The sequence below is a fragment of the Trichoplax adhaerens genome, genomic scaffold (genome assembly GCF_000150275.1).
Source record: "Trichoplax adhaerens TRIADscaffold_1 genomic scaffold, whole genome shotgun sequence".
In the NCBI taxonomy this organism is placed as follows: domain Eukaryota; kingdom Metazoa; phylum Placozoa; class Uniplacotomia; order Trichoplacea; family Trichoplacidae; genus Trichoplax; species Trichoplax adhaerens.
In genome coordinates, this window is record NW_002060943.1 from 3049243 (window position 1) to 3193421 (window position 144179).

The following is a 144179-nucleotide window of genomic DNA, read 5'->3' on the forward strand; positions in this document are numbered from 1 at the left end:
AGATGGAATTTAATTCAGTTGATGTAGATGTAATTTAGACTAGCTACCCATTGAAGTTGCCATCAACTTAGTTTTAATGCTGCTTTAATAAGCGCCTATGTTAATGTATTTCACGTCATACAAAAAGTGCGATATCTTAGCCACCATATACCATCAGGAACCATCTCCTACTAAATAGCTAATCTTGAATCGAGCTTTGCAAAAGTGATTTACTAGTGGTCGGAGTTATTTATGTGAGAGTTGTCTTCTATTTATTAAATTTTTCCAATCAACCTATTTTAGGTATTTTATAGCTAGCGCCAAATATTACCGGATTTCGAGTACGTTTAAATTATTCTTTAACGCTGAAAAAAGAATTTCAATATAAGTTCTATGCCTTAAATATAAAACAAAACATTGAAACGATGATAGCTATAAAAGTATTATAATAGCATTCTAAGACAGAAACCCTGCATCTGCGAAATAATTCAATTCATATTTTGTTCCCACCCCTTTTATCGCTTTTCATGTTTTTATTTAACTTAGGCAAGCATTGCTTTCTTACAAAATTGAAGATTTATAATAAAAGGATATAGTGATATTCATGATGCATTGCAAATGCTAATTAATTGATGCATAGAGATTAATGAAATTAAATATTTAGTTGATAAAGCGATTTCAGCTTTTGAGTACTTGGATTTATTATTTATAATGCCTATAGCATAAATTTAATAAAATTTCGAAGCAAAAAAGTATCGCTTCTGCCTCGTAAACGACCAATAAATGTTTTCTATTTAAAGTTGTTGGAAGATGTTTATTAAGTTTAAAATGGAATTATACTAACATGCAAGACTGCAGCTATCCTCTAAATATTTCTTCTGTAAAATATCGTTAAATATTCTAACGTATTAGAAGAATGCAATAAAGTAGCGCTTAAAGCGTTACCACTGAGTTTGTTCTGAATGTATTTTCATGGCAAGTTCTACGATTAATATACGCGCAATTTATAACATATAATTAATAAGGTTACAATTCGTGAATATTTCTTATCGCGCATATAATCTATTGTAGTTTCATATGCCATTTTGGCAAGTAAATCGTGGAAGTTAAATTAGACAGGTTTTGAATATTAATCCATATCTGTTCTATAGCGACTAATACGATATGAATCAAATTCATAAAAGATTTAAAAAGTGCAGATCTAAAACTTTGAGATTAATTTGTATGTAATAGCTTTTAGGCAACTCTTAACTATGCATATAAGCTTAATTTTAGATGTAACATCACCAAATAATTGCAGGCTGATAATATTAAATTGAAATATTCGCCTGAAGGTCTCTCTATATTTATAATGCTTTAAAAATCCTCTTTTATGTTGGCATTTTTGTTAAGCACAAAACCATTCTGATTGAGATATAAAAATTACTAATATTTCTTTATTAAGCCTACTCTAGCACCATTTTAACATCGGCAGCCAGCTATTCTCTTAATGATAGCCGAGGTCGGGTTTTAGCTCGATCATATATTACTGTAAGCAGTTATGATTGGGAATGTAAGCTTTGCTTTCGCGTTATTGAAACGTTGTTAGCCAATAAATCATCAATTGGCATATCGTTATAAATTTTATACTAATAAAAATTAATCATCTAATGAAGTAGAGCATTTATTTTATTTCTCTAGGATATGTCATAGTTGTTGTAGAAAATAATAATTGCAATCAAAGTTAACTAAATTGGATTTTTATCCATATTTATCAGATTTTTACCGTAATAATTATATACCTAACTTAGGAATTACTTAGGTGGTGATGTGATTAAAGATACTGGTAAAACTGGCAATATAATAAGAATTTAAAAGCATTATCGTATTGTTTAATTTGCTACATTCCATAAAAACATTAATTCATTTATGATCTTACCCTTCTTAAAGCTTTTCATGCAAGTATTATTGTCACTTTAAGCAAAATCTAGGCAGTCATCTAGCTAGATTAGGTAATTTTTATAGTAAATAGCTGAAATAACGTAACCTTAACTACAGAATAACAAGATTAACATTCCTAGTGATAGCATCCAAATATAGGAACTAATTGAAATTACACGTTACAGGATATGATCTTCATTGCATTGCATTACAGTTGCACTTCTTAGATAATACATATAAGAAGATAAGAAATTACTGGATATTTTTTGTTAGAAAATACAATATAAAGTTCATGCCAGCAATTTATTGATTGCTTCTAACCAAATAGCAGAAAACTATTCCCAAATCTATCTAATTTAGAATTACGTATTTGGTCTTGTCACTATTATTTATTTGCTATTAAAATCGATGTATGTCAAAAAATTCAATCACAAATGTAATAGACTAATCTTGTATCTTTCAATCAATAGATATAAGTTTCTAATTTGGAATTTATTCACAGGTTGAACTTGCAAGTTCAGTAATTAGAAAGACTATTCAATATATATGATGCGAAGAAATTTCCTAATTCGACACCTAAGATCAGTTAAATTCCGGCATTCATTTTGTACGGAAAGATATTTTACTAATCAAAGTCTACATTTTAAGATTTATTATTTCTGGCATTTTAAAACATCATGTTCATGGTATAGAAGAATAAACATTTGTAAGCAATTCCGTATGATAAGTTTATTAAAAAAAGCATTTTAAACTTTTATTTTACTTGTGGTGCAGTAAATAGGTGGATCACAAGCTGCAAACGCATGGCTTTTGAAAATGCGTGCAATGATGTAAATTTCTAATACGGCAGAATAAAAATAGAGAGAAATGTAGTATGACAATTGAAGTCAATGATGATAAATTGCCATGATAATATTTCACGTTTACCTATGGATTACTAGTTGCACCTTACCTTCATTTTTAATTAATCAATCATTAAACTTAAAGTTCGATTTTGATAATAAATTAATCAGATACGCGTATACAGCAGTACCGCCGTCATAAACACAAGTGTTCTGGCAGTAAGATCGATTTCCAATTTTTAAAAGCCTCATTTCTGAAAGGACGTAGTACGAAAGTAATTACGTTATGATTCTATGCTGATATACATTTAAACCAGATGATTATACTAGCAAATTTCAATGTAAATGAAAATACCTGATTTTGATCAGATATCATTCATAGTTCGTTATTTCCTGAAAAAAAATTAATATGATATCAGATCTCTGTATATCCGTACACGGATTTAATATCGTAAAGTAGAACATAAGAAGATTTTTACCACTTGGATGCGTAGGGGTACTAACATTACAATTGACTATTTCCATGGTAATAAAATATCAGCTTTATATAGTCCAATAGTAAAAATGCTTCCATAGTAAGTTGATTAAGAGATTTTTAAATAAGTAATAGAAAATTGGAGTATAGTAAAAATTTATAATTTGTTACAAGACTTTAAACTATGATTTCTAGTATTGATAAATTGTTGCATAATGCTCGGATACTAAGGCAAAGCGTACAGCGTTAAATTGGTGTTCAGAATCTTGATTACTAGATCGCTTGGTCTTTTACATTAGCTGGAAATATATTCAAAACATTATTTTCAATCTGTTGCGTGGATACCGAAACGAAGAGCACATCATTAATAAATTTTTGTTTGGACTATCGATTATAAAATCGTTTGGCCTTCTGTATTCGCTGGAAATACAGTATATCCAAAACATTATTTTTAATCTGTTGCATGGATACCAAAACGAAGAGTACAGCATTAATAATATGTCATTTAGACTATTGATTATTAAATCGTTTGATCTTCTGCATTCGCTGGAAATATATCCAAAACATTATTTTTAATCTGTTGCATGGATACCGAAACGAAGAGCATAGCATTAATAAATTATTGTTTAGACTATTGATTATTAAATCGTTTGATCTTCTGCATTAGCTTCAAATATATCCGAAATGTTATTTTCAATCTGCTGCATGATTCCTACGCCAGATTAACATTGTAGGTATGGATTGGATTCCATAATCTAATGCAGTCTCTCTTTATTGAACAATTTCTTCTGTGGGGAAACAAGCATTGCGAGGATATTTTATCTCGTATACATCATTCTTGGTCAACTTTCGTAGCATCTGGTTCGTTTCCCCTTCATTACGATTGCTTTTTAAATTAGCTTTAATGTTGAATATGCGTTGATATTGATATTGATATTAACTTTTACTGATAATTATAATTCTAGATTCATGCTAGGAATGGCCTACCAAGAGTGTTGATCATTTAATGTAAGTTTATATAATAAAATTTAACGCTTGCCTCTCAACAGGACTTAGCTGATAATGCCATAAATCAATTAACAAAATAACACGATCTTGATCGTTGCTATCATGCTGTACACTGTGAAGATAGGAATCATCAAAGAGTAGGCATTGGCCATCAACCCATTGACGAGTTTCATTGCCAACCTTTAAGCTACATTGAGATGGTGTATGAAGGGTCAAATGACAACGTATCCTATAATTGCATGGACCATAATGAGGTGCAATCTTTGTTGATGGTATAATTTTAGAAAAGCAAGCATTACCAAAGACATTGCCACGCATAAAATGACGCAATTGATGATCTATTAGATGAGTTGTTTGTGGGCAGATTTGACAGTTTTCAACGACTTTATGGCCTTGATTATACAAGTAAAATAACGTCCAACTGCCTTCCTTTTCTTGATTATGACACCAGCCCTTTGAAAACGTTTGAGCTGCATAATAATCATCACGTATTAAGTAGAGATTTTCTTGTAATATCTGTATATCTTGCATTAATGGGTGATTAGTAGCTAATGTGTACCAAGGTTGGGTTAAGATGTAAGGCAAATAAAGTGATGTAGGACATTGCAATGTACAAGGTGATGCATTTTTTACCGTGATTCCATCGTTCTTAACGATATTATCTAGTACTTGATACAAGTTTGTTAAATGTTCTTGGCTATTAGTCAATTTTATGAACTGTTGCAATTTTAGATGTAGTAATTGGTAATCTATTGCACCACAACGCATGCAGTTCGGTGATGAACAACCCGTTTTGGAGTGAGGGTTGTAAGGCTTCTTGTCAAGCCATCTACTCTTCAATGTAAATAACAGGACAGGAGAGATTACAGCAATTAAAGCGATGACTAACCATTCCATAGCCAATGATTAGCCTCGTATGATTTAGTATTTATATTATTAAATGGATAACGGTGTAAATTTCTCTCTAAACTATCCAAGTTTGATCGTTAACCTACGAGTGTAATCCAGTGTCGCCTAAATAATATGTTAATTTGTCTAGACCTTGGCTTTCTTGTTAAACTTCCCTTACTTACCGTATATAAATCAGTTCTTCCGCCAGAAGCTATCAGCATCTAAGTGTATCTATAGTGATAATAGCAAATCATTCCATCTAATCTACAATCGTGGACTATTTTACAATATGCAGAGACTTGGATATTGACCAAAGTTGTTGATTGCTCAATGAATTAGTTGTTGCAGCTGAGAAACGGTTGCCATAGTGCTGGTCTTCATTCCAGACAATAAATGTACCCGAGTTGCCTTCTATCGACTAATAGGAAACTCATTGAAGTTAGTAGTTAAATCCATTTCGAATACTCACTAAGTAGAGTCTCAGTTCATAGGTAAAACACTAGGAACGACTGGACTAAAAGAGAAATGGAGATTTCCTGTTCTAAATTGCTGGAAAGACGATATGAAGGACTCCCTGGTACAGTATACAAGTTTATAGGCTTTAGTGAGGATTTCTAACCGCGTATGGTTCCTGGCTGAAGATGTGATACAGTACACAAGAATAGGTCTCTAAATATACCGTATTGTATGGAACTGAAAGTGCAAATGCAGCACTAATCCTGAATTGCTTGTACTAACGCACTGAGTAATGGATTTCCGATCTCGGTTTTTAAGACAGCATATTAAGATATTAAGTGGATTACCTCTAAAAGGTCCTTGATACAACCATTACACAGGTAGTTATTAGTTCTATTTTAGACGAGCTTGCAAATACCCTTTAGCTTACAGGATCTCATTTATAGCCTATTACCTTCTTCCACTAAGCAAATTTTACTCAGTCTAGCACTTTAATTCGACAACGATGCATTTCGCCCAAATGCTATTATGCTGGCACAACTGTCATCGCAAATCCCTGGAATGTTCGCGTGTATATTATCCTTTTACGCATATTAGGACATAGTGAAGATAGTCTGAACTACATAGCTAGTATTACAATTTGACAACGATACGTTTGCTACCGACTGAGACTCCATTACCTTATGCTTGCATAGCAGTGATCGTAGATCCCTCGAATACATGCATACATGTTGTTCATCTTACGCATATTAGGACATAATCAAGATCAGAGACCCTAATGAAGGTAGTTCGGACTACATCGCTGTACACGCAACTTACCCTATAATATTGTATTGATTCTAATTCTTTTTTAGGGAACAGAAAACATCAATTTGCTTAATTAACATTCACATATTCTCGTGCGATAGCTGCATACAACCATTATTACATTTTTATTTTTGCTAACAGGAAATTATCGGAAAACAATATCTGTTTAAAGAAATTTACAGAAACTTTCGATGGCTCTACCAATGAGTATTTTGATACAGTTGTCAAGTTCTTTATACTTTAGTCAGTAGTCTATACATATCAATGGATATGGTTATAAAATTATTACATGTATTCATAGTCTCGCTTGACTAATCATAAATACATAAGTATAATTAATCAACGTATTCATTATGAGTTGGGTATCAGATGAACACTTCAAGGGTAAATAATTTAATGATGAACAATTATCGATTATAATGAAATTTTGACTCCAGTATGAGTCATGAGATAAGCCCAACAATGAAAAAGATAATCATACATCTAAAATTTTATCAATACAGCTGCCCAAATTTAAAATGATAACGACAACACCAGATTAATCCTGTTCTTATACAGCTCTGCCTTAGCTAATACAAATAGAATATGTATGGGCAATTTAAGTTAGTTTAATCGAAGACGCAATTATAATACAACGTTACATCATTTACGATAAGATATTAATCAATAGACGCTATTTCTAGATCTTATGAGATCAGTTCCTCAACTGTTGAGGAAAACTTGAAATGGCTATCGTTTTCTGAGAACGATAATTACCAATATTGTTACCGCATTATGTTAATACGACGAGTCTGTAAACACACATTTATATCATTAGATCGCTTAGGAATGGATAGAATAAAGCAAGCTACGAGAATAAAATGTGAAATGTTTTGAAGACACCCTATGTACTATAACGATAGCAAACAGAAATTATTCTAAGATTGATAAATCGAATATTGGAAATACTATATAACTAAAAATCTAACTTTGATAAAGTCCAGCAATTCAATTAGGACATATGATACTACCTTTCGATTACGTAAATTAATCAAACATAATGTACATTTGAATTACGATAAGTATTCATAATAACGCTTTTCGTCTTACCTATTTACTGTACGTTATTTGGTAGTTCAGGTGAGTTACAGATATGCACAATTTCCAATGCTGATTGATCTAAACCTCGAGAACAGCGCATTATACATTGAATATTCTTAGGATCAAGAGCTTGATCGCCTGGCTCTTTGCAAAAATTAATTAATTCTTCCGCATTTGATTTTAGAAAAACGCACTTTGTTCGAATGAAGGCGTCCAAAATACAGTTACTCTAATAAATTAAAAAATAATCATTTGCATCACCAACTATTCTTAAAAATTACCTCGTATCAATGTGATTATAACTTTCAATATCTTTGTAACTAAGATGACAAATGACCTGATCAACGCAGGATACAAAATTCGTACAGGCCCTCAGTATGGCTACTCCTGATGGCCAAAAGCTACAGAAATCAATTCCGTAACGAAGAGAATAAGTAAAATATTACGTTTAGTAAACGCCTGTGCGAACCGTATATACTCTGTTCATAATAGTGCCTTCATCTAATGTGTTTGTCAGTCAAATCAACTTTTTTACGCAGTTTTTTAAGTTAGTCTAGTAATTACATACTTTGAAACCTCCTTATTTGCTACAGAGAGATTTAACGCATTTATCAGTTCCTGCAGTTTATTGTAGCAAAGGAACAATTGCTGCTCAAAAGTATTTTTGTTCTCGTCTACAATACTGCCTTGTTGATAGTTGTTGCCATTTGCTAATGATGAATATTCTGAGAAATTTTCATTAGCGGAAGCGTCCGTTGCAATCCTTTCTCCCTGTAAATTGCCAAAGTTAGCGCCATTTTCTTCAAACAAAAGAGATTCCGTTCTGCCGTTCGACATAGTTTCATCATAGCCAGGAGGACCAAACCTTGCAGTTAATTGATCTGTCGTTCCTGCGGATCTTAATTTCTGAATTGTAGTATTCACACAATTATTTAACCGACATTTCATTGAAGATGGAAAATAACAAATCGTATTGTTAATACTTTACTATTTGGTCAAAAACGATAACTATTCAGTTAAAACTACTTACTACATCATTACTTAAACCATCTGGTATGGACATTTGATTTTCTGGTAACGAGCCATTCAATGAAAGTTCTTGGACTGATCGACATCCATTCATATTTATACCCATAGGAACATTCTATACCAAAGTGAAATTAGTGTTAATACAACGCTCCAGTCACAAGCACAGTAATCAAAGTAAATGGAGCTCCTATCACTCAAAGACTATCTTCTGACGTCAATGCATCAGTTATTTTGCAAACCGAAGGAAATACGATACATCTTTCAGTAATACTATTTACAGTTAATAGCAGTGTCTGTAACAAGTTGTATTCGTACCTGGTGCAGATGGCTAGTGCTATTCACTCTACCCATGCCATAACCATTAGTAGGAAGATAATTGTTGGGCTGCGAACTATTTCTGTAACTACCTGATAATTGTTGATTTTGCAGCGGTACCATGGTATTGCCGTAATTGGTACATTGATTTATAAATCCTGTAGAACCATAGCTATTACTATATGGATTCATTCCATATGTTTGGTTCCTTTCTTTGTCATCAACCCGTTGCTTTAGATCATTAACCTACAAGAATCGCAAATCATGTCAGTAAAAAGCTGATTAGGTAATGAGCTCGAAACTAGATTTGTCACAGCAGTTGTATGCCAATGACCTCTTTGCGTATATCCTGTAATGAGCTCCATATGTTTGAAATATATTCTAAAATTTGTTGATAATTTTGTTCTTGTGTTTTAACTTTTCTTTCGCTTGGCAGTGCAGCTATATTAGATATCCTTCGTAGTTCATCCTGCATCATAAATTATAATGCGTAAATATTGCTTCTAGAGCCGGTTTGATACAATACAATAAAGAGGACATAATATATATTGCATCATCTTATCATATTACATTGTTAGCTAAATATGCACAATAATATAGCAATTTAATGAATAACTTACATTTCCCATAGCTAACTTCTGCATCATAGTTATCTCCTCGCTGTTCTAATGATATCAAGAGGATTAAATTTCAAGACGCAAATAATTTACGAAAGCACCATTATATTCGGATTGCAAAGCTAAAATTGACATTTCAATAAAGAGTGAGTTTACTTTATATTAAGTACTAACATTAGCCTCCATTATAGCATCTCTACTTATGCTATTATTTTCAGTGGAGATCTTCTTCGAGTGGGGCATACCACTAATATCATCAACGGTTTCTACTATAGGAAAATTAAGTATTCTTACGATAAGCAAAATAGCATATTATGCATATTTATTGCGTTAACAACCTATACAATGGGCTAAAGGGTAAAATTTCGCTTATCTCATAACATTTTTGCTTTAAATTGATGATAGCAGCGATAGTAAGTTCTATAATTTTTACCAAACTGCGATTCCTTCCATTTAGTGAATGGTTCTTTGCCTTCTTGGCGACGATAAGTTTCATACCATATATCATACAGTAAGGTGGTGAATTCCACACCAGTTACAAGGCCTAGTTTTTGTCTTGTCTGTTTAAATTAAACGAAATTTGAGAATAATTACGAATAGTAATTAGTTACACTTATGGGCTCGTAAATTTTAATATGCAGAGCAATACTATGTGCAGAAAATTACGCTTTCTTGATTGGAATTTTTAAACAAAGGGAATATATCAATGCTACACAAAAATTGCGTTTCAGATAAATCCTGATATGAATAGAAGCTAGTCACTACATAAATAATTTTTAATTCGTCAATCATTTAAAACATAGTGTACCTGATTTCTGGTCATAGATAAATCGGTGTTGTTTGGTAAGAAGCCTACCGGTAAACTTTTCAATTTGTAGTCTTTAGGCGCAGCTAATTTACAATACAAAATTATGGTATTCATTGCTCATAAATATCATTAGATACAATCGCATGCAGTTTATAAGTAAACTATAAATTACATAAACCGCATTTAATTATATGTATATTTTCCAGTAGAATATGGGCGAAAAGGACATCAAATTTTTACCCATTTCGGCATCACGTCTTTCTAATTCATCATATATATCAGCAACTAAATTTTCAAACTGACGATTAGAAAGCTAAAGTTATAAAAGATAACGAGAAAAGCAAATATATTAGAGTTCAAAATCAAAGGCTGACGAGATAGTATACATAGCTCAAAATAAACAAATCTTTTCGAAATGAACGTCAATAGTAAATTTTCAATGTATATATAACTATATCTTTAGCATACTTTACTAAATAACTTTCGTATATCCTTAAGATGTTCCGCCCGTTGTATATTAACACTAGTTATTAAAATAAAAATTAACCTTAGCTGGTAAAATAGAAATAGAAAGGAAGTAAATATTGAAATTACTTTGCAGGCAATTCCGGCACAGGAAAGACTTTACGAATTTTGTGATCTATCATATGATAATTATCAATTAAGAATTAATTCAAAGAAAGCATCATCTAGTGATCTATGCAGACACCATATACCCAAATCTAATATATATATAGACATGTGATTGCATGACAAGCATCAATGTCAGATACATAGCAGCTGTACTATATACAGCAATTATATATAAATATATATTATTTACCGGGCTTTTTTCCAGATACAAAATGAATTATTTTTGATATAACCTCGTACTGAACTTCAACGATACGCTCAGCAATTTTATCATGTTTGTTATTCCTAGAATCAAAACTGGCTATTAGTAGGCATAGATACGCGTAGATTCTGGCAAGATTTTATCATAAACTAGATGCTAACCTATGACACCTTTTCGAAATGATTACGCTACAATTGACATGCGCCGATTACCCAACAAGGTACGGCATATTTAATAGCATACCACTATATGAATAGATTACTGAAAAGCGATAGTATTGTACATATGATGTACGGCATTGTACAATTTAATTTAAATGATGTACAGTAGTACAAGGTTACACACGATTAATATTTACCACGCATAATCTGCTGGTGTCCTGCCATCACAGTCTTTAGCATTTGGATTAGCACCGTAAATTAATAGCAATTCTGCTAGCAATGGAAACCCAGAAGCAGCTGCTTCATGTAAGATAGTAACGTCATTCTCCTATTTTATGGAAGTCCATCATAACTTAGCGAAACGTTATGCGATAATTTTGTATTGCATACAGCTGTATGACTACATCAGTCAAGTTGGCATTAAAATAATCTCAACATGTACAATTATACAATACAACCATAGGACAGTTTTGTTCAACAATACATGCAAATAGTAGCACGCAAAAGCGATTAGCAACCTTAATTGAAAATAGTATAGCTGCGACTATTCGATTAGAAGAAAGCATTTCCTTAAAATAAGCCTATAACAATATCTAGTTTCGTAACAAATTTCAACATAAATACAGTATACTAACATCATCAATGATGAAATCAGGATCGGCTCCTAAGGAAAGATACTTTAAAGCTACTTCGAGATGTTGCTGGCAAACAGCAAGGTGTAGTTGCTATACATAGTTGACGTAAAAAGTTAGGTCATAGTTAGAAAGAACAAATCTTAATTACATCATTATGTAATTATTGAAGCTAATAAAAATAAGTTGACATCACATTAATCTTTAGTCGAAAATACGCGTATAACTATGAAATCTCAGAAAAAATCACCTTATTTAATTCTGTAGGCTGTAAGTCATCACGACTTGCGTACTTGTTCGTAAAAGCTAACTCTTTATACTTCGCTTTAATAAATTTCTCTTTATCTTTGCTATACAGATTTAAAACACATATACATTGAGAATCATTTTATCGGTCAAAATATACATTACTTAGTCTATTATATCGCGTAATGATAATATGTTTATTTCTAAAATCTTACACGTAAGCATTCAGTAGAGACTGCTATCTACTACATATAACGTACAACACTATGCATTTTACTCTTACAGAGAATCGGTGTCAGTAGGCTTTTTGATCGGATTTTTTATATTCGTAAATTCAGCCAAGCTATGCTCCCATAACTTATTAGAACCCAAATCGTGTAACGTGCGCAGCATCTAAGAAGTAAAATTATTCTATTTAGAATACGTATCACGTAAAGATGAAGATAGATACGCTAGTAAAGATCGCCCCTTCCTTTACAATCAGATTTGGAAAGCAATATTTGAAAGAGGTTAATTATAACAGCTTCGTCAATACGTTTATAATACCTGTAATTGATTGGAAGGCCAGTTATTACCATCTAAGCAACGAATATAAGAAATGTGTTTGCCTAAGCTGCGGTGAATACTGCTGCATTCATCACATAGAAAGACAGCACGATTTATTGAGGCCCACATTCCATCTTATGAATAAAATGCAAAGTAAAAAATTAATCAAATGTTATAATTGTCCTAAAATCGCTAATACTCGTATACAGAGAAATACAATGCATTCTGCCTTTGATTTTTTTTTTTTTATATTTTATTAATGAATTAATTATTATACGTGTTTGAACAGCATAATGTAAAAGTATACGAGTTGATCGCCCTTCAAGTAGATGAAGTACAGTAAAAATCCGACAAAGATTGCTTTTTTTGATAACAATATAATCAGCTACTTCAAACTGGTCATGTTTATTGGCATTCTTTGACGAAGGCCGTAAAATATTGTTTATCGCTAGCCTAAAAGAATTAGGCTTGCTTGAGTACCGAAAATCACGCCAAGGAAAAATAAATTTTAAAGCTTTTTCATTTGTAGATATGCTCGGATGATTATCGTTATTGTCTACAAAATTGATTTGGTATTTCATGGACGTTTATTGACTAAAATTATTCATACTGGTATATCGGTTTTATTTGTTTTTTTATTTTAATCTGTCAACGATCAGAGCAACAATACTGATGGATGCTTGAAGAACAAGAAATCAGTAAGTTATGAAATTTGTTATTGTTCTTTTTTTGTATCTCTCAACGGAACATCTTGGGATAGGTAATGAAAAATATTGGATAACATACTGCAACGTTCATTGTAATCAGTTTGATATATTGTAAGCATGTCTCGGTTTTCATTTCAGTTAATCTACCGGCGGACAGTATCATAGTAATTCAAGTATCCCTATATAGTTGTTGCCCTTAATTGAATTAGAATTCGTAGCCAATAAACATGTATCAAAGTGTATATATATTTACGTATTGACAAGCTGACCCAAATTGAACGTCATAGATCAATAAACATGTTGAGGATACCGTTATTACACTACAAAAACTAAGAATGATCACAAGACACAACTATTCAAGATCTATTTACACGATTTGAAACTATTCATATGAAGAATAGTAGCATATACTGTACTCTAATTTCAACCTATGAAAGAAAAGATGCTCAAGTTCTCCATGTACAGTAGTGTGCCAACTTTATGTTACGTTTTTATGATATTGATCATGTTGATGGAGATTGGAAATTATTTTACTGTTGTACGTCAACGGGCTTCAATCTTGGTTCTACTGTACGTACAGTAGAACAGTCTATCCTCAATATTGAACTAATTAATGTCAGTTTGCTGTCTAGAGAATCGATTTTAGACATGGACCGTATCAACAGAGCAATTTACAACGTTTAATAGCCAAGGAAGAAGAAATACTGTCCTTGAAGGACAAAAGAACACTACTGTACGCAGTAGGATAATGCAATGATTTGCGTCCCGACCACAGTTAAAAAGCGACAACTTAACGACCTAACTAGTCAGGAATAATTTTACGCGTCGATAAGCACTGAGACCGTCTTGCAAACTAATGGATATCCTGTAGTGTACTGCATAGCTTACAAATGACATTTTTCATCATTTGCTTCATTTAATTAAAATAATCAAAGGAATGAATTGAGTCATTAAATGCATGATGAGTTCAATTACGTCCAATCAAGAATAATATATGGTTATCATCATCATCACGCCATCAATCATTCAATGTTTTAAAGTACCAATGGTGTACAGTAGTCTCTTGATTGATAAGATGAAGTAAAAAGAATAACCTACAAGCTACAGCTAAATCATGATGACCTTGGTCCACTATGATTAGAATTACGCGTATATTGGACTTGATTGCATGTATCTTCTATTCATGCTAGTACCAGTTTATAGTTGCATGGAGAAAGTGAATGACCGATTTCTATCGATTATTATCATTCTTCAGTGAATGCCCATTTACTATTTATTGCAGTGGCAATAGCCCACTGAATGATTGTACTGGAACTGATGTGGAGACAACAACAATACTCTCCCAAATATCATGTAATCTTTTTACATGGTAGGGTATCATTTAAGATGGATTAAATTAAGGTTGGTTGAGAGAGGGGGGGGGGGGGAAATAAGTAAACCGCAAAGGACAATCGACATCATTGATTGGACAAATAATATAATCATTACTTAGTACTTACACGGTGCGCCACAGTCATCGCAATCGGCACTGGAAGGGTAGGGAGTTTTCTTAGCCATGTTTTTGAAGCAATCTTTGCAAAATGTTTGTTGTTGTTGTTGTTTTCAACGACGTCGGCACAGAACGAAACGTCTCCTCTACACAATATCTAGGCTTACATACAGCAGCAGTCTGAAGGAGGAGGTCGAGGAATGGATGAAGGGGAAAATATGTTGAGAATGTGCAAAAATGCCAGTAGTCTGATGATGACCAGCCAATAAATCAATACAATGCGTTGGTGGAGATAACTTTAGCGTTACAGCGATAGTGATATAACATAGTCTGCTTGCACTTTGCCAATCAATCTATGTACAAAAAGGTAGAACAACAATCAAACATTGACGAACCTTAGCCAAACTGTTTGTACTCTAAAATTGTACCCTGACGAGACAAGAGCAAGTAAATCTGTTGACAAGAGGTCTATCGTCGTCAAGTTATCCAATTTTTGATGTTTCCTACTACGTCCAATTCTAGTCCATGTTATTGACTTTATCATCGTCGGTAATACTCCTGTACGTCTGCCTTTCTTAAAACTACTTGTATCATTGAAAGTGACATAAAGATTAAAAAGTCTTGTACAAGACTTTGATTCTACTAGTCAGTTAGTAAAGAAGAAGGAAATGCCACTACTACCGACAGGAATAACTTGGTTCCTTGGCAGTCGTAACAACTTGATTGTTATCCTTTTGATTGCTCTGCTTGTATACTATTATGTTGTCCTACATGCATTTTATCAGTCCATCAAACTACTACATCCGTTCCATGATAGAGTAGAAAAGTAATTTTTGCCTTTTTTCATGTTAATATGAAAAAAGGCAAGGGAAAAACATTGGAAATATCCCATAAAATCCACTCCAGCTCAAGTCAATAGAGTTAATCTCAGCGGTATTCCACATTATTAATTATTCAACATGATCTAGTTGAACGTTATCGCGCTGGTGACGACGTTTCGTGATCCCTTCTGCGTGTTATTGCATATCGCATGTGGATTAAAAATAAATAAATAGAGCCTCCAATGGATTGGACTACGTCAGTCAAGGCAGAATAGCTGTGCTAAACCCCCCCCCCCCAAAAAAAAAAATGTCAATACAACAGCCATCTTGATGGATTCTACTCGCAAGTTATATCCTACCTTGGAGAAAGCAATTTGCTTTGGAGCGTCATTGAGCAGCCTATGACGTCGACGATGAGGGCTGGTCGTCAATCGACTGGTTGCGCTTTGCTTGTAGTGTATCTTTCTTCCTTAAACTGAGCGAGATTTTATTGCCTTGGCATAACACCAATAACGATCCACTCACTCACTACTCTCTACGTCTGCTTCACGATGACTGCAGTCTATCTGTCATGAAAAATTCTACCTACAAATTCGCGATTTGCAGCAACAAAAATCTCCAGCGCGTTCTACTGACAAATCTTCATTGACACTCTATTATTATGATCATCAAGGGCAACAACGACCACAGTATGACCGTTAAGGCCACCCAGGGCAACAACGTAAACCACAGTGGCACAGTATGACCGTAAGCCTGATCTCGACTTGTGTCGAGATCCGGTATGGTACGGAAATGTACCGTGCACAGTGTACAGTGTACAGTGTACAGTGTACAGTACAGTGTACTGGACTCTCAAAAACCATGTCACCCGTCAACCCAGCGAGATTTTATTGCCTTGGCATAACATGAAGGGCGATCCACTCTCTACGTCTGATTAACGATGGCTGTAGTCTATCAGTCATGAAAAATTCTCTATTTGCAGCAACAAAAGTCTCCAGTGTGTTCTACTGACGAATCTTCATTGATACTTTATTATTATCATCAAGGGCAACAACGTAAACCACAGTGGCACATTATGACCGTTAGGCCTGATCTCGACACAAGTCGAGATCAGGTATGGTACGGTACTGTACCGTGTCTAGTGCACAGTGTACAGTGTACTCGACTCTCAAAAACCATGTCACCCGTCAACCCAGCGAGATTTTATTGCCTTGGCATAACGTGAATGGCGATCCACTCTCTACGTCTGATTAACGATGGCTGTAGTCTATCAGTCATGAAAAATTCTCTATTTGCAGCAACAAAAGTCTCCAGAACGTTCTACTGACGAATCTTCATTATACTTTATTATTATCATCAAGGGCAACAACGTAAACCACAGTGGCACAGTATGACCGTAAGCCTGATCTCGACTTGTACGGTACTGTACCGTGTCCAGTGCACAGTGTACAGTACAGTGTATAGGACTCTGAAAAAAACATGTCACCCGTGAAATTGTCCTGCTCATATTAATGGCGATATTAGCAATTGGACGTCCTTAGGGAGATACAATTTCTATATCTGGACAGCAGAGAGTACTCCAAATGTTTTTTACTACACATCGGCAGCGTAAATCGCTAGCCTCAAGTACTCTATCGCTGCCATGTAGTCCAGGTATGTCCACGATTGTACACTTACAATGTACAGTAGTAAAGACCCCCCCCCCCCCCGTATTAATACAGTACTGAAGAACTGTGCTGGAAGAAGACGCTGCTTTCTGTTATGCTCAACGTCAAAAAGGAATGGCCACAAGTGGTCTTGATAATGTCTTCAATATGTCATTAACCAGTCATTACTTGTCATCCCATATCGCGCTGTAGAATTCATGTTGGTCCATGCTGCGTTTTTTAGGAAGCTTTCAGTTGGCATGCATTCAAGTTCTACTGTTTCGGATAATATCATACTGTACAGTGTTGGACACTTTGGGGCTATTTCCAATTTTATCGGGATGGAGGAAGAATTCAGGAAACGGAATGGACTGTACCTGTCCAGTGAGTGAGTGTACCATTGACTTTCAAGACTTACCAATGCAGTAGTGTATCTATTAGCGCAAGAATCGATCACGTCCTTGCTCAGAAATCATCGACATACCGTATACAGCAGTATGTACAGTATATGCCATCACTTGAGCCTGACGTCAATGGCATAGGCACGGATGTCTATTTCGATTTGACTTGATGTTTCAGTTTATTGCCTGTGCTGCAAGATCAATTAAAATTCTCAAGGGTTTATTGATCGCCATGCAGTTTCTGTACTAGTCCCTGCCTCAGTGATATACGTACAGTACTGTAGCAAGATTGGTAAACGATGCTGAACCCCAGAAATTTTTTTATATAGTATACCAGGTGAACGCAACACCCAACAGTACAGATCAGTAATGCGTCAAAGTGGATACTTTGCATAAATGTACTGTCAACATGTAGCATTTCGACTTGTGTGAATTTAGCAATGTAGTGGATTCGCAGCTTTGTACCTTCTGTTGCTGAATGGTCCATGATTAAAATGCTTACAAGTCAAATACGGATACGGCATGAATAGTGACCTGCTATCGCTAAATATCAGCTGCTTGCAGAATACGCGTCCATCCAGATTTTAGTAGCTTTATTTATCGCATTCACATTGCAACTTATGAATCCTTACAACGCAATAATGTATAAGCGCGGCACAAAGGATGGCATCATTGTGTACAGTAAGCGACACTTAATGCATTGAATTCCTACAATTAAATTCCCTCAATGTTTGAAAAAGTACTACATTAAAATGCGGTAGTTGCAATGAATTAGTTATAACATCAATTAATTGCATGCTAATTCAAAATTTTTTTCTTATTTTATATTAGAAGATAATACTCGTATAGAAAGCATAGTCAATTATTGCGTTATGGCATATTCCATTCTTTTTGCACATTTGTAATTGATCCAAATTGATGATCGCTTAATGTCTGGCCGGCATGACACCATATCTTCGTTCTTATACCATACCTATAGTAAGTATAAACATGATATTTGCTTGTTAACATGGTCAAAAATTACGCGTATGTACGATAATTACCTATATATTGAATGGGGTAGATACTACATCATTCTAGCCTATACACGATTAATTACTACTGCTGAGCAGACAGAAAGTGTCACTACAGCAATACTGTACTATGTGTTCTCCGTAGAATTGAAATGTCAGTAACTTCTACAGTATTTTCTCAAGTAGGAGTCATACCGTTAAATCGCTTGCACTGTTTTAGAGCATCGTTGAATCCTTCACATAAAGTAATATCATACTGATTTTGAGCGCATTGTAGAAATTGCTGTAATTCCATCTGGCAAGGTTGCTGTTGTTGCATTTGTTGTTGTTGTTGTTGTTGGGGTGGCGCCTCTTGAGCACTATTGCTGCCAGAAAATCCCCCCGTTAAGGCTGCTCCAGCGACATGGCCCTACAAAGTACGACATCCAAAATTTGTTCAATTGAACATTTACATAGTAGCTAATTGGCTATGATAGCCACAATCGCTGTTATATATATATTACTGTACAAAATAAAATAAAATTTATAGTATTTACACTAATTAACGATACTGATCGTGAGTCCGCAGTCGATCTCCAATACTGTACCTTGTACACAAGCTTGGATAATTTTTAAATGCGCGTATAGATAAGAAGTAATGCATGATTTAGTTTATCTATGGTTTACAGTAGGTTTCGTTCATGAATAGCGGTTTAAATGTACTTCAAGTATAGAGTAATATCGACAAGAAAGTATTTCTTAAAGCCTAGTAGACCACAAGTTGTAGTGTTGTTGGTTTCGCATTGAGGCTAAATTGCTATTTGGTTTGGGAATGACCAATATGCGCTATCGCGGAAGGCAACAGAATAAGTCATACAATAGAGTATATAAACGTGTCAATTGAGTATTCTTCTTGCCGATAGTTTGTTCTTGATACGGTTGTATACATTGTGAACTAAAGAGCTTAATTCAGTTTTAAGCCAATTTAGTTGGTCGAATTTTCAGTGAAATGGGAGAATTGACTTTATGGTAGTCACAGTCTAAAAGCTGATGTGTCATGGTCTTTTTCTAGTAGTGTACAGTACTGTACTGTACACTACCATCCAGTGTGTGTCCATCCATGCGCACTGTACAACTTGTGCCATGTCATCTTTCATCATCATTTTCAGCACTACTTTTGCCCCATTGTCAGACTAATGTAATCCATTCCTATATTTCAATCCTATCTATTGTAACGTGTGGCGTATAGCATGATGAGCTTAGGAATAACGTTCACTATTAAATTAGTTGAGGTTATCGACTACGGTAGATCGCAATTATATCTAGTTATGTTAGCTTGGTTGTATCATTCATCCTACCACAGCAGAACCAACAGCGACTCCAGCCGCTGTTGAAGCCATCTGACCAAATAGTCCGGGCTGTCTTGGTTGCTGTTGTACTACAGCAGGTTGAGAAGGCTGTGCTGGCCTTGTAGCTGGAACAGAGCTTGTTCGACCAAATCCACCACCACCACGTCTGCGAGGCATATCGGCAAAAATAAAGTTACCCTTTTGTAAAACTAGATGCTAATGGGAGCACAAGAAGTTGAATTTGAAGCAACACGTTGAGGAAATGCGTGAACGAAGCGATGGCTGCTCATATGGGTCGTCGCACGGTATCAAGTTTACAGTACCCTATACTGTAGGTGCTGTTCTCAGTACTGTATTATACGGTACTGTACAGTACAGTACGCACAGTGTAAAATACAGTTCTGTACTGTACTGTACTGTAGAAGAATTACTGTACAGTACTGTACACTGTACACGTACTGTACAAAGTAATGACGTACTGTACTGTACTGTACCGTACAGTATCTGTCCAAAAGGACGAATCTACCTGTACTGTAATCCTTTTGCTTGTTTTTGTTTTTTCCTTTCGGTTAAGTGAATAGGCCATGTCTATCAATCATAGACTATGATAGAGATATGCATCCTTTGCTGTAAACCACAGCAGTGACCAGAGTAAGTGTGAACTGTATGAGTAGGCGATTCATGCTCTGATCAGAGCTCAAATCATACTGTGTGTACTGTACTAGTGTACTGTACTGTACGTAGTCACCTAGTGCTACCGTATAAGAAAATGGTTGTCTTTTCAGCTATCAAGTTTTACCACCAGTTACAGTACTGTACTGTACTGTACAGTACTTGCACGGACTTCTACAGTACATGTACTGTAATGTCAATTTCGAGAGTCCAGCCTACCGTACGGTACTGCGCAGTAGCAGACATCTCCTCACCTACTGTACTGTACTGTACGTAGTCACCTGGTGCATCTTCAGACTTGCTATACTGTACGGTGCTGCGCAATACTAGGCATTTCCTCGCAAGCGATTGGGGCTGGTCCTGTAAACTTTCGAAATATGGCTGGTAGGTGACAAAGTTGCTAGAACTAAATTCATTGTTACATCTTTCTTTCCAATGGCGAATATTCATAGTATTGCATTCATTCTATAATTATACAGCGTTTATGTAAAAATGATTGGTTCAAATATCATGTCTATTGTATCCGATCACTGCATCAAGAGAGCGCTTCTTCGTAGCATTCATACTGCATTCATCTCCGTTCTGACGAACAGCAATTCATGCATTGAATTGAATTAAATCCATAGTTAGCATTAAAATAACTCTAGTCTAAAAATCGAAATCCAATCTTGCTACCATCAAATTGTAAACATGTGTATAGTACTGTAGAGGGTTAGCTAGTTATGCTTCTAATGTGTACCCAAAGCTTTGAAAAACACTATCTCGACCTTAGCGCAGGTGTACCAGTGATAGCGTCAGCTACACCTATGTAATTTTCCACCGGTCGATACGTACAACGATATTCGCCAACGTACACCAGCTTATCCTATGGTAGGTATGACTTATTGCACTAAAGCAACTAGCACTAAATACTTGAAATGAAATCATCAAATGATCCGTGTGTCGAGACATTCTCATAGGAGACACTGGAGTCAATGATTGATAACGTCGACGATTACATTATAGATTAGAATACGCGTCTTTGACACTCATAGGATGTAACCTACAGTATCTCCAATAGCCCTTGCGGTCATCAAACTGAAAATTCAATACCTACTATTATTACAGTATTGTAGTATCACAAAGAGTCAATTGGTGAACATAAAAGCAACACTTAGCTATTAAAAAGCAAGGTGGAATCGCGCTGATGTAATATCACCGAATCATCATCAATCATCATGTCATAAATTGTTGATAACGATATGTGCAATGTTCATGGTACGTACTGTACTGCCCTGGGTGCAAGGAAGTACGACCTAGTTGGCAAATAATATGATACCACTGTAGTATTCATGACCATTTGTTTACCATTCTTTAGCTGTGCCTATACCGTTGGCTGATTCACAAAAAGAAGTAGGAAAATTACAAAATCACTTGTCTTTGCTTCGCCAGCAATATGTCAAGTTGCAAGCTAAACTTTCCAAAACTGAAGAGAAGTATAATGCCTTGCTAGCAGTCCATGGCGGCGATGGAAAAGCCAATACAAACTTTCAACTTCAATTAATCAAACAAGTTGGTGATTTATATAACACTGAAGATTACAGGTAAGCCTGCGGCTGTATCCAATACCATCATCGAATGAAACACATCGCTACGTTACGTTAATAGAAGTATAAAAAGATTCAAGATAATAACTTAGTGTAATCAAGCAAGTCGTTAACAAAGCTACATTTATTGAAATGTATTGAACGTAATCATATTATCCGTCTTTTAGCGATATAGCCATCCGTTATAAGGGTGGTCAGCTATTTGGCCATAAACTGGTGTTAAGTATTCGTTCAACAGCTTGGTCTGAACGCCCACTAAGCGAAATTCAACAATTGGATATTTTCGATTTTCGAGAAGATGTTGTCCGCTGCTTATTTCAATGGGTATACAAAGATGTAGTCCACTTACCTAACGATAGTGACGACGATTTTACGCTGCAGTTAGTTGCTGCAGCCAATAAATTTGTTTTGAATAATTTAAAAGAAAAGTAAGTCTATCTATAACTTTTGTTATGCAAAAACATTAAGATAGTCAATGCAAGTGTTTGATGCAGGATTGGAGTATTACATGTGATCTCACATCAATCGATTGCAATAATCAAATCATGCCATAACAAGAAGGCTAACGGGTAACTTTTCTCAATGATACTCCACTATAGATGTGAACAAGCATTGATGTCCCATGTAACGGTCAGCAACTGTATTCGATATTATCAAACAGCCAATGATATCGGTGCTATGGAATTAAAAAACTATTGCGCTGAGCTTATAGCCAATCATTGGGTGAGAGCACTTTATTAAGACTAGAGCTATAACATGTTCTATCTTCAGCTGTAGTGTTCATGATATTTGTAGACATCATTTCATACTGCACTGCTATATAAAGTTTTTCTTTAATATGCAGGATGATTTCGAGACTGCCCATTTTGAATTGATTAGAGCGGAGCTAGTTTACGAAATGTTTAAAAATAAATCTCGCTACCCATTGCATATGGCTATTAAACATAAACGCGAAGATGTCGTCTTTATTTACCTGGTTGAAAATAGCGTCAGCGTAAGTCATTTTTTTATCTTGTCACTGACGATAACCTTACAAAGCCAAGCCTACGTTATTTATTCTAACCTTTTTTATAAAGGAATGAATAATTTAAATTATTTTGCATTTTCAGCTATCTCGAACTCTTAATGAACGGGATGAGACTTCAAAGATTACACCATTAGGCTTAGCACTTCAACTGAAGCAGGAAGCTATCGCTAAACAATTAGTAGCTCATGGATGTGATGTAAACCTACCTGATGACGATGGAAAGTGTCTATTGCATCATGCTATCGAATGTGATGATGATTATGGTGCTTGTTTCCTTATCGAAAACGGTGCAAATGTTAATTATCCGACTATAGTTACAAAAGATACACCTTTGCATTTGGTTTGCTCAAAAAAACCAAAATCCCAATCAACCAAGATTATACCTGGAACTGATTTGCTGTCCATGGATATTTTAACTTTCAGCGGTGGCATGGATAAAGTTACAACGGACTTAATTAATAAAGGCTGTAATGTAAATGCGCAAGATTGCCTAGGAAGGTATTTTCAACATTTTTACATTTACCCTTGGCGATAATTTAATTAAATATCGGTCAATATTATTATCCAAATAATCAAAACTTGTAAAAAGTTTGTTGGTTACTGTGCGTGTCTAAGCCTTTTACATTACCTTTAGAACGCCCTTACACAAAGCAATTGAAAGTGATAATGAAAATGCATTTGAATCGATATTATCAAGTGGCCAACGGTAATTCTATTACACTATCAGAATTATTAACGTAACATAAACATAGCATACTGTATGTATATAATCTGTTAGCGTTAACTATTAATCCATTCTCTTTTTATTATTATTTATGCAGGCCTGACTTAACGATTCGTGATAGTAATGGACGAACAGTGTTATGGCTTGCATTAACTCACTTACCAAAGGATGTAAACCAACATGAAGGTTCATTCGCAGCTAAATTATTACGACATGATTGCAGTCCTGATTATATTGATCCATTATCCGGCAATTCATTACTACATGCTGCAGCTGCCAGTGGACTAGAAACTGCTGGATTGTTTCTTGTTTCACATCATGCACAAATGAATATTATTAATAGTAGTGGTGAGACCCCTTTGCACATTGCAGCACGAAATGGCTTAGGAGATTTAGTTGCGACATTGTTATCGATGGGTGCTGACCCCAATGTAGCTTCCTATCCATCACTATCAGGTTTAGATGATGTTCATCTTGGTCTTGAGGTAGACGGATCGAAGGATGTTAACACTACCGCCAAACAGGAATCAGTTGTTGCGGTACCTGAGTGTGGTTTAAGAACACCTTTACATTACGCAGTTTTAAGTAAAAGGGTGAATGTTGTGAATTGTATCTTGAAGCACAAAGGTTAGTATCTACATTTGTAATCATCGCTAAATGTATAATATGATGTAGTCTTTCGTTGAAATCGGTGTATGAAGCATAGAGGATAGCTTTAAATATTTAACAATCTATTATTTTGACATTTTTAGCAAACACAATGTCATTTGGCAACAGTGGTCTTGTTATTTCTCCTAATCTTAATGTGAGAGATGAAAAAGATCAGACGCCATTGTCTCTAGCTGTTTGGATAAGCGAATATGACATAGCAATAGACTTATTAAGAGCCGGGGCAGATATAGAATGCCAGATGTCTAATGGTCTTACATTGCTGCATTGCTGTATCTTGCGTAATGACTTAACTGGGGCTATATTTTTATTGCGTAATTCTGCTCGAATTGATATAAAGTATGAAGCTTATGACCTACACGATATTAAGTCTTATAGCCACAGAAAATGATTTTTAATTAAGTAAAGATTATTATTGTGCTCAATAGGACTAAACAAGATAAAACGATATTGCAAATGGCAATTGAAAAAGAGCTAGGACCTGTCGTCGAGAATCTTTGCCAACTCGGTGCTGACGTTAACGGGGCTGATAAAGACGGAAATACACCGTTATGGATGGCTATTCGCAGCAAACAGTTTGACATAGCCTCGATTTTGGTACAGCATAAATTAGTTGTATAACTTGTAATTATATCTCTGTAAGTGATTATATTCTAAAGACTGTATTGAATTATATGTTATTGTCATGTTTTAAAGGTACAAAATAGATGTGATACCAATGCTTGGTGTATTGGACCTAACGGTGGTAAAATAAATCTACTGCATCGAGCTATTTCTAGTATGGATGAAGAGGCTGCTTGTTTCTTGGTACGTAGTGGCTCGGACATCAACACGCCATGTCTTATAGCTTCTAATGATGGCAAGCAAATAACTAGTCCTCCTTTACATCTTGCTTGTAGAGCAAGTATGGATAAATTGGTGCAAAGTCTATTTGAACATGGTGTTGATGTAAATACTCAGGTAATATCACGTTGAAAATGTTATGCAATCTTAATAGCTTTAATAATTATTTTAAGTTACGTGGAGTAGCTAATATTAAATTATATAACAAAACATGCTTTTTCAGGATACTATTGGTCGTGCTGCAATCCATATTGCAATTGAGAATAAAGATGGATTTATAACTTCTTTTCTTTTGAGTCATCCAGCCATAGACCTTAGTATTCGCGATAGCAGTGGTCGTACACCTTTTGCTGTTGCCATGACTAACAAAGATACCACGTCGGCCTCAACTATTCTTGCAAGAGATCCAACTGCTGCTGATCAGGCAAATACAATAATAATACTTGAATATTCTTAATTTAATATATTTTTTTATTATTTACTGATTTAACGTGAAAACTGATACACTATATCTGTAAAAATTTTTACCTATAGTTTGATAGCCGGGGTCGAAATTTCATGCATATAGCCGTATTATCTGACGATAATGACGCAGTGGCTTTCTTAGTTGGTGTAAATGCTAATCTAAATTCAAAAACAAGAAATAGTGATCAGAATGCTCCTCTACATTTAGCTGCTATACGAAATTCCGAGAATATTTGCCGAAGTTTGGTAAATTAACAATTAGCTACAATATTTTATTTTTTGACTTACTTAATTGAGAATTTAAAATACTACCTTTCTTTCGTAGCTTCAAGCTGGAGCAGACGTTAATGCGATTACAGGAGCTAGTGAAACGGCTTTGCATCTGGCAGCTACTCATAACCACACGAATGTTATAGAAATTTTGTTAGATTTCCAGGCGGATTGGAACAGAGTTGATGGCGATGGTAACAACGGTAAGACTTCAGTATAGTTGTATTCAATATTTCATTCTGCACTATTTTTTCTTACTAGAGATGATATTATTGTATTAGCTCTTCATGTTGCGGTACAAGAAGGAAATTTAGAAGCAGTTGAGATGTTGATGGATAAAACACAAATTGACATCAATGCTGTAAACAGAAAGTAAGCCTAAAGAATTTTTTTTGCAATGTTCTAAAACTTTATTTAATAAAACTTTTGAAAATTTCAGGGGTCGAACGCCATTAATAGTTTTAGCAAAATATGGTCAAGATCAAGCTGTTAGTTTATTTAGAATCTTAAAAGACTTTAGCCTTGGATTACAACTAGATGCTGTCGATCCCGATGGTAATACCGGTAAGACTGTAATAATATCATAACGCTTAATGTATTTAAGGAATGTGCATTGTTGTCCAAGTTATAGAATTGAGATGTTATCTTATCTTTGTGACAGCTTTATATTATGCATACTGCAACGGCAATGGGAATTTATGTAAAGTTTTAGTTCAAGCTGGAGCTCGCATCGCAACGGTAAATGCATATGGAGACTCGATATTTAATTTTCAAACTGCGACAAAGAAATTGCTTCATACCTTACTAGGTAAGTATTATAGTTATAGTTCGTTTATGTATATATATGTTACGTATACATTAACAATTAATACAGTATTATACAATTAATGTGATAATATATAAACCAAGGTTGCTAATGAATCTATGCATACATTAGCAATAGTTGAAATTGCTTTTATCCTTTGCCGTGTTAAACTTCTATTTGATGGTCTAGTCATTTTTTGTAATTATTATTTTATAGATATGATAGATAGAGAACCTGCATGGATCGATGGCACTCATTGTCATAACTGTATGGCAAAATTTACAGTTACAACTCGAAAGCACCACTGGTATTATGATACCTCTTATGATACTTCTTGTACTAACGAGAGTTTGTCTTGATATTCTGATAAAATAACTTTGTACAGTATATTAATTTAACCTTGTAGTTATGTTATAAAGTACCTACCTGTAAGAGCTTTTTTAACTGTAAATTTATTAATGCTTTTCAGTCGCCATTGCGGTCGTGTCCTTTGTGGAAAGTGTTCGTCTCGTCAAGTTCCTATTCTCAAATTTGATATTGGAAAAGCTGTCCGTGTTTGTGAAGTTTGTGCAAATGTACTGACTCAAAGCGAATGATGAAATACGTAATAAACACTACGTTCAAAAAATTGAACAGAATTTTACAGTATTGGCATTGGATAGTGTTCTGACAGATCAATTATCTGAATACATTCATAAATTTAGAATGAAATAGGATCAATTTGTACCAATTTTGATAATTATTATTTAACTTTTCTTTAATCCTTCCAGTCATATCCAATAAATCTTTAACCAGCAGGACTAACTAACATTTCCTATATCAAGCAATTGTACAAATAAGGCTAAACTTATTACTACTGTTATGAATTTCTGCCGATCGACCTTTAGGTACAACAAAAATTGTTTATCATTTATGACTACTTTGCAGTTAGTTAATTTCTGACAGATGTTTATCTAATTTAGTACTGTTACACAGTACGATATCGTTCTGTTTTCAATTTTTATTAGTACAGTATATTTTGAATACTTATATACTGTATATACGTATATATATCTTATGTAATTGCGGGTTTACTAAAATAAACCATAAAATTAATTTTTATCCCAAAAAATTATCTTTATTTGCTGGTCATTTCAGTTGGCAACGGAAGCGATGACATATGAAAATATGAAATCTTAACTACTGTACGAAGATAGGTAGTTATGACCCGATATAAGTGTAGATGCATCGTTAATATGTGGCAAGAACAGAATTGCCAATAGTATGCAAAGCGAATTGATAGTGCTTACTGTACAGTATATACAAAAGCAAGCTTGATAATCAAAAAATGCTGCAACAATTACAACTAAATATGAAATAACATTGATAAGTGCAGTACGTAATAATCTATTTAGCTACTTAGATCACAAATTTACAACACAGATATTTTGTCAGGAATTACGATTTATTGTGATTGTACGAAAATAGAGTTATCTTTCATAGCAATCCTACTTGAAATCCGAAGCTAATGCTAACGATGGCACTAAGCTTCAAACAATAGTAAAAACATATCGTTGAATCTGAACAATCGACTGCAATCATGTAAAATTAATCTATTTAGTAATTTAAAAAGGTAATTTTGAAATCACTTAAATAATGTATTAGAATTTATTAAGCAATATTAGGAAAATCTTAGTATATTACACGCAAGGGATGATATCAAAAAATTGTGACCTATTGGGGCAATATTGCAATAAATCAGTGCAGAGTTAGCACAATTAATAGCAGTAAGAATCAATTTTAATAAAACAGCGTCAAACTTTTCAAGACTTAAGGTTAGGCGGATATCTCTCTGAGCTATACTCTAACAATATTCGCACTCCCTTTTTGGTTCGTTATCAAGAATTAATTTTATCGGATACGCACACGAAGGAAAGTTACATTTTGATGAAATTTATAAATTAAGTCAAAGCTGTTGATAAAAGGTCTTTAGACTGTAAAATAGAGATAATCAACGAATTAAATAATTATTGCATCTATAGCTCATCTGTACATATCTCATTGACGGTCGGGTAACTATAATTATTTCAATTTAACAAGATTGCTAACTACACCCGTACATTTATTTATCCCAGTCATAGTTGGCAATACGATCTTCCCGTATATACCTGACTGTTACTTCCATATAATAATTATTGTAATAATAATCTAATAGCGTAAAAAAAAATTGATTTTAACTGCTTTTAAATTAATTCATGCAAGAATGAGTCCATCATGAATAATAAAATAAATTTAGTAATATCATAGCTAATTCTATTACACTACACTAGTTACTATCGATATATCGTCAGTGATAAAACCAATATGTCTTGCTTTTATCTTGTTGTTGAGATCGTTCGGAAATTAAAGCTGCTCGCAATTGCTCCCAATCATTTATCCCCTTACGAATTCGATCGCTAATTTCTTCATGCATCTCTTCAAATGATCTACATTTACCTCGATAGCCACTACCTTTATTACTGCTGTTGTGGAACACTAAACGACTACCAGCTTGGCTTGCGGGTAGACTATCATCAACTGCAGCATCTGTATTTGTACTGTAATGATCCTCTACTAAATCTAATAATGAATTATTAAGATTGGGAAGATCATTAGTAGAAGACGGTGATGGAATGACTAAATCGACTACATTGCCCTCTTGCTGATCATGGTGGACATAATCAGACATTACGGGTTGTACCTGAATTTCATCTAAAATTGGGACTTTTGTTTCCGCTAACGCTGCATTTCTATAATTCAATGTCGGTAATGTCCGAAGCTCTTTGATTTGTCTGTCTAAATCGTTGGCTAAATCCCTCATATAATCATAAGACGAACGCGCTAAAGCCTGCATCCATGATTCCATATCTTCTCTGTTTTCAGCGGAAAAAGTCCATGTACGAGTATTCTCGCCAGCAAAACATAATAAAAATCCATAAGTATTATTTGGATCACGGCTAACTACATATCCTTCTAAGACAACAACACCGATAGGTTCACGAGAATATTGCTTTTCAAAGTAGAAAAGTAAATTTCCCGTTAATACAAACCATCGACGTTGCAAGCTACGGTTGATCTCACCCTTTTTATATAAGAAGCCTTGCTTGTCTACATGCTCAAAATTATTAGCTAAATGAATAATACTTTTATCGTTGATCTTCATTTCTTATTATCTGCAACAATTAGACGTTCAGTTATTAACTTTAGTGAGAATTTTTATGATCCAACATGACATGTGGGCTTTATTTATCTTCTATTTTCGGTGCTAGGCATCATGAAATGGTGCAAGAAGAAAATATCATTAGTAATCGCATTGAATTAATTGTAAAATGGAGAATTATAAATTAAAGTTTAAAAATTTTTAATGAATATCTATTTTTAATCACTGCAGCAATACAGACCGTACACAATATTATTATCACTAACACGGTAGGTACAACTTTAACTTAGGCATTAGTTGCTGGCTATGGTAAATGATGGATCAAGTTTAATAGACTGACCGATGATTTTTACATATTGTATTATATACAAATGATGAAGTAATGGCATGCAGCTGTGCATGAAATGAAGTTACGAAAGAAGAACAGCTTTAGTACTGTACTGAAAATAAATCGGAATATCTTGGACTTGGAGTCTATGAACCGAAAGTAAATTCATATAATACGTATATACTAGTCTTTCTGGAGTAAATTAGGGAGAATTCGATTACATATGCACTATCGACTGACTTAAATTGTTGGAAAATTGCATCTATCGAACTGTTCTCCTATTCTCTCGTAAAGGTGAACAACAAGCGCTTGTTCGAGTATGCAAAGAAATACTGACGCTGATGGCAATATCAACTTATATTGGTGTAAAGCATCATCATCACTCGTACATTAACTCCAATTTCATAATCATACCGAAAAAACTTGTTGCTACAGAACTATTCTAAGTGTATATTCAAACAAAGTCTTCCTTTTTAAAAATGTTATACAATTCAACGTCGACATTACAGTTGATCAAAATCAACACATTCAAAAATAAGTCCGTAGTGTGAGTAGAGTAGTTTTAATACACATGGAATAAGTTTGTCTGCTATTCCCATCCATTTCTGCTGTATCCCTAAGTGATCGAACACAAAGTTTCCAGTTTAAAACTATCCATAATTACAGTACTGTACTTGACAATAGATAAACTATTGTCATGGATATCCATCATCCTTTCGATAGGAAAATTGGAAAGGCAAGTGTTGAACGTAGGTAGCGTGATTGTAAAGGATAGAAAAGGAACGATCTATACCGACGATACTACTGGTAAAAGCAATCCTCTATTTCTACGTAAAGTCAGGATAATACCCCAATTCTAGAGCTAACTAGTGGTCATATCATTTTTCTACAAATTGGCCTGGTATATTACTATCGAGAAAGAAAGAGTACAGGAAGTGGTTATGAGTTGTACGCTGTAAACGTCCATTTACCGACTAAAGGATAATGTCACCGTGATGAAAAGAGAACCATTCCTACCATAAGCTTCCACTGATTATTTACTAAAGTCCGATCGTCTATTAAATATCTAATTGGGACAGTTTTCCCTCGCTAATCGATCAAAAGTTTAGCAAGAAGTTCACGATTAAGCTTATTATCCTCTTTCCATCACATTATCATTAACGCTGTGTCGACTCCAATCTATATACACGTATAAATTAAATTAATCGATGAGAGGAATGGCGTTCCCTCGCTGATCAATATCCACCGTATTCCAATTGACTCGATGTCATCTAGTCTTTCAAATCTCAACTGAAATAGTTCATCCACTTACTTAACATGTGTATTCATGCCAAGTATTACTCTTAGCATGGCATAGATCAATAATTAGAACGATTTTCCACCATAATATTTCTCCATTCCAATGGGAAGATGAGTAATTTGCGATATTTTTAGTTGCCTTTTAAATCACAGAGTCTTGCTAGGATCGGCCTGATCGAGTCAATATGGTTAGCGGTTCCATACTGAAGGTACTTGAATTGATAGAGCCCCCATGAACGTAACTGTATGGACGGACACTGGACCACACAAGACAGTACGTCGGTCCGTCCATAGGCCTATCTGGAAAAAGGAAAAGTAATGTCACCCTTCACCATCATATTTTGCAAGTTTTTGTACATGTCACTACTAGCCCTCAAGTGAAATTTTTACCGGTCTCTCTTTATCGTAAAGAAATTCAAGTTTTTATGATAAGATAGAACGAAAGCAAAAAGATAAAATAAAGTCTATGAAACTATCAATAGCCTTTTCTATATAAGACAGAAAGAAGGATTAATTACTAGCAAAATAATGTCATCGTACAGTATGATAGCAATTGCCTTGAACCAAGCAAATTGACACGGATGACATCATTTTGCACAGTGCCATTGCATTCGCGTGGCTTAGCTAGGGAAGCCGCTTTCTTCATCTACCAAAGGCCATCAAAGGCACGTTAGTTAATTCAAGGGCTCTTGAAGGGTGTAAATCGTTCGTATTTAAAATAAAATTGTTTACAAAATAAGAGTTAAGCTTTTCCATCCGATCACATTAATTGCATGGAATTATTGCAGACAGTCAATACAAATTCAATTAATCAATATACAGTATAATATGGCTTATCAATCTTTAGGCATCAATTGTTCGATTTCATACCCAAAATCAAATTATTTTAAATGAATTAATCACTGCAAATCAGGAACTATATTGGAAAACAGAGAAAGGGACAGTACATGCTTGTTGATGATGACACAATACTAGAAATGGTCATTTTAATCGTATTGTATATGACTATGCTTTAAATTAGCTGCTAGGTTGGTTTTATAACGTACTGTGTATGTGCTGCAGAGTTATAGTTGTAGCATACGAGTATAGTGAAATGATTAGCAAAATAATCGGCTTGCATCACACATTTCTGGCAGTCAAAGCCCGTGACCGTTTTCGAGTAGTTCAGTCAATCAGTACATTTTGCTCATCCCATCAGATTAATTGCATAGTATGGACAGAATTAGTACGAATTACTGTAAATTAAATAATTACAATCAAAGCAGAGCATGAAAGGATATTGATGACTGTACTGTAATTTACTACCAGTGAGTCATAAATCCTTCCACTCTGGACTGCCTCTCCTTCAACTACATGATGATAGCGTGCAGAAATGAGATGAAGTTTAGCTCTAATTTCATCGATAAGATTGCCTTAAGAATTTTCTAGTAGCTTAACAACATCATGTAGAGCACGGGATACCAGTCGATGACTGTTTTAGTCAAGAGCTAACCAACATTTCCCTTTAAAAAGGAAATGTTGTCCAAGGGAAGATAAAACTAATCAATCAATTATAATTATATATAGTGTATATGAGATATAATATATAATATATTATAATAAATAAAGGATAAATTACTATGTTTACGTCATTGATTATCGCGATAATCGTCATTGCGCATGCGTGCCAATTCAAACTTTCTTCCTGTTGTTTTCATCCAGTTCGGTAGGCAGGGCATTCACTCAATGGCAATCTACTATCCCATACAGGCTAATCAAATTCATACTGTAGCTAGTATCACCATCGATCTACTCATATCACTATAGCAAATCCGTCAGCCTAACCCTTTCACAAACTAAATCTCCATTCTAACTTGCAAGACATCAACGCCATCAAGCAATTTATTCCAATTGATTAGGCTCATTTTCTTACTAATGCAGTCTATAACACCTATCTTAGAGCAAATTCAATCCCTGCTCAATGCCAAATTGTATCAAGATGTCGAATTACTGGTACTGATTGCTTGTTTATTTTCCTTGAAACAGCTAATGATAGCTGCAAAAGGAATTGTTGTAGTAACGGATATTTCAATATCGATCAAGGCTTGATAAATTACTAATCATTTCCAACAACGATAAATTGACGATTCTAACATAGTTCTTTTAGGTTGCATTGATATCATCAAGTATCATTGGATAACCATGATCTTATTTCTTGATATTTTAGATCAGTCTTATTCTACCTATGGTCAATCAGTGCGGTAAAAATGATTCAGTAGCCTCTTCTCATTACTATAAAATTCTAGTATGGTATGGTGATTCATTGTATGAAGGACGACAGTACAAGAAGGCAGAGGTAAAGTAGCTCATAAGCTAATTAGAAAGCATTCAGTTTTCATCATACTATACAAATCATGAGTAGTTGATATAGCCTTGACTATTCCGTAAAAGACCTTTACCTAAATAATAGATCATAAATTAGAATCGAACACCTGCAATACTATTCTCAGTAGCTACAAAATTGTTGATAGATTTATACGTATCTGATGTCAGTTCTCGATTTGCTATTTATTAGCCAGAATGTTAAATCGTGTAGTTGCCCTTTATGAGATGGTATATAATCATTAAGAAAGATTGTAACCTTATTTTCAAAATATCTCTACTTTGGAATACAGTACAATAGAGATCTTAGAGGATAAAAAATAGAAAGTTGTTATACAACCTTCCAGTTGGCCTCATGAAGTTAATCTCGTTACAGCAGAATAATGACAAATCAAATGATTGTCCCATAAATTACAAATTTACTCCATTTATTCATCTTTCTACAGTAGTAATCTGTCAAATTTTAACAAACATTTCAATTGAAGGTACTGGAATAAGTAATATTTTCAAATTCCAATCAATACATAATCGTATATAGAAGTATGAAATCTCTATTTGAAAGTACTAACAGCTTGAAATGGACTCTAATAGAGACATTAAAGCATAAGATAGATTCGTTACTCTGGCTTCCAATTAGCCTTATATAGTGGATCTAACTATAGTAGTAATCTATCACAGTCTTGTAAATACTTTGCTAAATGTGCTAGAATCAGCCGATATTTAAGACTACATCAATCGATTGATGTATAATATAATCTTTCAAGAATGGTAGAACCGCATTCCAAAATATCAGGACTATAAACTACAGCACAATCAAGATCTTAGAGTGTAATGCAAAAGTGATTTCTCAAGTTATTGATTGACTTTATTTATTGATTTAGCTACAGCAATGACGTTTCAAACAGTTATATTTACTATTCATTCCTAAATTGGCATCAGTTACTAAACACACTGCGACAATGACCTATCAGACCTTCGCTTGCGTGGAATGTAATGGAACTGTAGTTATTTTATCCATCAATGATGGCCTAAAATCACGCTGATATAGATGTAGCATATAGACAGTAGTGATTAAACAGTGTATTTATTCTAACTTATGATGAATTGAATCATTTTAGGATATCTTCCAGAAAGCTTTATTGCTACGAAAGAATCTGAATAAAGCTAAAGTCAAGAGTTTAACAAGTGAATTATTACTATCTGAAGTGGAATTAAAATATAAATTATATGAATGTTACATGAAACTTGGCGATGCTAGAAATGCTACTGCTATGGTAACGTGATTTCATCCTAACCTAATATTGATGATATATACAATCTACTTACGATAGATTTTCTCAATTACTTTGGATAAATTCCTTACTTTAAATACTACATACCATTACTGTAAAGCTAATGGGTGTGTGGGGTACGTAATATTGTTAAATGCTATGTAATGCACCAGTGATTTTGAACATTACTGCTATTTACAGAGATGCTCAACTCACTATCAAGTAAATAGTAACTACTATTCAATATACGCTCGTATATTGCTAATACCTGATCATTCAGATTAATGTTTAAATTGCATATTATAACTACAATATTTTAGGCGTCCAATTTTTAGCCTATGGATGTGTAATGATAAAGCAATTATATTGATTGCAATCAAATCGCAATTAACATGATTTATTATAGGAACAGTTAATAAATCAATTCTACATCTACAGGAACATCAAGTGTATAACTGCTATATTTTGTATCGTTTTACAGTTAGAAGGAATTTCCGTTAGGCAGAGGACACCTAAAGTTCTCATGAGCTTAGCTCATCTCTATCAAATATCCAATATCGATAAGCAAGCTATTGCCTGCTATAAAGAGATTTTACGGTTGGCTTTTTCTTATGATCAGTGTTTTCCGATAGCTATTTTAAAATCCATTCAATATAATAATAGTATGATAATATTGCAGCATATAATTATATTCTATTTAGAAAATGTCCTCTAGCATTGGGTGCGGTCCACGGATTGTTACAGCTTGGATGTACACGAGATGATATTGTGAATATAATATCAGCGGCTGGAATATCATGCCCATCTTGGTTTGTCAATCCTCTAATATCTCCTAGTTTGTGTACAAATTGTATGTTAATTAAGACGATAAATCCTCATTTAATCTAGGCTCAATGAATGGATTAATGGTCATTCTCAAATGGCATGTAAAGAATACAAAAGTAAGCAGAAACTGATAATCTATCATTTTAAGCAATGTAAAATTGTCTAGTGTGACAACACTCGTATAATTTACTGAGCATTTACTTTAAGATAAAGGTAATCATTACAAATAAAGTCTTTACTATCGTTAAATTACAGAAGCGATTGAAACCCTATCCAAATTGGAATCACATGTATGCCTCTTGTGGATGCTTGTCAACTTTTATATTTTTTATTGTTGCAAAAACTTGTCTAAGCCATTGATAACATTTTACATTTTTCTTATAATGTAATTGATCCCTTGCAAAATTTTGGGATGATTGCAGCATTTACATAGCAGCATCCCTATTATGAACAGTATCGCTATGGGATATTACAGACAAGAAGATTACAGAAACGCAAAACATCTTTTTGAGAAGGTAAAACATTAGCAAAAATACACCATTCCTTACTCCATCTCACCGATCGATAAGTAGCTTTTGTGTCGTAATATTAGATTATTTTTTACTTGAATAGATTATAGAAATGGACCCATATTCTGTAAAGGGGTTAGGCATTTATGCAAGGATTTTAGCGAAGGAAAAAAATGTTAAAAGTTTATTTATGTAAGTGATCATTTTCGAGAGATTTGCCATATTAGGTTTTGGTTATTTTTCTAACTTTACCTAATTGGTGTGACAACTTAGGCTATCTAAAAGACTTTTACAAGTCAATGAAAATAGCGTCGACACTTGGCTAGTAATGGCTGAATACAATGCTATCAAGGATAATGTACAACGAGCTATATATTTTGCTCAAAAGGTTATTAAATGACGTTATTTTATAAATTTCCTGGATCGACCTTACACTACCAAGTGCAGTTCTTAAACTCTTTCTTTCTATACGTTTATAGGCCCATGTTATTGATAGCTCAAATATTCAAGCCCTTGTTCTTAAAGGTTTCACTCAAGTCATCATTAATTATGTTGCATGTCAATCTACGCTATTACTTTACGCAGCGATAACCTTTAATTAACGTAGATGATATGATTTTTACCACTGTTACTAGCATCATTATTATTGCAAATGAATAAAACGACGGAGGCTATTCTACATTATCAAGAAGCCATCAAATTGGCACCTGATCAAGTGGAATCATATATTGGTATTATTTTCTTTATGAGATCCATCAATTAGCTTATCATTCTGATATTTATACTACATCGGTACTTTACTAATTTTACTATATTCCTAAAATTACCTAAATTAGGTTTAGTAAACTGTTACTTAGCTGATAACAAGATCTCTCTGGCTTCCTCAACAGCTGCTAAAGCTTACACAAAAGTTGGACGAACACCAAGTACATTGCTAGTAAGTTGAATTAGCCTTTTCATACAGTTACTGATGGAGCAATATGATTGTTATTTTACATCCTTGCCAACTGGAATTACCGTATGATATCAATATAGAAAACACATTTTAAATCAGCATGGCGAGATTGATCATTAAATAGCGTACTAAAGAAATCTAAATTTTAAGATTGCTCACATAGCTAATGTAAGATATATCATCTATAGCTTTGCGGCAACGTGTATCTCCGAAGTTCAGGAGACTGTGTGGACAAAGTTAGTATACGATTTTATAGTAACTTTTAGGCTTTTTATATTACTCTTACGAAATTAAAATGATTCGCGTTTTATACTAGGCGAAGTCATCATTCCAGTTAGCATTAAATCTTGATCCATCGTGCGAACTTGCTGCCTGCTCGTTAGCTAATATCTACGCTGATAAATTTTCAGACTGTGACAAGGCTATAAAATTGTAAGAATTACTTAGTCGTTTTCAAGTACATTGTACATAGCAAGAGTTTCTGAAACATTTTTATACGTATAATTACTTGCCAAACTAGACTACAGCAATTTTTAGAAACAACACCAAGCTCAAAAGTACACTTACAATTGGGTAATTACTATTGTGAAACCCACAAGAAACAACAGGCTCTGGACGAATATAGAATTGCTCTAAGGTATGACAGAATGCTTTATATATCACACGAATGACCTTCTGTACTAATTTTACATAAATAAGCAAATCATTTAATTGATTGATATAGTATGGATAGTAACTGTTCGGAAGCTCAAGAGGCCATTGACAAGTTGGAAAATGAAAGTAGAGATATTGAAGAAAGTAGTCTTCACTATGAATTGAATCCAATTCACCCGCTTCATTTTGACATCGATGATGAGGTAATTGAGTAATACATATTTGCAATCATAGGAGTCATTAATCATTCAGTTGGCTATTTTCGAAAATTTTTTACACTTTTCTGGCATCGTATAGGACGGTGACGCCAATACAACAGGATCATTAGACGAAATGGAATAATTCTAAAGCAAAATTTTATATACTGTATCTTAAAGCAATCAAAGTAGCATATACTGCTTATTGTGTATGCAAAAATAGCGTTTAGAGTTTTCTATTACATGTTAGTTTATTGTATGTCGATGGTTATAGTGTACCAGTTTTTTCGAATCTAAATCGCATCATCTTTAATGAACTGCTTATATTACAGAAAAAATATGCACAGACAATCGCCTTGTAGTATTATAGTATTTTATCTACCAGGAAGTTCTTTACCGGTATGGTTTGTTACAAAAATATATATTTTTACGATACAAATATTATTAAACACTTGCTTCTATATTTAATTATTTAAAGTTTGGTACTTTACCTACAAAGGTACCCAATTGATCTGTTTATACTAGGAGCTACGAATATAGGAAGACCATATTTTAGATGAGAGCAGAATCTGATATTGACTTGTATTTTAGCCATTGTGACACACATTTTCATTTATTACGGAAATTTAGTTTTATTTTGTTGCTTTTTCAATTGAAGGTTATTAAATATTCTGTACACTGTAAAAGTGATGTTGATATCAATTTATTCACTTAGAATAGTCCTATCTGTTCAATACCATGTAGTACTACTGCTCCAAACATTTTTGAATCGAGTCTGGTTTAAACATAAAACCATTACTTAAAGAGATGACGCTTCTATTCTTTCCAAGGTAGACTAAAACAATCTACGAAATTTAAACTAGACGACAGTGCGACTCAGTTCTATCCATAATGCTAAAATACATAGATGGTCAATTTAGTTTAAGTAATTATACCATTAACGAGGATTGCCATTGATAATCTAGTGCGTACAATACATTCGGATCACCAAGATATACTACTGTATACATTACTAAATCGCCAGTGCCCATATAGGCCTTTATTAAATTATACAATACTTATTATATGTAATTACCTTGCTGCGACTACTCAAGTACTTTACGCCAGATTTAAGGTATAGTGTGTAAAGTATTAAAAACTCAACGAATCATTTTCTAAGCAAACTGTTACTTATCTATGATATCCATGTAAATACGTTTGACTTATCTGAGTGTTTATCAAAATTATCAATTACAGTGGGCATTTTTCCTGCTCAAGTTTCATACAAATAACATAAAGGGCATTATTTACACCTTCATCATAGCTGATATTTCACCTCGGAAGGCACAGCTTCAGGAAAAACTCCTTTTATAATTACAAATTGGAATCAGACAATTTAAAGTAACACTGAATAAAACATGAATTTGGAAATAATACTCACGTTACATTAGCTTTAATTCTCCAGTAACAAGGTCAATCAGTTCTTGTGGTCCTATTTAACATAATAAAGCATAACTCCTAACGTTTCATGATCAGAACTATAATTTCTTTATCTAAATGGCATATATAAACAAACTACACAAAGTTCATAAATAGGCTTACCCGGTCCGACTGCTAATACAGTCAAAGAACCAGCCGCTATCTGTGTACGACCCGCATCAGCAATGACGTTAGCCTCTAAACCCAATTTTCTTGCTTGACTTTGCATCTTTAACCTAACGCAAACCATACAATACATCCACAAACAAAACGTATGTAGTTAGGCTAGCTACTGCACTTCGTTATGCTGTGCATCTATGAAATATTTATACAAATTGAAAGATATACACTTAGTGCATATCACTGTATCAGTGCAACACTTATACATACTTACAGTGTTGCTTCGTCAGATGCCTTAACAACAACCTTTGCTTGTCCACTACGCTTCCACTTATGTATCATCTTAAACAATAAACTATCTGATTACAATATACGTATGACATAAATCGAAAGTACGTTGAGGTTATAGATTTATACCGCAACTAACTTTCTTAAAGTTAAATTACTAGATTGACATGTATATTGTGCATCTAGCCTAAAAACCATCGCAACGATAAAGCGTAATTTAAAGAGATATGATGCCAGCCTCCTTAATAGAATATACGAGATCAAATACCACATCCAGTATATGCACAAACTATGCAAGTCAATAGCACGATTTACAAAGGCAGAGGTGTTTTTTGAAGAGTATACGTATATCTATTTAGAAGTAACTTTATCCAGCTTTGAACGCGTTACCTCTGGATTTTTGCGCATGCAACCAACGTAATTCGCAATAGCACCATGACAGCACTAAATTTGATAATTAAAAAAATCGCAAAATTTTCACGGCTATATTTCCAAAGAGCTAACTATCACGATCCATAAATTATGTCTAAATGCACCGCATAATAAATTTCTATCTACTTAGAGTTTGATTAAAGTACGAAACCGCGATTATAGTATGACTCACTATTCCCAATTTCGAAAGTTCATGAAGATCATATTCATTAATTATAATAATAATTATAATTATCATTTATATTAATATCATTGTCGATAAAATACTATGCTAATATAGAGCACGACAGTACAGTACATGATCTACTGTAGTTTGTCAACATACCTGTGCGGCCATCTTGCCTTTGCGCATATGTAAATCAGTTCGGACAGCAATGACCATTTTGAAATCTTCATATTTTCTAGGATCGATAGGAGGCTGAAATAGATCATTACTGGATGAAATTGCATGCTATATCCGTTTAATGTTTTACTGCACTACACCATATGGCTACATTAATATCTGCTATTCTCCCATATCATTCTAGAACAGCTCATCCTATATTGTTGTTCATTGTCTACACTGTCGATGAAAATCTACTTTGCATATAGTAATAGATTGAAGGAAATCTAAGTAAAAGATTTAAAATAGAATGAATTAAGCAGAATAACCGATTCTGTAGACGATCTGGAAGAATCCGCTGGAAGATCTTCATCATCATTTTTCTCCTCTGGCGGGATCGAGTGCATAATCCGCATTCCTCGAAGAGCCCATCCTACACATACACCTCCGACTAGAAATGAAAGGCAAGAAACTTCTACCCATCCTTTAGTTAAAGCCATATTTCATCTGCTGTATCTTCTCAATTTATCACCGTTGACTCTTACGCTCTAATTTTGATGAGCTAACTTAGCTCTCAGAATCTTAGCACAGCAGCAAGACCACCGGTAGTCAACGGTATGCAACCTGCAATCCATATGTCTGTACGTCCATACCTGGTGATCGAGTAATGCAGTAACCTTATTCATAAATATGGTAGTAAAACAATATGAAATCCTAACACTAGTTTGCACACTGTACCTACGCTCATTAAGACGCAACTGCGCATGTTATTGGCCAGTCCTTCAAATCAGAGTCAGGTGTTTGCTAGTTGCCATAGTAATTATGCGGAAGGCTGCACTGCCAATCAAGATTAGGACTATACGAGCAATAGCCATCGATCACTCAAGCTTTATTCTAGCATACTATGACTATATAGTACTTTTCTATTAATTTCAACACGATTATAAAGTATTACTGACAATATATCACTGTACAGTAGTTTCGTCATTATCTGTCACAATCCATGAGCTTATTCCTGCTATACAATAGAAAATGAATCATCGTGGCCAAACGATTGTCGTTTCTCCCATAGTAATAGCCTTGGATAAATTGAAATAATTCTGAGTAGTATTATTACATTTTTTTTGTAGACTATAAAGTGCCGTAGAAGCTCTACTACTAGACATGGAATCGAACAAATCAGACAGTGATAATAGAAAATTAGTAAAAAATAAGAGGAAAATATGTAATTCGAGAAAGAAAAAGAAATCAAACAAGGTAAAATTAATGACTGATCGAGACGATGGACGAAAGAATGATCATCTAAGAAAAGGTAAATGCAAAATTAAAGCAATATACTAATTTGACTCTGAAAATTACTTGCAGTGAAACGTAAACCTACTTTCCTAAGTTTAATCGCTTCCACTTTATGATAAACTTATAAAGCTGCTATGTTGTACAAACATGTTGACATATGCATTTGCGTCATATTACTGTAAGTTCCAATTTTCCTGTATATGCCTATACTATACTACAGATTTAAACCAAAACTGCTACCTAATCATAGATAGTAAAGTAGGTAGGATAAAGTGTAAACCATCTTGAGGCATATTCAATTCAAATTTCCTGTGTACGTGACATATGCTATAGATTTAAATCACGACTGCTACTCAATCATAAATAGTTAGATATGATGTAAGGCGAATAGGTAAGGCATGTTCATATATTTTAAATGAACAAACTTATTTTCCGATGTTAACTATCCCGTCATCTATTCTGGTTGAAATAATCCGTAGATACTACAAAATGTCGAAGAAAACGGCGTCCTCCTCTACCACCTGTTGATAACTTGCGAAGCGATGGTCGAAGTACTAGCGCAGGTAGTAGTAATGGCGTAGACTCTCGTCGAACGAAAGCAATGACGGCTCAGAAGGATCACGATGACGAGTTATGCCAACTGATGAAGAAAAAATTAAAAGTTATTGATGATTGGCTCTATAACTACACCAATACGACAAGAGATAGCATCCAAATTAATAAAGAAACACTTCGCTGGGAGTATGAAACTTCAAATTACATAACAGAAAAAAGTCGACTTGAGATTTATAAAGAAAAAAGACGACAACGATATTTAGATGCGTTAGGCAAAAGCAATTAATGTTAGAGCGCATAGAAATTCTTATTACAGTAAAAAATTAATGATAATTTATATCAGGGCATATAAATCGCTCTATACTGCGACTTTGAATAAATTAAATTTATTTTGTAGCTAATAATTCGATTATAATATAAATCAATATAACAATATTGATTCGCCTTCTTGGAAATAATTGTTGAAAAACTAACTGATAAAATTTGATTTGATGTTTATGTAACTGGTCCAATCTACATTCCACGTATCGACATATGAACATGTCGTGAGCAGCGGTTAAAAATGAATAATCTTCATTAAACACAGATCCTTAGTTATGGTTGCAGAACAAATAAACCCCAATGGAGAAGGCGTATATATTTATACCATATTTTGATGATGATAAACGTTATATGTATACTAAAATTAATATAATTTGAGATTATTGAAACATTTGACAATTTTATCGTATGGAATATAAAAAATATAGTATAAATTATGCAAATACTTTAATTTTATTTGTATAAAAAATATAAAATATATATATATATATACCATACATGTTGAAATCACGATGTCTAATAACGAATTAGTTAAAAATTTTTTAAGCTCAATAAAATCCTTCATATAAATTATTTCATATAGTTTACTTCGTTCAATATGCTATTAAGGGAATAGAAAAATCTTTACAATCATAGCATCCGTTGCCCCCCTTCCATTCATATGTTAAATTATTATCCATATGACCAATATTACATTACTTCATTTAATAAAATGAAATAGACCAATAACGCAATAATTATACTATTTCATCTGTTGCTCCTGATGAGTAATAAAATGCATATCAATCTCAGCATTAACTTTTATAAGGATAATGTTTTAGCGATATTATGCTTTAATTTAGCCACGGATAATAATTCCTGTATAGATACTTGATAACTATCACGGACATTTTTCAGCATATCAGATTCATTCGATTTATAAGTCTTCAGCCACAAGTCAGACAAATCGGAATTTTCTTCTAACGCCTAACGAACAAAATCATATCAAGCGACAACAATAAGTATATAGATAGGTATATATTCATACGTACAGGCATCCAAGAACACGTAATATTCATGTAGCTAAACACAATCTTACCTGTTCTTTAGTCTGTAAATTGAACGAAATTTTCAAATGACCAAGATTTTGTACCAAGAAATTATCTTTAATTGTGACCAAATTTTGTACAACATCGTCACAAGCCGATTGAACTGAAGTAATCAATAACTTGAAATTTTCTAAATCAATTGCAAGCTATGAAACAGAAAAAATTAATAATGTTCAGCTACATACTACAGTATATCAAGGATAATTAATTTGAAATTTATCATTGTGCATCATTTAATTCTAATAATGTAAAACTTTTACCCCCTGCGAGGCGCTCTTCTTCTTTCGACTCTTTCTGCTGAAGGAAATCGACTTAACAGTTTTGACAAACGCACCCATTAGCATAACTATATAGCCTAAAGTCTAAATCAACCATTTCAACCCATTATAACTAATTCTACCAAGATAACATCAAGTAAAGTCATATACTACCAACCTCCACTAACAGCACGTTAGGTTCAAGATTATGACCATTGAAACATTTGGCATTTTCATTGCATAAGTTATACCTTTGCAATCCATCTACGTAAGATATAATATCTCAGTAAGAAAAAAATATCGACTCAAAAATGTAGAATCTACATGCCATACTAAGATTTACGTACCGGCGAATGTCTGACCAATTTTACTAATTTCCACTCCTACGTTTTCGTTCGTCTCTTTATAAAGAAAAAAGTTTAAATCTTCTATTAAAGTTCGATCCATAAATACAACTAAATTAATAAGGACACATATGCCATATTTATTCATAAAAGAAACCTTTAGAAGGGCAGATCAGCTTCAAAAGAACAGACGCTATATCCAATAGGAGTCTGTCCAATCCTCCATCAATGATAGAATTCCAACGTGTTTGAGGTGGACCATGCCATCTCCACTTTACAGAGTAAAATTTAAAAGCAAACATCAGCACCTTTCATCAATATTCATGCATTTTAAAAGCTACTATCGACTATTCTAAGCTTACCAAACATTTAAAACCTGGATGATCAACTACTCTCTGGTATAAAGTCTTTGATTCATCAATAAAATTCGTTAAAGATGTTCTTAAATGAGATACAACGCTTTGAGCATCAGAATCATTGGATACTTTCTGGCTTAACTCAATTACATCACCCAGGAGTTGTAAATTAACTGAAAGGTACTTTAAATGAAGTATCTAAGCAACATAGTAAAGATTGAAATATTTCCTTTAATGATTAGTTCACATGAAGTTATACAAATCATCAAGCCATTTTTATACCTCTAGCTGCATCGACCAATCTGCTTCACTTTGTAATCGATTTCTAAGGTATTAAAAGAATGGCTAAGTATTTTGATAAATAATAATCAAATCATCAGCTAAAATATCTTACGGTTCCAATTTATCCCAAAGTCTAATAATTCTAACATCTCTACCATCGATAAGCTGATTTAAGAAATTTTCTACGAAAAAAAAGAAATTTAAGCAAATTTATCATCAGTGTAAAACAGCTAGACAAAGTATCATTACATTACTTTACCGCTTAATAGAATATCACCATTCGGGGGATATTTTAGAAAGGAAAGCGCTTCATCACAGCTATGATAATTAAGGATCAAAATTAAAAACATGAGATTAACAATACTGATACTGTATAACCTACAACAACAATGTAACCTATGGTACTACCTGCTACTTTTATGGATCACATCTAAATAAAATTTGTAATATTTCATAGTCCATAGCTGCAAAGAATTCTGTAACCTTTTTTCGAAATCGATGAATTCAGTTATCTAAGAAGATACGCAAACAAAACTTAACAATCATACCATGTGTCAGAGGAAAATATTTTTGGAAAATAATGCATCACTACCAACCTTAGTAAAATTTCCATATTTATAGGCCTGCAATTTTTGGTCTACACACTATCAAGATATTAAATCGTATATCAAATTAACATAACTATATTTATTATATACCTACGTGATATTAGAATAGAATATAACTTACTTCTCTACGACTAACTAAAAAAAATTTTTCTTCAGCTTCGTAAATACTGCGTGCAGTCTTAAAATGTCCAAGGCGATGTGCGTTAGACGTCATGAGGTACCTGTTTACAACACATCAGTCAAATTGAAACCGTCAACTTTAGTAATGTAACATGTATCAGGATTTCTAGGAAACACCCGACGTACCCTAGTGTATCATGTTGAATATATTTTATGGATAAATTATTAAAAATCTTGTGAGCAGGTTCAAACGCTCCTAAATAGATTTATAAAACAATTGTAAAAAAAAAAGTCGAAGATTATTCTCAAGAGTATTCATGACTATTTATCTATTATAATTAGTTTTAATCAATCAAACAACTGAGCCACTAACCAATTTTACAATACAAAATAATTAGTATTATCCGCATTTGCGGGTTATGAGGACTGGCTTTTAAGGCTGATTCTAATACCAGTATTATGTGCCAGATGTCGTTTCCGTCATCTAAGAAGTAACAAAAATTTGTAAGTGAAGGGACTTACCTTCAGGACACACACACACACACAGGAGTATAAAATATTTATTATTAATTTACCGGTGTCTTTACTTAAATCCAACAGCAAATGACAAGCAAGTACACAGAAATCATCAGTATACTGTAATTCGGAGGACTTTAGCTCTTTACCTACAGTTTAACAAATAATTTCATTTCAGTAAAACGGTAAAATTTCATATTTAGTATTCAAGGCTATATCTATTCGACCTAAACTTAAGCCTTTTCCATGATATCCTATTAGCTGTTGAGCTGTCTTCAATTTTTCATTAAAAGATAAATTACGATAACAGCCGGCATAATTCTTCAACGTTGCAACACATATGAATCTATTGCAAACATGCGAAGGCTAAATAGAATAGGTAAAAACGCTATTAAAGCCATTTACTCCTTATGAAAAATATTACAATCAACGTAATAACCTTTAGATCGGAGTTTTTGCCGTCTATTATCAAATCTATGTAACTTGATTCATTCGCTCGTAACGTTTCTTCCAAGCTACTAATTAGCTATTTTATCAAGAAAATTTAACAAGTATTAGCGACGGATTAATATTTATATTTCTATTACTAGTAAATCGTACCTCTTCTTGACTTTCTGCTTGATCAAAATGCAATGTCATTTCCTGAAAACAACAACCTTTATTACCGAATCTTGCAAAATATTCCTTCAGTAGCGTGTTAAATGTTTCAGGGACTACGACAATGCCAGTAATAAAACAAATGCTTTCATTTAGTTTTTATCTAGTAAATTAGTATGTACTATACTTACTGTACATAGTTTGAGTATGCAACATTAACACTAAACAAATATTACATTCAGCATTACCGCACGACTGAACTTCCTTGCCCTGAGTGCGCATCTTGTGACGCTTCTTGATCTCCATCTGTGCTAAGTAAGGACCTCGACTGCAGTTAGCACCAGAACTACCTCCATTTTCTAATAAACTGCAAATAAATTCCGTAGCCATATCGATAGTATAATCAGGCCTATAAATACAGCGTTATACCAGAATTCGTCATTTATTATACGTTGTAATTACGTCAAAATTTGTTTACGCGTTTTTACAGGCCAAGCACGAATAAATACACCGCTAAACGTAATTTGATCACAAATGGATCATTAGAGAACTAACATAATCTCAGCTTCATTGTTATCCTTAGGCTTCCACTCCATATCAATCAAATTAAATACAGAGTCAAGATAGAGATTGAAATTACGCCAATCATCGCATCTATTAATAATGACGACCGTCAATAAAATGAATCAATGATGTATTGCCTAAACAAAACTCAAACAATAAACAATAAAAACGACTTATAATTATAAGTTAACCTCTTCCTCAAGTATGCCTTTAAACAAGAGTTTAACTCTGCATGAGAATTAGCCTCCTGCAGCATTTCTATTTTCAAAAAGTCACGGTGAATTAACAAATCTCCTTCAATTTCTGTTTTCAAATAGGTAGAGAAAGATAACATCAGAAAGCTATACATAACCAGCAGGAAGTAAAAGCCATGTTTTAACTTATGATGTACGTGGATTAATATGTAAAATAGGTCATTGATCGTTACCTGGTACTTGACAATGCACTACTTTCAGTGCTTCAGATATCTTATCACTCATGCGAAGAATCATTACGTATAACAGAATTTCTATCAATAGAAATAAACAAATTACATCAATAAGCGATGATATGAAACAGTTTGCAATTTTTAGAAATTCTTTCTAGAAAAATATGAAGAAATTTCTATAAAACATGTTATATTATACAAACCAGCTTCTGTATGTAATCCACCGTCGCCAATCATTTTTTGCATCATTTTTTCTGCTAACGGTAGGAACATCTTTTTGCTTAAATTCTTGTCGGTGCTATAGTAAGCCTGATATAATTACCACGCAGATAAGGCATAAAACAAAAGCAATTTTAATTGCCTAAACCTGATTAAATTAACCTATAATCTCAACCAGGTAAAAATAAATAAGACACACCTGCAAAACGTTGCTAAATACAGCCCACCAGTAAGTGGATCTTTTTCCGTCCGATCTATAGAGATTCATTGCTGCCTGTTAATTAAGCAAATTACCATAGATTTAGGCAGAAAAAGCAAGATGTTTAGGACAAAGTAAACAACTATTGCGTTTTATTGTTTTTCTATCATGAATGAGTTACTGTATCTCAATAGCCGTTCTTTTCATTTAAATTCACTAACTTGCTGTTGCTTCTTGTAGTCTTCAGTTCTTGCATAAGCCAGAAACAATTTGTTCATAAATTCTAAACGCTCTGAACCTTTCGATACAGCTACAGCTTTTTCCAGTATTTTAGGTATTTCATCCGCTAAAACATTTAAATACAAAGAAAAACATCTAATGAAACTCTGCGCCTACCTATTGATATTTAATCGCACTTTACGTATAATTGACGTTCAATCTTACGTTTAGCATCCTTATAGAATACTATCAAGCCTTGAATAACCATTTCATCGACTATTACTTCGGTAGTAACTTGGCTGACTTCTTCTAGAGCATCAGACAGTTTACCAGATCGAAATAATGCAACACCTTTGGCAACCTTTTAAGATTATTTAACATTAATCAACAATGGTTTCTGTTATGTATCAGAGTAACGCAGAAAATATATAGAATTAAATCATAGGCATACATCCCAAATATATCTAAGTTAAGAGAATAACATAATTATCTAAGTAATGAATTCTTGATTCTCACAATTGAGTAAAGTTCTTACTTGACAATTTAAATTTATACCTGCTATTGATATTTAAATTACTTTGCAATGACATGAATTATTAATCTTTTAGTAACTTACGTGAGCCATTTGCATCAACTGCGGTTGCTTTTGTTTACTTGACAATAATTTTTCTGCCATTTGCACAGCCTTTTTATAATTTCCATTATCAATAGCCTCTAAAAAATGTTATAAAAATCACAAATTCAGCTAACACCCTTATATCTACTAATTATTCATGACCTTGTGAAACCATAACGGATTTATGCAACGCAAATGTAATATACAAGAAAAAGATATCTTTAATATGATCTGAAGTTCATATAGTGTTTGCAACTGAGCGTTCGTAATCGAACCTTTATTAAAGCAGTCAGCTATCAAGTTACATAAACTATGAAACTGCTACTGCTACTACTTTATAAGATAAACCTAACTGTTAAGCAAGTAATCATAGCACAGATTAATTACGATTATCGTGTCTAATTGTTCAAATAGTTGTCAATTTATCGCTCCATCAATCAACTATTCATACAGTGTATTGTATCAAACTTAGGAAGTAATAAGAAAGTAGCCCAATTTTCCCAAATGTTATTTTCTAATTATACAACCCTGTTAGATAGTGTTAAGTCAGAATTTCTAAAAGGTAGTGATTAATTCAAAGTAACGCTCCAATGTATCATGTAGCAAATTTATTAGGCCCAAAATAACTAGTGCCAATGATTTTTTTCATTTATAAGTTGACGTTTACAACTTTTAAAACAAGATCATCTCACAGATCGATCCTCCTTTGCCAACTCAGGCATCATAATAACAAAGCGCTATGTTATGGTTACAATAATTTGTAACGCATGATTAAAGCAGCAAAAGAGTTGCACATTGGAAACAGTTCATCAAATTGGCTGATATATTTTGCACTGATCATCTTGGCCATTTTAATCAAGTAATACTAGATGTGTAACAACGGGATTCTAGCCTACAGTATTGTGCATCATGGATGACAAAAGGAATCATATCTCCAATTGCAAGGAACTATTAAATTAAAAATAGCATTGACCGTTAAATTGTTAATTTATAAGTCTGGATAAAGCAGGCTGGAATCTTAGCCTAGGTTCTTCGTCATCATATCTGACAATAACTACATCACAAAGAACTGTTACATTTAAAGTAAGAATAATCGTCCAGTAGACTTCGAACGCAGTTACTATGCAACCTTTATTCGATTAGGTACCTTTATCCGGTTTAAATGGCAGAATATACAGCATAGCAAAGTAGAAGCTTCTAGCTTAGAATAGCGTCTATCAAATAATGTACTGAATAATTATCATTGCAGTTATAAAAAAAATAGTGTGATATTTCAAGTAGTCATGTAATTCATCGCTAAAATTTATTACAGTAGCAATTCAATTGACTGTTACAGATTGGAAATTCAGAGGATGTACATAAATTAGACGGGAACTTTGCTTAGATTATTCTTCTGTTCTCATATCTCAATCTAGTATGACTGCATCGCGCAAAACTCTTGGATATCTAACTGGTAGAATATATAGTATATCATAGGCGAGATTTAATCTTAGAATAACACCTATCAACTAGCAATACCCATCAAGAAGCCCTTTAATACAATATGATATTATGCATTTTACCATGCAACCGCATAGAAGAGATTTAGTTGGAAATAATGCCTATCCAGTAGAAAAGCTCTTCAAGAAGCTTTCAAACATACTTGTAAAGCATCTGCGTTCCACGCGATAGCATAGAAGAGATTTTAGCTCAAAATAATATCTATCAAGTAGCAATACTGATCAAGAAGCTCTCTAACGCAGTATGTACAGCAGACAGACGCTTTATGTGACAGCATCGAAGAGATTCTAGCTGAGAAGGTCTATCAAATAGCCATGGCGATGCTGAGGCCTCTCAACACAATGTGCAAAGAACCGAGAGCACCCACAAATACGCGTAGAAGGCTTCTATATTAGACTGAACACTCTTTAGCTAGTCTAAATCCCCAAAGTACATTAGAGCATTGAATCAATTTGGGCTAAGAATAGTGTGTTATCCATGACTATCTAGTAATACAAGAAACAACTTGTCGTGGTAGTTATAAACCACGGTGCCATGATTCCAATTATACAGTAATTCATTACAATGCTGTAGACCAATATGTTCAACCGATTCATCTATCCACTACTGTATTGAAAAGCAAGTCCTTTGTTTCCATTTCTCAATTTCGACCTATCTAATGGATATGATATGTCTAGTACAAAGAATTTTAAGCTAAAATATTCATCTATCATGCTACTATAAAGCCCAACTTGACCATGACAGCTAAAATGAGCAATAGAACGACTAAAACAGCAACGATCATTCCTTTCTCAGGCTATCACTGCAGTCAAGCCAATGGCAAATTGTCTTTTTTTCCCTCCCTTGCAATCTCAATTCAAGGCTATGACTACTCTAGCGTAGTATACTAAGATATCGGCATGAAATTAATTAATATCATCTTACCATAGACTGGTCTAATCTTTCTCTCTGTAATATCACTATTACCGCTCTTATTCGCCATTTTACTATAAAGGAAATGAACGAAAAGAAAGAAATTCACTGGCAGCTTTACAGCAATGGAGACTCTCTTTCAAAGGAGCACTGGAGGAGAGGCAATTTTCAATGGATAGAAGAGGCTTTTACGCATGAGCATAGCAGTCATGTGGGATGTGTGTGCCATGGGTGGACAATGTGGGTTCTGGAAGAAATGATAGTCAATGATATGAACTGTCGATTGTAGGAGTGATGAAATACAGGCAACGTATAACGACTCTCCTCTCTAACGCAGTTACCACGATGGAACCATGGAGTCACTGTATCAGTTGGGAAAGATCGCGTCCTACTCAAAAATTATTCTATACTGTAGTATGTATTCAATAGAGCTGTACAGGATATAGTAGTATGATCGTAACTTTCTTTCTAGCCTGACACACGTGTGCCGATATTGGCCACCATGGTGTAACGAGTGGTTAACTTCTAACCAGGGGCAGTGTAACCAGTGGTTCGCTTCTAATCAAGGGCAGCGTAACCACTGCCCACTGGTTCGCTTCTAACCAAGGGCATTGTAACCCGTGGTTCGCTTCTAACCACGGGCAGTGTAACCAGTGGTTAACTTCTAACCAGGGTCAGTGTAACCACTGGTTCACTTCGAATCACGGGCAGTGTAACCACTGCTTCGCTTCTGACCAAGGGCAGTATAACCCGTTGTTCGCTTCTAACCAGGGGCAGTGTAACCAGTAGTTAACTTCTAACCAGGGCAGCGTAACCACTGGTTCGCTTCTAACCAAGGGCAGTGTAACGCGTAGTTAGCTTCTAACCAAGGGCAGTGTAACCCGTAGTTCGCTTCTAACCAGGGGCAGGGTAACCAGTGGTTAACTTCTAACCAGGGCCAGTGTAACCATTGCGCCTAGGAAGTAGCTCAAAGTCTATACTATCTCTATTCCATTTTAACCATTGATCGCTGGCCAATGGGCAGTCAGTCCATACCAACCCACAACTGCAATCGCGTAGCATCTGCTTTGCTTTGAATGAAAGCCATTTCCGGCATTTTCTTCGCCGATCGCTCTACCTTCTACCTCATTGCCACCATTCCTAAGGGTTTAAGAAGCTCAAATTGACTTATATTATTCCTACGACTGCCTGATGGAGATGCATTTTACTTCTATTCCATGACTCTTGTGACCAATCATCTTTGAGAGAGGATTAACAGGGTAGGTAGTCCTTGCATTCTTAGTTGAAAACCCCCGGTAATACTCAGCTGCAGTAGGCTGGCCGGTCTCGATGATAACACTAGAAGGGGCAAGGCTTAAATAGCAATGGATCAGCTGGAAAATAAAATTATGAGCAAAGATTTATCTTTGATCTTTGTTAAATTTAATCTACGATACAAGTCATTAACATTGATGATGAAATAACATTCAGTTAAAGTCAACTTGTTGGAATAAGATGTTTATTTTAGTAAAGCATAGACCCAGCTGATTTGAAGATTGCATCATTTTTTTTCTTTTTTGGCGATCTATAGGTAACGTTTACTCGATATCATGGCCAAAAGTACAACGTTTACGGTGGCACTTATTGGTCCACAAGGTGTTGGTAAATCGACCATTGCCAATTACTTTTCTACACATGATACATTAGGCGATATCGTAGGTATTTATGAAATTCAAAGTAATCGAGTTACTATCACCAATGATTGGAATGAAGAATTCGATGTTAGTATCTTAGTCGTTTGTGACCAAGCTGATCAATCCTATAAACAAATATACGATGCCCTGAAAAGAAGATCTCGTCAAGTGGTTGTTGTCATCAATAAAATTGATTGGCTAGTAGAAAATGGTGTCTCATTAATCGATTTAGAAAATCATTGGCGTAGTGTGGTAGGATTACACTCTGATGTTGTCTTAATATCGGCAAAGTATGGTAAAAATATGGAACAACTTCAAGTCATAATTACCGATGTAGTACGCCATCCATCAGCATTTCCTTTACCATCGGTATCACGAAAGACGTGGTGGATACTGTCTGCTCCTAAAACCCGACGTCAGCTTGTATTTCGTGGATTTTTTGCTGCTGCATTATTTTCAACCTTTTTTTACTTATTTAAAAGTTATCGACGATGATCATTTTACCATTCTATTATTATGGTCAGGCAAACTGATCGGTATCTTGAGACAGGAAGAAGAAACGATAAAGGCTAGACATGCACTTATGGTAATAAAGAGTAAACTACTCGAAATTATTTGATATTCACTTTGAACAACTTTAATTTACATAATCAATCGAATTATGAATATTGACGCAAGAATATGATAATTTTAATACAAATCAATTTTTTTATCGTGCATTAGGTGATTTTTACGAAGTGCTCAGTTAATTAATGCTATAACTTTGTACAATTTGATATACGTAATTGCAACAACATTGTATAATTAATCTGAATCGTATTTATGATAAATGAATATATCACAATATAATATCAAAGGATTGACTACACAAGACAATATTTCTATACACACGCTCTTAAATAACTGATAAAGAAGTACGTATACATGTAAATAGACAAGTAGTTATCGGGTATAAATTATTGTACATTGTACATTGTACATTCCATAGCAATTTTTTTCAAATCTTTCATACGTGATCCAAGGGTCAATGATAATAAAATATAACATGCAGCTATATGGGATATACACTCGTATTGTAACAGCAGCGTTGTGAACAAATCTCACCAAACGTTTATCGAACAGCACCAATGATTTCCTTAATGAGTGAGAGTTAAAGATTTGAAGTACTTGCTAAAGAACTATATTGAATGTATGTATACTTGCACTCTCTTGGAATTCTATTTATATAGCGTAATATTTTATTTCAATCTAAGCTTCATAGCAAATATTTGCATGATAATATTTCTTTTATACTGGATTTTATTAACTGCATAACTATCTTTTTTAACCTCTAATCGAAAAACTTAAAAAAAATACCAGCGTTTCTTATATACTCTGAAACATTTAGACAGATAAGTACAAAGCTGATCGGATTGTTCTTAAGTTTAAATCATTGATAATCCAAGTTACTGAAATTTCACAGTAATTTCAACATAGATCATTCAAATAAACTAATCGCTCGCTAGCTTAACAGATACCACTTCTTATGCAACCTGTTGCTCTTCACATTAGACAAAAATATATAGGTATAAAAACTACTTTTAATTTCCAAGATAGTAATTAACATATGTCAAACTCAATGAAGTTATTACAAGATGAAACTAACTGTAAAATCAATGCATAAAAAATTTCATACTAGAACGATAGATCAATCAAGATACGTTTGTTTGTTATTGTTACTGAAGAGACTAATATGTTTTTTAGCTAATACCACTAATACCTAGGTATCAGATAAGGTGGAAAAATAAAGAAGTTTCGTAATATTATGACAAGCTAACGAAATATTATACATGAGTGATACCTTTTTTACAATTGAGATAAAACAAATATATGAATACATATTACTCTATATACAAAAATTTACACAATGGTTAAATAAATCGCTAAGAGGTTTTTAGTCTCAGATTGATCCGTTGATAAATTCTGCGTAATGAGAACCTATATCACTAATCTTTTCTTGAACCAATGATCTTATAAGACGATTATCTTCCTCTTTACATTCTAACAATGATTAAGGAAAAATTTTATAAATACGTTTACAAGTGATTCATAAGTAAGTCGATTATTAAAAACTATCAGCATTCAATAGATACTATAAAGGTACCCAAATCAAAACGTACTACGTAAAATTAATCATAAAATAGCCTGGAAATTGCAAATCTATGCAAATCCATGCAAATCCTATAGCTCGCTAAAAATTACGAAAATACCATAAATACAAAATAAATTAGTTTGGAAGACGTTACCTGGTAAACTATGTCTATTAGTAATAAATTGGTCAGGTTTTCTTGGCTTGTTATCCTGGCAATTAAAATAAGCAAGGAGTCAACCAATCGATACAATAATGAATTGCAAAACTATCGTGTAGGGTTGTAAAGCTTACTTTTAAATATTTCCACGCTGTCATGAGTAATAAATAAACTTGATAAGGAGTACATTTACTAAATAAATGGTGAATGCTTGTCACAGGATTTGGAATCCATCCAGCTACCGATAATAATTTAATCAATTTGCAAGACATCTCCAGTTGAGCAGGAGATTCAGCAACTTTGCTTTCTTTATTACGTAACCAATAATTTAGTAATACAGATAATAAACTTCGTAAAATAGTATCACAGTTACAAATTGCGGAAGGATCTAAAACAATTAACGAAAAAGCAAAAATCTAGTTATAAAGTATCAAGGATAATGCCAATCAGAGATCAACCGGAGACATATAAGACTTACCTTCGGCAATAAACTTTAATATATCAAATAGGAGTGGACACTTATCAAAGACTTTAAATACGTGGATATCCCTGTATTCACCCAATAATTTAAATGAAATTATTCTAATTAGAACACCTACAACTCTAATGATACTAAAATTTTATCTAGTGACCTTTCAATTGTATCTGGATGTTTAACAAAGTCATCGTCATAGCAAGCCTTCGGTACTGGAATAAGATCGGGTGATAAAAGATCGACTACCGTTATACTTAAAACTTCCAAACGAGATACATTAGTCCAGGAGTTCGGTTCGCCAGATGGAGATACATAACCAGACTTAGTTCGTTTGTCCCATTCATTGTTACTTTTAGCACACTCTCTCAAGATGTTAACATATAAAGAAGTCTTTAATAGGACTTGTTCCTAAATACAAAAGAATGTCAAACTCAAAATATTATTGAACAGCAAATTGTAAGTATACAACCAGCGAATATAACTACCTGTATGTTAGAACCATTAGTGACTCCATTTGAATTATATAATCCGTTGTTATTGCTATGAACGCGACCAATTAAGCCGTCATGGAATAAACTTTTACTACCACTAGTTTTTATTAAATCGTATTGATTACTCCAATTAGCTTTAAGTAAGCTGACATGAGGCTCGCTCATAGTAGAAGATATTGTATATTTTGTCCTCCTTCCCGTTATTCGTAATATATCAGGTAATTCTATAAATAGTAATAAATTTTTAGAAAAAAGCAACTGAAAGGTACGACACTCTGACATATATCATGTATAATTGCATACAAGAGGACCCTTACCGGAGTTATCGTTTCCCAACATTTCCGAATTTACCTAAATAACGATTATGGTAAAAAAAAATGAATAACAGTGTCTTATGAATATATAACACAATCAATATTTGCATATATATGGGAATACCGGTGACAGTAAAGCATCCTCTACTAATCGACGAAGAACAAACACTGGTCCCATCGGTTGCTTGCACAGTGCAATCATAACAGCCTTGATGGACTTTAATAAATTTTGATGATCTAAAACGGGCCCCATGAAATAATATATCAATAAATTTCATATTTATATTTCCGCTATAAAGCTGTGGCAGGCACTATGATGTGCTGTAATACGTTACCGGTTCTATGTTCTTCGTAAGTACACAATAACTGAAAGAAAAATGTAACCAAGGATTGGCTCATTAATGATACAGTCTTTACATCCATGTTAGCTTCAGCAGGCTTAAGGTAAATCATTAGTTTCAAGACTATAGTTGACATCTCGTCATTAGGATGCTGTAATAAATTTGCGAACTTCAGTATGCGAGATTGTAGCGATTGTACAAGCCGGCTCCTACAATTTAAAATGCATTAATATTGCATTAAACATTATTAACTACCAAGCACAGATTAATTTTACAAATGTAACACTTAACCTAATAAAAGACTTTGTCTCTGGATGGCTTTCCCATGTAAGTAACTGTAGAATGTTACCAAGCAACCTACAAGCCTGCATTAATACAGTTTATACAAACCAATGTTTAGATAAAAATCTAAATGCAATAGTCTCTTATCCAGCTATGTTGTTAAAAGAAATAGAGCATTTTAACCTCTTTCCGGGAAGAAAAATTTGATCCGCATGTTAAACTTGACATTAACCTTTGCACAATACTATTGGTCAATTGAGGATAACTAGATTCCAACTCACATTGCAGTTGTATAAATAATCCAAGCTTAGCAGATGAAGAAAAAATTTGTAATGACAATTTAAAAAGAATGGATAATACATAAAAATATACATATAAGTATTCTTTTAACCAAACGTACCATTTCCACAGTATGTGCGTGCAAAACGATATAAGATAGCAACTCTGCAGCAGAATCCATTCCTTCATAAACTCCGATTAAGACGAGAATACGGATGAGCCAAAATTGGCTATGTGAATGAAATTATTTCGCTTTAGTTAATGAATAGTCTATCCCTTTAAGTGATCCGCACATAGAATATCAACATTACCATATTCCACTTTCTTTTAACATTTCCCGACATAAAACATCTTTATGCTTTTGTAGTTCTACTAAAAATGGCACCAATAACTCGGCACTGGTACTGCTACTAATATTCTCATCAGAAGAGCCAGATTTTTGTTGAACCAATTGTTGTAAATGTCTTAAGAAGGAATTCTAAGAGTGAAATAGAGAAATATCTGTTAGCGCCAAGATGTAGAATATGCCGTATCAAAACTGTGAGAATGTACCATTATGCGAACGCAAGAGTTATAGATTGCGTTTTGTTCAGAATTGGCAACATTATCGCTACCATCATTTTCCCTTGCAATACTAACGAAGCACTGTAACAACTCCTTAGCACCGGTCTTAACATTCTGCATAACACTGATAACTAGAGTCGTTAAATTATAACCATTTCGCCTTTGTGATTGCTCGTAAAGTCTCATCAAGAGGTCATGATTCCCTATTGTAAAAATAATGCAAGGTTCTTTAACTAAGCGTAAATCACACATAACAAATCACTGACATTTATATCCAATTTTCAATACGTACAAAGTCGGACAAATTCAATAGTAGAGATTTCTAATAGTACTGGTGAAACAGATAGTATGTACAAAAAGAATGGAACAGCTGCCAAGTACATTTCATCTAATTTGTCTGATGTTCCTAAGCTTGTCTACATAAGTATAATTTCAGCATTTAAAATCGCATATAATCATAGATAAACGATTAGTATAGACATGTACCGAGAAGAAACTTAGTAAAGATGTCCTAATTTCCGATGGATGTTGTACAGCAATATAATTCAACACTCGTATCACTCCAGATGTAATTGAATCTTCATTAACATAAATGCCGTCCTTTTTGTAGCTATTCTGATAAAAATCTTTTAAACCACCAAGAAGCAAATGCGGTAAAAGGACAGACGAAAAGCATGATCTAAAAAAAAGAAATGATACGCCATCTTACTTCCATCAGGGATCCAATTGTTCACAAAAATAAACTATCCATTTAACATTTTAAAAACACTATTTCCGTCGATGATAATTTCACTTACGCAAAATGTGTTAAAACCCAATCGAATTGATTTGAATACTTTACTGATGTTTCTAGTAGGCAGTTTACGCAGTCTCCTTCATTGCGATTAAGTCTGTAATGATACGTTAATATGGAGAACGCCTTAGCTTCTTTGTAATTTTAGATTCATTTTATTTTTGTTTACTTTATGTTGAAGCACTGTTTTGCAATATCAATCAGGAATTGAGTAGCTGTAAGAATGAAAAAAAATCCTTTTAGGACATAGACTGTCATGATAAGCCTCGCTATTTATCAATAATAACCACAATAAATAACTATCATTTAGCATTTCTACCTTGATTGTCCATCATGTATTGCAATCGCTCATCTACCGAACTTGATGCAGGAATTCCTACAATATTGACGAGAACAATAAAATCAGTTACACTATTGATACAAACAATATCAAGAAGAATACTTTCACCGTAGCTATAACTTTACTTTCATAAATCACGATAACCGCTAGTAAAATTTGATTAATTCATTTACCAATTTAATCTACAGGGCACTTACTAAAATAATACTACATGCAAAATACTACAATGGAATAACGTATTCCGTAGTGTAACCTGTTATTGTAGAAACGCTACTACGAGCTTCCATTAACTAACCGTAAAGACAATTACCGTATATACTGTATAAGAGCCGTATTACTATTTAGCTATTTCCATTGCATTCTTCGTATCTTAACATGAAAGATTTACAATACAGTACATTATATTGTATTTCAGCATTATTTCCATTCCTTTACATAAATATTGCATAATAACTAAATCATAGAATAATGTGGAAGGAATATAACCAAACATGTTTGATATATTCATGGTTTGGTCAAGATTCATAATTTTCTAAATTTCTTGTAATGTATAAATATAGTGGATATACCGTCATTTTTTCTTAAGCTAATGATGCTCAAAATGATAGATTTCAAGGCAATATACTCGCACAGTATAGGTAGAGGACACAGACTGATTGTAGTACGCATATGTATAGCAATTTACTTAAGGAAGAACGATCGATATATTGTGTACAGTAATAAATTGATCTTCATATTTTAATACCAATGGAAATATAATTTGATATCGTACATTGCTTAAAGCAGTCAGCCATTTTTGAGGGTATTAATCCATATGAATATGAAATTACTTACCAATCTTGTCAACACATTGCTGGCTAATAAGACCCAGAAGATTTAAGGCCCACTATCAAGGTAATGAGAAAATAAAATTATACATTTCTTGAAATCACATATACTGCATACATGGTAATAGCATAGCGCTTTACTACTATTAACATATTATAGATAATACAAATTACGATAATCCAATTTTAGTTTATAAATTTGATAAGCATGTATTCAATGAAGGTGTTTTCATTGGTAGAGAATGGTTGTATCTAGTACTGTACATTACATTAATACTTACTTCGTCAATAATGCCGGTCCAAGCATCAGGACTTCGATGTAATAATTCCATTAGTGTGGCATGAATTGCTTGTGTAGCTGAATACAGTTCATTATTACTCTCTTCTTTATTGGCAACAACCGATTTTAGAAAAATATCGCTGAGTTGTTCGAATATAGCCAAACGGGCAGAAGGTAATGACACCAATAACAGTAAGCTTGATTTGGCCAGTTGAAGGCATGATTGATTATTATGTTGATAGATAAACTGGCGTAATTGTTGCAATAAATTCTATTTGATAGAGAAAAAATGGAATTAGTTCCTTTAATTCGTCTTTATCTACGTTGTTGTCGATATTATTTTCTTTCGAACACCAAACTAATTTGATAGTATATAAACGGCAGTATCGCTGCAAAGCATGCAATGTCCTACGATGTCAAAGTACTATCCATCATGCATATCACGACTGGCTATCCATTAGTATAGGATATACTATATCTCAATAGTCAGGTGTATTTTCTATTCATTAAGAGGCGAACAAGACTACAGTCATCTATCAAGGTTTGGATAACATATAATTATCATAGATTGTACTGAACGATTTCAGTGGACAACATTGGCCCGTAGAAGCGTGTCATGGTGCTACTCCTCTTGAAAGAAAGTCTTTTACTGCTCTACTATACAAGCATTGCGTAGCAAGGCAACTCATGTACTCCACGCGCAGTCATTCAACTATCTCATTTTTACTTCTATCAAGTCAATAATCAACCTGTGGATTCTTCTCTGATTGCATATCGTATGCTAGTCTTTAATGGATCTCTTGATGGCGAAGTCACTAGTTTTCTTAGACTTGAAAGCCGGCAGCGGCAGCAAATCCTAGATCGCTCAATGCTTGCAGGATTACTAAAAGGATGATGTTGTCGCGCTTGCGTTTCCTACCGTTTGTCAATTTTATTGTGGATCCAACTCTGTAGTCTACTATAGAGTCTGTCTAGCTGTTGGAGCTCTAGTAGTGCCAGTGCCTTGCAAAATAGTATCGTCGTGTTTGGAGCATGCTCTGTCGTGATCCTGACTTCCCAAGTCAAATCAGCCGTCATGCCCTATGATCTCATGATCACTATATTTCTATTTGCTATTGAATAGAGAAATAGTAGGGGGGGTGACAGACTATTTTGCACAGTGTAATACAGTCGTGTACAGTGTACAGTATGGCCTCTACAGTACAATGAGTCTACTGTACAGTACACAGTACAGTAGGTACAGCGGGTGCTCTCTGTTTCAGGACCGTCTCTACAGATCTCATACGATAGGAGGTTTCTTCCATTACCTCGTCTATCTTTCCATCTGCTTGTTAACCATAATATCTGAGCAAACTAGGGATTGCAATAGTTAAGTGTCATTGTTGACTATTTGATAGACTATCAGCAGCCTCGTCATTCTACTGTATCATCGGCCCTACGTACTCTACTGTATGGAACAAGTTCGACACGAAGTCGGACTAAAGCCGGACCGCGATGGTCTAGAACGGAGTATGATACTGTACTGGTATTGTACCGGTATTGTACCTGTGTTCGCGTCCCTTCTGCCATTTGTAATGTAAACAGTTCTAATAGCTGTACTGTACTGTACTGTATTTTAGTATCGCACAGTACACCGAAAATGAGAAAAAGCCTAGTCAATTTGTAGTGATAAGTGACCAGTTGTATCGTCAGAATAGAAAAATGGCACGCAGAGGTTGGCGTTGTTCTCTACTGAGAATAAAATGCCGTATTTCATGTAAAGGTTATTGCATTGGATCCAAATGAATTCTCCGAGACACCTGCCACTCTGCCAGCATTGTTTGAAGTATTGTACTGTACTGTACACTGTAGCTGCCTGGTATACTGTACTGTACTGTACAGTACTGTACCAGAACTTCTTACAGTCCAAATCACCGCGTACTGTACTAGATAATGTACTGTAGCAATCATGAGCGACTCAGGTGCAGCAGGTATCGAAAGCTGCTGAGCTGACAAGGGACGACGGTCTTCAAACAGCCCAATGTCTGCATAAAAGGAGAAAAATGGCTGACTTTCTTCACTGAAATTTTAGACATTCCTTATGCCCTCTTATTCTCATCACGTCAAGAGTTGGAAGATAGACTGAAGTAATATGTTTTAACTAGATGGCTTTGACTAAAACTATTCAGAGACACATCTATTCTTGCTTGTCGTCTCGATATGGAATCACCTTGTCCATTGTTGGATTTATTCTGGCATTGATATTTTCATTCGAGCTTGGTGAGGTAAAAAAATGAAATGATTACTCATCATAGTTAGCATAGATACAGGAGGGTTGTTCTATTCATTGCTTATCTTTATGGTAATGTTGCCTGTTTTCTTCTTAGCAGTTTGAACCTTTCGTAAATAGCTCGAATGTAATCAATGACCATGACAGGACTACATTTTCAATAGCTTAACTCTTGGCACTTTGTCCTGTACTGTACTGTACAATAGCTGACGCCAATTATTCTAATTATAAATCTTCACGCTGATCCAGAAATTCATTCATTAAAATTAAAATTTGTTCTGAGTACAACATACAAATTGCTAATGCTATGCTTAATGATTATACCTAATCTTATATTATTATTTTCATCTTCAAGCTGGCAATAAAATGGAGTAAGGTCCAGTATGCATCTACATTTGATAGCTTTTATGACAATCTTGCAGGCCAATCATATCAAGACAGGTAACGTCCAATTTTGCATTTGGATGCCTTAATAAGTAGCCTGATTATCATGATACTTTGACTAGTCTTGCTATTCCATACTTACAGCTTTAAAATATTATTGTAAAGATTGCTGCTATGCGTTCATTGCTTAATAATTAGACGAAAAGGATACAATGATAGTTGCTGCAAGAAACTTACTTAGCTAACTACTTCATCAGCAATGTGGGCTAACGGTAGAGAACCAATACATAATGTAGCCATAACATGGTTTACTATGCAAAGTTATTTTAAAATGATGAATGGAGTATACTTTACGCTAATCAATCAATGCCATCGATAAACTGTTATGGACTGTATAATTTCTATTAGATAAGTTACTGCTTACTGAATTATGAAACAAAGTACATTAATATTATTGACAACACTAATTGCGATTAAATTGCAAGTGGATGTAACCCTTCTCCGTAACAGCATAAAATAGAGTTGAAATTTTACGTACTTTATTAATTTTAATAGGATATGTACTCCTATGCCGATCGATGTCGTATACACATGGGTAAATGGCTCTGATCCAAAATTAATTCGCGAATTAACCGCTATTAAAAGACAGATGCAACAGGAAGTTCAAGAAATGCAAATAAACATGTAACTGCAGTAATACCAATAAGGATTAACTAATTTTTTTTTATAATATGTTACGCGAACTATTGCGTGCTTATATTATGTGTTCTACTCTGGCAGCTTATTAAGTGAGTTCAATTGTGTTCGTTGGATGTTGTATAATCCATACGGTACAATGTATCAAGCATTTCAACTCTGCATGCATACTTCGAGAAATATCGCTGCTCGCTACTTTTCCTATTAAACCTGTACATCAACGTTTCTTATTAAATTTCAGTATCTGCGCTAGCATCATATTTATGATACGGTATTATGTATACTCTTATTTCAGGTTCTACGAGGAATGTCCTCATCTCAAGAACATCGATCTTAGGTAATACGTGAAACAATGATTTTTTAATATTCCGTACGATGGAAGATAATAATTTTCCTGCATAATCACATTTCTAACCTATTAATAAGTTGTAAGTATTGAAATATATATTTTAGAATAACGGTCAAACTATTCCTATGTACTGTAGTAAATTACGCAACTTTACTCTTTTGGGGGATTGTGCAAAGTATCTACCAGATACTACGGTTGTTGAAATTAGCCATAAACATGAAACCGCAAGCAGTGGAAATTCTTCCAGGTAAAGTTTTCGCATTTACTAATTTAAAATAAAGACCATCCAGTAGAAACAAATACTACTTATTCGATTTTTATAAAACTGCCTACTAATGCAAATTTATTATCAACAGCTGGTGCTCTTTTGTCAATTGCATCCCTTCTACTATCATCGTATTAGAAGGATCTCAGCTAGCCACTGATGTAACGTTGCTATCAATACGTGAACTACACGAGTCTTTGAGCTCAGTTCGTTGGATTGCCAATGTTACCAATGCTATGTATAAAAAGTTATCCTACGCTGTAGATGTTGAAAAAGTAGAAAATGGTAATTAATATCTGTCTAAGCTCCAATAAAATTAATAGATACTCTCTTTACTCCTCTAAAACTAATAATGACTAATTATTTTGATGCTAGTTCGTTTCGCTTTCAAGTCTAAAATCGAAATGCACGATGAGCAATTAGCAGTATCAAAGGCTTACCTGGTAACTAATGTGACAGTTAAGAATAATACAGCATTCCGGATATTCCTTTATTTTTTTTTATAACATTCTAGACATCTAACAAAGTTGAGCCTCTTGGAGTCGCATTAGAGCGCCATATTCTGGTTACTGGACTTCCGATTCGATATCTAATGGATGAGACCTATTTAAGAAAAAGAATTAAAGTCATACTAAAAAAATATTTAAGAAATGAGACATTACCAAAGGTAAAATAAACCGTCGCATATTGATTGCTAATTTAATAAAACCTTAATATTATTGAACATTCATGGTCCATATAAATTACTGTAAACTGTATTTTCTAATTAAAATAGATTAAAGCATACGCTACTCAAGGCACTATTTTAGTTGAATTATCAGAAAAGTATTCAGGATCGAAACTTAGCGAAACCGTGAGTAAATCGATTCCTTATAGAATGTATCACTTAAAGTTATCTTTACTCAAATACTCTACTATTCACAAAATAACTAGAAATTGATCAAATTTAATGGTCACTTAATAAAAGTATACCAGGCCTACCTGGTCTGGGCACCAAGACGCTCTATTTCGGTTAGTATTAGCTTCAGATTATCGTATATTTTGTGACCGCACGATACGGATTTTTCATTCTCATCCTGAATGACTACAATACATATTTCTTGTCCTGTATACACTAATTTCATCTACCGACTTATGCTGTAAGGACGGTGATGACAATGATGCCGATCCAGATATCAACATGGCCTCAAACAGATTTTCAGATAACCAAGTCAGTTACTTTACGATGTTCACAACATTTGTTAATTTCTAGATTATAACCTTGGATTTCATAACTGATATAGGAGCTACGATTTTCGATACGATCAGTTGAGCGATATGCACCATGGGTTCGCAAGATTTTTATTGTTACAAATGGACAAATTCCTAGCTGGTTAAATCTAGAAAATCCCCGTGTCCAGATTGTTACACATGAGGTGATAAGCTGGTGTTCAGCTTTCGTTATTAAATGATGCAGTCACAGATTACTAATTATATCTAAAATTGTAATTCAGTAACTGACTGTCAAATAAATCAATCGTTAATAATGATACTAACACTGCTTATATATATACACAATAGTAGAACCTACGGATATCGAAATTAGAATGTTAACAATTTTTTTATATCGGACGTTTCTCTAGCAAATCTACCTCAACCGCAGCCACTTACCATCCTTTAGTTCACCATCTATAGAGAGTAATATTCATAGAATACCCGGATTGTCTAAGAAATTTATCTATCTAAATGATGACGTGTTTTTTGGAAGACCTGTTTGGCCAGATGACTTTTATACTCATGCAAATGGACAAAAAGTAAACCGAGTTCACTTTTGCGCGTATAGTTCTCGACAATGTTGATGATAATACGCGTATCATTTTTGTACCCTTAACATAGATTTACCTAACATGGCCCGTTCCTAACTGCAATGAGGGCTGTCCTCCAAATTGGATCCGAGATGGTTATTGTGATAAAGCTTGCAATACCTCATCCTGCGATTGGGATGGAGGAGATTGTTTAGGTCTGCTTCAGTAAATTTTTTCAGTGTTGCAATTATAATTGCATACTATCAAATCAATCCTAGTTTATTGAGTAATAACGACATATTCACTTCTTGTGGTAACTCGTAGGTGGAACAGAAGCTGGACAGGCGACATTACACGGCATAGGACAAAATGCAGGACTTCACCAACCAGGTCACTAGTAACCTTAATATAAGGAAATAATGCTGGAATTTGATAACTAACTTCTAAAAAATTTATAGCGATAATCAGTTATTGTAATCTTGGCTGTGCTGATAGCTGGGTTGGAGATAAATACTGTGACCAGGTTAAATATATATATATTTATATCCAATCTGAGATTTCTTGAGAACTAAAATAGCAGTGCGAATACATTTGAATTAATTACATCACGTTATCGTTCTTTGTAATTATTATCATAGTCTTGCGATGTAGCATCTTGTGGCTTTGATGGTGGTGACTGTGGAACTGCCAGATACTCTATGCTTTATCGTGTGGATTTGCATAATACTACAACTTCAGTTATTGTCCCGCATGGTTAGTATGCTGTCTTACACCCTTAAAACTCCAAATAATGCGAAATAAAATTATATAATTATTAAATTTTATACTATCAAAGTAAGGAATTGAATTTCAATTCTTCCACTAGGATTGGAAGCTATGTATATTAATTTGACAGAAGTTTTTCAGTATGCAACAATTACCGACGCAGAATATGACGGAAAGAGTTGCGCAATTCGAACTGCTGTTGTTTCCGAAAAAGCTAAAGTTTTAACATTCTTATTCTATGAAGCTTCCAAAATGGCTTGTAATGACACACAAATTAAAGTTACTTTAGTGAGTTCATCTGATACGGCAACGCGAAAGGTAGTATTCATGATTGCAGTTTTGTTATAAGGCAATAATTATATCAAGTTGGTTATTAATTCTTTTACAACCCTGCTAGTTTCAATTTACATTTAGTGTGAATTTAAATCAAGTATATCACTCCCCGACTCAATCTTTTTATACAGCCCAGGTGAATGCGGATATTATTATGTATCATTTCATAGTAATATTGTTGTAAATAATTTATTTCTGTAAAACCTAAATTGTAATTTTTTTCTAGCCGAATAAGACTCTCTCCTTAACCATGCAAAACTTTTGGAAAGATAACCCAAACCTAAAGTAATTATTACTTTTAAAGACTTGTCAACGGTAATCATTTCATATAAAATTGTTGCTATGCTGTCAATTTACTTTCACAGGCGATATAGACCAAGCTTAGCGCCTAGAAGTCTTTCTTGGGATAATATTACCATATCCGACCTTGATGATATCTCTACCAGTCTCAATCGCTCTTTAATCACACTGAAAAATGATTACAATAGTGGTTATTTAACACGCAAAGGATATGAAATTAGAAAGTCTCAATTGTTAATTTCATACGGTAAGAAAGCATGCAATACAATCCGAATTGAACATATTCTAACCTATATTTGAATAAATAAATTATATATTATTCAATTGTACACGATAACAGTTAAGGCTAGACTAGACAAAAAAAGAAACGTCAACGAACCCAGAAAGTCAAAGGCAGTTCATTCCTCCCCTCGTCGCCTTTTAAGCTATTCTGTTCGTTAGCTATTGCAAGAATTTCTTCTTTAATTTAGTATATATATCGCAATAAGTCCATTTCTTTCTTATATTTATTACTAGGGTAGAGGATCATTTCCTTGGGAGAAGCAAAGAATGTTCGATAGTTTGATTGAGGTTATACGCTGTCAATTGTCATTGTAAATAAAACTTTTTCGATATATTATTAAATCTCTACATGTACATTCTGAATAGACGAAAGAAAAATTAGAAGCGATAGAACAGCTCAGACCTAAACCCGTTATTGGTCGAAAGCTACTAGAGGCATTTAAAGGATCTCTGCAGCACGTTAATCGCATTTACAACAAAATGTTTGGATACGTGGTCAGAAAAATTCCTGCCCATATATCCCATATGATGGATAAAGATATCTTACAGGAACTGCATGATGTGTATGTATTAGTAGATAAATGACCGATTGAAGTGCGTATTTTGTATTGTAATAATGTCATTGTCTATTAAGTCGATAATTAAGCACCTCTGTAAGTTACGATTTATAAATAAATGGCATTCTGCAGCCTTCCGCAAGAGTTCGAAAAGACTTCCGCTCACCGTCTTCGGAGTCCAGACGATATGCAATTCTCATTTTCTTACTATTATTATATCATGGGCAAAATGGAAGAATTAAATGTGTCTAAGTTTTTTAAGGACATTGATACGGACAACTCAGGGTATATCATAATTTGTTGCTGATATCTTTTACAATAGCTGAAGTGTGAAGCTATTTCGCTCGTAAAATTGACAGAAATTAATAACTTAAATAATATAATTAGGGTACTTTCCGATCGAGAGTTGCGTACATTGGTTAGCCGAATTCTTCCGTTGCCTGTATCATTCCAGGTATTTTTTCATTCACCAAGAATTGTTAGAACTAATGTCATTACTAAAATAATGGAAAATTATTGATTTAAACTACATCATGTTTATCATCACTTGCTAGGCTTTATCGAATGTAGAAAAGACGCTAATTAACTGTTCCGTGGCTTTAAATATGTCTACGACAGCGTCAACTGAAAAATTAGCTAAAGAAATGTATTTTGAAGCAAAGTTGGTAAGTAACTTCTCAAGTTCGAAAAGCAGTAGTGTTTGTGATTAAAGCATCTAGGTGTAATATGAAATTGGTATCGTCTCTTAGCCTCCAATTACTTTGGAACTTATATCGAGCTGCGATCCAATTGTTAGTTTAATTAATGAAAGTTATACGCCTACAAACAAGCACAAGTAAGTAAATTTTCATAGAGATACCGCAATCATTATCTAATTTAAGTTTATTTCCTCAGATTTGAAACTGTTGACGACGAAAACGTAGCTTTCAAAATGCTCCGCAACAATGTTACAACAGTGAGAATTCATTTCTATTTTAAGAGCTAGTTACTCATTTATTCAGTATATTAACGTACTAAACCAATCTTCTCACAGGTTATGATTCAGTTAGACTCAATCAGAAGAGACAGAAAGTAAGAATTTAGCAATGTTGTAGCATTGAATGTTATCTTGTCGTAGATGAATGGGTATACATACCATTGAAACATTTTCCCTGTATTGATTTGTTAAGAAAATTTATATGTCTGAATGATGATATTGACCATGAACACGAAAATGCTATTTTGGTAAGTAGTTTTTTAAATTGCAGAATTAGCCAAAGTGTCACTATTTAAAACTATTTAAATAAATTTTAGAAATCTAAATATTGCTCTCTAGATTAAGGGGCTACTCATTGAACTATATGAAACACTGTTTCCGACACCATCGCAATTCGAACTGCCGAGAAATTATCGTAATCGATTTTTATATGTGAAGGATTTAGAAGAATGGTACAGCACATTTTCCAGGATTACACTAATTTTTTGTGAATATTTTAATAACCAATCCATACAGCAACATCATTTTACTTTCATTCTCAAGGGCAAGGAAAAAACGAATATTACGAATGTGGGCTTATACGATCTTTTACATTATATTATTATTCACGTTATTTTCATTTATTTATGGCCGGGTAAGAATTCCATTATACTTTTTTTGGGACTTATTCCAAGTAATCGATCGTGATTTCTAATTTACGTATCTTATCTAACCTGTGAAGATTGTGGCATACAAGCGAAGATATGCGAGAAGGCAAAGATCCGATTCTTCATCAGAGGAGAGATTGCTTGATGTTTAGTAAGCAAACACATTTTGTATTCTAAATCTATAAAAATTAGTGCTGTATTATTCTTTTACTGAAATGGCTCAATTGTATCCTTTTAATGCCGTAGTAGTGTAATACAAGTGTAAACGATTTATACAATGCATATTAAATATGTTGCACCTTAGAATAGTATGTAATCGTACAAATCTATCTTCTTTCCTGGATGTATAGTATGTGTAAGCTGAAAGATTCTAACTGTGTTATTAAATATCGTTCATGTTTCCGATTAAACCCAACTGAACAAATTATGCCCGATGCGACCATGGAAGCTAGCTAGCTAACATCTTGCCATATTTATTACTTTTTTGATATGGCATTGCGATTATGATTCAATCGTCATAAATCCTTTACCGTACCTATCAATTCTTAAGTACCCGTTACTAAGGTTTGAATTCAAAATTGTTTATAAAATAATGAAAATTATACAGACTAAATCAATTCTATGTTGCGACGATTTATCTCATGTAATACTATTTCTAGGCAATGTCTTATCGACCACGCTTACTAATCGATATATGAATGAATCTGCTATTTATCTCTGTATGTGGATAGTAATTTTTGATAATAGAAATTGCGTTATGGTTTTAAGATTTAAATTACTCTGCGTAAAGCAAAATGTTGTAAGGAACTGCTTGCGTAATAAAATTTTTATTGCTATTATCATGATACAAAATTGCCCTTTAAAGGAACGCTCATTACGAACTAGTTACTATCGCAATGAAAACGTTTTATAACTGAAACAGCACAATAAAATATCTGGCTAGACCAGAAGCGCAATATTACTCGTAGTCTTTTGTTTTATGCAACGAAACGAAATAGTGAATAAAATAATCCTTATACAGTACAATAAATTTCCAATAAACGATAAATTTTTCGATACCATATTAACAGCGACTGTACATCGAAAATCTTCAATATGAGAAGTCCAACTTACGGTGGTATATGTTTGCTAATGTAATATTTTTAAATAATGACAACAGAGTCTAGTTAGGCAAAGCAAATTAGCTTAACTTTTCTCTTAGTTTTTTCTTGTAAATCGCAGGCAATATTGCCAGCAAAGCAAATACAATCAAAATTATGACAGAAGTAGGTGAAATGGCGTCGCGAGTAGTCGTCAGTTGATGGAGTGTAGTACCCGCTCGGATCCACATAGCGCATAATGGCGAGACACCTACAAAAACATTAAGGGACGATATCAGAAATAAATTGGATGCTATTGAGCTGAGCAAGTTTTGCTAGAATCCCAAACCGCTATTTCAACGTCTAAATATTAACAATCCAGTCAATATACTGATACCGATTAAGGTGCCAAAAAAGAAGGGAGAAAGTGGTACCCCAACAATCGGAGAAGCTACATTTATGAACCAGTTAGGGATAAAAGGAGTAGCTCTAAGGAATGCAATATAATTAAACAGGTGTTCTCGATGTTGCTGTACCTGAGTAACAAAAAAAATGATACTTTTAATATACTATACACAGTATTGTAACAATACTGTCTGTGACATGATATCAACATGATCCATGCAGCAGCCATTAAACTAACAGTTAAAGTAGCCAAGTCTGTAATTTTAAATCATAATTTTCGAGTTATCAAAAACTAATACTTTAGCATGAATCACCTGCGTATTCCAACTATTTATACGTTCAGGAAAATAACGAGTTAACAACTTTTTACCATAAGCATCGGATAGCAAGTAGCTAAATGTAGCACCAAAAGCCGAACACTATCACAATACATTACAACAATTAGTGTATAATATAATAACAGAATGAATCTATTAATGATAAAATTGATGCTAGCGCTATTAGAAATTAAGAATAATTGTTGAATGATAGTATAAAATATATTACAATACTTTGTGTTGAACGATAATAGCAATAATAACAGTTTGGTAAATTACCGTGCAAACTATAGCGAGAGCCAATGGAAACGAATATAGAAAACCGGAAAGAATTACAAGAAATATTGTCCCTGGAATTGTAAAAGCTTGTAGGCTGGCAGATAATTAAAGAAATAAGGCAAACATTCGGACTGTATGCAGAGAAATCCGTACAATTGATAAGAGTGATAAATAAATGTAGAATTAAACGGTATCAATATTGGCAATATTAACGAAAGCGCTTTACTACTGGTAAAAGGAGTTGTCCATAGTTTGGATATTTTCATAGCTACTATCGTTCATCAAAAAGCTGAGACACTGCCTTAATGTCAATATTCCAATAATTATATAAATAATGTATCAAAATAAGAAAGTTAATACAGTAGTCCTAGATCCGTCAAGAATCTTCCTTTAAAGTACGGTCATACAATTCTTAAGTAAATTATGGATAAAACTAATTACTCGCAAGACGTATTATCATTGATCAATGCAAGCTCAACATTTGAATAAGGTAGTAGTTAATCTAGACTATTTTTTGTCTCTATTCCAGGTCTCTTTACCTAGTGTAAACTATTATTCCGGCTTTACTAATTCTACAATTGACGTCATAGAACCTTTGGATGAATTTAATTCACTACCGATTGAGCTTATTAGAATCATTATTAAACTAGAACCTTTTGATTGATTTTATGGTAAATCTATACTGTAATAAAACTTACAAATCAATGCCACCAAACTTTACAACTGCAAAATAAGTAAATTAGCAGTAAAAGTGCATTTACTATTTGGCATCATTGGCAGACATCTATGTGCTATAATTAACAAATAATTTGCTACTTTAAGACTACACTACGTGTATACCGAATATCAATATTTTGTTTCATCATCTAAGTCTTAACTATATCTGAATATCCTAACAAAGAAATTTCACCATAATGTCATGATTTAAAAATTAAACCGATATCGATGACAAAGGATACACTAGAAATATACCGCAAAACATGATGATCAAATGATAAAAATATTGGTGGTTATACTTTTCCAACAATAAAGCAAGCTGCTTTGTGTCATTAAGGTTTTTGGGTAGTTTTAGCTGCATTGCATCTTCCCTATAATATACAAAAGATATTACAACAGCTTGATTATGATGATGGATTTTGTAGAATAGCAATAGAGTAACCCTTCCAATCTGGGACATTAACAACATAACAAAGCTGCATGTTACAATAACACATTAAATCTGAAATTCATAGCCGTATTCTGGATGAGAATAATATCATCGTATCAACTGATTGCAGTCATAGTTATATATCATTAGTTCAGTAAGCTTGCAACTACAGCAAATTAGCTCTGCCTTTATCCACGTTAATTACAATCTAATCAAGCATAGTGTTGAAAGGCAGCATTATCGCCTGATTAATTGCCAGTATATCATTGATACTAAGAAAGATTTTATTGATGATGATGATCTCTACAGTACCTTTCGATCATGCAAGCTACCTACTACTCCCCATCACTACTATCCTAATCCATTGATCAACCACATCTGGATCGATAGCACTCTCTTTCCTCATTCACTATACTGTAGGTATGTATGCAATAGAAATTATTGACTATTAGCAACTATTGGAAATAGGCATCGAGCATACATTCGAGGCTATTTTGATACTACCATTGCATACTATTTTATTATTACTCTATATCTATGCTAACCACTGATGTTTTCATTCCATTATTTCTATGCATGGATCTAGTACTTACTCTTTTAACGTAGGAAATGTCAAGTAGAGTATTCGCATCACAATAGCAATGATTGCAAAGGTTGTGATGAGTAATCCAATGTAGAAGTAAGTCCGCATAGGCTCGTCGTCATTTCGTCCTTTACATTGAAAGATTGTTGGATTTTAACAAGTATAGATACAGTATGTTGTTGAAATAAATACGTCAATAAACATTGTTATTGCTGTTCCGTTTGCAATCATGATTCTTCAATTGTTACTATTACGCTTATGATTAATTATATTATTTATACAGTACTAACGATCTAGTAAGTAGAAGAATTTGATCATTGTGACTATGATAAAGCTAAAGAGAAAAATTCTTTGATTTAACTGGTCGTGTCAAGTAAGATTAACCACATTATACAGATCGAAGTGATTGCAACGATGATGACTGCATTACAGCCAGAAGAGTTTGGTCATGGCGACTATGACCAAAGCTAAAGATAAAAATGTCTTGATCCGATTGAACGTATAAAACAGGACATACACACACTATTAATTAATCGTTGGACACCATGGAATAGATAGTAAAAGGGTAAACTGATGCAATACAAGCCAATACACTGTCTTCATGCATTGCTTATCCATTTGTCAGTGCGTGAATGCATTCGTCAGCTCTATCCATGACAGCGTCTTGCCAAGGGTCCAGTTTATAAGTCTTATTATTAGTCTCCAACTGCGCGCTTCTTTAAAGTTACCTATACAAGTGCATACATATCCTATTGAGCCATATCACTGGTGATCAAGATTATTTGGGCACGTATTGACTATTTGCCTTGATCGTTGTTGTACAGGATGAATGGAGCAAGTTGTTTACATCGTTGCGACTGATAGGGTGGATTTACTTTATTTTTGATAGGCTACAATTCTGGCGAGGTACTACGATTGTAGTGTTTGATGATCATTTTACTAAGGATTGCATTATTAACCGGTGAGAATACTTTATATATATATACACTAGTGCTGTGACTAGGACTGATTGATGATTCATCAACCTCTATCCTTATGCAACAAGAAAACTAGTGCATATGGATACTGTATCTTCGACATCGTTATGCCATGGTCCGTGTTGAATCGTTTGGATGGATCGATGTCTTTTCTACTGGCTACAATCGATGGTAATGGCACTTTTAGCCAAGACTGTCTTATTCAATACTGTTGCATAGAGATTCAATTCATCGTAATCATCATGAACATAATTACAATTTATGGACAGGATCAATGGCACCATGATCCATGCATGCATTTTACCTTTCGTGCTCGTTGGAGGACTTCGCTTGATCGGTGATCGCGCTTCCAATTTGGAAACATCAACCCAACTTGCATTAGACATGACAGACAGTTGTTCTACTACAATCGCTACCTGATTTGGCTGTTGGTGGCCCACTTGGGACGGAATAAAATGCCAATTAGCCACTGCAAATTGATCACCCACAGGCAGCAGCTGCAAGCCAACGTAATCGGAGGCGATGGCCAAGCAAATGATTGATGAAGAGAATACTTGCAGTTAGATCGCCATTCCTGTCGTCTTGCTGAGTCGATTTCACTGCGAATCATACTCCTGAATGAGATAGTGAGTGTAGTATGCATTCAAGAGACTACCATAATGCAATTAGTATGGAAATGAAAACATGTATGGAACACTACCCTATTTGTAATCTTGACTGGCATATGATCAGTTTCCATCATGACACTTTCTACGAATTACAATATACTACTCAGTATATAATATCGACTCCTATTAGGGTTACAACATAGAGGGAACATCTCTTCTTCTCCTTCGTCTACAGTATCCTATCCCAAACCATAGCAAGCATCGCTGGCTTACCATTTCATCAGGATCTTCTACAAGAAGCCTCCATTAACTTGCCCAACAACATCCACTGCAAAGACGCCAAAAAATGGCCTACAGAAGCAAAATGTTATCCTTGATCTACTGTAGAACTCTATCGCATGGTAGATTAGCAAAGCCATGCATCAATGGTCGATTTTTATCACAGCAAGTGGATGATGATCATCATCATCATTGGCCAGAACTGACTTACCCTCGACGTGTAGACGAAGAGGTTAGCAAACGGAAAGCAAGACTTTTATACCAAAGCAGGTAAAGCTAATGAAATTTTGCATCTATCCTTCTTTACATACTTGATATGGCTGCCTATGCCTCGATCGGTTATGATAATTCAATAGTTACCACTGTAAAGCAAAGCAATCCATGCACATTCTAGCCTAGATTCAATCTTGTTATGCAATAATAACAAGACAACGCGATCTGTTTTATGCATGCACTCTTAGCAATTCTTGATGTAAAAATACTGCGTATAGATTCAATGTTGTTGTTTAATAATAACAAGACAACGCTCTCTGTTTTATCCATGCACTCTTGGCAATCCTTGATGTAAAAATACTGTATTACTTGCACAATTGCACACTCTAGTCTAGATTCAATGTTGTTGTGTAATAATAACAAGACAACGCTCTCTGTTTTATGCATGCACTCTTGGCAATTCTTGATGTAAAAATACTGTATTCAATCTTATTATGCAATAATAACAAGACCGTTAACGCTCTCTGTTTTATGCATGCACTCTTAGCAATTCTTGATGTAAAAATACTGTATTACTTGCACAATTGCACACTCTAGTCTAGATTCAATGTTGTTGTGCAATAATAACAAGGCAACGCTCTCTGTTTTATCCATGCGCTCTTGGCAATCCTTGAGGAAAAAATACTGTATTACTTGCACGTTAGGACGATTCAGATTTTGAACTTTAGCATGCACAAAATTATGGAAAGTCATGGGGATAGACGCCTATGATCTGAAAGTGTCTGAACTCGACTCGGTACATGCTGAATTGGCCTGATACACATTCTAAGCTAGACTCAATGTCGTTGTGCAATAATAATATAAAGCACATCAACAGCTAGTTCTACATACTTGCTTACGAATGGATAGGTCATGTAATGCTAGATTCAAGACATATTATAGTACGATCCTTCCTGCAAACAGACTTGCAGGAATCAATTGTACAACATCAGGGACTACTACCGGCTAATTTTATACTTTCTCCCCAGGCTGAAAATACCCAAGGTAAAAATAGGGGGTAGATTACGAAAACAAGTGCAAAAATGAGCTGGTAGTAATCCCTGACAACATTCAGTACCTCAATGCACTGTAGTAGATCCCGTAGCATTATGGTAGTGTGCAAGGAAGCATCGATATACTACAGCTTAAATCAATCAAATACTCAATGTTCTCATTGGATGCTTGCAGAAAACGTGGAATTAAAGAAAATGACTTACTCCTAAGGTAAATCACTGATCGTGACAATATCTTAAAAAACATAATGTTTAAATTACTTAGCAATCAATCGACTCCATAGAAATTAACCTATAATAAACTGCAGTAATAATAGCAAGGATCTAATAAAACTACTAATCCGCCTTTCTTGCTCTTCGGTAAATTTATAGCAACTTTGCCCATCATTTTCTACATAAAATGGACAACCAACAGCTGGACCAGTATGACAGACTCCTTAATGAATCTAGCAATGAATGGGAACTTTATTACTGGATCATAGGAACGAAATCGGTACCTACTGAATTTGATAATGAAATCATGGCTATGCTTCAAAAGTACGCTTCCAATAAGGACAGAGAAACAAGATTCCATCAGCCACCTCTATAATCATAATTAATGTTACAATATCCAAATGATCTTTCCTTATGGATAGTATGTTGCGTCTCTATAGCATGCTTGCTATCGGATAATAATTGTAGTTTTAAGTATTACTCCAATTAGTGACGTTGCATTTGTGCTCTGATTAACCAACGTTACAATAGTTCTACAATTTTTTGTGTTACATATAATCCTATCTATTAAGTAGCAGAGCTCGATAGAAAGGCTTCCATTACATCTCGTAACTTCTCCGTCGATTACGGTGCTTTATTTATTCGACATACCTTTCATGTATGTAGCATTTGTTCATAACCGATGAATCGAATTGTACTATAGATTACCAAAACGTCATATCCATGTTTTTAACGCATTAAATGAATATTATATGATCTTGTGCAAGAGTGATATTTATGTATTAGGCTTTGATTTCACCACACTGTGGAATGATTAAAGGCGTCGTAGATTTGGACAATCTGCTTCTACTACTGCATTTATGTAGCTTTCGTACTTTTACTATACGCAGTAATTGTCAGTCAGTGACCAACCAAAAATATTTCTCTAGTTCCTACAGCGGTCGTAAGATTGCTAAATATCTTTCTAAGCTAATCGACTACCTTGAACGAACCTACGCACAGGTGTCAATTTTAAAGTAAAATACCTACATCAAGAATTCAACATTATGGAAATGTAAGAAAATCAACTTGTTATCAATATACTTCGTATCATTATGTTATGCTATTTTTATGAAAAGTAATTGAATAGTTGAAAAATTAATTCTTTATATTAAGCAGCGAACGTCCTTGATCAGGATTTATCACTAATGATGCTTTACGTACGTGGCATAAAATTAAAAGTCATACATAAGATAACTACTTTTAATATTACAGTTTAATATTTTCAGGGTTTTTTATAGCGTTGACTTGTTCGAAATAAATGTTCACATCCCTAGAGCTCGGCCAAATAAGATAGTTCAATGTTATAAACTAGACAAGCAAATATACCTATATGGGCTTTTAGATTGCTAGAAGCTCGCTCTTGTGATCGATTATGATCAGACCAATAGGAAATTGTAACCAAGTTGATATGCAAAGAATTTATTTCATAACTAAATTTGTGTACTTGTAATACTGTAATGAAGTCTTTGACCTTCGACTTTTCGTCTAGTAGATCATGTCACTTACAAAAGTACAGGCTATATTGCAATGATAATCTCCAAGATTTGATAATAGATTCCATGACTAACTTAAAGATTTCACTTAGCATCATGTATGGTACCAAAATTTTGCTGGTTTTGATTAGTACTATGATCTGTAGCATAATGATAAAACATTTAAAATTCTGGCGTATGATGCTAGCACAACACATGATATGAGCAGCATCCAGATCCACTCAGTTGATTTGAAAAAATTCACCCTTTCAATTCTGTATAATTGCGGATTGATTTATAAGCATTTTAAAGGGCCGTAATAAAATAGGAAAAAGACAGGTGATAATATTGCTATGCAATTAAATTTCGAATTTAAACATCATAGCACTTGTAAGCGTATATCGACTATCACCATTGCATTAATCCGTTGAATGCAATTTACTTAGCACGCATAATTCGGCTTCAAATTAGCTACTTATCCTAGCAATGACCGGGCTACTGACATTAATCGATCTTATTTATAGTCTATAGTCAAAAGATGTAGCAATTTCCCAGCAATACAGTTACTCCATAGTTATACTTTGAGAATTATTTCCAATCCCAATTTGTGTCCACCTATAATCATACGTTATCTGATCATCTTCAGCAGTTTACGATCATCAAGTGATAAATACTTCTAAAACCATCGCTTGGTTCCTGTAACTATAAAGTGATTAAAATCAAAATTAATTAGTACCATTCATGGAATAGATTCAGTCTGCTTAAGAGTGGTAGCAATGCCTATCAACTGATATCGTACAGTAGTTGTTCACTTCACGAGCGAATCTTTAGCGTAGTGACTATAGTAAGATGGTAAAGTAAGGGAACAATTCTATGATATTGTACAATGTAATATCACTATTATTAGATAGCTATTATACATCGTATTAGCAGTGTCTGGATATCAATCTAATCATAGTCTTTATAATTATAGATAGCGATAATATGGCTGTAATAGTGCCAAATTGAAAACTTTGATCTCTTTACTAGTACTGTAAATTGGATAGCGAAAAGATATAGCAGCATCAGTATAAATTTTAAATCTTAACACGAGTACAACTTCTCTGTAAGTATAACTCACTTTAAAATAATATTCCGTGGCTTATAATGTATTTTATCAACAATTTTACAATGAACTGCTAACATCAGCAGTTATAAAGTTATTAACTGGTTGTATCTGTGGTAAAAAATTTGGTAATTGGCATCATAAGTATAAATTTTAAATCGAAATGCAACTACTATCCGTGACTTGTAATGTATTTTGTCAACAATTCTACAATGAACTGCTAACATCAGTTAGCCTATACTTATTAATTGGTTGCATCTGTAGTAAAAGATATGGTAATTGGCAACATAAGTGTAAATTTTAAATGGAAATACAACTGCTCTTGTAAACATAGCTCGCTTAAATAAAATAATTCGTGACTTGTAATGTATTTCATCAACAGCTGTTATAAAGTTATTAGTTGATTGTATCTGTAGTGAAAGATCTGGTAATTCGGATGTAAATTCCAAGTCTGAGCATAATTGCTTCTATCATCATAAGCCGCTTATATAAGTTAATTAGGTAAGTACTTCCATATAGTATTTGGTCAAGAGTTCAGTAATGAATTACCAACATCAACAGCTATCAAGTAATGAATTGATTACATCTTTAGTAAAAGACAGATATGGCAATTATAGGTGTAAATATCAAATCTACATGCAATCACCATTATAAATAAAATTCGCTAAATATATTTATTTACTGGCTGTAACATATTCACCGGTGACTAGCAGTTTATTTGATAAATAATTTTAAAACGATACAGTCGTTGTCGCTTATTGCCTATTAAACAACATGTTAGCACACAGACTATGCACTATGCATAATTGCTACATGGGTTATATTCATTACGAATTATAATTATTATATTATATTATAAAGTATCAAGTATGGACATGCATGCGTTTTTGAATGGTTTACAGGGTACTTCAGATTTGATAGCAAATATTATTTTATTTATGCTAAATCATTTATTTTAACGAGAATATTATTTTATGACGAGATAGACAGTAACAAAAATGAATATGAATAGAACAAGAGTCAAAATGGATAGAAATACTTTGGGAGTAGTATAGAATTAAAGTATCTATGACTTTAATCGAGTTTCATTATTATTAATTAAGCAGTATGATTGCATTACAAGGCTTTTCTTGATATATCGAAAATCAGCATGACATCCAATGGGGATCTATATTGGATATGTTGCCGTCATCACCATTCATGGTGATTTGACATAATAAAAACTATTTTTTTGAATATGAATTAATTAAGTGATTGCTAAACTTGACAACGATTTGAACTGGAAGTCGCAACAATCATGAAATAATGAAAGGTCAACTTAACTTGAATAATATGGCAGACATGCTGGTCAAAGCAAGAAATTTAAAATAATGCATTCAAAGCATAAATTACGATAATTTATTTCTTTCCGTTAGAATCATTTAGCGCATACAATAGTTATGATTCCTTATTTTACCTTAAAAGATTAAAAGTATTTAATTCATTGAAAAATTTTTAGTTTCATATATATTTCATTTCATTTTAGATATGTGGATTATGTAATGATACGAAAAGATACTTAGTACCTAAATAAAACCATTTTATGATCATGTCCTTTTAAAAAATGGATCACTCCTACTTATTTAAATATTAATGAACCAATTTCAAATGTAGTTTCATATTATCTTGAACGATTAGCATCAAATACTACTGGCATATCTAGTCTATAACGGTAATTGAATTGCCAGGATAGAAAATAAAGCGGTAGGGGAAAGTAAGAACAGCTTGGTTTCTCTTTTCTCATTCGATTATTTTTAAGTTACACTATTCAACCCTCATAGACAATCATTTGAGCTGAGAAATATTACATCAAGTTGCAACTTTTTCCGTGATTGGCTTTCTTATTTTGATCTATTGCAATCTTAATGACTTGATCAAAAACTTCATAACGTCCTTCTCCATCTAATGATGAACATTCAAGATAGCATTGAGCTCCAATTTCATCGGCTACACCCTTGCCCATGTTGGTGGTAACATAATTTATTTTGACATGATTATGACCATTACTAACAACCTGGCCACTACTATTGTCTTCTTTTTCAGAAGCGGTCTCATGATGATCATCATCCTCGTGCTCATCTTGATCTTCATCTTGTACTTCCATTTTGACATCTTCTTCTTCTTCTTCTCCATCTATAGACTGTTGCTGGTAGCGATCCTGGTACTCATCTTGATCCTCATCCTCTACTTCTACCTTGACATTTTCTTCCTCTTCTTCTTCATTCCTCTCGATAGGTTGTTGTTGGTAACGGTTACGTAGATCTAATTTTGTTCCAACTAATATCTTGGGCACATGACGACAATCTTCATTGATTTGATGAATCCAGTGCTCTCGAATACTTTCCAACGAATCTGGTGATACCAAGGAGAAGCAAAATACAACAAAAGTACAGCTTTTATAACGTATGGCATTGACAGGTTCATTTTTTTCTCCATCCAGTGTATTGCATAAATGTAAATCGATCTGTTTTGATTTACTATACCCCATATTAACGTGGAAATCGCGATAAGCTTTCGGTAGTTCACCTTTTTCCAAAAATGAATTCTCAGCATGTGTAATCATTAAAGATGTTTTACCTACACCATTATCGCCAACGAGAAGGCATTTGATAGCCAATTTTGTCATTATGAAAGATCGACAAGAGAATCAATCGAGTTAAAGTAAATCAGTTTGATAGGAATAGTTTGAATATCCTTTGAAAATGCTTATCAATATAGGTAGAAAATGTACCGCAATCCAACACTTTGATCCTATGAGAAATTTTTCAATCTGAATGCAATAAAGGCAGAGACTGGTAATACTGCTAAATGGAATGACAGACTGCGCAAAGAAAACTCAAGTAGAATGATTTAATAGGAGTTTACAAGTTGTTTAATGGTTGCTGAGGATAATAGAAGGAAATGAAGAGACTTTAATAGTTTTGCTTACCCATTTTATCCCTATTGATGCCATCTTGAATGACAAAAGACCACAAGCGTGTTGGTTATTATAATCAATCACTTGGGACAGCATTGAAGAGTTAGACATCGGGTTGAATCCATTATAACTGTATATTATGCCTTTAGGTTCGTTTTTAGCCTGTATAAAGTAGGCTAGAATAGCCCACACCTGGTGAAATTATGAATAGGCTTTATCGTGGCGGCATCGGAAGCTGTTCCATTCAATAAGCTTATGCTTTGTTACCGCATGTTTTATGAACTCCAGAATGCCGTTGAAAAGGTTAATTATTCGGCAACCACCAGATGATATGACAAGTTATTGTCTTCCTATCTGTCCAATTTCTATAACAAGTAGAAATTAAGCTCAGTCTGCCATCATTTCTAATTGATTGCATGGCAATAGAATGCCGGTAATCAACGATGAAAAAAATGATCTGTAATGCGTGTTGATTTATAATTTGATTAAAGGAGTTTCCGGCCTAATGAATGAAAGAAATACGATCATGATCACCTATTATAATTGATCGCCTTCTTTTTTACCATAGCAGGCAAATTCTAGTCAAAGATCTAACCTTAATCTTTCATCTTGTTCCGTCGATCTGTAATTTACAATTAATAAGAAGAATTGACAATCAAGAAACAAATAGCATGATGATCTATTGCTGCATAAGTTACCGTCTATTTTTCCTGTCAAACTAGGCAAACCTTGCTTCAATATTTAACCTTGATCATCTACGATATTCTATAGATTTATTATTCAATAAGAGAAATAGCCAGCTAAAGAAACAATATCATGATGGCTTATTACATTCGTAAGTTATCGTCTATTTTTCTAACGATAGCAGGCTAATTTCAATCAATATTTAACCTTGATCATTACCGTTCTTCTATCGAGTTAGAACCCTAAAAATAAGAATGTTAGCTAAAAGAATAATATCATGAATGAACTATTACAAATTATTTTCTACTTTTCTTACCAAAGCAGGCAAATTCTGGTCAAATATCTAATCTTGATCACTATTGTTGCTCTATCGGCTTATGACTCAATAATAAGAATTTTGACCTTCTGATTTCCGCAGTAAGAATTTTCAGCGAAAGGGGCAATATCAAGAATAACCTATTATAAGTTACCGTCTACTTTTCTTACAAAAGCAGGTGATTCTGGTTCAATATCGAACCTTGATCATGTCGATTTATAATTCAATAATAAGAATTATTAGTTAAAGGAATAATATCTTGAATGACCTATTATACTGCTAATCATCTCCTACAATTCTTGCGAAAGCAGGCAAATTTTAGTCAAATATCTAACTTTGATCTTTATTTATAACTCAAATAAAAAAAGTTCTCCCTTAAAGAATCATTATCATGATATCCTATTCAATATTCATGTTATTATAGATTATTGTCTACTTTTCTCACAAAAATAAGCAAAATTTGCTTAATTATGTAACCTTGATTCATAACTTAATTAGAAGAATTTCCAGCCAAGTGGATGAAAGAAACAATGTCATGATTACTTATTCACGTTATTATAAGTTGTCATCTCCTTTTCTTGTGAAAGCAGACGAAGCTTGAGTTCAATATCTAACCTTAACTGTCGACATTATTTATATTGATTTAGAATTCAATAAAAAGAATTTCCAGCCCAAGAAACAATATCATGATAACCTGTTTATGTTATTATAAACTTCTACTTTTCTTACGAAAGCAGACAAAGCTTTAGTTCATTATCGAACTCTGATCACCTATGTTACTATTCATTTTAATTGAGAATTGAAAGAACTTGTAGCCAAATGGATGAAAGAAATGTTATTCTAAGCTTTCGTCTACTTTTCTTACGAAAGCAGGCAAAAGTTTGGATAGACAGCTCAGTGCGATCATCAAAATTGTTATTTGGATCCAATCAGAAAGAATTTTCATTCAAATGGAGATGAGAATAACCATACCGTTATAACCTATTTATATTCCGTGTGAAAAGAATTCCTAGCTATATGGATGAAAAAAATAATATGATAATAATCTATTCGTGTTATTATGAGTTAATTTTTATTATGAAAGCAGGCCATGGCTGGATAAATGGCTAACCTCGATCGCTGGCGTAGTAAAGTTTTCAGTTGGCCAATTCGTGAACAACATAGTGAATAAGAAACAAGTTTAGCCACCTTATTTCTATAGCTTACATTCATCCTAGAGCTCTATCTTGGCTCACTTGTAAGCAATGTTTATTGTATTCTATTTAACAGATCGGTGATATTGTCTATTCCACTCGACGATACCCTTAGGCAAATTGATGTCATCGCTATACTATTCATATTAACAAGAGCTTTCTAGGAATAAACCATCTGCAAATTCTAAATTAAAACTCTCTCAGCAACGACTTTATTGAAACCAGTGATTGCCGATAGCAGTCAATGAATCACTTCCATTCCGTTATAGCGTACAATTTCTATTTAAAAGAGCGCCAGTATGTATTAAGATTGACTTTTAATATCGCAGGATTATCCGCATCACTACTGCGATTTTCATGTTCAACATATTTAAGGATCAAAATTCAGCGGGAACGTTGCTTAAATCCATTATGTAAAAAGAAATTATGGGCATTGATTCCATTTACAAATTGCATCCGGGCAAAATGTTACCGATAGTGTTGGAAAAGTGATTACACACTATTACTCAAAGCTATTCTATGAGAGAGAAATAGATCCAATACGCATTTATGGTGACCTAGTTACCGTAGAATTTAAACGAAGCAAATAATGATCAAAATTCAATGACAAATTGTTACTTAAATTAAATATCACTTAGCGATTTCCTACAATTGAGGGGGCTACACTACATTTTGGATATCGTTTGCTTTGAATTAATTATTCCTTCATACTTAGGATAATATCGAATTGAAAGAAAAAGGTGGATCCAACATTACCTTGAATGACCCATGAGCAGACTTACATGATAACTGTTGCAACTTTTCTAAATCAATAGAATTATTATCAATGTTTCGTATCTTGCTCGTTTATATGGCGAGATATTTATCTATCAATAAGCCTCCAAATACAAGTAGGATTATTTGTAAGGCTTCCTGTGTGAAGGCACGGTATTGTAGGATAAATAGCTTAGAGACTACAGAGTTTCCTTCCTAAATAGGAGTTAATTAAAAGTGTTCGCAGTAACTGTGGACTAAATATTTTCGACTTTTTATGAAATAATATAGGATACGAAAGGGTATCTGTGCTATAGTCTACAGCTAAATATTACATCTAAATGACATTGTAGTAGTCAGGTTCTTCTAAGTTATCGCTCTTTTGATCAATTTTTCATTTTATTCATTCAATTATAATTATAGTCAATCTTGATCATAGGTCAGATGGAGTAGTTATATTCATTATATTATAAGGTATAATCGAGTTATAACAAGCAAAATCTTTTTCGGTCGTTTTTTTTTTCACTTTATTTACGCAATAATAGTCAATCATAATCATAGATTAAATGAAATAGTTATCAGTGTCATATTTTAAGCCATAACCAAGGTTTACAAGCTTAAATTTTTTCGGTTACTTTAAGCCACTACTACTCATTTTTTTGTAGTCAATTTCGACCACAGATTAGATGATATAGTTATAATAGCCATATTATATATAAGCTATGCTCATATAGTTAAGTAATATAAGGCAAATTTTCTTCAAATCGTTTCTTGACTTTTACCTGCTCATAGGTAGTTAATCTTGACCACAGATCAAATAGAATAGTTCATATAATTGCTATATCATAAGCTATAATCTAGTTATACATCACAAATCTTTTTTCAGCCATTTCTTTACTTTCATTCACTTAAAGGCAGTTTTACCGATCTGATAGAAAAGTTGTCATTACCATATTATTAGCTGTAATCGAGCTATGCAATACATAATCCTCTTTTCTCTATTTTCATTCACTCAAAGGTAGTTGATCTTAACCGTCAATCAGATAGAATGGTTATCATTGCCTTATCATGAGTCATAATTAAGTTATACGTTAGTTATCATCGCCATATTATCAGCTATAATCAAGTTAATCGTAACAAAATCTTTTTATTCTTCCTTTTTCAATCATTTCTCGACTTTCATCCCCAGCTGCAGTTAATCTTGAGTTCAAATAGATGATTTAACAGTTATAATTCTACATGATAAGCTATAACCAACTCGTAAAAGCAAAAATTCCTTTTAAATATAGTTGTATAGTTATGTACGAGAATAGTTTCTCTATGACAACAGATTTTTATCACGGATTAAATAGCTTGGCTCCATATCGTCTACAATATTATAAACCAAGTACCGGTAGCGTAGCTTAACTTTGTTAGATATCTAGGATTTCTTCCATCATTTTCCAGCTTTAAATTAGCGCTCATCGATAGTCATGAATAAGACGGAAGAGCTTTAAAAATTTGCGGGTATGTAGTATAGAAGCAAAATCAACTAGTTTGCAATAAATATTTTCGTTATTTATATTTAGATAAATTACAATATAGTACAAAGTTTTCCATGACGTTTTTGCTCTCTTTTCTGTAGGACAAAGTCAATAAGCTGATGAAATAGATCATTCAAACCTTCTCCAGATACCGACGAACATTCAAAATAACCATCAGCGTTAAAATAACGAGTTAAATTATCGCCTAATTCTCTGGTTATGATATCATTATCGATATTGCTGTAATGTTTAATTTGATCGTTGCGACGTAGATCCGACATAGTAGCTACTACAAATTTAGTTCCATTTGGGCAATATTGATTGGTTTCAGGATACCATTTATTGATAACATGAATGAACGACTTTAGTGACGCTAGAGAGAAACAAATAAGTACAACATCGGTCCCTTTATAACAGATAGGTTTGTTCTTTTGGTGCTCTTTTCCATCTAATATTTCACAGCACAGTAACGTCAATCTATATTGCTTATAAAGAACTTGAATATAAGTATCTTCACTTCCTATACGTAATGATTTACCCAAAATTCTCGATGGATTGCGCGCACAGTAAGCTTTAATCATCGATTTAATTCCAATTCCAGAATCACCGACAATAACAATCTTAATATCGTCATCCATCATCCTCTTTAACGTACAAAGTCAATTTTACACGATTAATCGTTACAATCGATTACGTCTTTAACAGCAACAATTTGACTTAGTCTATAAATTTATAAATCATATTATAGTATGCCAAAACCAATAAAATATAACTTTCTCTTATTAAACTCATGCTGTAATTACTATTGTTTACAAAAAGAACAGGTGGAAAAATTGTCCAAGATGCGGTAGTTACGCATCTTGGGATTACATTATTTCCGTTCTGTTTATTCTTAGTACAATAATTAAGTGTCAAGATAACAAGATGAGTACTTTTTAGTCTATCTGATCAATATTGATGATGTTGATTGCTTATTTTTAAACAATAACAAAATTTGGAAAAAATCTTACGTAATAATTGCATCTATATAATGAAATTTGAACAGATAGATTGGATTACTATGACCAAATTCGCCTCAGGGTCTGTTCAATTCGATTAGTGTGATTTGAACATGATCATTGTCATTTGTTATCGTCATTATATTGACATCAATTTCATTTTTTGATCATGAAAATCTACAATTTATGATGCTCTATAAAATCTAAAGATTTATTCAACGTCATTAAAAAGAGCAAGCTTAATAAATCATTGATAGGTCGCCATTTTTCAAAAAGAACCGCGTTACACTAATTAAAATTGACGAAATGCACTTTCATTCCAGATAATTAGTCGTATTGAACGATATCAGCCTTAAAACTACAAATCTATCCAATCCAGAAATTGTTGAGCCTAGCTAGCTCTATGCGATCATGTCATTCAGTACTTGTGGCTGACAGTCGTGATGTAGTAGTCATACAGTTATAATCGTTTATATTTTTAGAGACAAGAAAGATTCTTCTGCAACACTACTGTTATATATGGAGCAATTACATATACAGCATACTGTAAAGTAGTATTATATATAGAATGATTAAAAGTCGTACTGTAGGATCACAGTTTAAAATGATTAACGTTCTAATTATGTAATTATCATTTTAAGCTAATCTTACATCTTACATGGATAATCATTTAGCTAAACCATAAGTGAAGTAATTTAGCAAATGTATAAATACCTTCATAAATTTATTAATAAACGATTCTCAATTGAACCTACACCGTTTACCACGAACTTAATAACTACAGTAGCGGCCATTATCGTAGGCTCTATTCTAACTATATAACCTATACAGAAAATACTACACTATTAGATTGCACTCTAAAAAAACGTCTCGTCTATCGTTTTACATTTAAATCTGCCTTTTGTAACAAGGCTGAAATAGTTTGTATTCATCATCAGTAATATTATAGCATACAACGTAGTTTACCTGTAACCGAAATGAGTACTATCGAATCACTAATCTGAAATTAAGATTTCTACATTTAGGGCATTAATTTAGTATAAGAAAACAAGTTGATGCTTATAGGTATATGTAATTAGAAACAGCATGCTCGTACCAATTTTCTAGTTTTTTTATGTTATACACGGTATATGGCAAAAACACTATCTTACTGTTAATTTCATATTTCTGCATTAAGTAATAACGTCGACAGTAATTTCGCTAATATAAGCAATTTACCTTTGTTTATAAAGCATTTTATAATTTAAATATAATCAATGTAGTTATGATTTTTAATTTCAATCAATGCAACGATAGCTATACTTTGCTCGCACGTGGACTTAACTAGATTACAGAGCTTCAGTGCTATTGCTTAATAATCAAACAAATACAAGGCGGTACAGTAATAGCGAAATAAGTATAACTAAGGCTAATCTAGATATATACCGTATAGTAAATCAGAAAATAACATCGTTATAGATTCTAATGCGCAGATTTGTCAGTGAAATTGAAGCTTCGCTCGATTGTCTCGTTTACTAAACAAAAATGTTAAGAGTCGGCTGCATTCATATTGCAAAAATATCTAAGTACTTTTATTTAGAGAATATCATTACAAAATGTGTTATTATCCGTAAAATGAGAATTAATAGATAAAATTATCGCTACTGCTACTTGTAAAACGCATTTGGTAACAACGTCGTACTTGCTCATATGTTACGATGTTAGAGCGACTTTACTTAAATGGCTAATATTTATATTTGCTTTTAACAGTCTTGGCGAAACCAACTCTATTCAGGCCCATGTCAAATTCGGTGTAGTAGGCATGGAGGAATATATCACCAAGGGTCAACACAGAATTTTGGGGACCATTGTAAAATGCGAAGCCACTGAAGCATTCTTTTCTTCCATCTTGGGTTAACTGATTATTCACATTGAATATGAAAATGATAATTGAGATATTTTATCTATTGATTATTTCTAGAAAATATTTTCCACACATAATCCTGTACGAACCTGTAAGATATATTGTTCACCACTAAGCGAGTAATCAACTCTGTTAATAGTGAAGGTAATGATGGGTAAAGAGCTGATAGTCTTACAGTCAACGACCCCCTACACATAGAGGGAAAAAATAATATATATCGCTGTTAATATTTGTCAATAATCTATCGTAGTCTTGGTCTATTTGTGCAGTTTATCAAGTTATTCAATGATTGGGACATGATTATATCAAGATCGCTTATTCTAATTCTATTACATATGCGCATAGTTCTTACGTTAGGATCACGAGGATCAGCTCCGATCGCGTATAAAATTGGTATAATATCTTTTGGAGGTCCAAAAATTAGTGAAGAGCCAGTATCGGCAATAGCTTGACAACCTCCTATACAAAATGATTCACCAGATGCTATCTTACCCCTACAGACACGATAGAAAAACTAGTAACTTAGTCATGATTGTACATCCAAAAAATTCATCATAAGGTATATGCTTACAACGAATGCTTACCCATCTATTGCAAACTGCCATAAACCTATTACGCTAACTGGAACGTAATTGAGTTTCCCTCTGTAATACTTAGAATCAGAACCGCCGAGGATGAGTTCGCCTGCTATAGGGCCTTCTTTCTCTCTGCAATTATGATGTACATTATTTAGTTTGTTTAATTGACATTGGACTATCAACGTTTACAATATTAGAGAAAGGTTATACTAGCTTACGTTATGGCAACAATTAATTATTTAATACATGATGTTATTAATCACTCGTCGATACCTGTTAATATAGAAAGAAAATATTGGCTTGACGAGACCTTGTAGTATCATGTTAGTGAAAACAGGGTTGCTGTTTGTAGCAGAGTTTAGTCTGTAACCCATTCCCAAGATTCCGTCATAGTTAGCGCAATAGAGACGAAGAGGTTCATTACAAACTTCAGCGAAAGTTTGATTTTTAACTTTAATACCGGCCACCTAAATTAGTTAGGCAAACGATTATTTATAATTCATCAATTGTAATGCCAGTATGAAAAAACTAATAGTCATTCCTAACTTACAGTTACGACATCTTCACTCAAGAAACCTTTAGCATAACCGGTACCATATACGATATTAAATGGATTTCCATTAGCAATATAAGTACTGGACCTGGAATGATCATATTTTTTGAGGATTTCTATAAATTAAATTAGGCGTATAATATCCTTCAAATACAAGATACGGCTGATATTCAGTTAAGTAAAAAAGAATATTTTTGCTTGATAAATATAGAATAAAACGTATAGTTACCAAATTAGTACGCATACCACCTGGTAGAAAACTTACAAATATTTACTTACTACAATTATAATCCTCACGGGTTTGTTTTGATGGTACCCATAGATCAGAAGAACCAGTATCAAAAATAACTTTGAAATCTTGCGGCGGTGTACCAATACTAATACGACCGTAGTAACTAATCTAAGAGAGTACACATACCGCAAATCAGATGATAAACAATAATTTCATGCTAATCCATCATTCTCGATAGTCTAAGTGGTATAGTTTCAAAGAGCTTAGTGCTTACAAGTGTTAATCGTATCAGTAATAATTAAATACCATTTCAAAATATTTATGCGCGTATATATAGTATTCTGATCCATTCTGATCCGTTATGACTGTTATTTTAACTTGACTAAGGGAGCAATAAATTCTTACATGAAGATGGTGGTTGAGGATTACATGGCCTTTTTTGGTCAAAGTTCCAGAGTGCTTTGTCTTCAGCATTTCGTAAGTAATACCAGCATCTAACAAAGTTTGGCGGATACTTTTCATTCTGTGAAGCTTAATCCTAGGTATTTACAGACGGCGATATAGAAAAGTTTAATTTATTTTTGGTAATATGAATGTTTAGAAATCTACTCTACTATATACTACTAAACGGATAAAGACTATACGTATACGGATATTCATATGTATTTATATAAGAGCAAACATTTGAGTCACTTTATAACGTAACACAAGAAGGCTAGACTCTACAGTTTACCTCTGCATCATGCTCGTTTCGATCAAACTATTACTATGATAGCACACTCACCATATTTCGGCCTTTATTAATTTAAGGCTTGTTACTGAAAACGATGTACTAGTTAATATTATGTTATCGCTAGCCAAATTTCATAGGCATACTGATAAGAGCATCATGAAAAACTGACAGGGATATTTTCTAGTAATTCTATTCCGGGAAAGTATAGTATATTAATTAAATTAATCAATTAATTAGTTAATGAATTCTGATGGATTATTTATTTATTTAGAGTAAATAATCATTGCGATATCATTCGCATCATCATTCTAAAATTAATTAGTATGCAAATGTACAGAATCTGGTAGAGAAGAACACTAGGTAAATTTAATTGATGGACCAAATAGCAGCGGGATTTTCCCGATATGGCAGACTTGTGAATGCATAATAAGACATAAAGGCAACAGAAAACAGAACACTCCATATTCTGCCTTACTATAAATTAGCCATTTGCAAACAATTGATTCAAGTTTCCTTGTAAATTTACTAGTGATGGAAATTGTTAGTCGATGTTAATGATAATCAACTCATTATAGCTTACTAGAATCACGTTATTCTCTACATTATCTTGATACAAGTAGTAATATCGACTAGATTAGACAGAGATAAAATGAAGTCTATCGATCATTTTGCATCCACTATAGCAAAGATAGACCTTATACAACATTATAAAACGAGCCATTACCGGTACGAAGTCTAGCCGATAACCAAACTATATCTCTTATTCTATCGTAAAGAAAATTCTTCTAACGAACAGAAAATATAATACACTTGAATTACTTAGTAGCAGAGTTACCTGTGGAGTGCAGTAGCACATGATAAGACAAGAGTGAGAACAAGAAGTACAGAGCGCATTTTCTTTTTTACGAGATAGAGCAGTCACCTTCAAGATATCAAAAACTGGTAAATGATCTGAAAGAAAGGTCGAGCGTCAGTAAATATACCCAACATTCGATTATGTAATTAACTTTACGGTCATTTACATTTTGTAAATTGTATAGATATAATGCAAATTATATTTTGCAAATTGTCTAAATATTATGTAAATTACATTTTGTAAACTAAGTATTATGTAAATAACATTTTGTAGTTTAGAGGAGTGTCAATACCGATATGACTTTGATGATAGGAAAGTACCTTGAGATTGGTAGTTTAATGTACTGCTAAATCAGGGCGACACTTTGATCGTCGACCCACTGGTAGAGGATTTATAACTGGATTGATCAATAAGGAACCTGATCTGCTTAATAACGATCCGCTGATTCAATTCATTCTACAAAGAAATAGGATATATATCTACATTGATTCCGTTTAAAAATTGGATCTTGCTAAACACTGATATCACTGTGAGGAAAGCGATTACTGACTCTTACTCAAGGCAATTCTAAGGAAGAGAAATAGATTCATGCTGCATCTATCTTGATCGATTTATTATATAAATATATTCTATACTAAGCAATAAGAAGTCAAAGTTCAATTTCATGCGGTCTGATTAATTTCGATTGCACCCTAAAATAATAAGTTAATTATGCTCAAACTAGATAAATTTTATATGTAGTTGTAACCAAAATATACGGGCATATATAAATAAATATTACACAGAAATTTCAACAGAATACAACCTTGATTTTTAACGACAGGGTGATATCGAAAATAATCAGATTGTACAATTGCTTGAATCCATTGTACGAAGATATAGGAATGAAATGGCTTTTTATTCCGTTCATAAATCTGATTGGAAAGCTATACTAAAAGAGAGCAACCGATCCGGCGATGGATTTGTACATATTTACATCATAAATTTGATTAGATCATGTATTAGCTATTTAAATTTACCACAAGTGGGTAAATCATTACTGTATTTCCAAGAGTACAAATATTTCATGGCGGAAAGATTCTATTTTTCTTCCCCTCATACCCAGAATAGTTAAGAATAATAATTATACCCTTTGTACGGAATCAGTAATCGAACTTTGATTAATTTAATGGTGTTTAATTTACATCAAATTTATACCGTAAATCATACTATTGCAACATTTTATCACTTATAAAGTAATTTTGAGCAGCAATTAGAGACTATAACAACGCAACAGTCTATAGCATTTGTCGTACAAAGTAGAATTCAAATGGAAAAGACAAAGAATTTTGTAGAAACCGAAAAAGGCGTGTTAAAGTGATAATATCAATAAGACTACGACCTATCTTTCGAATCGTATGACTGAAATATTAAAATGCTTTGTGGGTAATACAAAATCAAGTAAATTCCACCATCATCTATAAGCTTAATCCTACAAGTAGACAATTATATAGAATTGTATGAATGTTCTAGATGATGATGATGTGATGGTCAAAAATTCTTGGGAACAAGGAAGAATAAGCAAGCGAATGGATGTACTACGATATCGGGTGCATTAAAATTGATCTTACGCCATTATTTCGTGCATGGCAGTAGCTCGATCTAGTTTATATGGTTTGATTAGAGAAATAGTAGCTAACGTAAATGATCGTAAGGATCAAGTATCAAAATTCTAAAGCAACCTTGAATTTAGCTTATTTAAGCCATAATATTAAAAGAATGTCTTTTCCACGTCACATACAAAATATAAATGATGACTATATTGACAGTTACAAGGTCTCTGCAGATTAATTCACATTTTATTTTTTTATTCAACTTGACTACATTTGTCGTTATCGGATAAGTTTAATTTAAATGTTTGTACTACGTGCACATAATTATATTTCAGTGATTCTGTTCATCCTAACAGATAGTTAAATATTTGCGATCTACAATGATTTAATATTACCTCTCCATTTCCATTACTAAAACCATCTCCTAGTTCTAGTTACGTTCAATGTCATGTAATCAAATACAATACTACATATAAAGTATTTTAAATATTCATCCTGATCCTTGAAATTTATCTTTAGTCAACTATTACTGGAGGTATCCTGGCTTACTAGTAATCTTAATTTTATAACTAAATACTTAGTATCTACAAGATAATGTTAATATTCTCTTTTGACCAGTTAATCTCATTCTATCCACCTGCTATTTCATTCCTGAAAGATAGCTTTAGCGAAACCAAGTCTACCATTTCCTTTATCGAACTCGGTATAATAAGTGCCGATAAAGACATCACCAAGAATCCATTGAACGCCAATACCTTCGAAATTACCACCTTGAAAGCCACTACGACATATTTCTTGTTCACCTTGTCGATACTAAAAGCATCAACAAAATTAAACCGCTATCCATTAATCAAACTGCGGTACTAACAACCGATGAATGTAATCGTAAGTGATATTATAACTGTAACACAAAATTTACCTTCAGTATGTATTCTTGACCACTTAAGGAATATTCTTTACCACCAATGGTAAGCGTAATAACGGGCAATTCAGGCATGCTATTGCAATTAACTAGAGACTAGTACCATTTTAAATCAGTCAGAATTAAGTTCATCGAAATGGACTTATTCCTAATTTCAATTTTTCCTAGCAATAATTCATCTAATCTTTCAGGATAGTACTAGTTCTATAACAGATTTCCTAAATTAAAAAGCCGAAAAATACTTTTGCTATTTTAGACTACTTATTATTTATAAGTACTTTCAAGCCCTATCAAATGATTTAAAAACTAATTATTAATTATTTTTCCCAGCAACTAATCCTATATTCAGTTCCATTATACGAATGAGTTAACTATTTTTAAACAAACACAGATTTCCTAACTATGTACAATTATTAAGTATCGGAATGAATAGCAGCAACGCTGAATTACAGTAGAAGAACATTTTTTCTATACTGTAGATTAGTTGCTATTATTGCATATTCGATAATTTCCTCAATAATTCTTCCCTATTACAACACACGCTACAGTGTCTTTTAAACTAATAGGACCAACCCAGCCATATTGCCTTGATACAGAACAGATTTAAGTGTATCTGCTATTTCATATAAATATAGTATAGTAGAATCCAATTGTGAAGATTGAAATTCATTCCTTATGACTAATAAAAATGTTATTCAATTTTTCGTCATTCCTCTATTATAACATGCACCCGAATGCATAGTTATTTTCACTACCTGTATCGTTTTACATAAAGCAGTAATACAGTATATAGATCAGGTCGTTGCTATTGAAATCGATTGCCTAAAAGTATTAAAATATTCTAAATTAATTACCTGAATACTATCAGCACCAATTAGATGGTTAATCTTAGCTACTTCTTCATTTGGTCCAACTATCAGCGAGGTACCAGTATCAATCACTGCTTGACAACCACCTTCGCAAAAGAATTCATTTTCGATAGTTCCTCTAAAGTGACGATATGATAATGATTGAGCTAGTTTATGGCCTTAAATTATCAGCTTATACTATAGATGTTAATATTATTTTTCTATGTTTATCGTTAATTTCGTTTTCCTATCAGTGACTATAAGCGTTACCCGTCCAATTCAAATTGCCAATAACCCTCTTTTGAAAGAGGAACATAGCTAAAAGCACCAGTGTAATAATTAGGATCTGATCCACCAAATACTAATTCACCACCAACATTTTGAGTTCCTTGTCTGCAAGTAGATTAGTAATTATGACGCTTAAAATGGGTAAATGATTTAATAGATATGAATAAAACATTGATTCAAATACAATTGACGAAATACTGCAGTTATAACAGCTCTAAAATGATGATGATAATATTCTCTTACGAATGTTACTAGAATACCAATTAGAGTGCAGTACTTATCAAATTAAAGCAATAAAATATAATTAAGCATTTAAGCTTCTACTGGCATAATCTTTATAATAGAATATCAAAAAGGTAAAGATTAAAAATGCAAAATTACCGATTCAAGTAGACCGAGAATACTGGCTTTTGAATGAGTCCTTGCTGGAGCATAAGATCAAAAATGGTCTTAACACCTTCAACTGACAATGATGCAAAGCCCAAACCAAGAATGCCATCGAATTTAGCAGCAGCAAATATAGGTCCAGGTAAATTAGTTACCTCACCAAAGGTTACATTCTGAACAGTAATACCAGCAACCTAACAAGAAGTGTTGTATTAAGATGCTATCAGCAAAGATACGTAGATAGACTTTATCATTTTTTGCACTTTAGTATTATGGCTGCGGAGAAAAATAACTAGTAAATATTTGTTGCATAATCTATTTTAATATTAAATAAATCCCTAACGGGGCTATTTTTGCAAGGTTTTAGTTTAAGGCTGATGATGTCAATATAGAATATAAAATTTTAGATTAACCATTCCTTATCTAAAATCTCAAATGAAGTATTCAGATTACAAATTAATTCTCTATTTTTATTTTTTATGTGTAACTATTACCAAGTAAACGTATTATATATACAAGTGTATCTAAATAACTATAAATCTCCATTCGTAGCAGTCATTAATAATCTGATGCAATCATAAAGATATTTGGCAGCTGAAATATCTTTAGCTATTAACACAACAGGTTACTCATAAAATAGATATCCAATCCATATTATCGTAAAGATGTAGGTATTAAACTATTTTACTATTTTGGTACTTGCAAAACAATATACCCTGATCCTATACCCAAACCTGGTAATTATTCCGCCATTCTACATAAAGTGAAAATATTACTTATGACTATAAATCATATGAAATCATAGATGGTACTTACTTTAACAACATCTGTACTAAGAAATCCTTCGGCACTTCCCGAACCATATTCGATTGACCATCTTTTACCATTAGGTCTATACGTGCTAGACTTGCTGTGATCATAGCGATGATGCATCTCTGTGAATCATTTTGATAGTAAAATTTATATGATTAACTACTGGCTTTTATTGCAGTGTCAGGAGTGCTGCTATATTTTATTCATACTATCATCTAGAATTACAAGTAGTAAAGCAAGTATTGCATGGTATGAAATAATTTATGTACCACAGGCTTGAGAAGTACACTCTGAAGAAGGTACCCAGAAATCCGACGATCCAGTATCGAAAAGGACCAAAAAATCTTGTGGTGGAGTGCCGATAGTAATTGGTCCAAAATACTCTGCCTATTTCCAATTTGATTTCAATTATTTTAGATGTTAAGAGAATAGATATATTAGTTAGGCTATAAATTAATTGAAAGGTATTTATCGTCACAATGCAACGATAAATGATAGTCAATAATTCGAATGTGTTTTAATTAACTATAGTTTTAAGGTTTTACCGTACTTATTGATGAAGTTATTGCTACTACATCAACTTGAAATTAGTATACAGTAATAGGTCAAATTAGTTTCTACTGCTTATAGGTGTAAATTCTTTGTGTTTCTAGAGCTGGTCGTTCATTAATAGCTAGGAAATTTTAGCTGTTTACTGCAATACCATTTTATGTGTAATCTCTTAATTATTTTAACTAATTAGCAAAAAACCTTTATAGCTGCAAATCGCTAACGTGTGATCGCGTAGCTGCTTTAGCTAATTAGTAAAAATCCTCTAGCTTTAAGCTGCAAGCCATTAATGTGTGATCCCTTGACTATTTTAGCTGATTAGCAAAAAAACTTTAGCTTTGAGCTGCAATTCGATAATGTACATTCCCTAACTGTTTTAGCTGAATAGTAAAAATTCTTTAGCTTTAAGCTACAATATAATGTATAGTCTCTTAATTGTTTTAGCTAAATAGAAAAAATCTTCAACTTTAAGCTGCAATCTGTAATCTTATTCTGAAACACCACTGTATCCAAAAATCGGAAACTGATAAAATGATGCTGTTTGCAACGTAAACACTTGAATATCTTTTCAAGTCTAGAGGGCATTATCAATTTACCGGATGCAAATATTCTAGCTGGCAAGAAAATATTTTAATGAGCCTTAACGAATTAAATTACTCGTAATATTATTATATTAATCCTGATCCATCAATAATTTCTTGTCTATTTACGGTATCGACATAGAATTATCTTCGTACGATCATCAATTCCGAAATTTTGCAACCATTAAAATCATTCAATGTTTATTTTGCACTGCTTTTAGTAAAGTATAGTGCGGTGAAGCTTTTTTTAAGCTAAAGGAGAATATATTTTTAGCTAATGTAAAGGCTCCAGCAAGATCGCAATAAGAAACAACGAATAGAATAAGCTAATGAATCTATTACGAAACTACATTCTAAAAGATATTTAAATCAAAAATATGAATGAAATCATAAATGAACATTCTAATGCTTTTTCAAAACGTCATAGTAGTGACAATAATAACGTAAGTTATGTAAGTAGATTTTAATTACTAACTCTAAATCTATCTCAACTTATGAATATTCTTTTATAATAACTCCGTTCAATTTTGAGCTAAAAATTACGCCAGTCAGTTATGACAATTGTCATCATTCTATTCAATGACATAATCAATAGGACGAAAAAAGTGCAGTTGGATGCTAGTAAAACTTACATCTAAATAATTATTGAGAATTTCATCACCACGGCCAGTTTTTAGGTCATCACGGCCAGTTTCTAGGTTATATTTACTGATGATATGCTTTTCATTAACGCCCATTTCAAGAAGATTTTGTCTTGCGGTTGGCACCCTATAAAGCTTAACCCTAAATAGTCAGAAATTACAATTACTTCATTGACTTTATTGACCATTAATTAAAATAAGCTCAGAATTCAAGTAGAAGACGCTTCTCAATAAAGGATGAGCAATATAGAAAAAGAATGAAATAACTGTTTTCTCGAGTACACCCATCTACCAATTGCCAAGATAGGAATCATTCATCGAAATAATGAAGAAATTATTAACTAAATGTAACCACTAAAACAAATTAGTAAATTTATTGGTTTGATAACAGTGCAACCTTTTTAATAGGCGAATCGATGATTTGTAAAACAATAGTTGTTATTACTGCCTAAGGGTATAGATTTCCATTTTATTATATATCATGCAATTGGACATGATCATGAAAATGATCATGTCCAAGGAAGGTATTATGATCGTTCATTGAAGGAGAAGGTAAGAAAGGAAATTCATTTAGCGTTATGGACTCACTCTACCTGAGCAATGCTGTTGCTTGAGCAATAAAAATGGTAATCATAAGGGCTAATAGTCCAGCCTTCGCCATGTTTATGCCTAATTTTCTTTAGATCTACTGCTGATAAATATCCAAAATAAAAAAGAAATGTAAGGCTTGATGATATTGATCCTTGACAATCGACTCTATAATAGACTAATCAAAATGTCTAACTTGAAAAATAGTCAATCAATTAATACTATTAAAGCGTAATGTATTCAGTTTAATTTACCTGAAAAGTAAATGTTTCTCTCATTTTATATTAAATAAAGATTGAAAGAATGTCTCGGTATTTACAACTCACGTGAGGATTGATTTTATCATGTGATTATCACTCCCATACTTTGATTAGACACTGGATTGGAAGCTTGCCTTGTTGACAAAAGCTCAACAATAAACATTTACAAATACTTACGGTAAAGATGAACAATGTCATTTTAGTATGTAATTTTAGCATCTAATGTAGTTATACTAGTATTAGTAGATTCACAGACATTTTTTTGCACATTTTTTTAGGCTTTTAAGATGCCAGAGGTGTAAGGTTAGCCTTTCAGACATGATTAGATTGTGGATTTTATGGATTTAATAATCACTTGATACTATCATGTCCATTTCGTAAGCATTAATATTATCTACAGTAGTTGTGCCATTTTAGCACGTATTTTGTGTAATAATTCAAATAGATTGCTATTTTATTGCAATTCAGTCTATACATCTCAAACAAAACGAATTATGGACAAGCATCATTTAATAGCTAGTAAGCCTTCGTCGTATCCATTCTGTCTTGGTAAATAAATTAATATAAAATGTATCGTAAATAGGCAATGATCTTTTCGTGTTTGAATGACGACAATATTCGGATGTAAGTTGAGAACAGATATTGTTAATCTATATCTCAGCATGCTTAAAATACGAGAGAGGTCATGTCTTAATGATCAATAAATTCTTTATTCTCCTCTGCTTGAAATCAACCTACTTATGTTAGCAGTATATATCGGTGAGATTGTAATGAACTCCTAACGACTCGTATACTGTATACCGCAATTTTATTTTACATTCTATTCAGTATCTTACGATTATTCTAAGGATTCTTTCCAACTTTGAATTATTGCTTGTAGTATAAAGGACAATTTTTTCCCCCTTTCTACATAAATCTATTTAACGCAAACAGTTTAGCAAGTACAACGAATGGTTATTAAAATTTCATAAGAGATTAATATTCACGAACGTGTAGCTCAAAATTAATGTCAGCTGTTAATTAACATACTCTATGTAATTTAAAAATTTGTTTGCTACTCTGAGCTGTAGATCATTTAATGTCAGTAAAGTAACCTTTCTACGAATGTAACTTATTCTTTTGCAACTAAATCGGATGAACGCATATAATATTATGACTTCATCACTTAGCTTAACACTTTCCTTTATATGTGATCAATCTTCTCGAGCAATGGAAAATTGCAAATAATGCTGATAGCAATTGGTTGCCTGTATGTTGGGCACATGTACGTTACGAGAAGTAACTTGCAAACCTATTCTATATTATATCATTGAGTCAAATGATAGTTTACTAAATCCAAATCAACGGCGACAATAGTAGTGAAGCATTGCATTAATTAATCGGCATGATAACGTACTGACGGCATTTGGAAGTTAAAAGGGCAATTGAGCCGTTGATAAAAATGGTTAATTTTATTATTACAACTGTGAAACTTTTATATCAGCATGCGTAAATGTACGAACATGAATAAAATTAACATAGCGGGATATGTACAGCCATACTTCAGCCTACTTTATTGATTATTATTTATTTATGACTATGACAAGGGTTATTTTAGAACTTTAAAGTTTCGATAATAGTAAATCACGTCCTGATAGACAAGTATCGCATCGAAGCACCTAAAATTTGATTCATGAAGTACTTGTGGCTCACAGTATTGATGTCGAAATTATACAGTTATGTTTTTCGAGGGAGGGATAAAGAAAGATTCTTCTGCGATATTTACGTAGCGACCATTAGCCCCATTCTAAGTACACAACTTATGCAGAAATACTATACTATTTGGTTACACATGGGAAACGTCTCGTATATCGTTTCATATCAATTTGCCTTTTTGTAAGAAGACTGAAATAGGTTGGATTCTTTAGCGATACTATCTTATATAAATAATATAATTTATCCGTGGCGGCAATGAATATCATCAAATCACTGATTAAAATTAGGATTCCGACATTTTCAAAATTGAATCTTACTAGAGGCAGGTATAAATTTAGCGTAAGAGCAAATTGATGCTTATTATGAACAGCATGCTTGTATGTACCATATCAGTTTCTACGCTACAGGGCAAAGTCACTAACTTAATGTTATAAAGCTTAATCATATCTTTCTGCATCAAGTAATGAGATTTGAAAAAAATCCTTACACGTGCAGTATATATGCTCGTAACGATACTTTTTAATTTTCTATACGACGTAACTATGACAGCAGCAGCATCGATAACCACTTTGCTTGTATTGAACAAACTATCCTTATCGATAAAGTATTCTATCATTAATGTTGTAATGATTTTTAATTTTAATGAATGCAACGTCAGCTATAGGATAGGCTATTACAGTTCACACTTGTACATAAATATGCAAAAATTAAAAAAAGTTAAGCTTCCTTGCAAGTAGATTTAACCAGATCGCAACGTTTTGGCGCTAACGCTTAATAATCAAACAATCACAAGACAGTACAGTAATAGTGTAATAAGTGTAGCTGAGCTTAGTCTAGATATACTATAGTAAATCAGAAAATAACATCGTTGCAGACTATAATACACAAATTTGTCAGTGGAATCCAAGCTTCACTCGATTGTCGTCGCTTACTAAATCAATGCGTTTAACAGTCAACTGCATCAATATTACAAAAACATCTAAGCACTTTTATTTAGAAAGTATCATCACAAAAGTGTTATCATCGGTAAAAGGAGATTTAAAAGACAAAATTGTCGCTACAGGTACTTGTATAACGCATTTCGTAACAGCGCCGTACTCGCTCATATGTTACGACGTTAAGACGACTCTACTTCTATAGTTATATGTTTGCTTTAAACAGCCTTGGCGAAACCAAGTCTGTTCTGGCCCATGTCAAATTCGGTGTAGTAGACACCGATGAATACATCACCAAGGATCCATTGAGGTCCGGTACCAATAACACCACCTTGGAAGCCACTGATGCATTGTTCCTGTCCTTGTTGGGTAACCTAATTATTCACATTTAATACGATAATTGAGATACTTTTATCTATTGACCAGTTGTAGAAAAATCTTCCATAACTAATTGTGTACGAACCTGCCAGATGTATTGTTCACCAGTAAGTGGGTAATTGACTCCGTTAATAGTGAAGGTAATGGTGGGTAAAGAGCTGATGGTGCTACAGTCAACGGTGTACTACAGATAGAGGCAAAAATAATATATATCACTTTTAATATTTGCTAATAATCTACCGTAGTGCTATAGTTATAGTTCATACTTGTCCACCAGCATTCTGAGCTCCGATAGCTTGTTGGATTCGTTGAACATCTTCTGGAGGTCCGACGATCAATGTAGTGCCAGTATCAGCAATAGCTTGACAACCACCATTACAGACAGTTGTACCAGTAGCTACCTTACCGCTGTAGGTGCAATAGAAAAATTAATAATTTAGTTACGATCGCACGGGTGGAAAAATTAATCATGGTGTATATGCTTACAATGAATGCTTGCTTACCCGTCCATTGCGAATTGCCAGTAACTTTCTCTGCTGAGTGGAACGTAGTTGAATTGACCACTGTAGTAGTTAGGATCAGAACCGCCAAGGATGAGTTCACCTCCTACAGCACCTCCTTGCTTTCTATAATTATGAGATATACGTATATTACCTTGTTTGTTACATGACATTAGGCAGTCAAACGTTTACAATATTTCAGGAAAGGTTACACCAGATTACGTCATCACAACAATTAATTATTTAATGCTAATGCTATTAATCGTTCGTTAATACCTGTTAAGATAGAAAGAAAATACTGGCTTTCGGACAAGACCTTGTTGTACCATATTGACGAATACCGGGTTAGTGCGTTCAGCAGAGAGTTGTTTGTAGCCCATTCCCAAGATTCCATCAAACTTGGCTGCAACGAAAGAAAGACCTGGTTCGCCAACAGCTTCACCGAAAGTTTGATTTCTAACACTGATACCAGCAACCTAAATTAGATCGGCAAAGGAGGATTATTCATAATAATTTGTCCATTGTAATAGCAGCATGAAAAAATGAATAGTTATTTTTTAACTTACAGTTACAACATCTTCACTGAGGAAACCGCTAGCAGCACCAGAACCATATTGGATGGACCATTGTTGTCCATTAGAGACGTAAGTGCTGGATTTGGTATGATCATATTTATCATGGCTTTCTATAGATCAAAAATTTATAATAAACTTCAAACGCAAGATACGGCTGATATTCAATTTCAGAAGAATATTTTTGCTTCAGAAATATGAAACAAAACGTATAGCTACCAAATTATTATGCGTGCCACTAGGTAGAAAAGCTCCATAACACTTTTAACAAGAAAATATTACTCACCGCATGCAGCATTTCCATTGCATTTTGTTGATGGCACCCATAAATCAGAAGAACCAGTATCAAAAAGGATTTTAAAGTTTTGTGGTGGTGTACCAATAGTGATAGGACCGTAGTATTGAGCCTAAGTGTACACATCCCGCAAATTAAATGATTGAAGACTAAATCTCATACTAGTCAATCATTCTCGATATAGACGTCTAAACGGTATACGTGTCGCTGCAAAAGAGCTTACAAGCGTTGATCGTATCAGTCATAGTACCATTTAGTTATATATATATATATCTAGTATTATGATCAGTTATGTGTGTTATTTTAATTTCGTTAAGGCAGCAATAAATTCTTACATCCAAGTAATTGCTGAGAGATTCATCGCCTCTGCTGGCAGAAAATTTAGAGTACTTCGCCTTCAGCATCTCTGCAGTGATACCAGCATCCAACAAAGTTTGGCGGATGGTTTTCATTTTGTAAAGCTTGATCCTATATGTTTACAGACAGCGAAAGATAAAATTTGAATTGATTTTTTTTGTGTCGTGTATGTTTAGAATCCACTATACTGTACTAAACAGCTACTAGAGTTTATAGGCCGGGTATAGATACATAAGTGGCAAGATTTAAGGCATTTTAATACCAACGCATCATGATCGTACCGATCAAACTATCACCTCGATAGCACATCCACTATACTAAATAATTGAGTATTTTTCTAGGCCTGTTACTGAAAACACCGTACCGTACATGTACAGTACAGCAGTCAATCCAACAAGATAATATCATGTTATGGATAACTACATTTCTTAGCAAGAAAGGTAAATCGCCAGGCTCTATTGATTCTCCGTTATGCTAACAGCTGTGGTCTATTCTAAGTTTGAATCGTGAAGTAGTACTACCACTATCTTGAGAACTTTATCCACTTCTCAGGCTGCAAATGTGAGTCCAAATTCTTTGCAATATTGTCGAATCTTTGCTAAAGCTATCCTTCACAAAGTTTTACACTACAGTATTGATCATGGGGGTGAATTGAAATAAAGTGTCTAACCTATACAGTACTGATGAATGCATCATGATCAACTGACACCGATATTTTGTAGCAACCTTACTCCAGCAAAGTATCTTCATTATCCTTGATTCATTATTTCGAGTCAATTATGCATTGACGGTAGCATTTAATTTTTATTACTAGTACAATCAGAAGTCTAATTTTTAATTAATTCATTGATCAGTGTGCAAGTGGCCATTGATCTGGTTAACCAGCACACTGGGTAATCTATGCATGACTCGTATCTTGGTCCATCTAGTGCTCGATGATGGTAGATCACGCGTTGTTGATGAAATGGTTCGTATGGATAAACATTCTGTCTTTCTTTGCATCATGATGGACTAGTTGACTCAGAAGACACATGGGTAACCACAAAATACTGTACCGTACACTTGACGTCCTACATGACATGATACTAGACTCGCCATTTTCAAGCGATTGGTTCAAGTTTCCTCTTGGTCCATTGACTGGCAATAAAAGAAATTGACTATTGCATGTCAATGATATTCAACGAACTACTTACGGCCTAGTACTGTACTATCACATTACTGCCGACATTATCTTGATACCAATAGTAACGTCGACTGAGTTAGTCCGTGATCAAGTCTATCCTTCATTTTGGGCATCTACTGCACTGTACGACATTGAAAAAGCTGTGTACAATCGATCACGCAATGCCATGTTGCAAAACCAACATGCTGTAGTGTAGTCAATCTCTTTCATCGATGTCAAAGAAAGTCCTTCTAACAAATAGAAAGCCTAGTACGACATTGAAAAAAGCTGTGCACACTGCACAATCGATCACGCAATGCCATGTTGCAAAACCAGCATGCTGTAGTGTAGTCAATCTCTTTCATCGATGGCAAAGAAAGTCCTTCTAACAAATAGAAAGCCTACTCTACATGAAGAATCACTTAGTAATAGAAATTACCTTTGCAATGCAGCAGCACAGGATAGGACCAGCGCTAAAACAAGAAGTATAGAACGCATTTTCTTTTCCACGGGATAGATTGATCACCAACAAGCTGTTGAAAAATTGTGGCAAATGAGTTGGATAGGACAGTCCAGCGTCAGTAGATATACCCTTGCTTTGTATTCAATGGCTGTGGTCATATGATTCTCACGATTCGTAAGTGTCATGTGATTGGTGGTTTGCATGTAGCTGAGTCAGGACGTCACTTTGGTCGTTACGGTAACATGCTGTAGGTTGAGGTGGACAAGTCAACACGAACAGGTAGTGTGTGAGGCGTGACAGGCCTATCAAGGACGGACTTCCGTACAGTACAGTACACAGACTGGCAAGCAAAATACAATCATGACGGAGCGACGCATGGCAGCGAGAGTGATAGTATCTTGTATGGATTTCGATTGTTGTTTGTGTACAATGATATCCAGCAGGTTATGGAAACGTTAAATGATATACTGTCCATCACATAGCACAACATGGCGTCTATTAATTAGCTATTATTAAAATGATCCTTTAGGCTGTACAGTATTCGAGATCATATTCTTCTTCAACAACGCATGTTGCAGGCTTGCAGCCCGCAGCCTTTTTTAGTGCTAGCCTGTCGAATCACGTCCTCTGGCAGACAAAGATGCTAATGTAACAAAATAAATGGTTGCTCATTTTCAACGCTACCAGATTGAACTTGACGATGCTGACATCATTGACTGTACAGTGTACAGTCTTGGATCGTCAATAAGCAACATCTTGAGTGCTCTATCTGGAAATAGAGAGCAATAGGCTATCTTGTTGAGATCATCTTCAACAGCATGCATGCATGGCTTCAAGTCTACGTGACATGTAGGTATCTCTCTATTCGAGAGTTTATATCTCCAATATACCATACTACTGCATCAATCGACCGAAACTACTTCAAAATACTCTCTTATTTTTGCCATCCTGCAGAAAAGTAGCGAGATATCGACAGTCGAGAAGCAGTGACGACCTCCGGGCATATTGCATCAACTTTATCGAGGCATAGAAAACATGAGAACAGCATGACTTGCACAAGCTGCAGCGTTTGCATGTGACTACAACCAGACCACTTATCCCGTGGGCATCATCCACTGCTGGAACAAAAACAGCGGGCTCACGTGCAAAACTCGTTACCTTCAAATACTATTCAATATCTCCCTTATAATGAATTAATGAATTATTGACATAGCTTACAAGTCTACTCCACAAATGCATATTCAATAATTATGAATTCATCAACTTAATAATACAGCATTGACTGGCTGTTTTTTATTCAGATTTCGCCACTGTCGGTTATTCTACAATAATAATCTTTCCAATTCTCCCAATCAAAAACCATGCCAACTGTCCACCAGCTAAGCACAGATTGCCAATCATCAAGTTGAAGTCATCCCGTTCTGTTTTATAAAAAAAGATAAATCAAACTTCTACGACAGTAGTAAAGTCGATTTAAAGATTCCCCTTTTGCAGTATAGTGATCGAAACAATTAATTCACTGTCATACATTTAATTGAGCTGGCGTAATCAGTTAATGAAATGAGATGCTCTACCGGTAGAAACCTATCATATATTGCTTTACAAGCCATCCATTACTTTCGTTTGAACAATTCTATGTAGAGCTACCTTATGGTAGTTACCATCTTGATTCGTAATTAGATAATTGATCAATTACGTTAATAATGTAGCGCATTGATACGATAATTCAACGAGCAGATCGAATGGAATGACTAGCTTAACGCCTTGTCGCTTCGCTAACGCAGATATCCCAGTTTTAATGGAAAGACCAGTGTTAATTGTATATAACATATATATACTGTATATTTATGGTGTTTATGTCTCCACTGTCACAACTGAACATTATTAACTGTAAATTCTAAAAATGGCAGCACTTTAAAAAGAGAATAATAACTCTTTGAAGTTCCTAAATTGAGATATGCAAAAAACTACTTTGACGGCTGGCAAATACATCCATGGAGTTTCAAGAATACAGATGCGAAACTGCAAATAATTAGATGTTGAACGAATGCGAGTATACTAAAAGGCGGATTGTAAAAGTGGATTGTAAAATGAATTCGTTCAAACCCGTTACATGTCACCGCAAAATATGGCTTATCAATTTGGGAAGCTTAATCCTGTGCGGACGGGCCACTTATAGTAATATAATTCCAGTTCCAGGTTCACATTTAGCATTACCACGAGCATAAATTAAAAAATTGGGGCTTCTAGTGTGTAAATACTATATAAACGTGTTACGGTACTTCATTCACCGTTAATAAAATAATCCGCAACTCTCCCTCGCCTAAAAACTCCCGGCTTTTATACCCTCGACGGTGGATTATCCCGTAGGGTGTCTGCAGAATCTACAGTAAGCCTTCCTAATCCTTGAAAGTCCTAACCGTTGTGATTTCCCCTTTTATGGTCCTAACATAGCTATTCTGTGTCATACTAGTATTGCAGCACTAATTTCTAGTAAGCCTTCCTAACGAATACGGCTTTTCCCTCCAGTCCTAACAGAGCTATTCTGTGGCATGCTACACTTGGAAGTCCTGACCACTGTGTTTTCCCCCTATGGTCCTAACATAGCTATTCTGTGTCCTACTGTAGGTGCTGCACTAATCTTAGCACTTTCAAAATGTCAATACTGTACATTGTACAAGCAGTAGTACAGTATTCCTTCTTTTGTAGCGCATGGTATGCCGTAAATCTGTTTGTACAGACTGCATGGAATAATAAAAGTAAAAGCCGATATTTTGTAATAACATATCACCGCTAAACGGCGAGTGAGAGGGAAAACTATGTTAAACATTTTATCCATCATGTCCGGCTACGTCAGGCTTCGTAGCTAGCACTGTGTACATAGTGTATGTAGGTTACATTTTTGGTCTGTATGTATATAATGTAAATCAATAGCAATATGAGGTGTGAGGTTTAATAATAATTGCAGAGCATAGTTTATTATTTATATTGCTAGTTTAGTAATTGTTTTTAATCCCGTTGATATTTCTGTAGGGATGACCAGATTGATCATTCTAAAATTTCCTCCTAAATTTAAACTAACCGGATTAGGCAGAATCAAATTAAACTGTATTGTAGTAAAATCTTTACCTGTCAAAGAAACTATGCTATATAGTTAAGAACTACTTCTCTACTTATTGTAATATAGCTCATACGAGTTAGTCCTTCCAATACGAAATAGGAATTAACCTTAATGCGAAACTCAGGGCAACACAAAACATCTCATTCCGGCTGCTCTTAATTATTACTGAGTGTAAAGTGAGTGCTTGTGTTATTTCATTTTTCTCTATGGTTATTACAGACATGTTATACCACTTGTTACTCTTCAATTTTTACTTTTACGATACAGCTTATGGTGCTTTTTCACAAGCAATTGCAGGCTCTCTCTCATCGCTCCTTTGAATATTACATGTCTTGGAATATTTTACTATCTATATGGAAGCCACTAGCTGAATCTGTAGTTACAATGCAATGATGTACTTATAGACTTGGCAGTACTGGTGATGATATACTGTACTTGTATTCTGCTATTGCTTCACAATTTCCCACGCTGTTAAACATCTAACATACAGTGTTATTACCAAATTAGTGGGTGTCTCCCAACAATAGGCCATCATTTTTGTTTACACAGTGTTGAGTTGTGTTAAGTTGTTTCCAGTAATCACTTTGTCATTGAGCAGGCGAAGAAAAACTGTGTATGCACTTTTGAAATAGTTACACCAAAATAATTCATCATGAAGTCAGAAATCATCATCTCCAGCCCAGTAACTGATATGGAACTGCCAGCAAATGCAACTGTATATGAATACATCAGCAGTAAATTTTCGGAATATGGAGAAAAACCAGCTATTGTAAGCCAAATAATTCTGTGATGATTTTTTATTTATTAGATAGATAGGAAGATAGGTGGGGTGAACATGGAGGTAAAATAATCCTCTATGATGAGAAGGAGAAATATATGCAAACTACGTACCATCTATGTACTTTTTATGTCATCTACACTTGCAATTTAAGAATTAGTTAATCCACTTATTAATGGAACACGTACAAGTATGTTATGAAGATAATAGCACAAAAGAATTTCTGATTCTCTTGCACATTGCTTTTTTTACTGTACTCAAGAACTACTCTCTTTATTTTTTTTGGGGGGGGGGAGTAGCCCTTGCTATACCTAATTCATAAGCATTACTTAATTAAAGAGTTTATCTTATAGTTTCGATATACTTTGTAGGTCCAAATTATATGGTAGGATTGGACAGATATGAGCTTTTATTCTATAAGTATCGCTGAAATTTTCAAATGGCAGATACAAATTTATGTCTAATACGATATTTCTGTACCCTCGAAGACAGTTTGAGTTTTATTTACTAAACAAAAATTCATATCACCCATCTATAGAGGCTTCTCTGCTGTGCAGGCTGTAAGGCAAATAAAGTTTCAGCTCTTATTTTTTAGTTAACAATACAATTTCTTTGACTAAGCTATGTGCAACAAACTAAATTAAACCAGAAATCGATGTAGTAAAGCCAGAATATCTATGTATCTAATCTTTCAGTCCAACACACCATAAATTTGTGATTTATAATGACTTTTACTATGCAACCACTGCAGAGCGGTGCTAAAATGGTATCAATAGTGAATTGCAATACTGCACTGCTAGATGATGTAATAATAATCGATCCTACTCATAATGCTTTGATTTTTTTTTACAGACTGATACCTCTAGTGATAGGACTATAAATTACAATCAACTGTTGGATATGATTCGACGATTTGGATCTTCTTTGATTCGGATGGGATTTAAAAAAGGAGATGTATTTGCTCTATACAGCCCCAATCTGCCGGAATATGCCGTTGCAGTCCTTGGTATTATTGCAATAGGTGGTATAGCTACTACTGTTAATCCCTTGTACACTGCGGAAGAAGTGATCAAACAACTAAAGTTATCTGGTGCTCAATATATCGTGGGTTTTCCCAGTAACGCCGCTAATGTGATAAAGGCAAAAGAAACCCTGTAAGCAGAAGTTTGCTATTTCATTAAAAAATGTTATTATATTCATAGTTGACATAGCTAACTGCACAGTAAATAAAGTACTGCATCTTCATTATACAGTACGTAGTATAATAATATGATATAAAGAAAAAGTGCCTGCACTGTAGAGTAGTACTTTAGATGTATCACTTGACAATTTTATTTTAAAACGTCCCAGATAAATGGCGAATTATGATATACTATATAAGCCATTACTTTTTTTTGTCTGAATGTATTTATGCCATATAATATCAAATTCGTTGATAAATTCTGAATATTATTTATGCGATTGTACGCAAATTTACTTACCATGAATTTAGACCGTCTGACATATTTGATGCCGTTATTGAAGTATTACAGCTGCCTTTAAATGATCAAATTACATTTGTTGATCTCAGTACTATAAATTCCAACTGGGATTAGAGATTGAAAATTGCATAGAATATGCAAACGAATACTGAATCATCTGCTATAGTTTGCTATATTCTCTGAGTAATATGGAAGATATATAATGGAAATTTTCAATTGTTCGTATTCAAGTTGTTGCCGTTATAGTAATATCCATACACATTCCTTAAATTTCAGAAATTTAAAGAACGCTTACGTATTTGGTAATGCCGAGGGTTTAACCTCTTTCAGTACATTTTTTGAGGACGATGGCACACTTTTCTTGCCGGATTTATCAATCCATCCCGATGATGTGGCGTTCATTCCTTTTTCAAGTGGTACTACTGGACTTCCAAAAGGTTACTTACTATGTATTTCTTGTCATAACCTATCACAACCTCTTCATGTAACAGCATTAAATTCTACAGTAATGTATGAGCCACATTTAATACGGGTATTTGTCAATCTTATAATGGTATGACGCTATATAAAACTTATCAGATTTAGAAATTACGCAAAGGAAGAATCGATCAACTATGCAATACGAATATACTTATTACTGAGTGTATTTTATACCTACTAGACTAGTTAATATAATAACCAGAGGCAAAACTAATGTTATCATAATTTTTAATTTCGGATAGAATATACTGTATGTTGAGAAAGTATCTTCTTGTACACTACTCAATAATATAATTATTTTAAACTAAGTAAAGCGAATGTTATTTTTCTAGATAATTACCAGTATACTAGCAAAATGACACAAGAGCTTTGCTTTAATCTAACTATCATCGTGAGACATTTGTATAGTACTTGTCAGATTGAATAATAATCCATAATATTTTATTATTTGAAATAGGTGTTATGCTGACCCACTACAATATTTGCAGTAATATGGCTCAGCTCATGCATCCAGATTTCGCGGTATATAAGCATGATGGACCGAATCTAGGATTGCTACCATGGTATCATATCTATGGTTTTGTTGTAATTATGGCAATTACACTCCGCGCCGGCGGACATTTGATTTCCATGTTACGATTCGATCAAGAAGTATTCTTGAAATCCATAGAAAAGTATAAGGTGAGATAATATTTAATATTAGCCTATCGAAATACTGTATTCTCATGTAGGGTATTTAAGATGTCAGATAAAAAGCGTTCATTCTGCCTTTTTACAAATTACGATTTCATAAAATTTGTAAGTAATCATTTTTCGGTAAAAATGAATACAATTTCATCGTCATGTACTATGTTTTATGCTACATTTTTAGATTAAGTATGCAAATTTGGTACCACCGATCTACGTACTCTTATCTAAAAGTCCAATGGTCAAAAAATTCGATTTATCTACTTTGAAGGAATCTATTTCTGGAGCCGCACCACTCGATGCAGAAACCAGCTCAACGGTTAACCAGCGTATAGGTTTTGAGCTTGTACGACAAGGCACGTTTACGAGTACTATGTTTATTAACGATAGTTAGAAGTACTTACAGATTTGAGTTGTATCTATCGTTCTGCATGCTATTTATTTTACGCTTTACTGGTATTTTGAGAGTAGGGTTTGGAATGACTGAACTCAGTCCCGCTTCTCATCTGGTTAGGAGAATGGATGGAGATTCATCACAAGGATCGGTAGGACATTGCGTACCTAATACACTTGCTAAGGTAATATCCAATACTGAGTTGCAATAGCTAAAAATATAATGACATATTCGTTGATAATGTTATATTTTGTCGATAATTACAATCTATTGAATTTTCATGTTAGATTGTTGATGTAGAAACTGGTGAGTCATTAGGACCTGGAAAAGATGGAGAATTATGCATAAAAGGACCGCAAGTAATGAAAGGATATTTCAACAATCCAGAAGCAACAGCTAATACCATCGACAAAGATGGCTGGTTACACACTGGCGACATTGGACATTATAATGAGGATAAAAAGTTTTATATTGTTGATCGATTGAAAGAATTAATCAAGTATAAGGGATTTCAGGTATTATATCTTGTACAGTAAATATAATATTAATTAAAATTTATTAATTTGATAGTAATATTGTATACGGTATACAGTACACTGTGATTAGTGACTATATATGATTAAACGCATACATGTAGCGAAAATGAAATATACATAAGAGACATAAATATAATATAAAATTAGATATTATGATATATTATTAAGGATGTAATATAACAGTGGTTGAAATGGTTTTCTACGTATGCATATTTATAGGTACCGCCAGCGGAGCTTGAGGGTATCTTATTATCTAATTCTAAAATCGCCGATGCAGCTGTTATCGGGATTCCAGATTATGAGGCTGGTGAATTACCGAAAGCCTTCGTTGTTAAATGTGATGATATAACGGAAGAAGAAGTTATGGATTATGTGGCCATTAAAGTAGGTCCTCATAAAAAGTTACGTGGAGGAGTAGAATTTTTAGAGAAGATTCCAAAATCAGCGAGTGGTAAAATATTACGTCGTGAGCTCCGAAAGAGAGAGAGTGCAAAGAAAAAGGATAATTAATTTGGCAGAATCTTTTTTTATAGTAGCAAGTATGCCAGATTGAATTTGCTCAACGATATATGCGCTGGACTTTTCATGAAATATTTCGAGTAGACGTAGTTTATATCTATTGCTAAAGCATATCGTATAGTAAACTAAAGCTAATAAAATTTCACTTATTGCCTACAATAGCACATAGTACTTACGTAGACGTAAGAATTCATAGTTGCAGTCTATACTTAAGCGCTGTGTGGTGTATAATGTGATCTACATATGTATTATGGTAGTTCCTAAAATTCGTATACATGATAACTTACGTATGTACAAGTATATCGTATACCTTGGTATTACCAACAAATCGACATTACTGTAAAGTTTACTGTAAGTGCATTTATTAACTAGCTCTAGCTAAAACTGCGGAAGAATATTACATCGATTTATTAGTATAAGCTGGGAACTGAGCTTGTAACGTATAATAAATTTCATTTTGCAAGCAATAAGATCGGAAGATTCTACAAGGTTATAAATACTAGACTTTTACTGTGCTTGTAGTCGATCTGTAACCTAATGTATACGAGCAGGTTAGCGTATCGATACGTTAGCTGATGACTACGCTTGTAGAAAGATTTAATACTGTATGTACACCGACCACCAATCATAATTAAGCCATATGATATGTTATAGCTAGCCATTGGTAACATGGCATACCCGTATACATCAAGAAAAAGGGCTGCCTGCCTTACTAGTAATGGCCATTTTTCATTACTACTGTATACTGCTATATATCATAGTTGCATTTTGCCTACAATAAAAGTTGAATATTTTAATGTGGTTTAATAAACTTTGCCGCACTAATATCGTTTGACATCTTCTTGCATCTTCTTAAGCATATAAGAAGCGAAGGCACTGCGGTTACTGTAACGATAGTACAATTAGCTCAGAATCAAATTTCAAAATACCTTAACGTTTGAATTTTAAATTAGTACGGTATCCAGTAGTTATGTGGTGTAAATAATGAGGATTTATCCAGAGACTATTTCTGATTTATCAATTATAATTAACTAGGCACCGTAATCAGCCATTTGTAGCTGTATAGGTAAATTGTAGTTTTATAAACTCGGATGTGATATCGTCATCAATGCAATAATTAGTCATTTATTATTATGGGTATAGATTGTATTATTATAAACTTATTCATGTATGAGTCTTGACTGTCTTGTTTTACTCTAATCTACGCCTATTATAATTACCTAGATTCTACAATCTGCATCATACACATATTGCCTAAATTTGTAGTTTTGTAAACTCACTCAAGTAGATAAAGAACCTTCGCATCAGAGATTGTCCAATAGTAGAGTAAAATAATACTGCAAAAAGTTATACTCGTACATGTACTTCAAAGATGCAAAAACCTCGTAATTTCTAGAGGAAGTTATTGTATGTTCATGATATATCTGATGCTTATGCCAGTTCCGTTAGTGCCCACTGTCAAGATCGATTTTACTACCCATTCATTACGAATATTATGTTAACTACCGGTTTCCAATATCAACCTGGTTTACATTGCTGTGAAATAATCTCATTAAGTATTCCATTCAAGGCTAGTATGCCTGCATGAAAACGCATGCGTTGCCTTCAAGATTATTAAATGGCAACTTGAGTCTCAATAACCCCTGGTAGCGTTCCATTGCTACTAAAACAAACAGTCCCCCTTTAATAATACAGTGTGTTGTAGTTAGGGCCTTGCGATAGGCTGGCATGATATAGAGAGTAATAGTACTTATTTATTTAGGTAAAAAATAAGAATAAATAATAATACTGAGTCTTTAAAGTTACAATTAAAAATTATAACACTGCAAGACACGGCCAGCACCCATTGTGTAGCATATGTCAATACTCAATCTATTGACAATTCTCGATACATGACCTTACAGCGGTAGAAGTCTAATTCTTGCTTTTCACTTCACTTTAGCAAGAGGAGTTTGGTGATCTAAGTTTTAATCTATCGGCGTTATATACTATAAAAACGACCAATAGCATCGTCATGAGCTCAGAAATTGTTATTCGTAGTCCAGTGCCTGATATTGAACTACCTGAAAATGCAAACATATATGAATATGTTTGTAGAAACTTTTCTGAATATGGTGAAAAGCCCGCTATTGTAAGTTCGTTGACAACAATATCGTCGTAAATTGTTACTTTCTTACAGCCTGTTACGATGCGTAAGCTCGTCCTAATTATAATTATTGAGTAATATTAAATATTGCTTGTGAAGATTCCTTTTTAGTTCGTTAGTCGGTTAGATAGTCAACTAGTTTTCAATTGATATTTAATTGTGAAGACTATAATCTTGGGTGCCAAGATTCCTTCAGTAATAAATGATAGTAAATCTCTGACTATCTCGTCTACATCATCTGTGACGCTATAATTATACCATAGTATTCGGTTGTTGGAACTGAATTAGTTGGTGATATAACTAATCTCGCCTCTTTAAGTTAGTAAGTGGCGTTCTCCGCAAGGATTGGCGTGTGTAGACTACTTTGTCACTAGTGGTGTGTGACACAGCCCTATAGTACTATGCAAGTAATCCATTTTAAAAGCCATCTGCCCTTCATCCAAGCAGTCTATCGAATTTGATATGATCTACTCGTAGTTCTCTTAGTTTAGCAGTTCAAGAAATTCTTTAACAAATTTTCGAACTTAAGCTTTATTATGCATGGCACTCTATTGTTGCATGCTGTACCTTATAGGTGCAGTAAAGCACAAGCGATATTACAGTAACTTGGCATTATTGCTTTTACTCCCTTTTTGCTGTTATTGAAATCTTGCGATAACGACTACCCCATACTAACTACAGCTAAAAGAGCCAAAAGTCTTATAATTGCCAAATACTTCATAGTGCAGCTTGCGTATTTATTTTCAAGAATTTTTCTCACCATCAGTTTCTAACTTTGTTTCTGCTTAAACAATGCAGGATAGCTTATGATATAAGTAGCCTAGAAGCAACCATGTACTGTACGATATCCTTAAAAGCTACAGGCTATCTAAATATTCCATATTTATGATAGTATATGGCACTCTAGGGGTCATAATTTCGACAGTCTTTACAGCATAAAATCATAGATTTTCTGTATTTTATAATGGTTTAAATTCAACTAAAGTAACGGTAATATTGTTTAGTGATTTAAGCATTTCATTAATACATCAAATTTCTTTTCTCATAGCTAGTAGTTAGATTAGAGATGACAACAATATTTATTTGTTGTTATTATATAGTGCAGCTTGCATAAATAGATTTTTTAGGTTACTTACGTTTACTCGTGTATTATAGTAGTACTGTATGGCAATAGATTTAGTACATGGACAAGTAAATCCTTGGCTAGCATTATACTAGCCGTTTATCATACAGATTATAATAGTAAAAGTAATTTTCATTCGTCATTACTAAAATGGATTTCCAAATACAGTGAAAGCTTATCTTCATTCTTTGAGCTACTTACGCGTATACGAATTTATTGTGATGCAATTACGAGCTGATGCATTACAGAATTTAATTTCTTTTACAGACCGATGCTAATAGTGATCGAACGATAAACTACAATCAACTTTTAGATATGATTCGACGATTTGGATCTGCATTGTTGAGGATGGGAATGAAAAAAGGGGATGTCTTTGCAATTTATAGCCCTAACTTACCGGAATTTGCCGTTGCAATCTATGGTATTATTGCAGTTGGCGGTGTTGCTACAACTGTTAACCCATTATACTCCGCTGAAGAATTGATAAAACAACTTAAGCTGTCTGGTGCTAATTATATTTTGGGTTTTCCAAGTAACGCAGCCAATGTGATGAAGGCGAAAGAATCTCTGTAAATAAATTTGTTGTTATTGAAATTATAGTTACTTTGTGCTATCGCCTAATTGGAACTGCTATCCTGACATATTACACTGTACTTGCAATATAGTACATTAGTGTTAATAACCTCTTAACCATTGCCGTTGTTGCTTAATCAAAATGAAATAGTTTTATTATTAGATTTTCATATAGTAATTTACTTTCTGAATATTAGCCTTCATGATAAATTACCAATTTTTTACGCATTTTCCAACCAAAATTTACTGACTATATCTATCAATCGTGACAAATTGAGGGGTACAGTTGAAACATTGTTTTTTTTATTATGTAATTATCTGAGCGTATGCATCTCGATGACAGAACCTATACTGTATATGCTGTCTCTTCATGTTAATAGATAAATTATTTTAAATATGAACGATTCATATTTTTTATGATTATCTCAAAAATTTTCTTACTTTTAGGGGTTTCAAGGAGGCATACGTATTCGGTGAAGTTGAAGGTTTAACCCCATTCAAGAAACTTTTAGAAGATGACGGATCTCTCTTTGCGACCGATCCATCGGCAGATCCTGACGATGTTGTATTAATTCCCTATTCAAGTGGCACTACTGGGCTTCCGAAAGGTTTCTCAATACTAAATTTTAAGCTTACTGAAAATGTCTTTTTCTTGCTAATAATTGATTATAACTGTGTACTTTCTGTTCTAACTAGGTGTTATGCTGACGCATCGCAACCTTTGCAGCAATATAATCCAGCTTCTGACTCCAGAATTCTCGATATTCAAACCTGATGGACCAAATCTAGGATTGCTACCTTGGTATCATATCTACGGATTCACAGTTGTGCTGGCAGGGACCCTCTCCAGAGGCGGACATTTGGTTTCTATGCTACGATTCGATCTACAAGTATTCTTAAATTCTATAGAAAAATATAAGGTAATTCGATACTAAACAACCCACTCAAAGTATAGGGATATCAATTAGTTGAGGTTAAAAGCGAAAATATTAGACTAAAATTTGCCTCCATTTTAATCATCCTTTAATAAAATCCGTAATGAGTAAATATGATCCATTTGCGATAAAGCTGAAAATAATTTATCGATATATGTACTAAACATATTAGATCAAATACGCGAATTTGGTTCCACCAATCTATATACTCTTAACTAAAAGTCCAGTAATTGAAAATTTCGATTTATCCTCAATGAAAGAATCTATCTCTGGAGCTGCACCACTTGATGCAAAAACTAGTGTAGCTGTGAAGCAGCGACTAGGTTTGGAACTTGTTCGACAAGGCAAGTACGGTAGACTACTTATTGATGATAGTTGGAGGTGCAACGGTGTGTATCCATGGGGCACAATCTCGTATATGAGTAATTAATAATGTTTATTATATTTATCTACGGGGTTTAGGATTTGGAATGACTGAACTAAGTCCTGTTTCTCATCTTGTAAGAAGAATAGATGGAGATTCATCACAAGGATCGATAGGACATTGCTTACCTAATACACTTGCTAAGGTTATATCCAACACTCAGTCATTTTAGCGATATGAATGATGGCATATTCGTAGATAACGTCATGCCCTACACACAATTATTTATATTCTATTCAATTTTTATATTAGATTGTCGATGTAGAAACTGGTGAGTCATTAGGAACTGGAAAAGACGGAGAATTATGCATAAAAGGACCGCAAGTAATGAAAGGATATTTCAACAATCCGGAAGCGACTGCCAATACCATCGATAAAGATGGTTGGTTACACACTGGCGATATTGGACATTATAACGAGGATAAGAAGTTTTATATTGTTGATCGATTGAAAGAATTAATCAAGTATAAAGGATTTCAGGTAATACGCGTATATATCTCGTACAGTAGATACAATATTAATTTAAAGTTTAATTTACTAATTTGATAGTATAATTGTATATACATTCTGATTAGAGGTTTATATAATATTATACGGATACATTTAGAGAAAACGAAATAAAAATAAGAGACATAGATATAATGTAAAATGGAATATTAAGGTACATTATTAAGGATGTAATTTGTAAATGTACATATTTATAGGTGCCGCCAGCGGAGCTTGAGGGTATTTTAATATCTAATCCTAAAATCGCCGATGCCGCTGTTATCGGCGTTCCAGATTTTGAAGCCGGTGAATTACCTAAAGCTTTCATCGTTAAATGTGGTGACATAACCGAGGAAGAGGTTATGGATTATGTGGCTAGTAAAGTAGGCCCTCATAAGAAATTACGTGGAGGAGTAGAATTTTTAGAAAAGATTCCAAAATCAACGAGTGGCAAAATATTACGTCGTGAGCTTCGAAGGAAAGAGCTTGAGAAGCAAAACAATCTGTAATCACGTTTATTAATTAGCCAATTCTTGCTAACTAATACACAAAGAAGATATTAAGTAGTCCGAAGGCAATCATACAAATCGAAAATGCTCATTAGATAATTATAACTGTAACTATTTTAATATCATTTCGGCGGCATACAACTTTTTTAGATTATGTTATAAGACGTTATCTTATCAGACCTTTGCATTATTAACTGTCAACGTAGTTAGCAGCTTAATTGTACGTACACAGTATAGTAAAGATCAAAATAGGTTCATTAACATTTTTGAACTAAGAGACTGTTTGGAAAGAATATTACGGTTGTAGTAACATTATTATCACCCTGAATAATAGTAAAATTTGCTTGTAAGACTGACAGTGTGTCTTGTAGAACGAAATATCTGAAATAGAATGATCAACAAAGCAAAGTAATAGAGACAGAAGTTTTCTATTGCTATAAATTTAGTTGTCACTGATTGCTATCTTAATAAATTGAAAGCTCAAAAAAAGGAGTTCCATTGCACATTACTATTCTTAACTAGTATAAGATTTTAAAGTTTATTAAAATTCACGTCATCTTAACGCCTTACAAATCAAATTAAATCTTCTTACGTGCGGGTAGAGATTCAAGTTTAAGGTAAGTTGATGCTTTTCTACAGTACTGCATGCTAGTACTTACTGTATCGCCTTCAAGCTTTTATGTTGCACGTATTTAGGGCAAAGTCGTAATTTACTGTTAATCGTATTTTTTCCGCATCAAGTAATGAGATTTGAAGGAAATCTTCTCATAGTATGCTCGTACATAATGATGTTTTTAATTTCTTCTATTTTTGATACAGCCATCGACAGTAGCTTTGCTCATATCGATAAACCACTGCTTTATTTAGCAGTATTCTAGAACACATAATAACTTTTAATGTAATGAGTGCAATGTCAGGTATAGGATAGGCTATTACAGTTCGCACTTGCTCATAAATACTACGTTGAGAAGCATATTTAAATTATGCTGTAACCTGGAGGTAGTTAATTATTTACCTTTGTATGCTGTACTGCACTCCATAGATATAATCGTTCGGAAAAGATATGCTTTTTATTTTAATAGTAAAGGTATATACTTTAGTGTGCAGTATGCAGTAGATGTAACTATCATAGTACTTGATTGTATTCGTCCACTACGTAGCTAGTAAAGCATAGAAAAGTTATAATTTTGGCTTAACGCTTTACAGTGCTTTATAGAGCAGCTTACGGGAAAGATGATGAATCAATCTCGAGAAACGTCATCGTCTAGAAAGGCGAATTAAACTGAAAGATGGCTCATTTATCTTCAGGGAATAAAAGCCTAAAACTATTTTAGACTGTAATAAATGCGTCACACAATAACTATCTTAGTCAAAAGGTATTTTCTAAAAGGCTTTTGTTACAAGGTTTTAGGAATAGTAGAGCAATAATTAATTACTACAAGAATCTAGTCTAAAATCGAAAGTATTCCGAGCTCAAAGTGAAGTGAAGTCTGTTCTCCGTGAGCTCATCTATGCAGTTCTTATAAACATTTCGTTCAATCCATTTATGACAACTTGATCAATCTACAATCAGAGATGAGCCATCAAATAAAACACTTTTGGCGAATAGAACATCATTACTTTCTACAATCGAAATCATTCTACTTAAGATGTCACTACTCTTCTATTCACGTCTAGGCCCTTTCTCCGAAGGGCATCTTAACAACTGCAGTGTTTCTAGCTACCTAAATCTAGTACCATAATCAATCAACTGGCTACTATTAGTCATCAACAATTCCTAATATAATAGTTATCAATCATGTAATATTAGCTTCACGGTAATATCTATTCAAAGCAACCGAACTATATTAAATATAGCTATCCGTATAATCAAATATAGGTGTATCACTACACAGACATTATACAGTACTGTAGTGCTGCATAGAAAGGTTAGTGATTAATTTACGTTACTAATAAAGATTATTGTTCGGACAGCGGATTCTATTCATATGCTGTGTTCATGCACTGTCATGAAGTACTAGTGATTCCGTGTAGAATAGAAATTATAGAATGAGATTGCATCACTGTAAAATAGTAATGGTACCTATTAACTTTCAGGTTTTTGATATCTCATACTTTGCGTACATAAACTGTGCCACTTCAGAAGATACGTAGAGGCGGACAAAAGAAAAGCCGCCTCACAAGGGATGTGAAAAATTAACTTCCTGTTCACGTTGCAATCCCACTGTATACTCAAAAAGATGATTTCTATAGTTGTGTCGATATTGCACTAGCCCGCTAGCTATTTTACTTTATTTATTTACTTTTCCTTTAACTTTTTGATTTAACCACTGATGTTGTTATGCAGAAATGGGATAAAAGTGCCTTCATCAAAATAAAGCAAGAATTACAGTTTCTTGTAAACTTTATTTTATTCCATAAGTTAGACTCGTCTAACTACTACTAATAAACTCTTATCACCATCTTACAATCGAACCTGCGTATGGCTTTACTATTCTCGTACAATCGTGCAATGTTGATCCTCGCTATTTTGAGTGCTTGATCAGATTATAGCAAGGATTAACTACCCCAAAGCCGCTACGACTGACTAATTGTTGGTATGCCCTTGGCTCAATTTACAGGATAGAGTTGAGAAAATTTAGAAAGAGTATCATACTGTACTGTGTATCTTACCAGGGATTACTGTGGTTATGAATAAAATGCACTGTCAAAGGAGTATCCATTCCTTAATTACTATTTAATTCTTCTTCTATGATTAATTAATTGATATTATTATTATTGTCCACCGACTGAAGATTAGAGTAGTTGGTTTATCATGAAATGCTTAAGGTAAGCTTTTGTTCACGATGATCAGCACATCAGCGATACAAAGAATCGAATCTAAATATCCACGATGATCAACACATCAGCGATACAAAGAATCGAATCTAAATGAGCCCTGGAGATCCACCCTGTAGAAGGATATACAGGAGTTTCAAATTAATTAAAAAAAGAAAATTTCCTATCGACCGGCTTGCTCTTGACACTGCAGTTTACAGGTTAACGCGACAACTAGAAAGGAAGAAGTGAAACAATTGTTGCAGTTCAGTATTGTATTACTGTAATACGTCACCATTGGCCATGATTGGGTAGTGTGTTTAGTTGGATCAAGTTATTGTGTGGAATGGGACCAACTGTCACCACCCGGACGATGCCCATCTGCAGTATTACATCTCATTCAGCAGTCGTTGTACCATGTAATGTAGGGGAAAAGTGGAGAAGTGGTCAATACAACCTTGTCCAAACGTTGGAAGGGATTGTCTGTGGCCTTAGTACGCATGCTCGCTATGACCGTCACAGGAAAGTGGACTGGACCGGTACGCATTGGAAGCGTAACTGGATGACTGTAGTAGAAGCACTTGCACCGCCATTCATGGCAGCATGGACAGAGAGGATTAGCCGCTGACAAGCCGTTTTTCAACAGAATCCATTTGTAGATTATGCCAAGGAAAATAATTATAGATTGAAGAAAGTATCGGTGAAATCAAGACTACTAACATTACTGGAAAGAAATTGCCATGGTGTCGGTAATGAAAATTGGAAATTTAAATCAAAAGATTCGTCGTGCTATTTTTATCATTGCAACGTTATCCGTCTTAGCTATTGTAATCTTGTCAAATCAGACATCATTAATTCATGCTAGTCGTCGTCAACTTTTAACTTTATCCTTACTACGCCATAGTATGGTTGGCTCAGCAACGCAACCAGTTCGAATCAATCAATTTTTAAATAGTAGTGTAGCGGGTGAACGACGTGCCAATATCCCTGTTATATTATTATGGACAAGTTGGTTTGGTGAATCTTGGCCGTATGAAGAAGGTCGATTAGTTTGCGGTAATAAGCAATTGCAATGTGATATAACGCGTGATCAATTTTACTATGATCATAGTAAAGCTGTGGTATTTCATGGTGCTGACTCTGCATGCAGTGATCCAGCTTTTTTCCCTGAAGAACGTTCTACAAATCAAATTTGGGTTTATCATAATATGGAAAATCCAATTATCAGCTTGAATATGGGTGTTCAATTGACTGAACAACACAATGGTATTTTCAACTGGACCATGACCTATTCGCGCGATGCTGATGTTATCATACGTTATGGTGCTATTCTCCATGGCCAACATCGCAACGGCTATGATCCCTATCACAATTATGGCGAGGGTAAAACTCGTCTTGTTGCTTGGGCATCAAGCAAATGCTACGAAGGTAGAACACAATTTGTATATAATTTAAGCCAACATATCGAAGTGGATATGTTTGGTGATTGTGGTACTAGCTATTGTCCTCGTGATGAAGAATGCTGGAGCTATATGGCTAAACATTATAAATTCTACCTAAGTTTCGAGAATAAAATTTGTAAAGATTATGTGACTGAAAAATTCTATCATAATGCTCTATTGCGTGGTCTTGTACCCATTGTCATTGGCGGTGCAAATTACCAAGATCATCATGTCGCTCCACCTGGATCGTATATTGATGCATTGCAATTTAATAACGCTGCTGAATTAGCTAATTATATCCTCAAGGTTAGCAAGGACGATCAATTATATAACAGTTTCTTTCGTTGGAGATCCAATTATACTATTGTTGAATATGATACATTAGATTATTTTTGTGCATTATGCCAACGGCTACATCAAAAAAATACCCATAAAGTTCGTCGAAATTTAAATTCATTTTGGAATGCTGACACAGCCAATTGTCAGCCTTATCCAAGCGCTGATAGTATTCAAGTTAACAGACAATTTCAATACTTTTATCCTAATAAATCCGATTAACCACAGAAATTCCATTATTCGTATAGTAAATAATTCAACTTTATCAAGCAATAAACAGGACATGATAACTGGATGACATCGTATTGTATTGTATTCAACTAACTGTCCCATACGGTAATCATATCCCTCAAGTAATATTTTAGTTTCAAGACGGGGTCAGCATAGCACAATGAAGACGATGGATGCTAGGATATTAGATTGCCATATCTATCAATCATATCTAGACATGAAATCAGTTACGAAAAGCACATGATTATACTTACTGGTAATATAACCAATTGCACTGATGAATTGCAAAGGTATTTTGATGTGCTATTGTATGCCTTATTGGGCTTAATCTAAATACAACAGATACACACTCAATGTATTAACTTGCTAGCTTCTAATAGATGATAGATTGTAAACCTATGTCATATTGTACATAATCATTAAAGAATGTTTGGCTAGGCTTATGTGAATGCAAATTTCATGGTCCTTCGACAAGAAAGTAAAGATGTGCTATAGCTTTGTTGATTTTATAGCGATATCTTTATAATTAAATAATATTATGACTTTTTTTTCGTATCTACTGCATTCCAGTAATTATTGAGATTAAACAGACATGTACTGCAGTATTGATCGCTTTTAATATTTCATCGACAAGCTTGATAAAATATGCTGCTACTATGTGTTCATATACTGAATGAAGTTGTAATTAACTGTAAATTCGCAGATTGATGGTATTTTAGAAAGTTGGTAATGCTAGTTTGCTTGATATGGGATTTTGTTTATGGGAAGGGTGGTTCTGCAGTAATGGTGTAGATTACATCTCTATTATCCACAAAATGGTTGATATAACGACTGGGTTACTTGTTGAGGGCGAACGATAGAATTTATCCAATCCATTAACTCTTGAAAGTTTAGATCGCTCATTGGAATACCACTGTGCCTCTTTAATTTCGATTTAGTTATAAGTTTGGATGAATTTTATCTGCAGTAGGTTTAAGCATGATTTAAGTCTTAAACTATTACTCAGATCAAATTCTTTATTTAATGACTGAATCGGTTGTATTAAGTAACCGTGATAAACATATATTCCTTGTTATTATAATTATTGTTCAGTGAATTTTCTGTACATGCTTTCATTTTAGCGATATAGATATATTTTTATTACGTGATTAGACAATTTACTCTCTTGTTGGCTCCATTTGTTTAACTGGTTCTCTTCAAAGGCTGGACTAATAATTAATTTAGCGTGTGGCTCGGAAAACAAAAGTTGTTGCCGTCTGCCAAATTTTAGAAAATCTTGTTTAATACTTACCAAATTATAATCGTAAATTTATCGTTATTGCTATCTTTAAATTCAAATACCAAGGCTGTCATAATATTTTATTAATGATATACCAAATAATGTATCGTTTGTCTCATAGTGTTGTGTATCTATTTTACTTATAAATACGAAACTGCGTACACAATGATCACAGATAATTGTATCCGGAAATTTTTTAATCAGTTATAATTCTCTAATCTGTTGCAATGTCGGGTAAGAAAACACTATACTTACCGAAGAATCCTTTAGATTATCCTATCTTATAAATTACAATAAAATTTTCATTAATAACTTATAAAATGGACTAACGGTGCGAGTCGAAAATATAATGCAAAAGCGATTTTAGTCTATTTCTCAACTAATTTCTTCTTGAAGCTATTATAATCGTTAAATCATTAACGGATAACAGGAGATGTAACTTCATTGATACTGTTGAAATTATTTCTAGAATATTAACAGATTGTTCGTAAGAAGAATGGCACTATCACTACACTATACATCAGCCACAGGCAAAATTGTAGTGGTTATGAAATTAATTGTTATCTACAAGAATGCTATTTATACGGGTACACAAATTTAATACTTGATAGTAACCCATAATGCATCAGACTTGAGTACCGCCATAGTAGCAGTATAGCATCCAAAGGATGGACGCAAACTTTCGTAATTTTCCTAAGACCACTTGGGATCGATAATGAATTAGTAATTAATCTTATCATCGAATATTAATTAGTACGTGTATGAAGATAAATCGCATACACTGATAGTTATTGATTTTTATGATTCTAAGTAAATCAATATATTTTATCTCACTTGTTAATTCCAGAAATTAGGCAAAGATTTATAAATTAGCGATAGCAATCATTATCGATAGAAATGTAGCTTATTCCGATATCATTCAGCTACATAATTCTACTAATTTTTTTCGTTTTCACATTCTAAAGTGTATTTGGCATCATTAAATCTAAGCTTAATTATTATTTCTGAAATTGATATAAAGCTAAGTCATAAGAGAAAATAAGGGAATGAGGAATGCTACGTGTATGCAGACTCTTGAATTAGTGACAATAGCTAATGTTCGAAATTTTTACTGTAGAAATGAGTTCTACTTAATAATTAATCTCATTGACTTATTTATCTACAATGTTTACTACTAATAGAAAGTAAGGTCATTATCATAAAACAGTTTGTTAATGAAAAAATACATTAAGAAGAAATATGATAGACGATCATGCTGCTAGCAGAATTTTAGATTGATAGAGTATGAAACTATATTGTAATAAGTTTATATCTTAGGATCGAATTTATGTAGTATAGTAAATATTATCATATATTCAAAAAATGTGTGTTAATACACCTTCGGCCTTGCATATTCACCATTCAATTACTGATTTCATTTTTTATTTTATTACTCTATCACGAAATTGACCTTTACCGGTAATTATAATAACGTAAATTTTTATTGAGATCGGGAAGAAAAATATTAGTACCGTATATTACAACTTAATTATCAAATTTGGCAGTTTTTCACAATGATGAATAGATCACAGCGACAGCCACTCATATTAGGATTCTTTATACCGCTAAAGCTGATAACATAGATTACGTAGTAATGAATTAGATTCGGTATTTATTATAGAATTATTCTATAATATTCATGGTTATTTTGATCATCGTATTCCTTTCAATGCATACATGTGAGTGCATTCTCATCAAATTTTTGGCGTGAATCCAAAGCGTTGAAAATTGGACCAAATGGCCAAATTGTTACTATTAGTAAAAATACTGTACATATCATGAAACTAAATGAAATAACTATAATTTATTCATGATTAAAAATCAATTTTTTTTGCCAGATCTGGCTTATTCTGGTATTCTTATTATAGACCTTGTGATTTAGCTCTTGTATGAAATCCAGCCCGAGTAATTGGTCTTCTGATAATATCGACTCTATCTATTTCGTGTTTTACAACGGCACTGTGGACTCTAGGATCACCTGATTCCCTAAGAAGAAAAATTTGAAAATGTTTCAAATGCTTTGCTATTATTGTTAAATAAATAGCCAGTGATATTCATCACTCAAAGCTTAAATTCACTAAGCAAGTAAATGAATATGAGAAAATATTCTAATTCAAATTCTTGTTCAATCCAATCCATTAAATTAATTTACCCTAGCAAAGTTTCATCATAACTTCTACGCATCTTGTTAGCAGATAATTCTTTTTCAGATCGGCTAGTTAATGACGTTGTTGACTGTGTTATAAATCCTTTCTTAAATTTTCTGGTTCTATAATCAGATGCTGTTCTCGGTCTAGTAGTTGGAGCTTTGGGTCTAGTAGGTGTAGGAGGAAGTGGATTAATAGTCTTTTTTGACTCATTACGTGGAGATTCTTCCGATTCGCTCTCCTGTATAGCAGACATCTAGAATAATGCAATATTTTCTTATTAGTAAAATTTTAATCTATGCAATGGTTAACTATACTTCTATAAACCACTTCAATTTGAATGATTTAATTTAAATATACGCAAACTTTTAATTTATAATAGCATTTACCTCAATATTATCGATGCCAAGAGTGACCCTACGGTAGTAAATTCAGCATGAATTAGTATCAATTTTTACTTTCATCTTTATCTTTAAAGATCATTTACAAGTAAATAGAAAAATTTTTATCTTAAATATATAGTTTGTGCACGGAGATAAACTACGGGAATTAAATAGCATCCTACCAAGTGTGCATTAATCAAACGAGCTCAAGTAATCCTACTACGACAATGTTGTGATGCTATTGTACATGTATACTTAGAAAGAAAAGTGGCAGTGAAATCAGTATATGCCCTATACAGATATAATAACTAAAGATATGGAATCTTTGCTAAGTACCTTTCATATTGTGTCTTCCATGCTTTTAATTCGGTTATAACATCTTCTTTACTAATACTGCCACGGCTTTCTTCTTCGTACGTATGTTCCGGATGAAATCCAGTTGTAGATGGAGTAGAACTATACAAGACAGCAGTAGCTGTTTTATAAGATTTAAATGCGTCCATTGATTTTGAGAGAAGGTCCTGCTCGAGTTAACATCAAGGTCCATATACTTTAGTTAAGTCTCGATTTTTATTGTATAGTAAGTATCAGTTTTCACAGATATGTAGTAAAACTGATAACTAAAAATCGATCATTAATTAAGTTACCTTATTTTTCTTTCTTGATCGAAGTGCTCGAACTGGATTTCCACAAATGACTTCGCTAGATCCTGTTATATAATAATAACGCTTACCTATGTAATATTTCCTAATATCTATAATAGTGTTTCACCGACAATAGCTGAATTTACGGTAAAAATGATTTACAATTTTGCAATGGAATTAGCTCTTTTCATATACATAAGCAGGAGTGAATAAATAATAACAACAAATCTTACCATGAGTTAAAGAGCTACTGTTATCATTTTCCATAAGCAGAGTGGATGTTTGATCTGGTTATAGCAGAAGTAGAAATATCAATAAGCGATACCAACAAGAATTTTACTCTTACAGTCTTTAAAGTAACAAATTTGTTTCTAAATCACACCGTAAATATTTACTTTTATGAGTATAACATAATGAATGATATTGCCTACCAAGTGATGATGGCGTTGGAGTGAGCATAGGTGAAACTGATCGAGTCGATGCTACCGATTGTGGCCGACGTAAAATTTGCGATTCGGATTTTAGACGGCCAGAATTTGGCCTCTGGTTTACTGAATAATAATTAAAAATTAATAATTTGTAAATGAACATCGATATTACTAATAAAAGATTTTTGTTCTACTAACAATAGGTATGATTTCACTTCGGTAAATCTATTAAGACTGATTGGCGAGACTGACAACATGAGAGAAAGCTTATTTAATAGCGATATTCTTACTAGGAGGTGTATGTGCCATGTTTTCATATTGCTCTTGATATGATCTATCTTCTATATGTTGCTTTTCATCGACCATATCAAAGGCGATTTGATCAACAGGTTCATTATCGATAAACTTTAGATTGGGTAAAGTTGTTCTAACGGTATTTTTGTAGTTATAATTTTCAATTTCCTACAGTAAATATATTGTATCAAAGTTAAAGATATCGCATAAAATATACTTTGCAAAATCAAGCTACGGCTATATAAAATCCAACGCAGGAAATAGCAGTGATAGTCATTAGCAGTATTTACTTCTTGGCTAGCATTTATATCTGGCGAAAAGCAAACTGGGTTGCCCTCAAGAGTTAATGTTACTAATGCAGGACATAGTGTTAGAAAACCAATCTGCGAAGAGCTATTAACGCCATTCCTATTTTTAATTAAAAAGCAAAAATTTTTTGATAAGAAGTTTAGAAAAAGATACGCTATTAGCTTGAAGCTAGCAGAACTCATCTTTACTTCGATACAAATGTACATGAATTGTTATGATAAATTTTTTCGTTTAGGAAATAACAAAATAATATAACTTATCCTACATATAAGATATTTTTATTTAAATCAAGAAGTTCGTGTGTATGATATTAATGTTTAAAAGTAAAAAAATAATAATGATTTTATACTGATTATTGCAATATTTGAAATTTAACTTACATAACATATCAATAGCTATAAAATAGTAAAATTACCCTTCTAAGTCTAACACTTCAATGTTTTCAAGCATGCTAATTGGACTGATATCATTGATGGTATTGTAGGCTAGATATAGCTCCTGTTCAATTAGTAAAAATCAAAATTAGCCACATAAACAATACAAAATTATATACAATAATACTATAACAGTAAAATTATCGAAAATGAGATCGGAAAACGGGATATTACAAAGTGCTCCTTTCGAAGTAAGTAATATAATGCAGAAGGCATTTGAATTACCTTTAAGGATGATAAACAACTTATTCCATCCACTTCATTTAATTGACAACGAGGCATCCACAATATTTTTAAATTAACTAATGAAGTTCCTAAATCTCTATTGATAGAAATCGAAATTTGTTATCGCTAATGAGAAAACTAATATTCTATATAGGCATATTTAATGATTGAATTCTACTAAATTTAGGACGGTATGACATATGAATATATATATATATATTACCTAACTGATGAAATAATACTGTTGGTTAATTTCAACTCATAAAGATTAGGTAACCATATACCTGTTTCATGGTATGTGCATGAATGAAAAGGAATAGAAACAAGAATATTAATTCACAACAATATTATAATAATTAACTATTACTCAGTTATTTTATAATAACATTATTTTTAATCATTTTGATACTAGTCACGCAATAATATTACAGTAAATCGATTTAAATTACGGACTCATAACATGAAAGTAAAATTAGTAATGATAGAATAATTACCAAAATTTCCTAATGTATTATCTGTTGTGTTAACTCTGATTTCTAAATAGTTTACTTCGCCTAGATTAGTACATCCTGTCAACGATTGCTATTTAGGTTTAAATAACAAGAAAAGGAAGACACCAAAATAGTTTAAATGGATCGTTCATTAAATTATTATACACATAAGAGTAGGTCAAAATATTTAAAACAGAAGTTAAAGCTGATATTGCAGTAGGACTAACTAGCTTTCGAGGGGATAAGTATTCCTCAAATAAGTCGGCATCTTCGTTATCTTTTTGTGATGGCTCAGGATTTTCACGCAATGTTGAATAACTGGTTATTTGAATAAGACGATGAGAATTTGATGGTGCTGTTTCATTTTCAATCTCTTCCGTGGTAAATTCTTCATCCGCTATCCCTCTATTAATTGAATAACTGTAAATAAAGGAAAAAGTAGAGATATATTTAGTATTTTATGGGATTATTTCACAATTAGTACTATCTATTATGTGACCATGCTTATTTGTTGAGTTTCGGTAGATTGTCTATACCATATTTCTGACTCTTTTTAGCTGACGCCAGTCTTAATCAATCAGTCATTTTAAAATCATAGTAGAATATACTAACTAAACGTAATATTTCAACTTAATATATTATACTCAAACAGTGATTGATGTTTACCTTGGAGTGATAACAGCAACAATTATAAAACTGATGACTAATGTACAGAGTGGCAATAGAGCCGATGAGTTGTTGATTTGTATATTTAGTGAAGGTTGTAGTTGAAGTATTCTTTTTCTTACCTTTGGTTGTTATTTGCCTTGGGTTCTGCACATGCCATTGTACTTGGACAAGTAGAAATGCAAGTATATCAGCGATCGTCAATGTAACTGTGAAGAATTGATGTACATAATGAATTTACTATTTAGTCTCTACATGCGTATTTTGATCATTTCTTATCACGTAAGTAATAAGCTGGCTTAACGAATAGATATAAGTTGATGATTTTAGATTTTTTGTAGTATTTGTTAATATATTGATATCTCGTTCTTGATTAATTATTTGTAAATTGCCGTATAGGATAAGAGTTGGTCGACTAATTTTAAGATATAGGATCCAATACGTAATAAGTTAACGTGTTCTTCTATTACTGGATAAAAGGTGGTGCAGCGTACATTTACTTGCGATAGAATAGATTATTAGTATGGATTCACTCAATTTATGTACTGGTAGTGGACATCGTATGGGAAGGGGGAATGGTTGCAATAAACAACCGTTAGTCAGCGTTGATTTATGTCTATGCTATGGCTAAAAGTTATCCAATCTGCAATATAATATATGCCGTAAGAGTATCTCATGCGTGCTTCCGCTAGTTTAGTGCTTCCATTCCCAAGATTCAGGGTAGTCATGGTGAAAAGTCGAGATGCATGCTGGGGTTTATTGCGCATGCGTCTTCAATTCCAATACAATACTATATTTAGTGGTGTCTGTCGTACCATGTTTAGTTCAGTACTGTAGCTTGCATAATCTACTATCCAGTAGATCTACAGTACAGTATACAATACTGGATGTAGCCAACTAGTGGTTTACATTCTGTCGCATAGAAGCCTTCAGATTTTATGCCGCTTGCCGAAAGAGTAAATAAGTTTGGCTTCATTAATAAGCCAAATTCTTCCCTGAATTTTTCAGAGTTGTCTCTGTAGAGATGTACAGAACAGTACTGTACACCAGAGAAGCTAAAATTACCAACTGTACGTATAGTGCACGGTACTGCATAGTATTGACTGTCCTTGGACCACTCAATATTCAATAGTCAATTATCTATGAACTTGTAAATTTCCCATTCGTATGAACAGGTACATATTCTACACAAAGTAATACATTAAAAGATAATTCACAGCTAAATTATCTTACACACTAGATTTCCTACGTATATAAATTTAATATTGGGGTGGATATCTTAAGCACAAGGATTCAAGGTAAAGTTAATGGCACATAATGGTCGATTATGCCATTACTTTTACACTACTATATTCATTTTGAACCAATCAAAAATGATTGGACAACCCAGACAGACAGACAGTAAACGTTTGATGTACGCTGTACACTGTACAGTACTGTACAGCGTATCGTATGTGAGTCTGGGCTGTCTGGCTGACTCATAGTCAGGTCTACACCGTCTACTCATAGTGCAGGTGTGAAAGAGTCACGTGATCAACGGTTGTTTCCCGATTCTGGCTTTTGATTGGCTTATTGGTCTGTTCAATAATTTCAAAAGTAAGTTGGTTTGTTATCATGGTGTGAATGACTGACGTAACACGATCGATCTTGGATTCATACTTTAGCACTTTACAGACGTGCATAACAAGCCACAAGTTAAAAAATTGCAGCTTAGTCTTCGTATTGATTCTGTGAGACAGAACTTGCACTGGCTACTTCAATGATAGGCAACTCCAAAATAGACACTGATTTTCCAATCATCAACAGTTAACCAAGACTGCTAAGTTTTGTTTCATTCACAGGAAATTGAACATTCATTATTTCTATAATCGTTAAAGAAAGCTCATCAACGTCTCAAATTGGCACTATCTTATTTGGCTTCATTACTTTTTCTCATTGAAAGTTGGAAATTGCCAATTGAACCAGGTAAAATCGAGTAAAAAAGGCGCCTAATGTTTTCGTGAGTGACAATTAAAAAATGATTAAATCTTATGGATCAATGTTGATCCAATCTTGTTACAGTCAGGAAGGAAAATTACATCAGGATAAAATCAAATAGTCTTTTAAATTTACATTAGAGGAATTTCTAAATCCATGGCAAGGTTGTACAGAGCAGCCATAACCTGCTTCACCTTGTAGTAAAAATGTCATCCGCTCGTATTGGGGTGACACGTCAGTTACGTCACATACGGGTATTCAAAATTTATCTACTAACATTGATCTTGTTCAATCTATATCTAGATGGAAAACATGGAAGTAAACGAGACTGTGACCACCCCTTTAGTAAATCAAGGTAGGGACTTTCAGAATAAATGATGTCTTTCACTCACTTTAATTGCTTCATTGAACGTTACACGATGATACAATAGTATAAAAATGGACGATACTACTAATGAATTGGAAAGAAATAAAGTTGAAATAATTAACGAATCCAATTTAATGACATGACCATGAATGATTTGCTGACAATTTATTTCCTTGAATATGTTCAAAGCGATATTTTGAGACCTTGATGATTTTTTAACTGTCAAGGGGTTGTTTGGGTGATCTGTTGACCAACATCGAGAGTAGTCTGTTTTTATTTCCAGTGCAGAGAATCACTCTCCTTTGTAGCACACACTTATTCCAACACCCATTCTGCAATAAATTCCAGGATGATTGTTATTAATTTGATTACTTCTTCTAAATCTTTGGTATGCAGATCACTAAATCATACAGTATATGATCATTGATCTATAAGATGTTCTGGATAACTGGTGATAATGATACCTGTTGGGAGATGTAGTACAGAATGAAGTAGTACAATTACTGTAAATGTAGTTACGCAACATCAATAGTCTATTATAACATAGCAGGTCTATTCTAATTTCTAGTACACAGAATCACTCTCCTTTGCAGCACCTCTCTTAATACTAACGCTACCCATTCAGAATAAATGTTATTGGCTTGCTTAACTCATGACAGTCCTTTGCAAGAAGATCACAAATTATACGGTATACCGTATAATCCAAAGATATCCTAGATTCGAAATCTTATTGGATTTTTTCTACATTAAAAGTGATTCATTGCCCGCATTTAGAATAAATAATATAGAAATTATCGCTATATTCATTGAATTTCATCTACGTATAGGCGTTATAGCATTATTATTATTATTCATGTTCCTTTCAGTGTTGGCGTGCACGTATATAAAGCTTCTGCTGTACATACTAGTTTGCACGGAACCTTTAACGTTGTTCTCTATTTTACAATTGCAATACATTTTAATTTTACAAATTATTTTCAATTCCTATTTGTTAGAATCGACAATTCCAGCTGGCAAAAATGTCAACAGTATGATTAGCATGTTTAACTCCTATTCAGCGTCCAAAGAGAATCGTGATAACCCTATCCCTCGTAGAAAATTTGGTGTCGATGCACCAGGATATCAGTCAACTCCTCTTATTAAGAAATATACTGATACTAATCGAAATATGAAAAAGCATAAGAAAATTCTTGCGATATCGAATCTTAACAATATTACTAATGTTACATCGAGTCCTAATGGCAATACTCAAGAAGAAAATTGGAATCATATCGATGAATTTAAAAAAGATCAAAAGTGCGATATGGTAGATGTAGCTACTTCCGAATTTATGTGTTTATCTATGGTTGTCAATTATAATGCGGATGAATCTAGGGTAAGAAGATTACGATCTATCATTAATATAGTCAATGTTTGGCATTCATTTTAGGCTAGATAAAACAAGTATCGATTGAAAATTTACTTCATTACTGATCAACTATCACTCTTTATGTTCGTGTATATTATTAGAATGATTTAACCACAGACATGTTCACCTGTAATAACGAATTTAATACCAGTGACAATATTGAACAATCTGCCCATCTGGAAGATGAGAAGCCAAGTAATTCAAACTGCTTTTCTGCTGTAAACCCTCCGTTGACGGGTGAGGAAGCAGCGAGCGATGATTGCACACAGCAAGATTCCAAAGCATCAGAGGAGGCAAGCGATAATTATAACCAAGATACTAAAAGCGGTGATCCTCAAGGCCCGGGAGATGAAAATATCGACATAGGGAGTATATCCAATTTAACTAATGTCAGTGATAGTAGTGCAATCCAGGAGTATAGCGATGATGGAGATAATGATAATGATTTAGCAAGCAACAAAAAAGTCCCTAGGCAAGACAGTAAAGAAAAATTTTATAATATGCTAATGGCAATATCGCAGGAATATGGCATCAATTCTACTAAGGATGCAAGCCCTATTTTAAATAATTACCCAAAGACAATCGAAGAAGAGGTTATTGAATATTCAATGCAGAATAGCAGCAATGCGCCTAAATCGCAGGTATCTCTGATGGCTAACTCAGAGTGCAGTAGTCCTACTCATCACCAAACTACTAAATCAAGGAATACTAATTACGTAACAGCAACGTCGGTAAATTCCCCTATAGCTGCTCCAGAAATCACACCAGTAAAAATAGGATATGGCGTTGATAGTAACCCTAATATTAATTGTGAAGAATCCCCTGATGCTCGTAGCCAAATAGACGCTCAAAGAGATTCACCTAACACAATGCTCAATTCCTTGTGCGATAACTCTGTAGAAAAAGCTAATCTATATGAGAAAAAACGCCAAGCGATGCATAAACACAAACATCAAAGCTACCGGACATCAACATTTATTAATCCGCCGTCATTATCTGACTGCAATACCAGTAATGAAGAATCTCCATTAGCTAAAACTATTAATAGCGATATAAATGCTTCAATAATGCAGTCCGCTGCATCTCGGCCTGAGGTGAGGAAAAGATTCAATCAGTGTTCACCTCAAGATGAATTAAGTGCTTTACCAGAAACTAATATCGGCAATATTAAGATACAATTAGACTTAGTTAAATCTCCTATACCGGAAGCGCCAACGGCTAATTCAGAAGAATCTCATGTTGTCTATGAAGAATCACGTTATATCGATAATACGCATATGAGTAACCTATCAGCTGGAACTTCGATTTTAAAAAGCTCGAAGCGTTATCGTCGGCTGTTTGGTAAAAAGAAAAACAGATTTGGAGATTCGGTAATGTCGACAAATCATAACGATACTAGTATGGCATCTAATACAAGTATTTTAGGCAAGCGCTTCAAAAAGAAAAAGAAGACTTTAGCTGCTCAACAAAGTACAAAGTTACTAATGTCATTACATGGTGAAGAGTTAAATGATCAAACAGTTCAATCAATGACACTACTGGCTATTCATGATGATGTTGCACAGCAAAAGTTAGCATTAGCTAAAAAGTATCGTAAGGTAGAAGCTGAAGTTTTTCAATCAGAGAGAACATATCAACGTCACCTCAGAGTAATTATTAAGGTTAGTGTTATTTTTTGTACCCAGTATCATAACGAATAATTAGGTATATTTATTAAAGTACATATCAAGATTATTTATCATAACAATTATTTTAAGTATTTGCCTTATATGTGTATCGATCTTGATTAAAATTATCTTATAAATATTAATACAATCTGGTAACATTTACTTTTAATGAATTATTATATCGTTCTTGTAGCATTTTTTGGAGCCATTACGCAATCACGGGTACATTCCTGATGCTGAAATTGATGGTATATTTTCCAATATTGAACAAATTTTACATGTGAATGAAGAATTGTTGAAGAGAATGACGCGGTTTGGTATTGCCGAAGCATTTGCAGCTTTAACTCCTTTTCTAAAGCTTTACTCTCTCTATGCCAGCAATTATGATAGAGCAATCCATTTAATCGTTGTAAGTTAACCTTGCCTTATTGATGAAATTAATTTTGTATGATTAACATTTCCCTTGATGGCTGACGTTGATGCAGTATCTTTTTTATTTAATCAGTGATTTTTGAATATTGTATTGCATTTAGAAATGGGAGAAAATATCGGAAGATTTTGCGTCTTTTAAGAAGTCAAAAGAAAGTGGCAGTATCGTAAAAGGCCAAAAGTTAATGTCTCTGCTTATTATGCCTGTTCAACGTATTCCACGTTATAAACTCCTTTTAGAAGAATTATTAAATCTATCGCGTCCTGGTGATAAGGATTACTTAAAATTAAAACGTAGGTTTGAGCCTAAAGTCTTATTTCAGGATTTAAATTTATCATTAATGTACTATAAACTGGGATGAGAGATTATAATACCTAATGATTTTATTGCTAATTATGCAAATAACATAATAAGAGTCCTACGTTCTATTACATAGAATCAGTTGAAGATATAACTAAAGTTGTCGAGTTTGTTAATGAAAAAATCCGCGAACATCAAGACTACGACAAAGTCATTATGATACAAAATAAGTTTAAAGGGAATTCAGCTCCGAATTTTGTAGCTCCAGGTTTGATACTAATAAGTGAAGATTAGTTTTAATTGATAATTTAGTTACTCACTCTTTCAGTCTTATATTGCAATTTCAATGGATAACAATATAGATGTTGATTGAGTAGCTGCACATTCGCTAAATTTTAAATTGCATTATTCCTTGTGTTGAAAGTTAATGTTAATTTGTAAGTGTAACAGAAATATTTCACTGTTTATTATTTAAAGGCCGAAAATTAATTAAAGAAGGGTCATTGTGGAAGGTACGATTTACTAATCCGATTCAAATTCTCAATAAATACGTAGCACGCCTGTCATTGCTTAGACTATTAATTTATTATTATCTATTTAATTGGTAGCATTTAGATTGTTGACTTTTATAACTATTCAAACTAGACTAATTGTTGGAAAATATCCTTTTTGCAGGTCTGCGGCAAAAAATCGAAGATTAGAATGTTTTTTCTGTTTTCTGATATCTTAGTCTATGCTAGACAAGCCTTTACATTTGGTGCTAATAATTCAATAAGGTACCTGTGTCTTTTTTACTATTTATTTAAAAAGTAAATAGACGGCCCAGTTTGTAAGCTGTAAAAACCTACAGTACAGTTTAAATTTTTCAAAGATACGTAGAAATAACTTCGTTATAGTCTTCAATGTTAATTTTGTTTTTCTTGACATAAAATATTGCGTTTCCACTACAGAAATTATGAGTGTCGTGGAATTTTACCTCTTTCATATTGCTCGATTGTGGAAATATTTGGCGGTAGCGAGAACGCCGATGCTGGTGGCTTGGTTAAATTGACTTGCAAAGGAAAATCGTTTTTACTATATTCAAATGATCGTCTAGAGATTCAAGGATGGAGTAAAGAATTGAAAAATGCGATTAGGTATATTTTGCAATGTATATAGGGTCAATGCATTGATAAGGATGCAATTACCATTATTTCTAACTTTTTTTGTATTTAATTACAGAAACGCACTTGAATCTCGACTGTCGTTAAAAAAGTTGATAGTAGATAGCGATGTGGTAAGAGTTAAGAAGAAGACTACCATCAGTTTACCCCCTAGAAGATTTAGTCTCAGAAGGAAGAGTCGCACTCCTAAAAGAATTAAGGAGGTAGATTATGCAACTCGATGTGTTACCCTAATTATGGTCACTCCTAACATATTGACAATCCTTGCGTTGATGCGATCCATTGATAATTATAATTTTTAATTATATTCTTACAAATAGTACTTATCAGAAAGCTGTATGGACAGCTTATATCCAATGCGAAAAGAACTGATTCCACATCATACACCTAAAGTTGCCAGATACAATAGAGAACGATCAAAAAACTTGGAAACTCAGAAAAGTAATGTTAAATGCGATGCTAATGAAGCACTTTTGACACCAAGTAAAGCCGTTGAAGAGTAAGTTACTATCCAGTAATTATTGAGTTGTCTATAAAATAGTAATATTTAGATTAACCGGAGAATTAGTTGCTGTCACTCAACTGAGATAGATGGGGAATATGACATGAAAAAGCTACCGTATGTGCAGTATAACGAATAAGTATAATTAGTAATTTTATGTTATCCTCAGTAACGACGGGTTAGCCATTTATGCGATCATTTGTAATAAGTATGGGAAGAAAAAATTTTAAGTATGTTGGCTTTTGTATGGTGCGTCTTTGGTTAGGAGCACAGTGTACTGTATTTCGTGTCCATGCATGCTTAGGATTACGATTTCTGAACTGGCTGTACTGTATGGTGTAATTTAGTTGACGCTTTTCCTTACAGAATGTAGACATAGACTTTTTGAAATTTTCTAAGTAATGTAGGTCGTAATAAAAATGACAGTTATCGTACTGGTTTGGATTATGTTCGTAAAGTACTTTTTAAGACATCAGTACTCCCAACCCTACCTTTTACTTCTGAATAACAGTATGTCATTGAAACACCTAAACAACTGCAGGAGCTCTACTAAACCATACAGCTTTTGTCAATACCTTGAATAAATTTGAACGTAGCCATCTAATGTTTTACTAACATTTGGACATTGATTTTTTGCTAGGACATTGGAATTAACACATGATATGTCACTCTACGTACCGAAAAAGAAACCAGAAATAGCACAGTGTATCATTATATAAAATCTACTAGACTATCACGATTGCAAAGTGATAGACAGATATTATCATCTGCTGTATCTGTGAGATAAAATAATGAGATAGAAATATTCTGGCAAGGATAATATTTAATACTAAATTTTTTCTTCTAACTTCAGGCGTATTTAGTTTTAATATTTTGCAATAGTAGTAACATCAGTCGATTACATTATAATCGATTGTAAAGCAATAGCAGCATCTATTACAGACCACCAGACGGATTATAGTAATCGTGCGTCATATAATAGCACCCATATCTGTTCTATTGTATTTGAAATATTTTAAAACGCGAATGTACTAAGTTTCTATTTATTGTGTAAGTGCTATGAAAATGTAGCCACTTCGGATGATTCTGTCACATATTGTCAAGGGCTAATTTTGTTTAAGTCCAACTTAGTTCCTATTAAAAGTAGTTAATATGGCTACAAAGACAACTTTGTTATTAGGTCATAGTTATGGATGTAAATGCCTGATATGCATAGTTAACGGACTACGTATCAATAATTGATACTCGCATTTATCTAAATTATTAGATGATGCGCATAATATACATAACATAACGGTGGTATATTTAGTTAACAGATTGTACACACATCTTAATATGATTTCTTTACGTAATAATTTTATTTTGGGTTATCAAGATAACTGGTGTATTTTATCATGTAAATCTTAATGCAGCTGAGTGTGTGTTCATAATATGTTGATATTTGCACTGAAGTAATAATAAATCAGCTGCGAAATAAGAAATAGATAAATGGCTGCCACGCATAATAATACCTTACGTCTATAATTTAATACAGTTGAGAACGGTCGTCAATTACATCGGCTTAGCCTAGTATCTATCTTTAAAATTCAGACCAGAAGCATGTTTGTATAGAAGAAGTTTCAGCAGTCTTCAAAATTTCTATAGATCTAGTCATTCATCGACAAAGTATTTACTTCGTAGAAGAGAATGCTACGAATTAAGAAAAGACTGCTGATGTTTAGAACTACTGCAAGATTTTGTCTTATACTCACATTTAAGGAGTGATTAAAAATTGTTGATTGAATAAGGTGAATAAAATGGATATAAGAACAAGTACAGTTAACGATGTAAGTTATCGCAAGATCATGAAGGCCTTGATACATTTGTAATTATGCTTATGGCGCGGGAATATTTTACAGTACCCGTAGTAGTAAATCTGTATAAATATATTTCTCTTGTTGATATTATAAAATTCCATGGAATAACGGGATTAAAACGTAAACATGTCTTCTGTAAACATTATCATATAAACAATGTAGATGAGCTTTAACATCGTTAAAAATTATCTTATGATGATAGAAACATAAATAAATCTTAGTTATATTTTTAATAGGATATTTTGTTGAAAGACTTAAAAGACAATGGTAATAAAGGTGCAATTTTAAATCCCTACGAAAATATTAATAAATAGAGGATTATAGGTTCTTAATTGGCTTAGAGAGAATCGTTTGCTTTTTTCATTTTTAAACTATGGCGCCAGGATAATCCTCTCTTAAATTTAGGTTCATTTTCTC

At 33.5% G+C, this 144179-nt stretch overlaps 24 protein-coding genes across 24 annotated transcripts in view; 9 read left to right on the plus strand and 15 right to left on the minus strand.

Annotated features, from left to right (window-relative positions):
• Positions 1–4230: 4230 nt before the first annotated feature.
• TRIADDRAFT_19523 (uncharacterized protein) lies at positions 4231–4992 on the minus strand (the record flags this gene model as incomplete). Its single annotated transcript, XM_002108530.1, has 1 exon — positions 4231–4992. One exon carries the CDS (start codon positions 4990–4992, stop codon positions 4231–4233), a length of 762 nt encoding a protein of 253 aa, XP_002108566.1.
• A 4801-nt stretch (positions 4993–9793) lies between these two features.
• Positions 9794–12782, minus strand: TRIADDRAFT_18274 (uncharacterized protein; the record flags this gene model as incomplete). Its single annotated transcript, XM_002108531.1, has 11 exons — positions 9794–9979; positions 10228–10310; positions 10468–10540; positions 10696–10750; positions 10822–10867; positions 11051–11145; positions 11421–11551; positions 11859–11948; positions 12106–12205; positions 12385–12494; positions 12648–12782. Coding segments are annotated over 11 exons (1104 nt in total), but the record flags the coding sequence as incomplete, so codon positions are not given.
• Positions 12783–18902: 6120 nt separating this feature from the next.
• On the minus strand, positions 18903–20270 carry TRIADDRAFT_63474 (expressed hypothetical protein; the record flags this gene model as incomplete). Its single annotated transcript, XM_002108532.1, has 2 exons — positions 20062–20270; positions 18903–19133 (listed from the first exon to the last, which is right to left on the minus strand). The coding sequence occupies exons 1-2, from the start codon at positions 20227–20229 to the stop codon at positions 18903–18905; spliced, it is 399 nt and encodes a 132-aa protein (XP_002108568.1). The 5' UTR covers positions 20230–20270.
• A 9634-nt stretch (positions 20271–29904) lies between these two features.
• On the minus strand, positions 29905–30294 carry TRIADDRAFT_17632 (uncharacterized protein; the record flags this gene model as incomplete). Its single annotated transcript, XM_002108533.1, has 1 exon — positions 29905–30294. A coding segment is annotated over one exon (390 nt), but the record flags the coding sequence as incomplete, so codon positions are not given.
• Positions 30295–32499: 2205 nt separating this feature from the next.
• On the plus strand, positions 32500–38835 carry TRIADDRAFT_51605 (uncharacterized protein; the record flags this gene model as incomplete). Its single annotated transcript, XM_002107727.1, has 17 exons — positions 32500–32587; positions 33858–33910; positions 34125–34253; positions 35398–35553; positions 36032–36147; positions 36252–36359; positions 36439–36491; positions 36631–36665; positions 36798–36890; positions 36988–37076; positions 37158–37272; positions 37364–37409; positions 37721–37821; positions 38156–38271; positions 38360–38476; positions 38564–38696; positions 38791–38835. 17 exons carry the CDS (start codon positions 32500–32502, stop codon positions 38833–38835), a joined length of 1593 nt encoding a protein of 530 aa, XP_002107763.1.
• A 1276-nt stretch (positions 38836–40111) lies between these two features.
• TRIADDRAFT_20071 (uncharacterized protein) lies at positions 40112–41379 on the minus strand (the record flags this gene model as incomplete). The annotated part of the gene is made up of 5 exons (XM_002108534.1): positions 40112–40161; positions 40272–40384; positions 40543–40610; positions 40947–41000; positions 41314–41379. Coding segments are annotated over 5 exons (351 nt in total), but the record flags the coding sequence as incomplete, so codon positions are not given.
• A 1197-nt stretch (positions 41380–42576) lies between these two features.
• On the plus strand, positions 42577–43447 carry TRIADDRAFT_51607 (uncharacterized protein; the record flags this gene model as incomplete). Its single annotated transcript, XM_002107728.1, has 2 exons — positions 42577–42622; positions 43086–43447. 2 exons carry the CDS (start codon positions 42577–42579, stop codon positions 43445–43447), a joined length of 408 nt encoding a protein of 135 aa, XP_002107764.1.
• Positions 43448–44283: 836 nt separating this feature from the next.
• Positions 44284–52376, minus strand: TRIADDRAFT_51608 (uncharacterized protein; the record flags this gene model as incomplete). The annotated part of the gene is made up of 28 exons (XM_002108535.1): positions 44284–44448; positions 44561–44716; positions 45006–45091; positions 45175–45282; positions 45329–45443; positions 45534–45725; positions 45810–45852; positions 45922–45991; positions 46069–46127; positions 46218–46321; positions 46406–46453; positions 46539–46638; positions 46724–46793; positions 46911–47021; positions 47113–47202; positions 47281–47419; positions 47493–47579; positions 47654–47766; positions 47842–48059; positions 48206–48304; positions 48406–48517; positions 48642–48722; positions 48845–48950; positions 49060–49134; positions 49281–49405; positions 49504–49639; positions 49895–49992; positions 52319–52376. The coding sequence occupies 28 exons, from the start codon at positions 52374–52376 to the stop codon at positions 44284–44286; spliced, it is 2964 nt and encodes a 987-aa protein (XP_002108571.1).
• Positions 52377–53895: 1519 nt separating this feature from the next.
• TRIADDRAFT_51609 (uncharacterized protein) lies at positions 53896–54474 on the plus strand (the record flags this gene model as incomplete). The annotated part of the gene is made up of 1 exon (XM_002107729.1): positions 53896–54474. The coding sequence occupies one exon, from the start codon at positions 53896–53898 to the stop codon at positions 54472–54474; it is 579 nt and encodes a 192-aa protein (XP_002107765.1).
• Positions 54475–55918: 1444 nt separating this feature from the next.
• On the minus strand, positions 55919–62822 carry TRIADDRAFT_51610 (uncharacterized protein; the record flags this gene model as incomplete). Its single annotated transcript, XM_002108536.1, has 21 exons — positions 55919–56019; positions 56265–56319; positions 56402–56655; positions 56746–56816; positions 56900–57150; positions 57228–57457; positions 57551–57584; positions 57672–57784; positions 57883–58097; positions 58180–58253; positions 58571–58679; positions 58761–58927; positions 59002–59216; positions 59306–59429; positions 59500–59692; positions 59811–59903; positions 59976–60021; positions 60126–60182; positions 60981–61032; positions 61255–61524; positions 62697–62822. The coding sequence occupies 21 exons, from the start codon at positions 62820–62822 to the stop codon at positions 55919–55921; spliced, it is 2850 nt and encodes a 949-aa protein (XP_002108572.1).
• A 575-nt stretch (positions 62823–63397) lies between these two features.
• TRIADDRAFT_51611 (uncharacterized protein) lies at positions 63398–71316 on the plus strand (the record flags this gene model as incomplete). The annotated part of the gene is made up of 33 exons (XM_002107730.1): positions 63398–63517; positions 63878–63963; positions 64462–64590; positions 64898–64939; positions 65088–65198; positions 65308–65501; positions 65592–65659; positions 65731–65883; positions 65992–66069; positions 66150–66227; positions 66361–66426; positions 66500–66631; positions 67092–67215; positions 67325–67390; positions 67459–67523; positions 67639–67753; positions 67866–68083; positions 68325–68383; positions 68464–68645; positions 68739–68830; positions 68915–68968; positions 69047–69243; positions 69370–69522; positions 69625–69691; positions 69792–69902; positions 69987–70072; positions 70132–70192; positions 70271–70308; positions 70407–70461; positions 70553–70665; positions 70757–70847; positions 70935–71011; positions 71211–71316. 33 exons carry the CDS (start codon positions 63398–63400, stop codon positions 71314–71316), a joined length of 3387 nt encoding a protein of 1128 aa, XP_002107766.1.
• Positions 71317–72040: 724 nt separating this feature from the next.
• Positions 72041–74778, minus strand: TRIADDRAFT_18570 (uncharacterized protein; the record flags this gene model as incomplete). The annotated part of the gene is made up of 6 exons (XM_002108537.1): positions 72041–72210; positions 72337–72475; positions 72659–72763; positions 72941–73034; positions 73891–74028; positions 74681–74778. The coding sequence occupies 6 exons, from the start codon at positions 74776–74778 to the stop codon at positions 72041–72043; spliced, it is 744 nt and encodes a 247-aa protein (XP_002108573.1).
• Positions 74779–76619: 1841 nt separating this feature from the next.
• Positions 76620–78388, plus strand: TRIADDRAFT_20085 (uncharacterized protein; the record flags this gene model as incomplete). Its single annotated transcript, XM_002107731.1, has 3 exons — positions 76620–76804; positions 77975–78010; positions 78172–78388. The coding sequence occupies 3 exons, from the start codon at positions 76620–76622 to the stop codon at positions 78386–78388; spliced, it is 438 nt and encodes a 145-aa protein (XP_002107767.1).
• Positions 78389–82474: 4086 nt separating this feature from the next.
• Positions 82475–83296, minus strand: TRIADDRAFT_18429 (uncharacterized protein; the record flags this gene model as incomplete). The annotated part of the gene is made up of 2 exons (XM_002108538.1): positions 82475–82704; positions 82921–83296. The coding sequence occupies 2 exons, from the start codon at positions 83294–83296 to the stop codon at positions 82475–82477; spliced, it is 606 nt and encodes a 201-aa protein (XP_002108574.1).
• A 4810-nt stretch (positions 83297–88106) lies between these two features.
• Positions 88107–88637, minus strand: TRIADDRAFT_19854 (uncharacterized protein; the record flags this gene model as incomplete). The annotated part of the gene is made up of 1 exon (XM_002108539.1): positions 88107–88637. One exon carries the CDS (start codon positions 88635–88637, stop codon positions 88107–88109), a length of 531 nt encoding a protein of 176 aa, XP_002108575.1.
• A 2140-nt stretch (positions 88638–90777) lies between these two features.
• On the minus strand, positions 90778–92842 carry TRIADDRAFT_51616 (uncharacterized protein; the record flags this gene model as incomplete). Its single annotated transcript, XM_002108540.1, has 8 exons — positions 90778–90951; positions 91047–91145; positions 91310–91451; positions 91542–91664; positions 91809–92002; positions 92086–92204; positions 92368–92488; positions 92726–92842. The coding sequence occupies 8 exons, from the start codon at positions 92840–92842 to the stop codon at positions 90778–90780; spliced, it is 1089 nt and encodes a 362-aa protein (XP_002108576.1).
• A 3304-nt stretch (positions 92843–96146) lies between these two features.
• On the minus strand, positions 96147–100674 carry TRIADDRAFT_19349 (uncharacterized protein; the record flags this gene model as incomplete). The annotated part of the gene is made up of 8 exons (XM_002108541.1): positions 96147–96314; positions 96421–96519; positions 97278–97410; positions 97542–97664; positions 97941–98140; positions 98763–98881; positions 99029–99146; positions 100522–100674. Coding segments are annotated over 8 exons (1113 nt in total), but the record flags the coding sequence as incomplete, so codon positions are not given.
• Positions 100675–103563: 2889 nt separating this feature from the next.
• Positions 103564–107832, minus strand: TRIADDRAFT_36922 (expressed hypothetical protein). Its single transcript, XM_002108542.1, has 9 exons — positions 107712–107832; positions 106089–106221; positions 105745–105865; positions 105453–105571; positions 105163–105362; positions 104890–105012; positions 104653–104794; positions 104472–104570; positions 103564–104382 (listed from the first exon to the last, which is right to left on the minus strand). The coding sequence occupies exons 1-9, from the start codon at positions 107768–107770 to the stop codon at positions 104227–104229; spliced, it is 1152 nt and encodes a 383-aa protein (XP_002108578.1). The 5' UTR covers positions 107771–107832; the 3' UTR covers positions 103564–104226.
• A 3676-nt stretch (positions 107833–111508) lies between these two features.
• TRIADDRAFT_19127 (uncharacterized protein) lies at positions 111509–115722 on the plus strand (the record flags this gene model as incomplete). The annotated part of the gene is made up of 8 exons (XM_002107732.1): positions 111509–111625; positions 112487–112788; positions 113392–113552; positions 114053–114276; positions 114467–114642; positions 114749–114860; positions 114964–115191; positions 115432–115722. The coding sequence occupies 8 exons, from the start codon at positions 111509–111511 to the stop codon at positions 115720–115722; spliced, it is 1611 nt and encodes a 536-aa protein (XP_002107768.1).
• A 2023-nt stretch (positions 115723–117745) lies between these two features.
• Positions 117746–121927, plus strand: TRIADDRAFT_20283 (uncharacterized protein; the record flags this gene model as incomplete). The annotated part of the gene is made up of 8 exons (XM_002107733.1): positions 117746–117862; positions 119268–119569; positions 120021–120181; positions 120270–120493; positions 120681–120861; positions 120971–121077; positions 121185–121412; positions 121637–121927. The coding sequence occupies 8 exons, from the start codon at positions 117746–117748 to the stop codon at positions 121925–121927; spliced, it is 1611 nt and encodes a 536-aa protein (XP_002107769.1).
• A 3806-nt stretch (positions 121928–125733) lies between these two features.
• Positions 125734–126612, plus strand: TRIADDRAFT_3853 (uncharacterized protein; the record flags this gene model as incomplete). The annotated part of the gene is made up of 1 exon (XM_002107734.1): positions 125734–126612. A coding segment is annotated over one exon (879 nt), but the record flags the coding sequence as incomplete, so codon positions are not given.
• A 3321-nt stretch (positions 126613–129933) lies between these two features.
• TRIADDRAFT_51623 (uncharacterized protein) lies at positions 129934–134252 on the minus strand (the record flags this gene model as incomplete). The annotated part of the gene is made up of 15 exons (XM_002108543.1): positions 129934–130057; positions 130224–130474; positions 130608–130635; positions 130938–131122; positions 131249–131310; positions 131479–131532; positions 131677–131796; positions 131964–132135; positions 132258–132375; positions 132692–132774; positions 132936–133032; positions 133159–133219; positions 133430–133517; positions 133654–133846; positions 134215–134252. The coding sequence occupies 15 exons, from the start codon at positions 134250–134252 to the stop codon at positions 129934–129936; spliced, it is 1674 nt and encodes a 557-aa protein (XP_002108579.1).
• A 2023-nt stretch (positions 134253–136275) lies between these two features.
• On the plus strand, positions 136276–142414 carry TRIADDRAFT_51624 (uncharacterized protein; the record flags this gene model as incomplete). Its single annotated transcript, XM_002107735.1, has 13 exons — positions 136276–136323; positions 136373–136424; positions 137432–137811; positions 137946–139505; positions 139705–139920; positions 140045–140234; positions 140378–140509; positions 140719–140753; positions 140917–141017; positions 141192–141377; positions 141463–141607; positions 141725–141903; positions 142333–142414. The coding sequence occupies 13 exons, from the start codon at positions 136276–136278 to the stop codon at positions 142412–142414; spliced, it is 3306 nt and encodes a 1101-aa protein (XP_002107771.1).
• A 1685-nt stretch (positions 142415–144099) lies between these two features.
• Positions 144100–144179, minus strand: part of TRIADDRAFT_51625 (uncharacterized protein) — a gene marked incomplete at both ends in the record, with an annotated part of 8109 nt that continues 8029 nt past the window's right edge. The window contains one exon of the mRNA XM_002108544.1: positions 144100–144179. This exon is cut by the window's right edge and continues 22 nt beyond it. Coding sequence (XP_002108580.1) covers positions 144100–144179 — 80 coding nt within the window.

Bases quoted from the DNA above. Each gene is read 5' to 3' on its own strand.
- TRIADDRAFT_36922 (XM_002108542.1), bottom strand. From the start codon at position 107,770: ATGCGTTCTATACTTCTTGTTTTAGCGCTGGTCCTATCCTGTGCTGCT. The intron at 104,571-104,652 runs GTATGAACTATA...CTCTATCTGTAG, and splicing joins CTCAGAATGCTGGTGGACAA to TACACCGTTGACTGTAGCAC. The intron at 104,383-104,471 runs GTTCGTACACAA...GTGAATAATTAG, and splicing joins GTGAACAATACATCTGGCAG to GTTACCCAACAAGGACAGGA.